Genomic DNA, 144179 nt, shown 5'->3' with positions numbered 1-144179 from the left:
CACCACTGCCGACCAGCTTTGAGTTTGAGTTTGGTCTAATTGAGTGAGCCACCTCAGAGCTGATCCAGCCAATGAGTAAAGGAAGGCTTGACCCATTTGATTCTCTGTAAGATCCCATGACTTGGCCACAGAGATGAAGATCTTCAGGTGGGCTTTGGGGTCCCCTCTCCTGTCGAACTTGTCAAGCTTCCATTTGAAGTCTTCGGGTATTCTCCCCTTCGAGAAGAAGACCAAATCATCTTCTGGTTTTTCTACTGCTTTCCCTAGCACAGCAATCTCCAATTTTTCAACTTTCTCCCTCATTTGTTTCTCCCTTTCAGTCTCAGGGGGATTTTGTAGGGTGTTGAGGACCACAACTTCTTCTTCCTCTATCACCACCTTGGGTTGTACTTTGGATATTGGCGTCACCCTAGGTTCTCTAGGGATTTGTGCATTGTCTCCTTGAGGTTGACTCTGCATCTCCTAAACCATCTATGTGACTAGCTGCCTCATCTCAGTTATCTCTCCTTGCATGCTGACTATTTCTTAACTCAAAACTTCTCCCGAAGAACCAGCCTCTAGTGGATCCATGTTACTCGTGAGAGGAGGTGACCCTACTGGACTCTGCCTCATGGGACTAGAAGATGGACTGGGATTTCTATTGGATGAAGGGGATGGAGACTGGTGGAGGTGGGCCTGAGTTAATCGGCCTGCTTGACTGTCCCAAGCAGGCAACAAAGGGTTCTTTCATCGTGGAATAGTGCCTTGCAAGGGCGAAAGATTGTTTTAGGATTTTGTGGACAAACAAATTATCATTTGTTTTCTATTTCTTTATCTTTTTTGTTTATAATTTTTTTACATATGTATATATATACATATCTATGTTCTAGTTTACAAAGTAAATATACAAACAGTGGTTGGGTGGCGTGACGATCCGTTCCTGATCTCTTTGCTCCACTTCTGGCCATAAATCCTCTCTTATTCGATGGCTCCCAGAGATCGAATTAGGATCGTCACAAAGAGGCTTTTTCGAGGATCTTTCGACGGTCTATCTTTAGTTAATGTAGGGTACCCTCCATTTTGGGTTAATCGGAGCTCCATTATTGACATGATGTCTTGGGTGGTGTACCATTTTTTGAGGGACTATCGAGGCTACTTTTTTTTTATACACCATCCTGGACAATTATGTCGCTTTCATCGAGGGACTATCGAGGGACAAATGGAGCTCTTTCCCCTGATGGGTAAACTACATTATGGAGGATATACTATCAAGAACCTCGCTTTTCGGCCCCAAAGGTTTGCTACATTAGTTTATGGCGTATCCTAATCATATATGGTCTAATTTCCTACATGATGCATGCAATGGGTAGGCTGATAGGACATAAAAAGGTCACCCTTGACAGCACCTATATATCTATCGCTCGTGGTTGCAAACCGTCAGTACGTGGTGCTTTTAAAATACCTGGAGAGTAGGTCACACGATCTCAGAGTAATCAAACTAGTGCCCATTTTAAGTAGCAAAGTACCCAACGACACACTAGTGAATACCCTTGTCGGTACGATCTCAGAGTAATCAAACTAGTGCCCTTTTTTATTAGCGAAGTACCCCACGGCACACTAGTAAATACCCTCATTGGTGATTCTAAACTTGTGCAGTAAATATCAAGGGTTGTGGCTTCGCCACGAATCAACCACATCTACATATGGGGTCCAACAACTAACCACGGGGTTGTGTGTTTCCATGCGGTGTTGTGTGTGCATAATAGTGGTGGCAGAAGCGTGTATCATCCAATCTCAGAGTACTTAGTATGATGTGCCCCCACCTCTATGGGGGTAGAGGCACAACAGGGAGTACCCTCATCGTTTGACTTCACTTCGAACACGATGCATGATGCGGTTAGTACACAAAAGGGTTAGTCGAACATGTTATCAATCAATAATGCTGAAGGAAGAATATTCTTGCATTCAACGGTAGCATCTAGTATTGAAAGCTTGACTTCTTTTCCCCAGTGGAGTCACCACTGTGAGGATCCGTTCCCAGAACCGCACATTTTTTTCTGCAGTAGCTCGGAGGGTATTTTGGGGTTATGCTCCTCGGTTGGAGAGAGAAAGAATGTGTCTTCTCAAATGTTATGATTCATCGGGGGATGGGGGTCATATAATCAAGTGAAATGGAGTCACCACCTAGGATTAGGGCCTAGGACCCATTGGTGTAGCCCTGTGAAGGGCTACAGGACTTCGTTTGGTCTGGTCAGAGATTCGGGGTAAGTGGTCAGGTTACGAAAGTAGAAAGGTGTTAGGCACCCACCTCGCCCGGGTAAACCGGTCTTTCTACTAGATGCTAGTTTTCGAATGTTCTTCCTTCATAATGTCCTATTTCCACATGTACAGCTAAAATGATGCATAAACTGCTTAATTAAATTAACTACTGTAGTCATAATTTAAAAGTCGACATTGCTACTGAATTAAAATGCGATGAAAGAATTAAATACCTATATGCATTTAAACCAATGCGATTATACGGGATGAATTACATCCCCCAGCTTAGGTGGAGGCAAAAGACTGGCTTTGTCCTTTGTCGGACAAAGTAACAGCGTCGAAAAGTAATTACTTGGATGTCAGGCAGAATAACAGCGTCAAAAAATATTTGGGGAGTACTTACCCGGATGTTGGGCAGCATAACTGCGTACAAGTGTCGGGTACTAGGACCTCGGATAGAATAATGGTGTCGGAAAGCTTCAGAAACTAGGCTTATTCAAATATCGGGCAGAGTAACGATGCAGGGGCATCGGGTACTAGGACCTCGGACAGAATAACGGCATCGAAAAGTGCTTCAGAAACTAGTAACTAGGACGTCGGGTAGGGTGACTAAGCCATGGAGGCTTCGGGGTTTTGGGAAGAACCGGGTTAGGGAAGGCGGGTCCGAAAGACCAGGACTCCAGACAGAGGGACTAGGCTCGAAAGCTTGAAATCAAATAGGGGTAGGGCCCCGAAACTAGGAAAAAAGGAAAAAAATTGAAAAACTGGAGTGTGAGGGCATCGTGTGGGGTCATATCGGGAATGCGGGGGGACCACAGGTGGAAACAAGATGGAACACGGGGTGTCTGAGTCACCCTAAAGGAAAGGAGTATTTAAAGGGTATTGTCAGTCTCTCTGTCACGCCCCCATTCCAAGGGGTGACTAGGATGACATGCATCATCCTCTTTCCTACTAGGATCAATAACACAGTGTCCCAGTCTATAGTCAACAGTCAAGGACCAGCATAATGAATTCAAATTTCAGGAAAAGAAAGAATATTCCATTCAAAACAGAGTAAATACAAGCGGAAGCAATATAATTAGCAATTACTATATGTTTAGCTGGCTAGGTGATACAATAATAGTTTAACACTATTTGCCAATTGACCATGACGTAACTACTCAAAAGAATACAAGATAATTACAAACAAATGTTCATAATGGACATAAAGCCCCAAAAGAATCAAAAGAGGGGACAATCCCCAACAAAATCACGGCCCATAGGCACAATCATCACAGAGGCATCTGTCACCGTGTTCCTCTGACACAGCTTCGGGTTCCTCTACGTCAATACCATCATAATCTGTTGGCTGGGCCTTAAGACCAGTGAGATATCCACCATCTGCATCAAAATATAAAAGAGTGTGTACATAGGGGGTTAGCTCCATTGAGCCAGTGAGGGGAAGGGGAATGCACAAAGACAAAAATCATAAATAGTCCATGATGAATGTAATGTTAATAGATTTTCCACCTAACAAACAATCTAAGTCGGGGGTATATGCTACTCTGAAAACTCGGGAGACACTGTGGGTCACTTAACTTATCGCCACAATGAAACCTTTATTATCACCAGGGAGCCTACGCCGGTCGAAGCCACCAAGACCACCCAGTGGCGGACGCCGATGATCAGTGGTCATCCCTGACCTAGCCTTTCTCCCCCACAGGCAACAAGGAGCTTCGATCACCCAACACCTAAACACCTGTTGGTAAGGGTCGTAGCATAGGGAAGTGAATCCTAGCCGCAGATATACTACTTGCAAGTCCTATCATCCCGAGAGGTATTCCGGGTGCATCAACGTCCCATTCCATCTAGTACCCAGGTACCAGTACAGCACAACGCATACAAGGCAGGATGATAATTAATTAGTTTTCATAAGCATTTTTGGGGTTTCGACACTGGCATACCCGGCACCGTAACCCAATACAATAATGTAAAGTAAACATATCCACATTACATCCATTTGTAACCAATATAGTTTATATGCAAGGCTGCAGCATGTTCATAATGGATGCAAGGATAAGAGCAATTATATATATATATATATAACAAACCCAAACATCACCCAAAACCCACTCCCCAGTTGTTCGATTGTTTCTTGGGGTGTTTGATAAGATTTGCCTCGGTACACGTACTCCTATATAGGTTATGAAGTCTGGGGATGCATGAGAATAATGTTAGAAGAGTATAAGTGGGTCCCATGAAGGGTCCCAACTGTTAGTTTGAAGTTTAAGTCAAGACAACATGGGCGGACTCAGGGACGGAGGCAACCAGGTGAGTCCGTTCCTGGCTTCGTCCAAGCATATAGTGAAAATAGATTGGATGGATTCATGGATGGAACTTCCAGGTGAATCCGTTCATGCATCCGTCCGGACCCTGAGACATTCCCGAGAGGGAACAGAGCTACGAACGGAACTACCAGGTGAATCCATTCCTGGCTCCATCCCAGACAGTCAACCAGACTATACCGAACGGATTAACGGACGAAACCATGATGATGGATCCGTTCGTGGATCCGTCAAATCTCTTTTCGAGATTTGGAAGGATTTCCATCTCCAGCCTTCCATACATGAGACCACATGGTTCCTAGGGTTAGGGAGGTGAGTCCCAAGCTTTTTTAGGGTTCAAAGCACCTAGCCCAACATGGGCCTTATAGGATTTGAGGGATTGGAACCATCTCCTGGGTTTCCCAAACCCTAGATTTAGGTCTTGAGGCTTGGAATAGCAGTTCAAGCCATTCAAGTCATGAAAGGCATCAAGAGAGAGTGTCAAACCCTGCCCCTGACTGACTGGAATCTTGACTGAAGGACAGGAACTTCAGACATGGCATTCAAGCACACTGTGGAGTATCACTCCAGTGATTGAGATTGGTGAAGAAACCCTAGGCAAGTCTTCCTACATACCTGTTGAAAGATGGACAGCTGACCCTTACAACTACACAGCTTATAGCATAATGTACTGCCTGGACTCCAGGTATTCTCTCTCCTCTTCACATCTGTGGGACCTACCCCTAGAAATATGTGTAAAAGGACCTAAAAGGCATGTGGGTACAAGGCCCTGATCTTGGGTCAAACCCCTGTGCAAGCCCACAAAGTTTCAGCCTTGCTGAATTCTCTAGGCGATGCACTGGGCGATGCAGACATCACCCAGAGACATCGCCCAGAGTGCAAAACAGCATTATTTTAATGATTTGATTTGTGGGGACCACCCATATTGGACATGGGTACCCTCCATAGGTTGAGGGGAGTCTGAGGGACCACCTCATACCCCTGGACCACTGTGGACCCCACCAGTGTGCCCAGAATGGCTGAGAATGCAGTCATAAATGCATTCTAGAAATGGACCTTAGCAGCCAAGCAGGCCTTAGTCAAGCTAGGCCTATAAATAGGTGTACCTCAGCTCATTTTAGAGCTCTTGGTACTATTCAAATCATGGGAGAGAAAAGAAGAAAGAAAAGAGAGAAAAGAGAGGAAGAAGAAGAAGGAAGAGAAGAAGGAAGAGAGGGGAGGTAGCCTTGCATCCAAAGCCTGGATTCGAGCAGTCATAAACCTGTGTAGGTATAAAATTTAACCTCTAACATGCTGTTCATGTATTGCTGTTGTTCCTTACTTGATTCCTTGGTATTTTGATGAGTTTCTGACCTTTGGCAGCCCAGAACAGCTGGGAACGGCCAGGTACTACCTCAGATCTACCATGCAAACATGATGCATGGAAGATCTGAGTGTTTTACATTGATGTTCATACCTGTTTTACTAATCTGAGAACTGAAACCTGGCTGTGCATGGTTGCACTGCCCAGTTACACTGATAGCTGGCTATTTGGAGTCCTGAATCTTTGTCCTGACTACATGGGACCAAACCCTAAGTGGTAGCAGACTTGAATCAGTGTATTATACCTGTAATCAACCTTGCATGTGACTGAAACCAAGTCTGTGAAGTTGGAGAAATCGTGGTTACTATTTACTAGGCTGTTTGGGCAGCCTCTGGCAGCCAAGTGGTGGGCCCAGTTGAAAATCCACTTGGACCAGAGTGAAGATCACCCTTGGGGATACATGATACCCTAACATGCATGAGGGAAAGGTTTGGTCACTGCCCATGGTCAGCAACCTTGGAAACTCAGCCAGATTTTGTTTTTGAAATGTTTGGGCGATGCACTGGGCGATCCTGACATCACCCAGAGACATCGCCCAGTGAATGGAATGTTGCTGTTTTGATGCTCTGACTTGGGGGACCTCACCCATTGGCCATGTAACTGTGTGGGAAGGTGGAAAATGACCTAAATGCCCTTTCCCATATCTGTTCATATAAATAAATGCTTGGGAACCCAAGTGGGCCCCGTAGGACTTGGAAACCCTGGCTATGATTGGTCCTGCAGTACTGTCAAGTTGGGGACAGCCTTGTAAGCCTATTGTAACCTAGGGTCAGGTACCAATACTATAAATGACCATTTTACCCCTAGGCCACCATCTCTGGATGATACACCGGGATATAGGCCTAAGGCCCAGTGCAAGGCCCAGAGAACTCCAAGTGAAGACCAACTGTACACCAAGTCAACCCAGTGAGCTTAGATCAACCCTAGGACCTCCAGAAATAGGTTGGAATATTAAAATGACAAATTCTGATTTATATCTAGGATTTGATCCCGCACTCGAGGCCTACAGCCAGACTGCAGCCGAAACTGAAATTGCAACTGAGTTCTTATAACCAGACCCAGGTGAGTGAAGTATTATCATATATGCATGTATAACTGTATTGCTATGCCGGCAACTAAAATTCTTAATTTATTAATGCTGTGTTATTTAAATTCTGTTCAAATACTCAAATTACTACACATTGATTGTCTGTTGATCAACAATGTGATTCTTATCTGATGGTTGTGAATGTTAGACTAGATGCCGTAGTCAACTTGGAAATGAGGCCAGTGGTAGGCCGTAGTATGGGATACGATTGACACCGCCCGACTCATACGATGCCATATAGACATGGGGCTAGAGTTTCATCACCCGTGCTACGCACCCTTGCCAACAGGGGTTAAGGTGTTGGATAACTGTGAGGACTACCGTAAAACCCTAAAGGCATTTGCGCTGGGAAGCCTCGAGCTATAAGCTTGGGAAGCACCAAAAGGTGAATTTTTTGCGGAATGCCACATATGATGATTATGCACCGGTTTGGTGAATTGATATTGGGTTGGTTACCTCACAGGAGTTAATCTAGAGGGCCGATCGGGCTGACCTGGGTAGGGAGATGCTGGAGCCGGCTGGTCCTCTCCGATAACTCAATGGGTGTATCGTGGGAAGGGGTAACCAAGCCCACACCAGGGATACATGTATTGGGGATTGTAGTAGCACTAACCTAACTTAGCTGTATTGTTAGGTGGCTAATAATTAATCTGGACTTGCATATCATGTAGGATCATGTGGATTATGGTTGCATGCGCATGCATGATGATATGTTTTGCTCACGAGCTTAGTGGGGCTCACACTTTGTTTTATATGTTTTCTCCTAGATGATTCTGCAAGTGGATGCCGCTGTTGCATGGAGGCTCATTACGAGGAGGAGAGCCCTAGTTATTATGATGATATTGGTGTGGACCCCGACGGAGGTCATGCCGATGATGCATGCCTTCTCGGTAGTCATTGATGAAGACCGTTGAGGAGTGTACTTGATGCTTTTTGTCTTGGGGACTCCTTTTTGTTTTTGTTAGGAGTGTTAGGGAAATACAAATGGCCCCTTACACTTCAAGTCATTCTCAAAGATGACAAAGATATTTTCATGATAACAAATAAGACCATCCTTGGACTAATGCTTGTGTTTAAGTTATTCAGTTTTGAAGCATAGCACCAAGTGAGGGGGAGCGTATACAAATGCACAAAAGCATACAAGAATAATTGCTCAAAATGATTCCAAAGACATGGAAGTCAAAAGTCAATACTTGAAGACCAATAAAGCCTATTGAAGATTGAAGACTTTGTAATCTTGTTTTTTGTAATTTCAAGTCACAAATTGATGTAATGCACACACGCACACATTCATCCATTTAGAATGTCCTTAGGTGGTAAATTGACCCCTTAGACTTTTGACCATTTGAGTTTGGAACCCCCCCCAAACCAACTTTGATTGGAATTGGACTAATTTCCACTGTAATTGCCCAATCCGGCATACCGGTTCCTGATCCGGCATATTGGATTAATGGAAATCTCAGGAAAATGGTCACAGTGGCTCATTTAAGCAAGCTGGTTAAGGATCCAGCATATCGGATCCTGCCCTGCCTACACAATGCTCTGATCCGGCATACCGGATGACTATCCAGCATATCGGATCAGTGTATTGCTGAATTTAATTTGACCATTACTCTTATGTTTAAAATGGAAATTAGGTGATCCGGCATACCGGATTCCCATCCAACATACCGGATTATTTATAGCTTATGGAATCCGATCCTTACTTAGATTTCTAATTAATTCATGCCTCTTAGACTATAAATACCCTCTTGATTAAGGCTCTAAACACAATTATTAATCACAATCAAGAGCCTCCAAGATCAAATCTCTCCCAAGTGAGAATTTAAGCAACCAATCCAAGAAAGTTCAATCTCACTTAGCTCCCTTCATTCTCATTAGCATTCAAGCTTCATAGTTTGAAAGGTAGCACTTATTTTACTAAGGTTTGAGGTAATTCTAAACCCCTTAGTATTTCATTTTTACTTTGCATAAGTAGTTGTTAAGTCCTCTTGCTTGGAATCAAGAGAAGATCAAGTCTTCTTGCTCATTAACTCAAGAGTAGTTTTTATTGAGTCCTCTTGTTCGTTTCTCAAGAGTAGTTGTACGAGTCTTCTTGCTCTTACTCAAGATTTCTTATAATGAAATTCTCTCTAAGTTGAGAGGAGTGGACGTAGGCAAGTGTTGGCCGAGCCAGTATAAATTTCTTGTGTCACTCTCTTAATTATTGCTTGTTTATTGGTCATCTTTACATTGATAATTTATTTTATTTCCGCATATTTTTTTAATCTTCCATCCTTCACCTATTCACCCCCCTCTAGGTGAATTCACATTTGGTATCAAAGTGGGAGCTCAAGACCGTGATTATTTTTAATACAACAAAGAGTTTTAAGACCATGGGATCCTCTGTCAATCGTAAGGTTGAAGGATATAACATTATCTAACCTACCTTCTTTGAAGGTGAAGGATTCTCTTATTGGAAGAATCGTTTCAAGAACTTCATGTGTGCCAATAACATTGACGCATGGGAAGTTATTGAAAATGGACCAAATACAATAGACAAGCCCAAGGAAGAGTGGACCCCAGCTGAAAAAACAAAGATGTAACTCAACTATGTAGCTATAAGCTATATTCAATGTGCATTAGGAGAAAAAGAATATAACCGAGCATGTATGTGTGACTCCGCTAAGGAGATGTTTGATAAACTTATTGTTACTTATGAAGGTACTTCTAAGGTAAAACAATCTAAAATTGATATGTTAGTTAATGAATATGAGATGTTTAAAATGAAAAATGATGAAGACATATATGTCATGTTCACTCGTTTTACTAACATTGTGAAAAAGTTGAAAGGTTCAGGAAAGGTTTATTCCAATTGTGAGAACGTTCGAAAGATTTTGAGATCTCTCTCAAAAGAATGGAGACCCAAGACTACAGCAATAAAGGAATTAAAGGACATCGAAAAGCTAAGTCTAGATGAGTTGTTGGGATCACTCCAAACTCATGAGATGGAGCTCAAACAAGACACCAAGGAGGATGAACTTAAAGAACCAAAGAAAAAAGTTATTGCATTCAAAGCCTATGACATCAGCGATGATGATGAAGAACTCTCGAATGATGAGATTGCCTATTTATCCAAGAAGTTTTCAAGATTCTTGAAGAATAAGGGCACAACTTTGTTTAATAAGAGAAGATTTTCCAAGGACCAAAAAGGTAAGAATGTTTCTAAAGATAACACTGACTCTTCTTCAAAAGATATTGTGTGTTACGAATGTAGGAAACCTAGACATTTTAGAGGAGATTGTCCTAAAATGAAGAAATACAAGAAGGCCTACAAAGCTGAACACACCTTTGATTCAAGTGATGAAGAGGATGATGAAGAATCATCTCAAGAAGAAGAAGAACAAACTAATTTGGCACTCATGGCTACTGAAGATGAAGAAACCCAAAATGAGATAACTCCCACTTCCCCTTCTCATAAAGATAAGGGCTTTTTAGAATTAGAAGAAGCCTTTGAAGACCTTTACCAAAGTAACATGGAATTAGCTACTACTAAGAAAAATCTCTTAAAGGAAATAAACACCCTCAAAAATCAAAACACAACTCTAACTTCTCAAGTAAACATCTTGAAAGAAAAAAAAGAGAAATTGTGTAAATCCTTAGAGTCCTTTACAAACGACAAAAAGACCCTTGGTATCTTACTTGGAAATGCCTCCAAAGCACCCTTTAACAAAGGAGTAGGCTATGATGTGAACAAAGGTTCAAATCACACCAAAGAGACAAGTTCAAGTAAAATAACAAGTAAAAAGGTAAAGAAGAAATTTTGCAATTATTGTAAAAAGAAAGGACACTCAATTGAAGAATGTTATGCTAGAAAGAAAACTACTCAATTTAGCAAACCAAATCCCAAAGGAAAGACTCCGTATAACCCTCAAATTGTTGTATGTAATAATTACAACAAATAGGGATATACAATTTGGGAATGTCATCATATGAATCAACCCTTCCACCATCTTAGAAGACCTTATAATGGTTAAAATAGGAGGAGTCATCCAAAAGTACCACAACCAACTAGAACTCCAACTAAGGTGCAAAGACCACCCAATAACCAAGGTTCATATAGAATATCTCAAAACCAAAGACCTTGGAACCCCCAATCATATACAAGTTGGTATAGAAATCAAAAGGGCAAATGGTGTGGAGACCAAGAGGAATGTATAATACTAACAATGATGGACCCAAGACTCAATGGGGACTAAAGTTTTATTAAGCATTCTTATCTTGTAGGTACACTTAAGCAACATGGAATGGTATATTGATAGTGGTTGCTCGAAGCACATGATATCCAATCCAAAGTTATTTTCGGAACACAAGAAACAAAAAAGAGGATGGGTATCTTTCGGAGACAACAGTAAAGGAAGAATCATTAAAAATGGATCGATAAAGTTTGGAGGTACAGTAATCTCTAACATCAGCCTAGTTGATAATCTTAAGTACAATTTACTTAGTATAAGTCAACTATGCAATAATGGCTATTTTGTTAACTTTAATGCCTCCAAGTGTGAGATTAAAGATTCTAATGACAACATGATTCTTTAGAGTTGTAGGAAGAATAACGTTTATATTTACACTTTTAATGTAAACTCTCATGATGCTTGTCTCATATCTAAGTTTGATGATGCAACCCTATGGCATAGGAAATTGGGACATATCAATCCTAAGATCATTAAATCCCTTTCCTCTAAGAACTTGGTGAGAAACTTACCTAAGTTGAACTTTGATAAGCAACACACTTGTGGAGCATGTCAAAGAAATAAACTTACAAAAACTTCTCATAAGGCCATTAATTATGTTGCTACCTCAAGACCTTTACATTTACTTCACTCAGACTTGTTTGGACCTATATAAACCTCAAGCCTAGAAGGTAAGAAGTACACTTTTGTTATTGTAGATGATTACTCCCGATTCACATGGACCCTCTTTCTCAAGTATAAAAATGAGACTTTTGAAGAATTTGTAGCTCTTTGCAAGAGAATACAAAATCAAAAGGGTTACTTGATCACTTCTATAAAAAGTGACCATGGAGGTAAATTTGATGATATAGAAGAATTTGGTGAGTTTTGTCGAAAATAAGGTATAATACATAATTTCTCGGCTCGTAGAACACCACAATCTAATGGTGTGGTTGAAAGAAAAAATAAAACTATCCAAGAAACAGCTTGGACAATGCTCAATGAGTACTCCTTGCCTAAGTATCTTTGGGCCGAAGCTGTTCACACGGCTTGTTATGTGTTAAACCGGGTTTTGATAAGACCTATCTTGTTAAAGACCCCTTATGAATTATTTCATAACAAATTGCCTAAAGTTGATTATTTCAAAGTATTTGGTTGTGCTTCTTTCATTCTTAATACTAAGGATAACTTAGGAAAGTTTGAAGAAAAGGTTGATGATGGTATATTCTTAGTCTACTCCACAAATAGTAGAGCATATAGAGTGTTTAATAAAAGAACACTAGTTGTGGCAGAGTCTATGAATGTTAGATTTGATGAATCGATGGCAAAAGAAAGGTATAAAGACCTAGAAAAAGATGATGAAGATGAAGTACTTAAAATTAGGAAGAGAATTGAAAAAGTTACTTTAGATGAACCTAATGATCAAGTACATCAACTTCCTAAAAAGATTAGAACTGTTAAAGACCATCCCCTTGACCTTGTCATTGGAAACCTAAACAAAGGTATACAAACTAGGAGTAAAATCCAAAATGTGTGTTCCAATGTAGCCTTCATCTCTACTATTGAAACCAAGAACATTAAAGAAACACTTTTAGCTAGTAATTGGATAATTGCTATGCAAGAAGAGCTTAACCAATTTGAAAGGAATCAAGTTTGGGACTTAGTGCCAAGACCCTCAAACTCCAAGATTACTGGAACTAGATGGGTATTTAGAAATAAACTTGATGAAGATGGTAACATAACTAGAAACAAGGCTAGACTGGTTGCTCAAGGCTATAACCAACAGAAAGGCATTGACTTCAATGAGACCTATGCTCCTGTAGCCAGACTTGAATCAATTAGAATGTTGATTGCATTTAATTGTCATAAGAATTTCAGGTTACATCAAATGGACGTGAAAAGTGCATTTTTTAAATGGCTTCATCAATGAAGAAATACACGTCATCCAACTACCTGGATTCGAAGACCCAAAGTTTTCAGACCATGTATACAAGCTGAAGAAAGCTTTGTATGGTTTGAAACAAGCTCCAAGAGCATGGTACGACAGGCTAAGTACAGTTTTGATCGATGATGGTTTTACAATGGGTAAAATAGATACAACTCTCTTTGTAAAACATAAGAATAAAGACTTAATTTTTGTTCAAATTTATGTAGATGACATCATATTTGGATCTACAAATGAATCTCTCTGTCTTGATTTTAGTAAGAGTATGAGTAGTGAATTTGAGATGAGTCTTATGGGTGAACTGAATTTCTTTTTAGGACTTCAAATAAAACAAACCCCTAATGGGATTTTCATCAGTCAAACTAAATATCTTAAGGAACTATTAAAGAAGTTTGACATCAATGGACAGAAGTCATCTAGTACTCCAATGAGTACATCTGTAACTCTGTTTAAGGATGAAGATGGAGTCCCAGTTGACCCGACCAAATATAGAGGTATGATAGGTAGTTTACTTTACCTAATGGCTAGTAGACCAAACATAATATTTAATGCCTGTGCTTGTGCTAGGTTCCAAGCCAAACCTATGCAATCCCATTTGAGTACTGTAAAGAGATTCTTTAAGTGCTTGAAAGGAACTCCAAGCATTGGCCTATGGTACCCTATGGACAATGACTTTGACCTTATTAGCTTCTTTGACGCCGACTTTGCCGGTTGTCATGTTGATCATAAGAGTACAAGTGGATCTTGTCACTTTTTAGGATCATGTTTGGTTTCGTGGTTTATTAAGAAGCAAAACTCAGTTGCTCTATCTACCACCGAAGCTGAATACATTGCCGCAGGACGATTTTGTGCACAAGTATTGTGGATGAGGCAAACTCTCCAAGACTATGGAGTTAAGTTTGATACTTCCTCTATCCAATGTGATAACACAAGTGCCATTAACCTTAGCAAGAATCCAATTTTACACTCTCGAGCTAAGCATATTGACATTTATCATCACTTTCTCCGTGATACAGCTCAAAGAGGTGACATCCGACTTGACTATATTGAGACCGAGAAGCAACTTGCAGACATCTTCACCAAACCCTTAAGTGAAGAAAGATTATGCTCTCTTCGAAGAGAACTTGGCTTATGTGACCCATTTGAATAAATTAAATAAATGTTTTTTAAATGATTTAAATGCTATTTCTTCACTGTTTTTGCCTCAAACGGTATACCGGATCAGCATATCTGGCAGTTTTTACCCATTATTACTTGAAACGGTATACCAGATGCTCAAACGGTATACCGGATAATTGAATTTTTATCCATTTTATAGCTGTTACACTAGATTTCAAGCCTATATATTTCTCTCATTTTGTCATTTTCTGAATCACTGTTCACTCCACCTTCCCTCTCTTGTCTCGATCCACCTTGACACATAATTTTCTCTCTCTCTCTCTCTCTCTCTCCTTCAAACCTCTCTTTCAATATGAGTAGAAGAGGCAAGGATATTATTCTCGATAGGCAACAACCATCCAAAAGGGAAAGAACCGGAAGCTCCTCGAGACAACCATATGCTCCAGGGGAAGATCGTCTATTTCGCTCTCCCGAATGTCGTGCTAATTGGCCTCTTTATCTTGCTCAAAAAATCGAAGAAGGCCCTGAAGTCAACATCTTTTCTTTCAATAGTATTCGACTTGAGGATATGTTCAAAGATATTGGTTGGGAACCCCTTCTCAACATGGATGAACCTTGCTACCCTCAATTGGTCAAATACTTCTACACCAATCTTTACTTCAGTGGGGCGAAAGATTCTTTGAAACTCCACTCTTATGTGAAGAGTGTTCCCATAGAGCTTTCCATTGCCCATTTTGCTCGCCATCTTAGACTCTCTTGCGATGGACCTTGCATCTTTTGGACTCCAAAAAGCACTTTCTTTAGGGACTTCATCAACCATGAAGAAGTCTACTCCTCCATCTTGAAGAAATATGATCCTCAGGCGGCAACCATGGAAACTGGAAGACTTCGCCTCATTCCCCATGTCATTTCGTATATTATTCAACATAATTTCATTCCTCGGGGAGGCGATCGGAATAAGTGTCTCACCCCTCAAGCTTACCTCACTTATTGTGTATATTCCAATACACCCACTTGTCTTCCTTACTTCATTATGAGGTATATGGAATCTTGTGCTCACCCCCAAAAGCATACTAATCTACCCTACGGGCGGCTTCTCACTCGTCTCTTTCAAGTCTTTGATATTGATCTCACTCGAGAAGAAGAATCCACCGTAACCTTCCAACACATTACTCGTAATAGCTTCCACACAATTGCTATTCCTCCTCCCTCTGATGTATTTGTTGAAGAAGAAGAAGATTTGGATGAGAATGCACCCCTTCCTCGTCAAGATCTAGAAGGCTTTCCAACATTCTTACAAGAATGGGTGTCTAGCATCGATGATTACATGGACGAAGCAAATACTCGTATTATGGAACTTGAATTTGGTCAACAATGAATTTAAGAGGATGTGACATCTCTCCGCAATAATGTGAGGACTGGATTTGATTCTTTGAATGTGTGCCAAGATAAAATCCTCAATGCCATTCATTCACTTGCTTTCAATCATGGTCATCTATCCCTTGATATGCCGGGGGCCACTCCTCAAGGAGTTCGACCACCATTTCCCGGTGCCACAAATTCTATTCCACCCCTTCCACCTTTTGATCCTAGTGCATGATGTGAAATGCCCCACTTTTTGACAATGACAAAGGGGGAGAAGTATTGGGCTTGCAATAAATTGTAATGGACCTATTTGTTTTATGTTTGATTTATGTAATCCATATTTTTTTAATATGAATGATGATGTTCCTGCTTTTATTTATTATCTCTTATTTCTATGCATTGTCATTTGCTTCATTATTTTATTCACTTGGATTATTTGTCATCATCAAAAAGGGGGAGATTGTTAGGGAAATACAAATGGCCCCATATACTTCAAGTCATTCTCAAAGATGACAAAGATGTTTTGATGATAACAAATAAGACCATCCTTGGACTAATGCTTGTGTTTAAGTTATTCAGTTTTGAAGCATAGCACCAAGTGAGGGGGAGCGTATACAAATGCACAAGAGCATACAAGAATAATTGCTCAAAATGATTCCAAAGACATGGAAGTCAAAAGTCAATACTTGAAGACCAATAAACCTATTGAAGATTGAAGACTTTGTAATCTTGTTTTTTGTAATTTCAAGTCACAAATTGATGTAATGCACACACGCACGTATTCATCCATTTAGAATGTCCTTAGGTGGTAAATTGACCCCTTAGACTTTTGACCATTTGAGTTTGGAACCCCCCCAAACCAACTATGATTTGAATTGGACTAATTTCCACTATAATTTCCCAATCCGGCGTACCGGTTCCTGATCCAACATGCCGGATTAATGGAAATCTCAGGAAAATAGTCACAGTGGCTCATTTAAGTAAGCTGGTTAAGGATCCAACATACCGGATCCTGCCCTGCTTGCACAATGCCCTAATCTGGCATACCGGATTAGTGTATTGCTGAGTTTAATTTGACCGTTACTCTTGTGTTTAAAATGGAAATTAGGTGATCCGGCATACTGGATTCCCATCCAGCATACCGGATTTCCATCCAGCATATCGGATTATTTATGGCTTATGGAATTCGATCCTTACTTAGATTCCTAATTAATTCAAGCCTCTTAGACTATAAATACCCTCTTGATTAAGGCTCTAAACATAATTATTAATCGCAATCAAGAGCCTCCAAGATCAAGTCTCTCCCAAGTGAGAATTTAAGCCATCAATCCAAGAAAGTTCAATCTCACTTAGCTCCCTTCATTCTCATTAGCATTCAAGCTTCATAGTTTGAAAAGTAGCACTTATTTTACTAAGGTTTGAGGTAATTCTAAACCCCTTAGTATTTCATTTTTACTTTGCATAAGTAGTTGTTGAGTCCTTTTGCTTGGAATCAAGAGAAGATCTAGTCCTCTTGCTCATTAACTCTAGAGTAGTTTTTATCGAGTCCTCTTGCTCGTTTCTCAAGAGTAGTTGTATGAGTCCTCTTGCTCTTACTCAAGATTTCTTATAGTGAAATTCTCTCTAAGTTGAGAGGAGTAGACGTAGGCAAGTGCTGGCCAAACCACTATAAATCTCTTGTGTCACTCTCTTAATTATTTCTTGTTTATTGGTCGTCTTTACATTTATAATTTGTTTTATTTCCTCATATTTTTTTAATCTTCCATCCTTCACCTATTCACCCTCCCTCTAGGTGAATTCACAAGGAGTTTATCCCCGTCTTGCTTGTGGTGCAGTTTTAGTTTTCTTTTCTTTTTAGGGTCGAGTTATCTCACCATATATATATATATATATGTATTTCCTTTTGGGTTTGTCAGCTTTATCTTTTAGTCGTGGGTTGTATCTGGGAGGGAATGTTTCAAAACCCTTTTATGTATATATATATATATATATATATATATATATATATATATATATATATATATATATATATATATCACCATCATTCCCGTATCACTACGCTTTCTCTTTTGTTATTATAATTGTAGTTTATCTGCAGCACTCTGATCTTGCTTATGGTAAAGTGATGAATGTGGGACCGTGAATGTAATAACTGCTTCTAGATCCGTGGGGTTTGGTGGATTGCCATTACGCAATTTGTCTCACCTACCTAATCCTCCCAGGGGTGGTTTGGGGTGTGACAGAGAGAGAGGTAGGTCTCTATTTAGGGAACCAAAAAGGGGTATTGGGTTTCCAAAAGGAAACCCAAAGCTGGAATCGATCCATAGGGGATTTCTCAAGTTTGAAATGGAAAGAAAGGGAAAGGGGAAGAGTATTCACCTACTTGATGAGCCAATGAATGGCTTCCACCTCCAATAGCTCCCTCCAATCACCTCCTCCCTCAAAGCCCTCTCAGCCCTCAACGGTTTTGGGTAGGTAGGAGAAGTGAAAGAGCCATAAATGGCTGGGTTATGCATTTATAACACTTGCTTCCACTTAGGGCCTATTTGGCTTAGGGTCCTTAGAGTTAGAAATCATTTAAAGGCCACTGTAGGCCTATGGGTCCACCTATATGGTACATGCACAATTCAAGGAGACCAAGGGTGGGGTCCACCTTGCCTGGGTGCTTAGGTATGATGCCTGAGGGCACAGGATGTGGGTCTCACACAAAGAAAATACTTAAAAGCCTGAAACAGCATGGACGGATTCACGGACAGAGGCAGTCTTATGAGTCTATTCGTGACTCCGTCACTGTTGTAAGGGCAGAACCTTAAGGAAAGTTATCATGCTTTGGCCCACACTTCAAGGCCATAGAGGGGAGGATACACTAACATTCTTCAAGGAAGTATCTTACCCCTCGACCGTCACGACATGTCCTTCGTGATCTCGAAGAATTTCCCGATCGTGATTCTAAGCTCATCGCCGAGTGAGGTGTCTAAATGTGGGGACACCGAAAATGCTTTCCGGTACTCTTCACTCTGGGGACTCGTTCTAGGAGGATGGTCGACGAAATCACCATCAACAAATCTCCCCCACTGCCAGTTAAGGAACCTCTCTTCGACAGGTAGACCTATGAACTGGTCAACGATCTTATAACTAGGTTTGACCACAAGTGAAAATAGTTCCCCAGTGTACAAAACAACAGTATATACACGTCATAAGAGAGAGAGAAACTATTATTTAAATAGCAAATCTGGGTACGGATGTAACACTTTTGCGTTCGATTGTCGTCATCGCTGGGGGTGCCAAAATCCAACGTCTACAGTTTGCCAAGCCCTGACCCAGTAGCATCATGCGCAGCCGTGGCACTACATGGCAGCACAGCACCCGGCTACGGCACTACAAGGCAGCACTGTGCCTGGCAATGGCACAGCCCGACAGCACCGCACTCGGCCGCGATACCACCTAGCAGTGCCGTCGGGTACCCCATGTGTAATTTTTTTATCCGGAGGCACCGCCAAATTTCCCGTGGCACCGCCTGTCAAACCCTGCTCCTGATTGGTTGGATTTTCTATTGAAGGGTAGGAACCCCTGGCCAGGCAACCAGGATCACTGTGGAGCATCACTCCACTCAAAGAGACCAATGAGAATACTTTGAACAGGTTTCCCTATATACCTGTTAGAAGATGGATAGCAGACCCCTACAACTGTGCAGCTCACAGCTTGATATATGGTTTGGATCCCAGGTAATCTCTCTCCTCCCCAAACAATGGGACCCACCTCTGAGGAAGTGTGTAAAATCCCCTATGTGGCATGTGGGGACAAAGCCCTGACCAAGGGTCAAACCCCTGTGCAAGCCCCATTGAATTTTAGCTTGTTGGAATTCTCTGGGCGATGGCATTGGGCGATCCAGCAAGGCCCAGTGACATCGCCCAGTGGCTGTTTCTGTATATTTTATTAATTTTTAATTGTGGGGACCACCCAATAAGAACATGGGCACCCTCCACTGATAGAGGGAAGTCTGAGGGACCACCTCATACCCTCAGTTCACTGTGGACCCCACCAGTGTGCCCAGAATCAGTCAGAATCAGTTTAAAAATTGATTTTTAAAAGAGGCCTTCACAGGAAAACAGGCCTCAGTGAGGGCTGAGCCTATAAATAGGGAGGTTCTGGGTTCATTTAGAACCCTTAGTAAACCTAAAATCCATGGGAGAGAAGAGAGGAAAGAAAGGAGAAAAAGAAGAAGAAGAAGAAGAAGAAGAAAGAAGAAGGAAGAAGGAGAGGGAGCTGCTGCCACCCATTCCAGCTGGTAACCGAGCCCCCTCTCAGGCCATTTCAGGTATAAAGCACCCCCCCTATGCCTGCTGTCCCCATCCCTTTTCTATGTATGATGTGTTCTTGCTCTCTGAGCAGCCCAGAACAGCTAGAACTTGCCCAGAGCACCTCTGGATCTGCCATGTAGACCTTGTGCATGGAAGATCTGGAATTTTTATTTAATTTCATTATTATATTATGCTGTTCTTGTGAGCCAAAGCTGGCTGTGCATAGCTGCACTGCCCAGCCTTGATCCTGTTGGACTAAATGGAACCCTGAGTGTAAGCCATGGTTGCACAGACCAAACCCTAGGTGGTTGCAACCTTAGACCACTGTTTTACACCCATTTCCAGCCCTGCATGTGGCTAGAATCGAATTCTAAGTTTAGAGAAAACCCTGTGATACTATTCACTGGGCTGCCTAGGCAGCCTCTGCCAGCCTGATGGTGGACCTGATGGATGATCCATTTGGACCCATAGGTAGGCCATCCCAGGGGCTACCTGATCCCCTAAACATACAGAGGATTAGGATTGGGCATAACCTGAAAAGCCCAACCTTGGGAACTCAGCCCAACATCGATTTGCAGCCTCTGGGCGATGCAGACATCGCCCAGTGAATGAAAAATTGCTGGAATGCTGATCTGGCTATGGGAACCTCACCCATTGGCCATGTGACACTGTGGGAGGTTGGGAAATGACCAAAAAGCCCTTCCCCACATCTATCCTTAATTGGAGAATGCTTTGGAACCCAAAGTGGGCCCCATAAGTGAAAGAAACCCTACTGTGCTTGGTTTTACAACACAGACAAGCTGTGGACAGCACCATGGACTTGATCTGACCTAGGGTCAAGTACAACCATTGAAATGACTATTTTACCCTTTGTGCCACTGACACAAGTTGTGCATCAGAACATGAGCCTAAGGCCCAGTGCGAGCCCTGTGATCCCAAATGAGTACCAACCAAGTACCGGGTCAACCCAGTAAGATTAGGTTAACCCTAGGAGTACCCGTGATAGACTGAAACCCTAATATAACAACTTTTGATTTACATCTAGGAATTGATCCCGCGCTCGAGGACAACAATCAGATTGCTATTGGAACTGAGTTTGCTAACAAGTATCTAGAACCCAACTCGGGTGAGTGAATAATACAATCATATGTGCAAGTGTAATTATGATACTATGCCGACTAATCAGAATTGAATCATATATATTGTGTTATTTATTTCTGTTCAAACTACTCAAATCATTGCATAATGACTGTTAGTTGATCAACATTGTGAATTCTTATATGATGATTGTGATTGTTAGACTAGATGTCGTAGTCGGCTTGGAAATGAGGCCTATGGTAGCCCGTAGTATGGGATGCGGTTGACACCACCTGACTCATACGATGCCATATAGACATGGGGCTAGTGTTTCAACACCCGTGCTATGCACCCTTGCCAATAGGGGTTAAGGTGTTGGATGCTTGTGGGGGCGACCATCAGAAAATGAGAAAAGAGGAAATGAATGAATAGAACACCGGAATGGTGCATGAATGAAAGAACACCAGAATGGTGCATATGGGCTATAAGCCAGAACAGAAAAGAAAAGAGAAAAGAAATGGATTGTCCCATGGGTTAATCACAGAGGGTTGGTTGGGCTGACCTTGGTGACTGATGCGGGAGTTGACTGGTCCTCTCCGACAACTCAATGGGTGTATCGCAGGAAGGGGTTAGAAGCCCGCACCAGGGATACATGTATTGGGGATTGTAGTAGCACTAACTTGACTTAGTTGTATTGTTAGGTGGCTAATAAATAATCTAGACTTGCACATCATGTAGGATCATATGAACTGTGAATTGTGATTGCATATGTATGCATGATTGATCTTATTTTCTCACGAACTCAGTGGGGCTCACACTCTGTTGTATAATGTTTTTCTTAGATGATTTTGCAGATCGATGTCAATGTGGCATGGAGGCTTATCTCGAGGAGGAGAATCTTGGTTGTTATGATGATGTTGGTGTGGACCCCGATGGAGGTCATACCGATCCTGCATACTTTCTCGGTGGTCATTGATGAAGACCGTTGAGGAGTGCTTCTGATGTTTTGTTGTGGGAACTCCTTTTTGTTTTGCTAGGAGTTTTCCCCGTTCTGACTGTGGATCAGTTGTAGTTTCTTTTTACCTCTTTTTTTTGGGGTTGAGTATGCTCACCCTGTATATGTCTATATATGTAGTTCTGTATTTATCAGTTTGGTTTCTTTGTTTGTGGGTGGAGGGAAATGTACAAACTATCTTATGTATATATTATCACCATTTTCCCGTATCGCTATGCTTCCTTTTATTATTGAACTGTAGTTCTGCAACACTCTGATCTTACTTATGGTAATGAGATGAATGTGGTTCCATGAATGTAAGCACTGCTTCTAGATCCGTGGGATTTGGTGGATTGTCGTTATGCAATTTGGGTCACCTACCCAATCTTCCTAGGGGGTGGTTTGGGGTGTGACAGAGCTTAGTATTAGAACGTGAGGCTCTTCTTACATTCATGGAGTGTAAACTAGGACTAATAAGCTTTAAAGAGTAAAATATTTAATAAATAAAAGCTACAGGGGAGGTATTTGTAATTAAATAAAAAAAGGTGCACAATTTCCATTAAATAGAAGATAACTGTGGCCAAGCCACTACATAAGTTTCATTGCTAAACTGAAAGTTTAACAATTACATTGCTGATAAAAAAAATTAAAACATCCTAAAGAAAAAAAAGTACATAAGCCAAGCATAGGAAATAAAAAGTAATCATAACCACGAAGCATAAAATGTCCGGAGCTGCACTGGAGCTACTCAATCGAAGGTACATCATCTGGGGGAGGCTGAGACTGACGTGAATCAACCCTGTAAAATCTGTCCCAGAAATCTAACCGCTGCTCAATAGATGCTACTCTACTCCCCAAGGAAGCGAAGCCCTGGTCCATCCTGGTCCCCAAGTCTGAAAGCTGAGTGCTAAGACTCTGAAAGTGTGTCGTCATCTATGCCCAATCGAAAGGTCCTGGAACCTGAGAGCTAGTGGCACCGGTCGTCTCATATGCAGGTAAGTCAGTAAACTGAGTGTCAAAACCCTCGAAGTCACCTGGACCTATACCCTGCTCCTCTACATGTATGCCCTGGGTAGCTACCCCAAGGTCTCCCTGCTCCATCTCCTGCACCTCCTCTTCATGCACATCATCACCATGCTCCTCTCTCTGCTGCATCCCCAACTGCCCCTCATCCTCTGGTGGATCCTCCCCAGGCACCTTCATCTTCAGAATAGAAGTCTTGCCTATGGGCCTGGACCTGGTCTTATCAACATACTCACCCTCCAATGGAACCCTAAAATATTGAAGGACCAAAGTGAGGAACTTCCCATAGGGAAGGTTCCCATCAGCTGGGTTCCGTGCATGGTAGAGCATCACCTACAGAAGAAGATATGGGGGGTTTATGACTGGACCCCCCTTCCCAGCTCTTAGAAGACAGTAGGTAATATATGCCCTCATCATAGATATACTGCCCTTATTCCCGCCTTTAGGATAAATATTGTAGGTTACACACCTACTAATCACCCTAGCACTTGGCCTGTAAGAGGTCTTAGACTTAGGCATGTCCGGAGAACCTGTCAAAGCTTTGAAGACTATCCTCCTAGTCTCCAAAGAAAACATCTCAGATATATCCATGCGAGACTGATAGTAAACCCTCTCTCCTGTGTCTGGTAAGCCCAAAATCTCTACCAATAGGGTAGTGGTCAGCCTGATATCCACTCCCTTCACCCTACTCTCCACTCCAAACTCCTGGGCACTAGAAGGCCCCAGGTTACAGTAAAAGAACCGAACCAAGTTGGGATAACAAGGCTCGGTAGGAGACAACATTGATGCCCAACCTAGGGCATTGAACCGGGCATAAAGGTTGTATTGGTGGAAGTCTTCTACTCATACCACCCGGCCGTTCACTATCTTCACAGATTCAAAGTTTTTCCCCTGCTTGGCATATTCGTACCTAGAAAAGAAGAAGTGATCGAAAGTAGGTTCCTCCAAAGAAGAATCATCCGTGGATGATGAAGGAGGTACCGAGGATGCCGAAGAATCCTCTGGCTTAACCCATAGCCGCTTTTGGGCTACCGATTTCCTAGCGGTGCGATGGCTTGTGGACATTTTCTACAAAAAGGAAAAGAAATACCATAGTTAGGGCTAGAAAATTTATAAAAACCCTAACCTAATCAAAAGAGAATAAAAGAATTTGAGAAAATACAAAGTAACCAAGAAAACTTACCTAAGCACGTGTAGGATCGCAAAAAACCCGAGGAAATGCCAAGATTTGGTGTTGAAGTGGTCCCCTTACTCTCCAAGGACTTCTCCCAAGTGTTTAGAGAAGTTTAGAATGAGATAGGAGTCAAATGGGGCCCTCTCGGATTTAAAACCCTGCGCCCCGATTCTCTGGGCGATGTGGCAACGCCCAAAGACATCGTCTAGTGAGGGAATCTTATTGGATTTTGGGTTTTAGCTTATGGAAACTTAGGGAATACCCAAAATGACTTCAGACAACACTAAATTACAGATTTTTATTACCAAAAAAAAATAATATAATAATAATAATAATATAAAAAATAATAATAAAATAATAAATAGTTTTGCACTAATCAAACATAACCTTCTTAAACCCAAAGGGGTGAAATTTCCCAATGAGGTTGAGTAAAACACATAGGGGCTTGGGAAATTTTGTTGTTATATTTATAATAAGTATTTAATATATGTAAATATAAATAGATGAGTATAATGACATATGGTGTGTACTATCTAATTATTACATGCTCAAATATTGTGATGTACAAACAAATTGGAGTGTGACTGTGTAAACCGAACATAGTTACATAGGTATGTTGTATTACATAGGTATTACGTGTGGGAAGCATAGGTATTACCCTAGCCACAAAGTAGGTCAGCCGAGAATAGGAATCTAAGAGGCGGTTTAGCTGTCGAGAACATCTAGACGTTAAGGTACCTCGAGCCAACCCAAAAGTTAGAAATTTATCCACAGTTACTAAAATTTCAGTAGATATGTACTTAATTCTTTTAATTAAGTATGCCCTAATGCCTAGAACCATTTTCTGTGACATGACCTATTACCTTGACTGAGCTTAGAGACCCCAGCATCATGATCTATATTAGACATCTACGAGAGAGACTGAGACGGATATGGTTAGTGTTGCCTCGAGTCGAGAACCGATTGGATTTCTATTTAGCCATCGCTGCCATTAGTGGACCCAAAGAACGAGAGTATTTTATGACTTTAGCTAAAGAGGTAAGAGCTGACATAGAATTTCTACTTGCGATGGAGTTTGTGACCAGGAAGAAGTTGGAGAAGCTTGCCTGCTAGATCAGGTAAATAATTAAAAGTCTTTTATTTAAAAAAAAAATTAAAAATTTTCATTAGTGCCATGCATAGCATATTGACATATAAAATGCATAGAAAGTAAAACATACATAATGCACTCAATAAAACACATTACCTAATAAACCAAGATAATGAATCTAACAATCCACCTTATAGGGGTGACCCATGAAAACTCATTGGAACTGTGGACTAGATTTGTACTTGCTCTAGCTAAGGAATAATTCTTGATCCGTATAGAAGATATTGGATTATTAAACATGCTCCTCTTTTCAGAGAAGCAACAATGGTCAACACTAGAAGTTCTCGTGGTGGTCGTAAAGGAAAACAACCTCGAGTTGTACCGAAGGTTGAATTGCCTAACGGAACTGAGGCTCAAAATTCTGAAGCATCAGCTGCTTCCTCAGAAGCACCAGCAGCTGCTCAAGCCACTCCTGCTGCACCTCAGCCAAATGTGGTAGCCGGTGACGTGACTGCATTCTTGACCACTATGATGCGGACCATGCAACAGCAACAAGAATTGCTTAATCAAATGTCAACTCAATTTGCAACCATGATGCACGAACGTGCTGCACCACCACCACCACCTAATCAACCCGTACTATTACCACCTCCAGTACCTCAACATTTAGCGGAAAACTCTACCGTCAAGATTATGGAGAGGTTCAAGAAACTCCAACCACCTGCATTTTCCAAAGTAACATCAGAAGCAAAGCAGCCAGAGCGGTGGATCAGTACCCTAGAAAAGGCATTTGAAGTACTTGAGTGCTCGGATGCACAAAAGATTATATGTGTGGGTTATCAGTTGCAGAAAGAAGCCGAAGCTTGGTGGAAGGCAACTAGGCCTAATTTGGAAGCTACTCACCCAAACCCCACATGGGAACAATTTAAGGAAGTTTGCTTCAAGAACTACTTTCCTAAGAATTTTAAGGACAAGAAGGAAGCGGATTTTATCGCACTGGTGCAAGGAACCAAGTCAGTGCTGGACTACCAACAGCGATTTGAGGATTTGTTCCGTTTTGCTCCAGAGCATTTGAAAGGAGAAGTTAGTAAGGCGAAGAAATTTGAGAAAGGACTCAAGACTGAGATCGGATTCGTGTTGTCAATCATGGACATTAGGGATTATGCTCAGATGGTCAACAAGGCGAAAACCATGGAAGATAGATTTAAAGAGAAAGAGAAAGAGAAAGCTATGATGTCGTCCGTGGGCAAAAGGTCAAAAATTTCCGGACCTATGCCTAGCCAAATAAAGTTTATCGCGGAACCAACTCAGGCTCCGTCTCGACTCCGTATCATAGGCCAAATGTGGGTCAGAACCCTTTCTGCCCCACCTTTAATCGACCTGCTCAACCTACGACGAGCCAAGCGACAACAGCAGCTTCGCCAGCCCGACCAACAACAAGTCAAGTGAGCCAAGCCTCAACACCTGCTGCTCCACCCTTTAAGTGTTACCAGTGCAATAAGGAAGGGCATATGGCCAGAGATTGTAGAGTGCATGGGTACAACAACAACTCACAGAATCAGCCCTTTGCTAGGACTTTCCAGCCACGGGACAATCGGACATGAGGAAAGGTGTTCGCGGTGACAATTGAAGAAGCTGAGGCGAATCCTGATGTATTAACAGGTAAGTTGCTAAACACTACTAACTTATAGGGACTAATTGGCTTACTTCATGTAACCTAAACTACCTACAAACCCTAGGTACCCTGAGTGTCTCAACCATACCCACACGGGTACTATTCAACTCGGGCGCAACCCACTCTTTTGTCTCCTCAACCTTTGCAAGTAAGATGAAAGATCAACTGAGAGACATCGGGCACGAGTTAGTGGTCAATATGCCGACAGGGAGTGTTGTGAGTTTGAAGAAGGTCTATGACCCTTGTCAGATTGAAATTTGTGGGAAGAAACAACCGCACGATTGATAAAGATGGATATAAATGATTTTGACGTAATCTTAGGCATGGACTGGTTGTCGGCCTATGGTGCAAACGTCTTGTGTGCGGAGAAGAAGATAAGGTTCAATTTGAAAGATGGGTCAACTTTCACCTATCAAAGTGAATCCAAGAGGAAATCCAGGAGAGTAACCTTATCAGCCCTCCAAGCGCGAAAGTTGCTTGATGATGGATGCCAAGGCTTTTTGGCCACTGTGATAGACATGGAGGCGAAGATAAAACCCCTGGAGGAACTAGAAGTCATCAGAGGATTTCCTGATGTCTTTCCAGAAGATCTGGTGTAGCTACCGTCTGATGGTGATATAGAATTCGCGATCAATCTGATTCCTAGAGCAGCACCGGTATCTAAGGCACCGTACAGAATGGTGCTGATTGAACTGAAGGAGTTGCAAGTTCAACTTCAAGACCTACTGAAGAAAGGATTTATACGACCCAGTGTATCCCCCTGTGGAGTACCCTTGCTGTTTGTCAAGAAGAAAGATGGAAGTATGTGGTTGTGTATCGACTACCGCGAGTTGAATAAGTTGACCATCAAGAATCGATATCCGTTGTCGTGTATTGACGACCTATTCAATCAGCTACAGGGAGCAAGAGTTTTCTCCAGGATTGATCTTAGGTCGGGATACCATCAACTGAAGATCAAGAGCGGCAATATTCACAAAATGGCATTCCAAACTCGATACGGGCATTACGAATTCCTGGTTTATCGTTCGGGTTAACCAATGCCCCAATGGCTTTCATGGATATGATGAACAGAGTATTCCATGACGTGCTGGACAAGTTCATCATAGTATTTAATGACGACATCCTGGTATACTCTAAGAGTGGGGAAGAACACGCGTGACACCTTACTTTCGTGTTGCAGCGATTGCGAGAACACCAGCTTTTTGCCAAATTCAGTAAATGTGAATTTTAGCTTCACCAAATTGGTTTCCTGGGACACATCATCACCAAAGACGGCATCAAAGTAGACCCAAGCAAGGTGAAAGCAGTTCTTGAGTGGGAGACTCCAAAGAGTGCCACTTAGATCCGAAGTTTCTTACGATTGGCCGGTTACTATCGAAGGTTTATCGAGAATTTCTCACGGATTTCGGCACCAATGACAAAACTTACAAGGAAGGGTAATAAGTTTGAATGGAATGAAGCATGTGAGGAAAGCTTCCAGGAATTGAAGAATCGATTGGTAATAGCTCCAGTCCTGACCATTCCGGACGGCATTGGAGGAATGGTGGTATACACCAATGCATCCAAAATAGGATTAGGTGGCGTCTTGATGTAGAAAGGTAAGGTAGTTGCCTACGCCTCCAGGCAGTTGAAGGAACATGAGAAGAACTGCCCCACCCATGACTTGGAATTGGCGGCGGTAGTTTTCGCGTTAAAAATCTGGTGACATTACCTATATGGTGAAAAGAGCGCGATCTTCAGCGATCACAAAAGTCTGAAGTATTTCTTCAACCAAAAGGAGCTAAATATGAGACAAAGGCGATGGTTGGAATTGGTGAAAGACTACGACTGTGAAATCCAGTATCACCCTGGCAAGGCCAATGTTATTGCGGATGCACTAAGTAGAAAATCTCAAACTGCGTCCCTTGCATCTTTGGTCGTAAGTGATCAGTTAATAGAGGAAGCTCAGAAGTTTGATTTGGAACTCATGATCGAAGGAACGGCTATGCAGTTAGTAGCTATGAACCTACAGCTGTCGATACGAGAGGAAATAATTGTGAAGCAACCATTGGATCCTGAGCTGGCCAAAATAATTTGGGAAGTTCAACAAGGTGTCCATAAGGACCCAGATTTTTCCTTGGCCCATGATGGTGCATTGAAGTTTCGAGATAGACTATGCGTGCCTGATGACTTTGACGTCCAAGACCAAATTCTTAAAGAGGCGCACAACTCACCCTACACAATCCACCCCTAAAGTACAAAGATGTACAAAGATTTGAAGAAGTATTACTGGTGGATGGGATTGAAAGCAACCATAGCAATATATGTGTCCAAGTGCCTCACCTATCAACAAATAAAAGCGGAGAGACACCGACCGTATGGATTGTTGCAGCCACTTCTCATACCTGAATGAAAGTGGGAAAGGATAACTATGGATTTCGTGACAAACTTTCCCAACACCAGGAAGGGCATGAAAGCAATTTGGGTGATTGTAGACGGACTAACAAAGGCGGCACACTTCATACCAATCAAGATAAGTTACCCAATGGATAAGCTTGCCCGTATATATATTGAAAACATAGTTTGGCTACACGACATGCCTGTTAGTATTGTGTCTGACAGAGATCCTTAGTTCACCTCGAGGTTTTGGAGAAGTTTGCAGAAGGCATTGGGATCTCAACTAAATCTTAGCACAGCTTTCCATCCGTAGATGGATGGACAATCAGAAAGAACCATTCAAACTCTGGAGGACATGCTCCGAGCCTGTGTTTTGGAAATGAATGACAGTTGGGATGCTCACATACCTTTGGTGGAATTTGCATATAATAATAGCTATCACTCCACCATTGGCATGGCACCATTCGAAGCACTTTATGGACGGAAATGTAGAACTCCGTTATATTGGGATGAAGTTGGCGAGCAAAAATATCTCGAACCTAAGATGATATAAGTAACCTGCGATAAGGTGGATATTATAAGAGAAAAGATCAAGACAGCCCAGTCAATACAGAAAAGTTATGCGGATAATAGAAGGAAGGACATCGATTTTGAAGTCGGAGAAAAAGTATTCCTTTGAGTATCTTCAACTAAAGGATTGCTACGTTTCAATAAGAAAGGCAAGTTGAGCCCAAGATTCATCGGTCCTTACAAAATTCTTAATAAGGTGGGACCCGTAGCATACCGACTGGCATTACCACCATCTTTGTTAGGCGTCCATGATTTTTTCAAGTGTCAATGTTGAGGAAGTATATTAACAACCCGACACAAGTACTGTCAACTGAACCTAAATAGTTGGATGTGGATATGACCTATGAAGAACAACCCACGGAGATATTGGACAGAAAGGAGCATAACCTCCATAACCAGATCGTCATTTTTGTAAAGGTTCGATGGGGAAACAACCAGATAGAAGAAGCTTCATGGGAACGTGAAGAAGAAATGAAAGAGATGTATCCTCAACTCTTTGGATTACAAGGTAAGCAAATTTCGAGGATGAAATTTTTGTAAGGTGGGGAGAAATGTCAAACCCAGCTCTTGATTGGTTGGATTTTTAATTGAAGGGCAGGAACCCCTGGCCAGGTAACCAGGATCACTATGGAGCATCACTCCACTCAATGAGATCAATGAGAATACTTTGAACAGGTTTTCCTATATACCTGTTAGAAGATGGATAGCAGACCCCCGCAACTGTGCAGGTCACAGCTTGATATATGGTTTGGATCCCAGGTAATTTCTCTCCTCCCCAAACAATGGGACCCACCTCTGAGGAAGTGTGTAAAATTCCCTATGTGGCATGTGGGGACAAAGCCCTGACCAAGGGTCAAACCCCTGTGCAATCCCCATTGAATTTCAACTTGCTAGAATTCCCAGAGCGATGGCACTGGGCGATGCAGCAAGACCCAGTGACATCGCCCAGTGGCTGTTTCTGTATATTTTATTATTTTTTAATTATGGGGACCACCCAATAAGAACATGGGCACCCTCCATTGATAGAGGGAAGTCTGAGGGACCACCTCATACCCTCAGTTCACTGTGGACCCCACTAGTGTGCCCAGAATCAGTCAAAATCAGTTTAAAATTTGATTTTTAAAAGAGGCCTTCACAGGCAAACATGCCTCAGTGAGGGCTGAGCCTATAAATAGGGAGGTTCTGGGTTCATTTAGAACCCTTAGTAAACCTGAAATCCGTGGGAGAGAAGAGAGGAAAGAAAGGAGAAAAAGAAGAAGAAGGAAGAAGGAGAGGGAGCTGCTGCCACCCATTCCAGCTGGAAACCGAGCCCCCTCTCAGGCCATTCCAGGTATAAAGCACCCCCTATGCCTGCTGTCCCCATCCCTTCTCTATGTATGATGTGTTCTTGCTCTCTAGGCAGCCCAGAACAGCTAGAACTTGCCTAGAGCACCTCTAGATCTGCCATGCAGACCTTGTGCATGGAAGATCTGGAATTTTTATTCAATTTCATTGTTCTATCATGTTGTTCTTGTGAGCCAAAGCTGGTTGTGCATAGCTGTATTGCCCAGCCTTGCTCCTGTTGGACTGAATGGAACCCTGAGTGTAAGCCATGGTTGCACAGACCAAACCCTAGGTGGTTGCAGCCTTAGACCACTATTTTACACCCATTTCCAGCCCTGCATGTGGCTAGAATCGAATTCCAAGTTTAGAGAAAACCCTATGATACTATTCACTGGGCTGTCTGGGCAGCCTCTGCCAGCCTGATGGATGACCCATTTGGACCCATAGGTAGGCCATCCCAGGGGCTACCTGATCCCCCAAACATGCAGAGGATCAGGATTGGGCATAACCTAAAAAGCCCAGCCTTGGGAACTCAGCCCAACATTGATTTGCAGCCTCTGGGCGATGCACTGGGCGATGCACAGATCGCCCAGTGAATGGAAAATTACTGGAATGCTGATCTGGCTATGGGAACCTCACCTATTGGCCATGTGACATTGTGGGAGGTTGGGAAATGACCAAAAAGCCCTTCCCCACATCTGTCCTTAATTGGAGAATGCTTTTGAACCCAAAGGGGGCCCCACAACTAAAAGAAACCCTGTTGTGCTTGGTTCTACAGCACAGACAAGCTGTGGATAGCACCATGGACTTGATCTGACCTAGGGTCAGGTATAACCATTGAAATGACTATTTTACCCTTTGTGCCACTGATACTGGTTGATGCACCGAGACATGAGCCTAAGGCCCAGTGTGAGCCCTGTGATCCCAAATGAGTACCAACCAAGCAAGGGTCAACCCAGTAAGATTAGGTTAACCCTAGGAGTACCAGTGATAGATTGAAACCCTAATATAACAACTTTTGATTTACATCTAGGAATTGATCCCGCGCTCGAGGACAACAATCAGACTGCTATTGGAACTGAGTTTGCTAACGAGTATCTAGAACCCAACTCAGGTGAGTGAATAATACTGTCATATGTGCAAGTGTAATTATGATACTATGCTGGCTAATCAAAATTGAATCATATATGTTAGTGTTATTTATTTCTGTTCAAACTACTCAAATCACTGCATAATGACTGTCTGTTGATCAACATTGTGAATTCTTATATGATGATTGTGATTGTTAGACTAGATGCCGTAGTGGGCTTGGAAATGAGGCCCGTGGTAGCGCGTAGTATGGGATGCGGTTGACACCACCTGACTCATACGATTCCATATAGACATGGGGCTAGAGTTTCATCACCTGTGCTACACAACTTTGCCAACAGGGGTTAAGGTGTTGGATGCCTGTGGGGGCGACCATCAGAAAATGAGAAAAGAGGAAATGAATGAATAGAACACCGGAATGGTGCATGAATGAAAGAACACCGGAATGGTGCATATGGGCAACAAGCCAGAAAAGAAAAGAAAAGAGAAAAGAAATGGATTGTCCCACGGGTTAATCACAGAGGGCTGGTCGGGCTGACCTTGGTGACTAATACAAGAGCTGACTGGTCCTCTCCGACAACTCAATGGGTGTATCGCGGGAAAGGGTTAGAAGCCCGCACCAGGGATACATGTATTGGGGATTGTAGTAGCACTAACTTGACTTAGTTGTATTATTAGGTGGCTAATAAATAATCTGAACTTGCCCATCATGTAGGATCATATGAACTGTGAATTGTGATTGCATATGCATGCATGATTGATGTTATTTGCTCACGAGCTCAGTGGGGCTCACACTCTGTTGTACAATGTTTTTCTTAGATGATTTTTCAGATCGATGCCAGTGTGTCATGGAGGCTTATCTCAAGGAGGAGAATCCTGGTTGTTACGATGATGTTGGTGTGGACCCCGACGGAGGTCATACCGATCCTGCATACTTTCTTGGTGGTCATTGATGAAGACCGTTGAGGAGTGCTTCTGATGTTTTGTTGTGGGAACTCCTTTTTGTTTTGCTAGGAGTTTTCCCCGTTCTGATTATGGATCAGTTGTAGTTTCTTTTTACTTCTTTTTTTTTGGGTTGAGTATGCTCACCCTGTATATGTCTATATGTGTAGTTCTGTACTTATCAGTTTGGTTTCTTTGTTTGTGGGTGGAGGGAAATGAACAAACTATCTTATGTATATATTATCACCATTTCCCCGTATCGCTATGCTTCCTTTTATTGTTGAATTGTAGTTCAGCAGCACTCTGATCTTACTTATGGTAATGAGATGAATGTGGTTCCGTGAATGTAAGCACTGTTTCTAGATCTGTGGGATTTGGCGGATTGCCGTTATGCAATTCGGGTCACCTACCCAATCCTCCTAGGGGGTGGTTTGGGGTGTGACACCGCCAGATGGATTTTTTGTTATAAATAGCCCCCCACACCCCTCATTTCAACAAGTCTCAAGTTGAGGAGAGGGAGGGACCCCCAGAGCCCCAGTTTTTTAGTTTTTTTCCTTTTTTGCCCCTGTCCGATTTTGAGCTTTTGGGCCTAGTCCCTCTGTCTGGAGTCTAGGTCTTCCGGACCCACCTTCCCTAACCCGGTTCGGTCCAAAAGCCCGAAGCCTCCAATGGCTAGTCACCCTGCCCGAAGTCCCAGTTCCTAGTTTCTGAAGTGCTTTTTGACGTCGTTATTCTGTCCGAGGTCCTAGTACCCGACACTTGTACGCCGTTACGCTGCCCGGCATTCGAGTAAGTACTCCCCAAATATTTTTTGACACTGTTATTCTGCCTAACATCCAGGTAATTACTTTTCGATGCCGTTACTCTGTCCGACAAAGGACAAAGCTAGTCTTTTGCCTCCACCTAAGCTGGGGGACGCAATTCATCCTGTATAATCGCATTGGTTTAAACACATAAGGGTGTTTAATTCATTCATCGCATTTTAATTATGTAGCAATGTGGACTTTTAAATTATGATTGTGTAGTGTACAATAGTTAATTTAATTAAGTAGTTTATGCATCATTTTAGTTGTACATGTGGAAATAGGATATTATGAAGGAAGAATATTCAAAAACCAGCATGTAGTAGAAAGACTGGTTTACCCGGGTGAGGTGGGTGCCTAACACCTTCCCACTCTTGTAACCTGACCACTTACCCCAAATCTTTGACCAGACCAAACGAAGTCCTGTAGCCCTTCATAGGGCTACACCAATGGGTCCTAGGCCCTAATCCTAGGTAGCGACTCCATTTCACTTGATTGTATGACCCCCATCCCCCGATGAATCATAACATTTGAGAAGATTCATTCCTTCTCTCTCTAACCGAGGAGCATAACCCCGGAACACCCTCCGAGCTGCTGCGGGAAAAAATGCGCGGTTCCGGGAATGGATCCTCACATAATGCTACATATAGAATGTTGCAGTAGACTTTACTCAGACTTAGGCATTCATTGTTTGTTAGGTGGATAAATAATAAAATTAAAGTCATTCATATATTCATGTGGCATGACTGTAAATTGGGTCTGATGTACGAATTGTCCTGGTGGTATGGGACACTGTGGGATTCGTCTATCATGGTTGGTTTGAGTCCTTATGATTGCATTCATGGATTGTTATGCACATGCTTGTGTGTTCTAACCACTTATTGGGCTTGGTGGAAGCTCACCTCTCATGGTACCCGTTGTTTTTTAGATGGTAATGTAGGTATTGAGGAGCTGACGAGCTCAGATGTTCCCTATCCCTATGAGATTGGTACTGATGTCAGGAGTGTTCCTGAGGAGGAGGATCATGGTCCTAGATGTGTATGCTAGGATTGTACCTATGGGGCACATTGATTGAGGGTTGGGCCCTATTATTTAATACATCGATGTTTTTCTTTCTTTTGTTCATTGATGTATAATTATACTTATTGTTTTGAAGGATTACTATATTTATGTCTTAAGATACATATGGATGATAACACTATGGATTGGCAGAATCATGAATGGGCCGACACAATGCCCCTTTTTCTCTCCCTTTTTTTTTTAAACCGCACTTGGGCATGCCAAGTTGCCTACGTATCCCTTTTGAGAGAAATCAGGTCGAGCGTAGTTCACGGTAGTCAATGACTCAGATATAATATTTCTTCAATTGATCCATATTAACCAGTCCCCAAAGGCCTTCTTCGTCTAGGTCCGTGAGACAAACCGCATTGCCTTGTAAGACTGTCTTCACCCTGTATCGGGCACTCCAATTGGGTTGAAACTTCCCTCTTGGAGCATGTATCGGAGGTCTTTGGTCCCTCAATACTAGATCTCCAACACCAATATTTCATGGGCGTACGCCCTTGTTGAATGCTTTAGTCATCCTCTGCTGATATTTCTTGAGATTATCCATGGCCTTCAATATTTCCTCATCTAAAAGATTGAGCTCCTCATATCTTGCTCTCATCCATTCTTCTTCAGGCAATTGACTGTCAAACAGTATTCGGAGAGAGGGTTCTTGTATTTCTATAGGTAAGACTGCTTCTACATCATATACTAAAGAATATGGAGTTGCCCTAGTTGAGGTCTGAATCGATGTTTGATATGCCCATAGCGCCAACGGGAGCTTATCAGCCCAATCCTTGTGTGTATCAGCCATTTTCTGCAATATGACCTTCATATTTTTATTGGTTACTTCCATTGTGTCATTGCTTTGAGGTCTATATGTTGTAAATCTATGCCTTTTTATACCAAATTTGGTACATATTTCATCTGTGTTTCCTTGAAAATGCATGTCTTGGTCGAAGATTAGCTCATGAGGCACACCATATCTGCAAATAATATTTTCTTTGATGAACTTGGTTACCTATGCAGCTATTAGGACAGTGTAGGACTAAGCCTCCACCCATTTTATGAAATAATCTATGGTGACCAAGATGAACTCGTGCCCATTAGAAGCCTTTGGAGTTAATTTTCTGATCACATCGATTCCCCAGGTTGAGAATGGCCAAGGAGCATTTAGTGAGTGCAGCTTTGTGGGAGGAATATGTATGATGTTGTCAAATATCTTGCATTTGTGACACTTATTAACAAAAGCAGCGCAATCTGCTTCCATGGTTGCCAGTAGTATCTCATCCTAAGAATATTCTTTGCGAGCATTCTGGCGTTCATGTGAGGTCCATAGATTCCCTGATGGATTTCTTCCAAGATGGTTTGGGCTTGGTCCTCATCCATGCATAATAATTGTATACCATCATAAGACCTCTTATATAGCAAATTATCTTAAAGGATGAATTGAGTGGCATACTTTCACAGATATTTCTTCTCTCCTTGAGTATAGTCCTCTTGATACTTACCATCTCTTATAAAATCAGTGATGTGAGCATACCATGCTCTCCCATCCACTGTCAATAGATTGATTAAGTCTTCATATGTTGGACTAGCTATCCTTTCGACTAGGAAAGGATGAATCTTGGCTTCCGGATTGCATTCCACCATCTGTTGAAAAAACCTTTCTTACCTCCATAATTGTTTTGATGATAACAAATGTGTTGGCACAAGCCATTGTATAAAAATATATCAACAGGTTTGATGATGGAACCAAAAAGAACACGCCAAGAAATTGAAGGACATAAAGCACAAGGATGTTCAAGACAAAGCTTGAAAGATCAAGGCTTTGAAGACATATCACCATTCTCACTAAAGAATAATTGAAGAATGGAGATTGAAGATTGAAGAACATCACTTGAAGAATTCAAGATGAAGACCTTCATGAAGATGCTCATGTGCACACTTACAAATACACGCACACACTTGCATACTTGTATTTGCATTTGCATAACATTAATAAAATTGCATTTGCATCATATAGAGACCTTAGGAAGTTGTCATTTGAACCCACATGACCTTAGGAAATGTTGGAAAAAGGATTGGAGCAAAACCCCGCGAAACCCCATAGTTAAAACTGTCGGAATCAAGCAATACAGGGGAACGGGGCTGTGATACAGTCGACCGGATCTCAGAATCCATTCCATCTGAATGTTGGCAACAGCATCACAGGAACATACTCATGACTTGGTCTGATCGACCAGATCAACTGGGACGATGGTTCGATCGACCGGACTGCGATCGGATGAAATTCTGCCCTCTAACGGCTAGTTTCCAACAGCTCTAATTCTCCAACGGCTAAGATCCGATCGATCGGATCATTCTTCAGGTCAACCGGATAGACCAAAAATAGATCCGTTAGAGCACATTTTGTACATGTTTTTAGTACATTAAATGACCCTATAAATAGAGGACTTGTGAGAGCTTTTCACTCATCCAATACAGTCCAAAATACTACTTTTGTGAGAGGTGAAAAGTCATTCTAAAGTCCTATTGATTGAAGTCAAGTTATCTCTATCAAGATCATTCTAGTTTGACTTCAACACTCAAGACCTTAGAAGCTTTCATTCTAAAGAGAAATTCTAAACAAGGTCAAAGCATTGAGTATTACTGCATATCATTCATCACTTGCAAGGAGTACATGTTACACTCCTTGCCTAGGTAATTCTTACATTTTCTTTATTGTATTGGTTATGCTTTTAAGTTAAGAAAGCATTAGTGCTCCTGACTGTACTTAGATTAATACGTCAGGATCCTCTTATCCTGTGAAAAAGATTGTAAAGGTGTTCTTCCCACCTATTGTACTGAAAGAAAAAATCTAGTGAAATTCTCTCGAGGTTGAGAGGAGTGGACGTAGGCTGGCTTAGCCGAACCACTATAAATCTTATGTGTTGTTCTCTTTGAGTATTTAATTTTATCTATCTTGTCTTAATTAATGAAAATTTTAAAAAGGTTAATATTTCACTAATGATAACCTATTCACCTCCCTCTAGGTTATCTCACACCATTGAGGCCAATGTAGCCAAGGCATATGCAATTCGATTGCTGTCTCTGGGTAAGTATTCAAAAGAGATTTCTTTGAAATACTTGACCATTTGCTCCAAATGTTATTGATAGGGTTTCAATTTGTCATCTCTCGTCTTCCATTTTCCTTGAGTCTGACAGATCACAATTGAGGAGTCTCCAAAGACCTTTATCCTTTCCACTCCCACGGACAAAGCCATTTCTAGACCAATTGCGCAAGCTTCATATTCTGAAATGTTATTTGTACAATGGAACTCTAGTCAAAATGCCAAAGGTAAGTAGAGACCTTCAGGGGTTATAGATAACATGCCTACCCCATACCCTTTTTTATTGACAACCCCATCAAAATATAGATGTCATCCTTCTTCTTAGACTTCTTTTGTGATGCACAATTTTTCATCCGGGAATGAGTCTTCCAAGGATTGAGTATCGGCCACAGAAGGATTCACGACAAGAAAATCCGATATGCCTCGGCCCTTAATGGACTTCTGGTTGACATATATTATGTCAAATTTTGACAATAAGAGCATTTATATGGCCATCCTTCCCGTTAAGGCTGGCTTTTCGAACAAGTACTTGATTGGATCCATTTTCGATATCAGCTTGATGGGATGTGATATCATGTAATACCTCAATCTCTTAGTGGCCCACACCAGAGTTGTGCACATCTTTTCTAGTGGGGTTTAGCGAGTCTCATATTCTAGCAACTTCTTGTTTTAAATTTTATATATTTTTTTGTTTACAAGAAAATATATACACGCATATATATATATACAAACAAAGTGACAATTCGCTTACTCTCTCTTGATTCTATTTTACTCAAGTAGTCGATAGTAAGGTTTGCATCTACGTTCAAGATTCCTTGGGAATAACCCTTGCGATCTTGGGATATGATGCAATTGTGCCATAGATCCTTCATCAATTAATAGTTCTAGGAGATCAAATTTAAATTATCACAAGGAGATCTAATCGAGGACTTCTCAACGATCTACCTTTTCCTAATATAGAGCACCTCTCATCAGAATTCTATCATTGTCGCATTATTTAGACAGTGTATCTTTGTTCGAGAGACAATCAAGGCTACATTTTTTTATATGTGCATCGAGGGACATTCGAGGGACAAATAGAATTCTTCCCCGAATTGTTATTCTACATTAAGAGAAAGTACGCTATTGATATTTCCACTTTCAACCTCGAAAAGCTACGAGGTTAGTTTGTGGCGTATCCTTGTCGTATATGGTCTAATTTCTTACATGATGCATGCAATAGGTAGGCTGATAGAACAGAACAAGGTCACCCTTGACAGGACCGATATACCTATTGCTCGTGATAGCGAAGCGAGTACGTGGTTCTTTTGATATACCTGGGGAATAGATCACGCAATCTCAAAGTAATCAAACTAGTGCCCTTTTTTAATATCGAAGTACCCCATGGCACACTAGTGAATACCCTTGTCGGTAATTCTAGACCCATAAAGTCAATATCAAGGGTTATGGCTTCGATCGTGAATTACCTATGACCACACATAGGGTTCAATGACTAACCACGGGGCTATGTGTTCCTATGAAGTGTTGTGTGTGCATGTTAGTGGTGTAGGAAGCGGGTATCATCCGATCTCAGAGTACTGAGTATGATGTGCCCCACCTCCTTGGGGTAGAGGCACAATAGGGAGTACTCTCGTCGTTTGATTTCACTTCGAACACGATGCATGATGCAGTTAGTACAACAAAAGGGGTTAGCCAAACATGTTTCAATCAATCAATGTAGAAGGCAGAAAATTCTTGTGTTCAACGGTAACATCTATTATTGAAAGCTTGACAATAAATCACCAGCGGAGTCGCCACTGTGTGGATCTGGGTTTCTGATGCTTGATGTGCACAGAGTGGGTTTTATGTGCTCCTCGGTTGGAGGGAGAAGGAATGCGTCTTCTCAAGGGTATGGTATCAATTTATCAGGGGGGGTGTCACGCCCCCATTCTGATAGAAATAAAATACAGTAAATAGGGGTGACTAGGATGACATGCATCATCCTATAAAGCTACCAGGATCACTGACATAGTGTCCCAATCCACAGTCCTGTACTAACATCAATATCATATTAATATCATAGTGCAAAAGAAGGTAAATATTACATTATCAAAAGTAAACAAATATGCAGAAGCGTTTAAGAGAATAGTTACATTATGTTCAATCACTAAGTGATACAGTAAGTTGACACTATGTTCGGACTGACCATGACATAACTATACAAAATATACGTATAACAAAGAATGTTTGTACAAGGCCCAAGGCCCAGAAGTAAACAAAAGGTGGGAACAATCCCGCATCAGTACGGTCCATAAGAATAGTCATCGCAAGGACAACCCTTGTCGGGTTCCTCAAACACAGGCTCAGGTTCCTCGATGCCTATATCATCATACTCAGAAGGCTGGGCTTCAAGTCCAGCAACATAACCACCATCTGCATCAAAATCTAAAAAGAGGTGTACACAGGGGGTTAGCTCAACTAAGCCAGTGAGGGAATGGGTAATGCACAAACACAGAGTTCACAAATAGTCCATGATGTATGCAATGTTAATAGAGTTTACACCTAGCAATCAACTAAGTCAAAGGTATATGCTACTGTGATAATTTGGGTAAACACCATGGGTCACTTAACTTATCGCCACAATAAAACCTATGTTATCACAAAGGAGCCTACACCGGCCGGAGCCTTAGTCCCACCCAGTGGTAGACCCCGATAGCCAATACTACACTTGGCATGGCCTCTCTCACCTCCATAGGCGGCAAGTGTTCTTGCTATCCAACACCTAAACCCCTGTTGGTAAATATTGTAGCATAAGGGTACAGAGATCCTACCCACAATTATACTACATGCAAGATCCTATCATCCCAAGAGGTATTTTGGGTGCATCAACATCCTATACCATCTAGGTACCAACATGGCATGGTGCATACAGACCAATATGACAAGTAATTTAAAGACCACAATCATTTCTAGGGTTCCGACACCGGTATTTCCCAGCACCGTAACCCGATGCTAGATAAGTCATACATGTCATCATAGTCACATCAATCATAACAAGATAGATAATATGCAATATCCAACAAGCTTGATAATGATGCATTAACGTATATAACATGTTTAATAAATATACAAACCCAAACAAAGCCCAAAACCCACTCACCAAGGACTCGCGTAAAGTTTGGGTGTTTGGAAGAGGTTGTCGGACACACGTCTCTGAATAAATTAGACTGCCTAGGGATGCGTGAGATAAGTGTTAGAAGAGTGTAGGTGGGCCCCTTGATGAGTCCCTAGGGTCAAAGTTAATTTTAACAAGAGACAGCATAAACAGACTCAGGGACGGAGGTAGTAGAGTGAGTCCGCTCCTAGTTCCGTCCAGGCTAAGGTGTTAAATCGCAAGGGATGGATTCACAGATGGAACCTACCCATGGATCCGTTCGTGCATCCGTCCGACGTTTGAGACATTCCTGAGGGGAACGGATCTATGGACGGAGGCACAAGGTGAATTTGTCCCTGGTTCCGTTCGAGCCAGTCACCAGAATACACTTAACGGATCTACAGACAAAAGCACGATCCTGGATCCGTTCGTTGATCCGTCCAAGTTCCTGTCCAAAATTTGAAGGATTTTCACTTCCACCTTTAACCCCTGAGATCCAATGGCTGCAAGAGCTAGGGAGGGGTGTTATAAACCTTCCTAGGGTCCTTAGTCAAAGGTTTAAACCTTTCAATGGTCAATCTAGGGTTATGGTTAATGGGAGTCAAGAACAGCAATAATGTTGCAAATAATGCATTCTTGGGGTTCAATAGTAGTGTCCAAACCCCAAGAGGAGTCCAACATACCACCAACCACAAGACTTGGGTCCCAAGTAGAACCCTAGGTCGACCCATACCCAAAATGAGATCCCCAAAACCCAAAATGGAAAGGTGAGGGACGAGAGAGAGGTGTGAGCTTTACCTTTAGACACTTAGAAGCCCTGATTCCACCTCCAAGCAATCATGCCTCACCAACTTAGCCTTCTTCCCTCTTCCTCCTCTTCCTTCCACCTCTCTTCAATGCCCAATCTAAGGTGATTGTGAAGAGTAATAGCCAGTAAAGGCCAAAGTCCCCTTATAACTAAGTTATGGCCTTAAGGCCTGTTTGGTTTGAGTCTCTTAAGTTGAAACACATTTTAAAACATTACTTGGGCTTATGGGCCCACCAACAAGGCACACACACAATAAGGGGGCCAAGGGTAGGGTCCACCATGCCCGAGGGCATAGCTACGAGGTCCTGGACACGGGGAGGTGGGCCCTACATAAGAAAACACCCAAAAAGCATGAGACAGCACTGATGGATCATCGGACTGATTCAGTCCTATGAGTCCGTCCATGACTCCGTCGCTGGTATAAAGGCTGTAAACACACTGAAAGCCATCGGGCTTTGACCCACGCTTCAAGACCATAAAGGGGAGGACAAACAAGTACACATGAGGTTAGTAACTCACCCTTTGGTCGTCATAGCGTGTCCCCCATGATTCTGAAGAGCTTCCCCACAACGACGCTAAGTTCATCTCTGAGTAAAGTACCCAAATGGGGCGACACTAGTTGTGCCCAATATTCCTTACTTTTAGGGCTGGTACTAGGAGGGTAGTCAACGAAGTCGCCATCGATGAATTTTTTCCACTGCCGATTGAGTAACCTTTCTTCAACGGGCAAGCCTGTGTAGTGGTCAATGATCTTATGACTGGGCTTGACCACCAAGGAGAACAGCTCACTAGCATACGGGGCAACACCATCTACATGTCACAAGGATAACAATAAAATATTAGGACCTTGGGCACGGGTATAATATTCCCCCCACCTTATAAGAAATTTTGTCCCTGAAATTTGTTGTACCTTATAAGTAACCTAAGGAAGGGTACTTCGCCCGCATCTCCACTTCCGCTTCCCAAGATGCTTCTTCTTCTTGCACCACTTCACCTTCACATAGTGGATAGGTCAGTTATGAACGTGAACAATCTTACTGTTCAGAATCTTCTGGGGCTGCTCCTTGTAGGACATATCAGCGACGAGCTCCGATGGTTCCTGAGATAGAACATGTCTCCGATCATGAACGTACTTCTGCAACATGGAAACATGGAAGATGTCATGCCCACCATCCAAGGATGGTGGGAGTACCAACCGATAAGCCATTGGCCCGATCTTTGCAAGGATCTCATATGGTCCAATGAATCTCAAACTCAACTTGCCCTTCTTGCTAAACTGCATCACTCCTTTAGTAGGTGACACCTTAAGAAACACCTTATCGCCGATAGCGAATTTCCAGATCCTTTCGATGCTGATCTACATAACCCTTCTGTCTAAATTGGGCTGCCTTGATTCGCTCATGAATCAGATCCACCTCCTCACTCGTCACCTAGATCGACTCAGGACCAAGGATACGACGTTTACCCACCTCATCCCAGTATAGAGGTGTTCAGCACTTCTTACCATATTGGGCTTCGAACGGTGCCATTCCAATGGTCGCTTGGTAATTGTTGTTATAAGCAAACTCAATGAGTGAGATATGCTCATCCCGGCTGCCTTGTATATCAATGGCACAGGCTCGAAGCATATCTTCCAATGTCTGGATGGTCCTCTCTAACTGTCTGTCTGTCTGAGGATGGAAAGTGGTACTAAAACTCAAGAATGTACCCATTGCCTTCTGAAATCCGCCTCAGAACATAGATGTAAACCTGGGGTCACGGTCGGAGATGATGCTAATAGGAACTCCTTACAAGTGAACCACATTATCGATATACAAGCGAGCTAACCTGTTCATCGAGTAAGTGACCTTCATTGGGATAAAGTGAGTTGTCTTCGTCAATCTTTCAATGACAACCCATATGGCATCAACACATCTAGGTGTATGGGGTAACCCAGTGATGAAGGCCATAGTAACATGCTCCCACTTCCACTCTGGGACAGGCAATGACTGTAAAGGCCATGTGGTCACGGCCTATCCACTTTCAACTATTGACAAGTGAGACATCTAGCCACAAACTCAGCTACATCCCTCTTCATTCCACTCCACCAGTAGTGACCCTTCAAGTTTCTGTACATTTTTGTGCTACCTGGATGGATTGAATAAGGAGAGTCATGAGCTTCGGATAACACTTCCTTCCTTAACTATGTATCACTAGGAACGCATAGCCGGTCTCTAAACATGAGGACTCCACTCTCAGTCAAGGTAAGGTTTAGTTCTCGCTGCACGTCCTCTTTGATTGCTTCAATGATTCTTTGAAACTCTTCATCGGAGGATTAGGCCGAATTGATCGTTTCCACCAAGGTTAGCTGTACTGATAAGGCTGCCATAGACAAGGTAACACCCTCTACTGGTAGCTCTAGGTCCATCCTCTTAGCTTCTTTAATAAGCTCTTCACTGACTGGTCTGTGATTTTTGGCTCAGCGTATTAGCTACTACATTTGCATTACTGGGGTGGTAATAGATGGTGCAGTCATAGTCTTTCATCAACTCCAACCACCACTGCTACCTCATATTGAGTTCCTTCTGTGTGAAGAAGTACTTAAGACTCTTGTGGTCTCTATAAATCTCGCTCTTCTCGCTGTATAAGTAATGTCTCCAGATTTTTAGAGTGAAAACCACAGCTGCAAGCTCTAGATCATGGGTAGGGTAATTCTTCTCGTAATCCTTCAACTATCAAGAAGCATAGGCCACTAACTTCCCATCTTGCATAAGAACACAACCCAAGCCCATTTTGGATGCGTCACTGTAGACTATCATCGCTCCAATACCATTTAGAATAGTGAGTACTAGAGCAATAATCAGCCTCTGCTTTAGCTCCTGGAAGCTATTCTCATAGTTCTCAAACCACTCAAACTTCACTCCCTTTTGGGTCAGTCGAGTCATAAGAGCGGAAATCCTTGAGAAATTCTCAATGAATCTTCTATAATAGCCTGCCAAACCCAAGAAACTACGAATGTCTGTAACATTTTTGGGTATCTCCCAGTCGACTACTAACTTTACCTTTCCAGGGTCAACTTCAATACCCTTGGCAAAAACAAGATATCCCAGAAATGCGACTTGTTGCAGGCAAAACTCAAACTTACTGAATTTGGCGTACAGTTGTTTCTCTCTCAAGCGCTATAATACCAGACAGAGATGATCTGCATGCTCTTCTTCACTCTTAGAATAGATCAAGATGTCATCTATGAAGACGATTACATACTTATCTAGAACATTGTGAAACTCCCGGTTCATTAACTCCATGAAGGCGACCGGGGCATTGATCAGCCTGAAGGACATGACCAAGAACTCATAATGACTATAGCGAGATCTAAATGTTCTCTTACTAATGTTTCCTTCCCTGATCTTCAGTTGATGATACCTCGATCGAAGGTCAATCTTTGAGACAACCTTGGCACCCTATAATTGGTCGAACAAGTCATCGATTCTGGGTAAAGGATACCGATTCTTGATCATCAGTTTGTTTAGCTCACAGTAATCAATGCACATCCGCATACTACCGTCCTTCTTTTTCACAAACAACACAGGCGCTCCCCAAGGAGACACACTAGGTCTAATGAAACCTTTCTTTAATAAGTCATTTAGTTGCTCCTATAACTCCTTCAACTCAGATGGGGCTATTCTGTAGGGATCCTTGGACACTAGAGCTACACCAGGTGCCAGGTCGATCAAGAACTCTGTCTCACGGTCTGGTAGCAACCGTGTCAGATCTTCCAGGAAGACATCTGGAAAGTCTCTTACCACACTTATCTCTTCCAAAGGCTTTACTTTCATCTCCGTATCTACCACAGATGCCAGGTAACATTTACATCCCTCATCCAACAGTTTTTGAACTTGGAGAGTAGAGATAATAGCTTTCTTGGGTTTCTCCCACCTAATACCTTTGAACACAAACTCTACACCACTCTCTAGTTTGAACAAGACCTTCCTTTCAGCACAGATTAGGCTAGCTCTGTAAGTGGACAGCCAATCCATTCCCAAGATGACATCAAAGTCCTTCATGTCAAGGATTATCAAACTTGCCACTAGTCCATGATCACAAACACGTACGGGACAAGGATCATAATTCATGTCAAGTTTGACCTTGCTGCCCGTTGGTGTACTAACCACTAGGTTTTGAGCCATCTTCTTTGGTTTGATAGGCATCTTCTTCGCAAAAGAAGGGGATACGAAGGAGTGTGATGCACCCGAGTCAAACAAGCTACAAGTAGGTAGGGAGCAAACATAAATCATACCTGACAAATAACAAACAACCCATCATAGAAACAAAACCTACATGTATGCACACCTCAAGAGTCGAGTGCATTGCTTGTGATAACGCCGGGATCAATCCGGGCCTCTTCATTGGTGATAGAGTACACCCGTCCTTGATTTCTGCTAGCTGGGGCAAGGAGAAGAGAGCGAACAGTTGCCTTAGCTTGAGGTGCCTTTGGAGACACAGTAGGCCATGAATTTGCCTGGCGGGGCTTCGGGCAATCTCTACTCATGTGCCCAGCTTCTTGCAGTTATAGCATGTGAGGGTCTGAGTCTCATAGTGAGGGTTCGATGGGGGGTCTGGGCGCATCGGGCTTACGAGACTAAATCGGGGGCACATCAGTGTAAGGTCCCCTTCTCTAAAACTTGCCAGATCCTCTGGAATCATAAGAGGTCATAGGCCTCTTGCCAGCTTGAATAGCCCTGTAGTTCTCTCTTTGCTCATCTTCAATGATCGTAGCCATCTGCACTACCTTAGCATAGGTGGGGTAGTTGTGCAACACTACAGATGTGCTAATGCTAGCCCTCGACCCTTTTTTCGAACTTCCTTGCCCTGAAGCTGTCAAGCTTCTGGTGAGCAGGGGCAAAGTAGAGCAAATCCTCGAAGTGCTGTAGATAGTCAAGGACTGAATTAAAGCCTTGGTACAAATTCATGAACTCTACCTCCCTTCTGTCCCAAAAGTTTTGAGGAAAGAAGTTCTGTAGAAAGACCTCTGTGAATTGAGCCCATGTAGCATTAGGGTGTGTGGCCCAAAAGTTTTCCTTAGTGGAAAGCCACCAAGAATCGACATCGCCCTGAAACTGGTACACCGCACACCTGATCTTCTCAGCATCAATGCACTGAAGCACTTCGAAAATCCTCTCAAGATTTCGAATCCGATGGGTTGGTAGCAAAGAGTCACCGGCCGGCTTCTCAAACACAGAGGGCGGTGTTTCTAAAATTTCTCCAAAAGTTTGGAGGGATCCGCATAAGCTGGTGCCACCATTGGAACTTGTTGAGCCTCAGGAGTAGGAGGGAGAGGTGGTACTGGCACCACTTGTGCTAAGGGAGTCCTGGCAGTAGCGGGTGCCGAGGGTGTTAGGCCCAGCAGCAACTGCAGGAGTTGGAGGGGGAGGAACTACATGTACTAGAGGGGGTACTTGTTGCCGTTCTCTAGAGATCTCTCGGAGTTTATTAGTCATGTTCTGCATGAAGGTGCACTATTCTTGTTGCACCTCTCGATGCTCCCGTTGTATGGCTTGCAACATATTGCTCATCAGCGCGGCCACATCTGCACTATTATTGATCGACGGAGGTACTAGTAAGGCTATGTTACAGGCATCACTGGCCTCGTCCCTAGGAGGGGAATGGTTTTGATTCCGAGTATTGACCATGTTTTAGCACTGTTTTGGGGAAAAACACACTTGTGCTTTGAATGTGCTTAAATTTCCTTCCTAACTTCATACATACATGCCAATATAGATGTGCCTATGCTTGGTTAGATTATTTAAATACTTCCTTGGTGATGCTTGGAAGAAAATCCCCCAAACTTTCACTGTTTTAGAAACATTCACCAAGCATGCTCCTTCCTTGCTTCCTTCCCTAGCCATTAGTTAAGGTTGTTTATCGAGTTACTTTTCAAGCATTCCAGTGATTGTTTACATAGCTTCTAATATAATACTTGGAAGCAATTCTTACAATTTTAATGATCTCCCCCCCCCCCCTTTTTTTAACTGCACCCTATTTTAATTGTTATACCCCTCCTTATTTGTTGTTTTGAGTTAATCAATTTTCTTTTCTTACCTCTTTATTTTTTCCTTGTGTGTAGGCAGGCAATCACAATGGCTCCCAGGCAAAGAGGGAATAGGGCCCTCGCAATGGCACCATTCGATGCCAGCTTATTTGTGTCCGCCAAGGCAGAGGGATTATTCAATGAGCACTTCCACAACAGGAAGATCCTTGTGGGAAGAGATGCCATTGCCAAGGAGTTGGTTGCCTTCAAGGTAGGGCAAAGGTTCGATAGGTTGGGGTGGTTTAACATGTTGACACTCCCCAAATTCTACTACCCCAAGTTGATTAGGCACTTCTACTCCAATTTGGTTATCATTCACGAGGATGCAGTGAAGCACCGGGTAACCTCCTTTGTGAAGGGGGTACCCATCTCCTTCGATGAGGTGGAGTTGGGGGTGATCCTTGGTGTAGCTTCTGGAGGGGACCGTGTCTGTCACCCACCTGGGAGGGATTCGAACTCTTGCCTCCTAAAGGAAGATTACAAGTACTTGTATGCAACGCTCACCAATGACAAGTTCCAACACTGGGTGAACTTGATTGAATTTGGTAGTTCTTAGAGGATCCTGACCTATTTGGCCAACACCAACCTAGTCCCAGTCAAGGGCCACAGTACTGAGCATTCTTTGATGGCCGCCTCCCTAGGTTACTCTGTGTATGAGGGTGTGCAGGTATGTCTGCCCTATGCCAACATTCGACATATGGGGTAAGCAATGTCCAAGACCCAGTGAAAGAACACCTTGCCATATAGGAGGCTACTCACCCGTGTCTTTCTACACTTCGAGGTAAACCTCGACAGTGAAGTTGCAGCAGAGAGCTTTGAGGAGCCACTTGGGCACAATGCCCTTGCCCGGATGCACATCCAATATGACACTTTTAATGATGGTGAGCCCGTCAACCTGGATGAGGATGAGGGAGACCAAGAGAGTGAAAAGGATGAGGAAGATGAGGCACTAGTGCAGCATTCTGCGGGAGCCTCCAGTTCAGGGACTACAGATATGACTGCTATCCTGGCTGCCATTGGACAGCTGAACTCCAACATGGCCAAGCTCAATACGGACATAGTGCAGGGATTCGCAGGCATACAAGGGCAGTTTGCCTCTTATGACCGTCGATTCGAGAGGATGGATAAGGACATCCACGACATCAATGCCTATCTATACTATGAGGGCAATGATGAGGAGGATGAGGATAGTGATGATGATGATATGGAGGACTAGGCTCCATAGCAGTAGGAGTTATCTTTAGTATTGTTCCATTTTATGTTTTTATATTTTCGATGCATATAAGAATTTGGTGTATCCAGATGTAATTTTGGTGGTTTCTTTTTCTTCTTCCGGTTATTAGTACTGTACTCATCTCCAAGGGAGGTCAAGGATTTATGCAATAGCTGGACTTGGATATATATATATATATATATACATACTTTTAATTCTACTATTGTCTCTATTACCTTGCTATTGTTCTCGGATTTCACCCTAGCAAGTCCTCTTCCAAGGTCCCACGCACATTCCAATTATTTTTGTTGGAAGCTTTTAATTTAGACCCTATTGTGTAGAGTAGATCAGGAGTCTTCGCTAGACTATGGTTGGTGTAGAGCATCACGCTTTGATACTATGCTGTCATGCCCCCATTCCTATAAGAATAAAATATAGTAAATAGGGGTGACTAGGATGACATGTGTCACCCTATAAAGCTACCAGGATCACTAACACAGTGTCCCAATCCACAGTCATGTACTAACATCAACATTAATATCAGAGTGCAAAAGAAGATAAATATTATATTACCAAAAGTAAACAAATATGCGGAAGCGTTTAAGAGAATAGTTACATTATGTTCGATCACTAAGTGATACAGTAGGTTCACAACATGTTCGAACTGACCATAACAAAATATACAAAATATACGTATAACAAAGAATGTTTATACATGGACCAAGGCCCAAAAGTAAACAAAAGGTGGGAACAATCCCAAGCGTCAGTACGGTCCATAAGAACAGTCGTTACAAGGACAACCCTCACTGTGTTCCTCAAACACAGCCTCAGGTTCCTCGGCTCCTATATCATCGGACTCAAAAGGCTGGGCTTCAAGTCCAGCAAGATAACCACCATCTGCATCAAAATCTAAAAAGAGGTATACGCAGGGGTTAGCTCCACTGAGCCAGTGAGGGGATGGGGAATGCACAAACACACAGTTCACAAATAGTCCATGATGTATGCAATGTTAATAGATTTTACACCTAGCAATCAACTAAGTCAAAGGTATATGCTACTGTGATAATTCGGATAAACACCGTGGGTCACTTAACTTATCGCCATAGTGAAATCTCCGTTATCACAAGGGAGCCTACACCGGTCGAAGCCTCAATACCACCCAGTGGTAGACCCTAATAGCCATTCTTACCCCAGGCTTGGCCTCTCTCACCTCCATAGGCGGCAGGTGCTCTGGCTATCCAACACCTAAACCCCTGTTGGTAAAGGTTGTAGCATAAGGGTATAGAGATCCTAGCCACAGTTATACTACATGCAAGAACTTATCGTCCTGAGAAATATTCTGGGTGCATCAACGTCCCATAGCATCTAGCACCCTGGTACCAGCATGGCACAGCGCATACAGACCAATATGACAAGCAATTTAAAGACCATAATCATATCTGGGGTTCCGGCACCGGTATTTCCCCTGCACTGTAACCCAATGCTAGATAAGCCATACGTGTCATCACAGTCACATCAATCATAACAAGATAGATAATATGCAATATGCAACATGCTTGATAATGATGCATTAACGTATATAACATGTTTAATAAATATACAAGCCCAAAACCCACTCCCAAGGATTCACGTAAAGTTTGGGTGTTTGGAAGAGGTTGTCGGACACACGTCTCCGAACAAGTTAGACTACCTAGGGATGCGTGAGATAAGTGCTAAAAGAGTGTAGGTGGGCCCCTTGATGAGTCCCAAGGGTCAAAGTTAAGTTTAAGAAGAGACAGCATGGATGGACTCCAGAACGGAGGCAGAAGAGTGAGTCCGTTCCTAGTTCCGTCTAGGTTAAGGCGGCAAATCGCAAGGGACAGATTCACAGACGGAACCTGCCCATGGATCCATTCCTGCATCCATCCGATGTCTAAGACATTCGCGAGGGGAACGGATCTATGGACGGAGGCACAGGGTGAATCCGTCCCTGGTTCCATTCGAGCCAGTCACCAGAGTACACTAGATGGATCTACGGACGGAAGCATGATGTTGGATCCGTTCGTTGATCCGTCCGAGTTCCTGTCTAAAATTTGAAGGATTTTCACTTCCACCGTCAACCCTTGAGATCCAATGGCTGCAAGAGCTAGGGAGGGGTGCTCTAAACCTTTCTAGGGTCCTTAGCACATAGACCAATCATTGGCCTAGGGTTTTCAAAGGTTTAAACCTTTCATTGGTCAATCTAGGGTTATAGTTAATAGGAGTCAAGAACGGCAATAATGTTGCATATGAGGCATTCTTGGGGTTCAGTAGTGGTGTCCAAACCCCAAGAGGAGTCCAACATACCACCAAGCACAACACTTGGGTCCCAAATAGAACGCTAGGTCGACCCATACCCAAAATGAGATCCCCAAAAACCCAAAATGGAAAGGTGGGGGAGAAGAGAGAGGTGTGAGCTTTACCTTTAAACACTTGGAAGCCAAGATTCCACCTCCAAGCAATCAAGCCTCACCAACATAGCCTTCTTCCCTCTTCCTCCTCTTCCTTCCACCTCTCTTCAATGCCCAATCTAAGGTGGTTGGGAAGAGTAATGGCCAATAAAGGCCATAGTCCCCTTATAACTAAGTTATAGCCTTAGGTCCTGTTTAGTTTGAGTCTCTTAAGTTAAAACACATTTTAAAACATTACTTGGGCTTTTGGGCCCATCAACAAGGCACACACATGACAAGGGGGCCAAGGGTAGGATCCACCATGCCCGGGGGTATAGCTACGAGGTCCGGGACACGGGGTGGTGGGCCCCACATAAGAAAACACCCAAAAAGCATGAGATAGCACCGATAGATCATCAAACGGATTCAGTCCTGTGAGTTCATCTATGACGTCGTCGCTGCTGTAAAGGCTAAAAACACACTGAAAGCCATCAGGCTTTAACCCACGCTTCAAGGCCATAAGGGGAGGACAAACAAGTACACATGAGGTTAGTAACTCACCCTTTGGTCATCACGGCGTGTCCCCCATGATTCCAAAGAGCTTCCTCACAGCGATGCTGAGTTCATCTCTGAGCGAAGTGTCCATATAGGGTGACACTGGGTGTGCCCTCCGATACTCCTCACTTTTAGAGCTGGTACTAGGAGGGTAGTCGACGAAGTTGCCATCGACGAATTTTCCCCACTCCCGATTGAGGAACCTTTCTTCGACGGGTAAGCTTGTGTCGTGGTCAATGATCTTATGATTGCACTTGACCACCAAGGAGAACAGCTCACTGGGATATGTGGTAGCACTATCTACATGTCACAAGGATAACAATAAAATATTAGGACCTTGGGCGTGGGTATAACAGGGTGGGGGTCATATAATAAATGAAATGGAGTCACCACATAGGATTGGCGCCTAGGACCCATTGGTGTAGCCCTAGAAGGGCTATGAGACTTTGGTTGGTCTGGTTAGAGAATCGGGGTAAGTGGTCAGGTTACGAGAGTGGGAAGGTGTTAGGCACCCAACTCGCCTGGATAAATCGGTTTTTCTACTAGATGCTTATTTTCGAATATTCTTCCTTTATGAATGTCCTATTCCCACATGTATGGCTAAATAATGATGCACAGACTATTTAATTAAATTAAACTATGTTATACTAACTACTATACGCTACATGAGAGTACTTGAAAGGATTACTTTGTACTAAAATGAAAAAGTTAACGAAAGAAATGTATACCTACATGCTTTAAATAAATGCAATTATACAAGACAGATAGCGTCCCCTAGCTCCGGTGGAGGAAAAAGATTGGCTTTGTCCCTTCGTCGGACAGAGTAACGGTTTGCAAGTGTCAAATCTTAAGATCTCGTACAAAATAATGACGTTCCAAGGCTTTGGAAACTAGGGGCCCAAAGGCTAGACAGAGTTGTTAGGGAAAATGTTGATCCTACACTCTATCCCCTCCAAGTCATCCCTATGATGATGTTTTGATGATAACAAATAAGACTTGGACTAATGCTTGTGTTCTAAGTGTTTTAGAGTCAAAGCATAGCATCAAGTGAGGGGGAGCATATACAAGTGTTCAAAGACTATTCTCAAAGAAGATTAAAGCTTGGAAGTCAAGGTTTTACATTTGAAAGCTTAAAGTCTTGAAGAATTAAAGACTTTCTAAGAATTACAAACATGTATTTTTGTTGTCTCTTAAGTCACATTCAATGTAATGCACACACACACGCACACATCCATGTAGAATGTTCCTAGGAGGTAGTTTGACCCCTAAGACATAAACCATTTTGGGTAAGAAGACCCCAAAGTTAAGCCTTAAAGGAATTGGACAAAATTACACTGTAATTGCCCAATCTGGCATACCGGATCCCAATCCGGCATACCGGATTAATGGGTGTCTCAGAGAAACACCTCTAGTAACCCCTTTACCCATGCTAGATAAGGATCCAGCATACCGGATCCTCTCTTGGCTGTTTTTTACCCTGATCCGGCATACCGGATCCCAATCCTGCACACCGGATCAGTGCTTGACTAATTAAATATGACCGTTATTCTCCTATTTCTTAAGGAAAGTAGGTAATCCGGTATACCGGATTCCCATCCAGCATACCAGATTGCTTATAGAATGTGGGATTCTTTTCTTAATTGGATTCCTATTTTGTTCTAAACCTCTAGCCTATAAATACGCTCTTGATTAGTGTTCTATACACTACAACAATCATCAATCAAGAGCTCTAAGCAATCAAGCACTCCCTTGTGAGATTATTCTTTCAAGATCAAAGAAGATCGAAGAAAATTCAATCTCATTCTTGCTCCGTCATTGCATACTTGCATCCAAGTTACATTGATTAAGAGGTAGCACTCATTCTACTAAGTTTTAAGGTAATCTTAAACTACTTAGTACTTTACTTAAAATTGTTGTTGAGTCCTCTTGCTCCAAATCAAGAGAAGGAGTCCTCTTGCTCATTTCTCAAGAGTAGTCATTTGAGTCCTCTTGCTCATATTTTCAAGAGTAGTTGTACGAGTTCTCTTGCTCACTCAAGATTCGTTATAGTGAATTCTCTCTAAGGTGAGAGGAGTGGACGTAGGCACATATTGGCCGAACCACTATAAATTGTTTGTGTCTTTTTACATTGCTTGTCTTTACTCTTCTCTATCTTTATTGTTTGATTTTATTTCCGCATAGTTATTTAAATTTTCAAACCTACACCTATTCACCCCCCCTCTAGGTGAATTCACATTTGGTATCAAAGCGGGAGCTCAAGACTGTGATTATCTTTAATCTAACCAAGAATTAAAAACTATGGGAACTTCTGCTAACCGTAAGTTCGAAGGTTATAACATTATCCGACCTCCCTTCTTTGAAGGTGAAGGATTCTCCTATTGGAAGAATCGCTTCAAGAACTTCATATATGCCAATAACATTGATGCATGGGAAGTTATAGAGAACGGACCCAATACTATAGACAAGCCCAAAGAAGAATGGACTCCAGTTGAGAAAGCTAAGATGCAACTCAACTATGTTGCTATAAGTTATCTTCAATGTGCATTAGGAGAAAAAGAATATAATAGGATATGCATGTTTGACTCTGCTAAGGAGATATTTGATAAACTTATAGTGACCTATGAAGGCACTTCAGAAGTTAAGCAATCTAAGATTGACATGTTAGTGAATGAATATGAATTGTTTAAAATGAAAAATGATGAAGATATATATGCCATATTTACTCGATTTACTAACATCGTGAACAAGTTGAAAGGATTAGGTAAGGTTTACTCTAATGGTGAGAACGTTCAAAAGATTCTGAGATCTCTCTCAAAGGAATGGAGACCCAAGACTACAGCCATAAGAGAATCAAAAGACATTGATAAGCTACGTCTATATGAGCTGTTGGGATCACTTCAAACACATGAGATGGAGCTAAATCAAGACACCAAGGAGGATGAGCCTAAGGAACCTAAGAAGAAGGTTGTCGCATTCAAATCTTATGATATCAGTGACAATGATGAAGAACTTTCAGATGATGAAATTGCCTATCTGTCAAAGAAATTTTCAAGATTTTTTAAGAACAAAGAAAAAACTTCATTCAATAGAAGAAAATTCTCAAAAGACCAAAAAGGGAAAAATGTCTCTAAGGATAATTCTGACTCTTCTTCAAAGGAAATCTTGTGTTATGAGTGTAGAAAACCTAGACATTTTAGAGGAGATTGTCCTAAAATAAAGAAGTATAAGAAGGCCTACAAAGCCGAACACACCTTCGACTCAAGTGATGAAGACGAAGATAATGAAGAACCACAAGAAGAAGAGGAACAATCCAACCTCGCTTTAATGGCTACTGAAGAAGAAGAAGAAACTCAAAAATGAGGTAACTCCTATTTCTCCTTCTAAAGATAAAGATTATTTAGAATTGGAAGAAGCTTTTGAAGATTTATATCAAAGTAGCATAGAATTGGCTTCTACTAAGAAAGATCTCCTAAAAGAGATAAACACCCTCAAAGACCAAAACACATCTCTAACTTCTCAAGTAGAGACTTTGAAAAAAGAAAAAGAGAAACTGTGTAAAGCATTAGAGTCATTCACAAATGGCAAAAAGACTCTTGATATTTTACTCAGAAATACCTCCAAAGCACTTTTCAATAAGGAAGGAGTAGGTTATGATGTGAACAAGAGTTCAAATCATACAAATGATGCAAGTTCAAGTAAAATAACAAGTAAGAAAGTAAAGAAGAAGTTTTGCAATTATTGTAAAAAGAAAGGACATTTGATTGAGGAATGTTATGTTAGAAAGAAAACTCCTCAGTTAAACAAATCAAATCCCAAAGGAAAGACCCTAAGCCAAATATTCCTCAAACTGTTGTATGCAACAATTGCAACAAAAAGGGACACACTATTTGGGAATGCTATTATATGAAGCAACCTTTTCGACCTCCTAGAAGACCCTTCAATGGTCAAAAGAGACCCTTCAATGGTCAACATAAGAAAAATCTACCAAAGGTGCAAAGATCACCCAACAACCAAGGGTCATATAGAATGTCTCAAAACCAAAGACCTTTGAAACCTCATCCATACACAAACTGATATGGGAATCAAAAGGCAAGTGGTCACCAAATGGTGTGGAGATCAAGAGGAATGTATAATACTAACAATAATGGACCTAACACCCAATAGGGACTAAAGTTTTATTAAACATTCTTGTTTTGTAGGTACATCTAAGCAAAGATGAATGGTATATTGATAGCGATTGCTCAAAACATATAACATCCAACTCAAAGCTTTTTTCAGAACTCAAAAAGCATAAAGGGGGATGGGTATCTTTTGGAGACAATAGCAAAGGAAGAATCATCGATAATGGTTCAATAAAGTTTGGAGGTACGATAATCTCTAATGTTAGTCTAGTTAAAAATTTAAAGTATAACTTGCTTAGTATAAGTCAATTTTGTAACAATAGCTATTTTGTTAACTTTAATGCCTCCAAGTGTGAGATTAAAGACTCTCATAATAACCTAATACTTGAAGGATCAAGAAAGAATAATGTTTATATTTGTACCTTCAACATGAACTCTCATGATGCTTGTCTCTTATCTAAATTTGATGATGCAACCTTGTGGCATAGAAAGTTGGGACATATAAATCCTAAGATTATAAAATCCCTTTATTCTAAGAATCTAGTGAGAAATCTACCTAAGCTGAATTTTGATAAGCAACACACATGTGGAGCCTGTCAAAGAAGTAAGCTTACTAAAGCTTCTCATAAGGCTATTAATTCTGTTGCCACTTCTAGACCTTTACAATTACTTCATTTAGATTTATTTGGGCCCATACAAACCACTAGCTTGGGAGGAAAGAAGTACACTTTCGTTATTGTAGATGACTACTCCCGGTTCACTTGGACCCTCTTTCTCAAGCATAAGAATGATGCATTCAAGGAATTTGTAGCTCTTTGCAAAAAAATACAAAATCAAAATGGTTACATGATCACTTCCATAAAAAGTGACCATGGTGGTGAATTTGACAATATAGACGAATTTGATGAGTTTTATCGAAAGCAAGGTATAACACATAACTTCTCAGCCCCTAGAACGTCACAATCAAATGGTGTGGTTGAAAGAAAGAATAGAACAATCCAAGAAACGGCTAGGACAATGCTCAGTGAGTATTCCTTACCTAAATGTTTCTAGGCTGAAGCTGTACACACAGCTTGCAATGTGTTAAACCGAGTTTTGATAAGACCCATCTTGTTAAAAACTCCCTATGAATTGTTTCATAACAAATTGCCTATAGTAGACTATTTTAAAGTTTTTGGATGTGCTTGTTTCATTCGTAATACTAAAGATAATCTAGGCAAATTTAAAGAAAAGGCTAATGATGGTATATTCCTAGGCTACTCCACAAATAGTAGAGCATATAGAGTGTTTAATAAGAGAACACTAGGTGTGAAAGAGTCTATGAATGTTAGATTTGATGAATCTATGGCAAAAGAAAAGTATAAAGACCTAGAAGATGATGATGAAGATGAAGTACTTGAAATTAGGAAGAGAGTTGAAAAAATCACTTTAGATGAGGCTGATGTTCAAGTACATCAACTTCCTAAAGAAGTTATAACTGTTAAAGATCATCCCCTTGACCTTGTCATTGGAGACCTAAATAAAGAAATACAAACTAGGAGTAAAATCTAAAATGTTTGTTCTAATGTAGCCTTTATATCTACCATCGAACTCAAGAACATTAAAGAAGCTATTTTGGATAGTGATTGGATAGTCGCTATGTAAGAAGAACTTAATCAATTTGAAAGGAATCAAGTTTGGGACTTAGTGCCAAAACCCTCTAACACCAAGATTATTGGGACAAGATGGGTATTTAGGAATAAACTTGATGAAGATGGTAATATCACTAGAAACAAAGCTAGACTAGTTGCTCAAGGATATAACCAATAGGAAGGAATTGATTTCGGTGAATCATATGCACCTGTAGCTAGACTTGAGTCAATTAGAATGTTGCTTGCTTTTACGTGTCATAAGAATTTCAGGTTATACCAAATGGACGTCAAAAGTGCTTTCTTGAATGGTTACATCAATGAAGAAGTCTACGTATCTCAATCGCCTGGCTTTGAAGACTCAAAATTTCTAGACCATGTATACAAATTGAAGAAGGCGTTGTATGGCTTAAAACAGGCCCCAAGAGCACGGTACGACAGATTGAGTAAGTTTTTAGTCAATTATGGTTTTTCAATGGGTAAAATAGATACTACTTTATTTGTCAAGCATGATATAAATGATGTGATAATAGTCCAGATTAATGTAGATGACATAATCTTTGGATCTATAAATGAATCCTTTTGTTCTGACTATGGCAAATGCATGAGTAATGAATTTGAGATGAGTCTCATGGGTGAACTAAATTTCTTTTTAGGACTGCAAATTAAACAAACTCCTAATGGGATATTCATCAGTCAAACAAAGTATCTTAAAGAATTATTAAAGAAGTTTGACATCAATGGACAAAAGTCATCCAACACTCCAATGAGTACATCTGTAACTCTGTCCAAAGATGAAGATGGCATCCCTATTGATCCAACTAAGTATAGAGGCATGATAGGTAGCTTACTTTACCTAACGGCTAGTAGACCTGACATTATATTTAGTGTTTGTGCTTGTGCTAGGTTCCAAGCCAAACCTATGCAATCTCATTTGAGTATTGTAAAGAGAATCTTTAAGTACTTGAAGGGAACTCCAAGCATTGGACTATGGTACCCTATGAACAATGACTTTGACCTTGTTAGCTTCTTCGACGCCGATTTTTCTGGGTGTCATGTTGATCGTAAGAGTACAAGTAGAACTTGTCACTTCTTGGGATCGTGTTTAGTGTCGTGGTTTAATAAGAAGAAAAATTCAGTTGCTCTTTCTACCACTGAGGCTAAATACATTGTAGCCGGACGGTGTTGTGCACAAGTGCTTTGGATGAGGCAAACTCTCCAAGACTATGGAGTGAAGTTTGACACCTCCTCAATCCAATGTGATAACACAAGTGCAATTAATCTTAGCAAGAATTCGATTTTACACTCTCGAGCTAAGCATATTGATATTCGTCATCACTTTCTTCGTGATATAGCTCAAAGAGGTGAAATCCGACTTGACTATATTGAAATCGAGAAGCAACTTGCAGACATTTTCACAAAACCTTTGAGTGAAGAATGTTTCTGCTCTCTTAGAAGAGATCTTGGGTTGTGTGACCCTTTTATCTAAGCTAAAAATATTTTCTAAAAGTTATTTCTTTCAAAATTGCTGTTTTCCTACTGTTCCTGCTTGAAACGGTATGCCGGTTTGCCAAACGGTATACCGGATCAACTTCTCTGGCAGTTTTTTTTTTTTTTTTTTAGCCGTTATTGTTTGAAACGGTATACCGGATTGGGAAACGGTATACCAGATGTTTGAATTTCTGCCCGTTTTATAACTGTTGGACCTCTTTTCAAGCCTATTTAAACCCCATTTCTTTGTCCTTTTCTGATTCACTGTTCATCATATCATCTTCCCTCTATCTAAATTCTTTCTATTACTTTAAAATCTCTTTCTCTTCTCAAAACCTCTCTCTACCATGAGTAGAAAAGGGAAGGACCCTATACCGGAGAGACAACAACCCTCCAAAAGAGGAAGAGGAAGTGGATCAAGACAACCATATGCTGAAGGAGAAGATCGTTTGTTTCGGTCTGGGGAATGCCGAGCAAATTGGCATCTCTACCTTGCAAGAAAGATTGAAGAAGGACATGAAGTGGATGTGTTTTCTTTCAATAGCATCTGTCTCGAAGACCGCTTTAAGGACATCAGTTGGGAACCCATTCTCAACATGGATGACCCTTGCTATCCAAACCTTGTCAAGTATTTCTACACCAACCTCTACTTCAGCAAAGCAGAACAAGACTTGAAACTTCATTCTTATGTGAAGTGAACTCACATAGACCTTTCTCTTGATGATCTTGCTCGCATCCTTCACATTCCAAATGATGGCCCCTGCATCTTTTGGACTCCAAAGAATACCAATTTTGGTGATTTGATCAACCATGAAGAGATATACTCCTCCATCCTAAAACAGTTTGATCCAAATGCCGGAACTGTAGTTGTTGGTCGCCTTCATCTTATATCTCATGTCATCTCTTACATAGTCCAACACAACATTATTCCTAGAGGTGGTGATAGAAACAAGTGCCTTACGCCACAAGCTTATATCACTTATTGCATCTACACCTATTCACCCCCCCTCTAGGTGAATTCACATTTGGTATTAGAGCAATAACCCTACCAATCTTCCTTACTTCATCATGCGATACATGGAATCTTGTACTCATCCTCATAGGAGCACTAACCTTCCCTATGGTAGGCTCCTCACTCGTATTTTTTGGGAGTACAACTTAGATCTTGATCATGAGGAAGTGGCCCCTATTTCCTCCCAACACATCACTCAGAATAGTTTTTATACAATAGCTATTCCTCCTCCTTTCGATGTGTTCATCGAAAAAGAATTGGGAAACCAAGTGCCTCCTCCTCCTAATGCTCGAGAAGGGATACCGGCATCTCTACACGATTGGGTGTCAAACATTGATGAATACATGGATGAAGCCAACACTCGTCTCATGGAACTTGAACTTGGACAACAACGGATTCAGGATGATGTCACATCTCTCCGTGATGATGTGAAGACCGGCTTTAACAACATGTATCTGTGCCAAGACAAGATTCTTAACTCTATTCAAACTCTTGCTCTCAATCTTGGACATCTTTCTCTTGATACACTAGGAGCCACTCCACAAGGAGTTCCACCGCAGTTCGCCGGTGCATCCAGTTCTATTTCACCTCTTCCACCCTTTGATCCTCCTGTTTGATATGTTTTGATTTTTTTGATAATGCCAAAGGGGGAGAAGTATATTATATTATGTTTGAAAGTTGTAATGGATAATGGTTATGGTCTTATAAATAAATTTGCTTGGTTTAAAGAATTATTATTATTCTTGTCTCTTATTCATTGCATATATTATTGCTCTCCATTAGTTATATCTTTTGTAGATTATTTGTCATCATCAAAAATGGGGAGATTGTTAGGAAAAATGTTGATCCTACACTCTATCCCCTCCAAGTCATCCCTATGATGATGTTTTGATGATAACAAATAAGACTTGGACTAATGCTTGTGTTCTAAGTGTTTTAGAGTCAAAGCATAGCATCAAGTGAGGGGGAGCATATACAAGTGTTCAAAGACTATTCTCAAAGAAGATTGAAGCTTGGAAGTCAAGGTTTTACATTTGAAAGCTTAAAGTCTTAAAGAATTGAAGACTTTCCATTGAAGACTTTCTAAGAATTACAAACATGTATTTTTGTTGTCTCTTGAGTCACATTTGATGTAATGCACACACACACGCATACATCCATTTAGAATGTCCCTAGGAGGTAGTTTGACCCCTAAGACATATGCCCTTTTGGGTAAGAAGACCCCAAAGTTAAGCCTTAAAGGAATTGGACAAAATTACACTGTAATTGCCCAATCCGGCATACCGGATTAATGGGTGTCTCAGAGAAACACTGCCAGTAACCCCTTTACCCATGCTAGATAAGGATCCAGCATACCGGATCCTCCCTTGGCTGTTTTTTGCCCTGATCCGACATACTGAATCCCAATCCAGCATACCAGATCAGTGTTTGACTAATTAAATATGACTGTTAATCTCCTGTTTCTTAAGGAAAATAGGTAATCCGGCATACAGGATTCCCATCTAGCATACCGGATTACTTATAGAATGTGGGATTCTTTTCTTAATTGGATTCCTATTTGGTTCTAAGCCTCTAGCCTATAAATACCCTCTTGATTAGTGTTCTATACACTACAACAATCATCAATCAAGAGCTCTAAGCAATCAAGCACTCCCTTGTGAGATTATTCTTTCAAGATCAAAGAAGATCGAAGAAAATTCAATCTCATTCTTGCTCCGTCATTGCATACTTGCATCCAAGTTACATTGATTAAGAGGTAGCACTCATTCTACTAAGTTTTAAGGTAATCTTAAACTACTTAGTACTTTACTTAAAATTGTTGTTGAGTCCTCTTGCTCCAAATCAAGAGAAGGAGTCCTCTTGCTCATTTCTCAAGAATAGTCATTTGAGTCCTCTTGCTCATATTTTCAAGAGTAGTTGTACGAGTTCTCTTGCTCACTCAAGATTCATTATAGTGAATTCTCTTTAAGGTGAGAGGAGTGGACGTAGGCACATATTGGCCGAACCACTATAAATTGTTTGTGTCTTTTTACATTGCTTGTCTTTACTCTTCTCTATCTTTATTGTTTGATTTTATTTTCGCATAGTTATTTTAATTTTTGAACCTACACCTATTCACCCCCGCTCTAGGTTAATTCACAAGAGTGGCTATGCCACAAGAGGTTTCCCAAATTTGGGCAAAAGGGTTGAGGAAGCCAGACTTGGATAGCCCAGACTTCGAACAAGGGAATGAAGCTCGAAGGCTCAAAATCAGATTGGGGAAGAACCCCGAAACAAGGAAACAAGGAAAAAATAGAAAATTGGAGCTCTGGGGGTGCCCCCTCTCCCACAAACTCGGATTCTACAAATGAGGGGGGTGTCCCCCTTTTATTGGCAAATTTTGGGTTTGGTGGCGCAGCAAAAAATGTGTGGGACCCTAGAAAATGCGCGGGGCCGCATGGTGGGGCCACGAAAAATGTGTGGAGCCGCATGGTGGGGCTACAAAAAATGTGTGGAGCCGCAGTAGAGCAAAAAATGGGAAAAATCAGATCTTGGCGCCCCCAGGGCTGAACGCCAGGACCGCAGTGCGTGCGTGTGGCACCGCACGGCAGGGCCGCGCAGGCCACAGTGCCGCTTGGTGGGGCCGCGCAGTGCAGGGCATTGCCTTGCGGGGCCGCGATCGTGAAGCTACCTTGTGGGGTTACGCAGGCTGTTCGGGGCCATCTGGGGGGGTCGTGCACACGATGTATGCTTTATGGGGTGAGTGGAGATGTTTTCTTATCAAGTGTCGATTTTCAAGGACATTGCCGGTCAACTGCATCCGATCATCGTCATCGCTGGGGGTGACAAAATTCAGCGTCTACACATTGATGATTCCACACCATTCAATATAGCATGATAATTCCTATGCTATATATTCAACACCATCAAAGTCTAAATTTACTTAGAACAAACATGACATGCTATACCTTAGGCACTTGTGGCCCCTCAAGTCCTCTATCATTGTCTGAACGCAGAAGTCCTTAATTTCTTCAGATTCCTACAAAACACCAATCAACAGTTAAATACTGGGGTAGTACATGGGTATCCCATTTCATACTCCCTTCTTCCCATCATGATACTATTCGTAAGGCCATGGCTAACTTCTTTTGGGGTCAAAGGGAAGAAGAACACAAACTTCATTAGATTTCTTAGTCCCACACCTTTGTAAATCTAAAGAAAGGGAGGTTGTAGGAATATCCAGATTCTCTTTGGGTGAGATTCATGAAGGCAATTTACTTTCTGAACTTAGAATTTCTTCATGCTTCAATGGGTTCCAGGCCATCATGGGCATGGCGAAGTGTGATCCTTGGTAGAAAAGTGACTGAATGGGGCCTTATTTGGAACGCTGGTGATGGAGGAAATATTAATATTTTGGAATAGTCAGTGGCTGCCATCTTCCTAGAAATTTAAAGTCCAACGCCCTCGCCCTATCGATTATACCATCTTCAAAGTGGAAGAACTCATAGACCATGACAACCACACTTGGAAAGCTGAGCTTCTTGACCAGTTATTTTGGCCACAGAATGCAGTGGCAATTCCTAAGATCTCCCTGAGCATCTACCCAAGAGTTGACTATCAAACTTGGGGTGGATCTAGAAATGGTCTTTTTTCCATTAAGTATGCTTATCACTTGTTATCTAACTAGAGAGAGCAGCAACTCAGCATTCAAGCTTCGTCATCCCGCTGACATGATTGGGATGATATCCTCCCTTCAGTTTGGAAGCGAATTTGGAACTACAAAGAGATTATTGAAAATCACTTATTTACTATGGAAAGCTTGTGCACAAGGTCTACTAATTGGAAAGGGAGTAAAAAAAGGAGAATTTTGATTGACTCGTGTTGCTGTAGATGCGGGAAGGAGGTTAAAACTATTGATTACATACTATTTGAATGCCCATTTGCCCAAGTTACTTGGTTCGGTAGCCATCTCTCATTCGTTGCTCCTCAAGATGAATCCCCTAAATTGTACAAAAGGTTGCAACAATGGGATCGGATCCAATTTCCCTCTAAATCTAGCGGAGCTAAGACCTTAAGTTTATGTTCCTTTGTATGTTGGAATCTATGGCTCGTGCGCAACGATTTGGTGTTTACCAACAAGGAGTGATCTTCGATGGAAGTGTTTAGTAAAGCCACCGTGCCTTCGACGAGTTTATGGCAATCCCAAAGTCTAAAGTTTAGCACTAGCCCTACGATGGTGGTCTCTTTCCTCAATAGGCTCGGTAAAGCTGAATTGTGATGCATCATTCTCTCTAGATGGGGCAAAAAGTGGAGTGGATATGTGATTCGAGATCAGTTGGGTTTTCCGATGCAGGCATTGACTGAACCCATAAGTTTTCCTGATGTGCTTTGTGGAGAAGTTATGGCCTTAAGAGCTAGACTCACGATGGCTTTGGAAAGTGTTGCCGTCGGAATGCTGCTACGTGACGTGGAGATTTGCAAAGAGAAGAAGGCACTAAAGAGGACCGGAATGGACTCCGAGGGGGGACTCTCTGATGCCAAAGTCAGTCCGACAGAACAGTAAGAGAAGGGTACTGAAAGAGTCAGAGTCAAAAAAGTGAATGTACCTCTTTGTGGTCCCCCATTGTCTTTATATAGGGTTTGCGATTATCGAGACGGTGAAGACTTCTACTTCTGTATGCCTCTCACCTGACCCCTTAGTTGGGTTCCGTGCTCCCCACATTTAGGGGTCATTTTGGATGCGATCGCGTCAGTGATCAGAGTCCCACTAGGAGTGTGGTACAACACGTTGGGAGTTGTGCAGCACAAGTTATCGTCCACGTGTCTGCTTCCGATTGGTGGGCCATTATGTAGTATAACAGATGCCCCCCACTCCGCGGGGCGCTGCCAATGGCCCTGGGGAGTAAGGCTTTTCCTTCTTCTCCTTCTTTTCTTTTTTTTCCCCTTTTTTTTTTTTTTTTTTTTTCTTCTTTTCCCTTCTTTGTTTTTTGGGTTGGTCTTGGCCGGGCAGACCTGCTCGGCTGGACCTAGTCGGCCTCCCCATTTTTTTATCTTATTTCTTCTTCTTTTTTTTAGCCTGGCCGGGCAGACCTGCTCGGCTGGGCTTGCTCGACTAGCCAGGCAGGTCTGCTCAGCTGGACCTGGTCGGCCTCCCCCTCATTTCTTTTTTTTTTTTGGACCTAGCCGGGCAGACCTGTTCGGCTAGGCCTGGTCGGCTAGCCGGGTAGGTTTGCTCGGCTAGCGCATGGGTTGGGCTTGCATGCTGCTGGGCCTGCCTTGCGGGTGCACAGGCTAGGCTGGCCTTGCGCATGGGTTAGCCTGGCATGTGAGCTAGGCTGGTTTGGCGTGCTGCTGGGCTTACCTTGCGTGCATGCGGGTTGGCCTAGCATGTGCACTGGGCTGGCCTGATGTGCTACTGGGCTTGCCTTACTGTGCGCGGGCTGGCCTGGCGTGCTGCTTGGCTGGGCTGGCATATGTGCTGGGCTGGCCTGGCGTGCACAAGAGGTTGGCCTGGTGTGCATGCTGGGTTGGCTTTGTGCGCTTGTGGGTTGGCCTGACGTGCTGCTAGGCTTGCCTTGCACGTATGCGGGTTGGCCTGGCATGTACGCTGGGCTAGCCTTGTGTGTGCGTGGGTTGGCCTGGCTGGCTTGTAGTCTCGCCTGCTAGGTGCATGACCGGGCAAGTTTGGTATGTAGTGTCTGGTCGGCGGGGTGCCTGGCTGGCTTGATGCCTTCAACGGGCTGACCAGTTCGGCCATGCCTAGTCAGCTTAGGCTGTTGGGGCTTCAAGGACTTTACTTTGTCATTAATGCTAATGGGGGATTAGATTAATGGCAGGGTGACACATCAACTCTTCTTGGGAAGCCCCCCTTGAGTTGGCTTTTCTGACAGGCTATACTCTTATCTTGTCATCAATCTAGGGGGAAGCCATTATTTTGCATTAATGATGGGTTATCACATCATATGTTCTTGGGAAACATATCCGAGGTAACCCTCAGCTTCTCCTTCAAGTTTCTCCTTCCACTTCTTATATATAGAGGTGGGGGGCTCTTTCATTCTTCACTTGGAGGTCTTGGGTGCTCTGCTTCTCTGGTGCTCTGCTCATCCTTGTTCCAGTCGACCAAGTTCTCCTCAGCTGAGTTCTGTTCGGCTAAGCTCGATCTGATTTGCTTCTCCTCCATTCGGCTAAGTGACAAGTAAGTTGCATTTTCTTTGCTTATTTTATGGCCTCTAGTAGCTTGTCTCCCTTTGTTCCTCGGGACCCCTTAGAGAATTCATCCTCTAGTTCTGATTCTGAGGACTTGCCGTTGGATGCGTCCAATGATTCGGGTTCGTTGTTTGAGCCATCACCTGCTCCCACTGCCGATGAGTGTGAGGCAGAAGATTTCAATGAGTTGTGTGCTACGGTCGCGGCATTTGCAGACCCTTTGCTTGAGGTTGTGGCTAGGGACATTCCTTCTCCTTCTTGCGTCAGGTGAGCTGATCAGGTCAGACTTAGGGATATGTATAGCATCCCTGATTCTTTCACTATTAGGGCGGCCAGGGAAGGGCAGCTTCAGGAATCGACATGAGCTGTGCCTTTATAGGGATCATTTGGAGGCTGGTCTTCGTCTGCCTTTCTATGGCTTCTAGACCATATTTTTTCGCTACTACAAGTTAGCTCCCACCCAGTTTGCTCCGAATGTTTGGCGCTTGGTGATTGCCTTTCTCCTATTCTTCTCCCGTCATAGAAGGAGGGTGCACATGAATTTGTTCATTCATTGTTTCACCCTGTATAGCCTTCCCAAGGGTGATGGTTGGTATTACTTCTATCAACGGGAGGGGATAAGGATTCTTGATAAGCTCAAGTCATTTATCCATGGGTGGAAGAGAAGGTTTTTCTTTGTGAGATCCGAGAGCGGGTTTCCTTTTAGTACCTTATGGGGCGCTGCAGTTTGCGCCGAGGTGAATGAGAGGAGGTTCCTTGATGCCGAGGATGAAACTTTGCTTGCCCTAGCTAAGGCTGGTGGTAGACAGTGCCTTCGCTTATACGAGATTGAGGATGAGTCCTTATTGGTCCAATTTGGGTTGAGCCGCAGTGAGCTTCTTAGGATCTCTTCCATTGTATACTTTGTCGATATCGGTGTTATTTTAACCATTTTTTTTTCTAATTCTTGCAATGGTCCTCGACTCAGACAAGTACCTCACTGTGGTGAATGCCCGTCAATCGAAGAAAGGTGGGAAGCGGGTACATATTGATGAGCCAGCCACCAAGGAGAGTTCTCTTCCACCCACTCGCTCAACGCCTCGTCCGACGGTCCTCTCACTTCCTGTTTATGGTTTGACTTTGAGTGGTGGCACGACACAGCCGGCACGGGCTGAGGCACCTCAATTCATGCATAACGAGGTGATCTTCACCGCGGGTTGGGTTGTGAAAGATGATGACACCACTTTAGGTGATCTCAGGGTGGTCTGGGAGCTCGTTCTCGGGAGTCGTCTTCCTAGGGACGTCGAAGTTTTGAAGGGCAATACAAACGATACTGCCACCGCCCGGGCATTTTCTACAATGGTCGGGGTGAGTTCTCTCCTCTTCAGTTCTGTTTATACTTTTTCGTTGCTTTTCCTAACTTCGTTACTATTACTGCTTTGCTGCAGGCTCTGTTGCACACCATGGAAGTGACCTCCCGCCTTGAGGAGACGACCATTTTGTATGACCGTTTGGCTGAGGAGAAACTTGCCCTTGCTAAGGAATGGGACAAGCAGGAGAAGAAGATTGGGTACTTGGAAAAAGAGATGAGCAAGCGGTGGAAGGACTTTGAGAGGTAGCTGAGGGAGCTTTCTACAAAGGCAGTGGAAGACCAAGAAGCTGCGGCGCAAGTAGCGGTTGAAGATTTCAAGAGGTCTGAAGCATTTTCCCAGCTGGTCATGGAGGAAGGGACCTACTCCTTTTTGTAAGGAGGCACATTCGTGTGGGACTGGACTCTTGCATCCTACCCTGATATTAACTATGGCGAGTGTCCGATGTTTCGTGGGCCAGACAATGATCAGGACGAGGTTGAGGATGAAGACCTGCCACCCGCTGGAGATCCCACAGTCGATAACCTTGAGGGTCGCACCCTTCCTCCTACTCCCGGCTGAGGGATGTGATCCTCTTCTTGTTTTGAGGCAGTTTTTTTATCGTTCTTATTTTTTGTTCTTGTTGTAGGGCCTTGTGACAAAAATCTTTGTATGGCTGTTGACTTTCTGTAGGGCCGAGCGCCCATTATGTTATTGCTAATGGACTTGTCTTATTTTTTCTTGTTGATATCCGTCTTTGGTGTGTGTGGCATACCTTGGGATGGTGAGGCTTATTGGGCCTGTGGTATGTTTTGTCTCGTTTATGGGTGTAATCGAGGTAACCTGCTCGGCCAGTTTTGCCCATTTGAGGGCATGGCCGAGGTAACTTGCTCGGTGTATTCTGCCCGTTTGAGGGCATGATCGAGGTAACTTGCTCGGCGTATTCTGCCCGTTCGAGGGCATGGCCTAGGTAACCTGCTCTGCCTGTTCTACCTATTCAAGGGCATGGCCGAGGTAACCTGCTCGATGTATGCTGCCCGTTCGAGGGCATGGCCAAGGTAACCTGCTCGGCATATTCTGCCCGTTCGAGGGCATAGCCATGGTAACCTACTTGGCGTAATCTGCTCGTTCGAGGGCATGGCTGAGGTAACCTGCTCGTCGTATTCTACCCGATCAAGGGCATGTTACTTCTTTAGTTGATTGGGGCACATCTCATCCGAAAAAACTTACTTTACTTCTGATGAAAATAATATGGGCATACAAATGTGCGAGCGGAGCTATGAATCAAATACTTAAAAGGAAAAAAGTGAAAAGATATGAAGCATGGATGACGCTACTGGTAGTACTTCCTGAGGTTCTTCGAGTTCTAAGAGCGGGGTATTTCCTTGTTGAGTTTCCAAGTGGTAAGTGCCAGGCCTGACGACTTTGGTAACTCTGTAGGGTCCTTCCCAGTTTGGTGCTAGCTTTCCTTGGTGCCTTGGATCTGAAACCTCCGCCTTTCTAAGTACAAGGTCGTCGGGCTGAAACACCTTCTCTTTAACGTGAGAGTTGTAGTACTTGGCAACCCTCTGTTGGTATGCTTGCATCCTGAGTTGGGATCTATCACGTACTTCTTCGATAGTATCCAGGTTCTTGTGCAGATCCTCGTTGTTTGCCTCCTCAGTGTAGTTGGTTATTTAGGGTTATGGGAGCCCGATTTCTACGAGAATCACTGCTTCCGTGCCATATATCAGCCTGAATGAGGTCTCTCCCATTGCGGCTTGACTGGTTGTCCTGTAGTACTTCCTGAGGTTCTTTGAGTTCCAGGAGTGGGGTATTTCCTTGTTGAGTTTCCAAGTGGTAAGTCCAGGAGTGGGGTATTTCCTTGTTGAGTTTCCAAGTGGTAAGTGCCAGGCCTGACAACTTTGGTAACTCTGTACGGTCCTTCCCAGTTTGGTGCTAGCTTTCCTTGGTGCCTTGGATCTGAAACCTCCGCCTTTCTAAGTACAAGGTCGCCGGGCTGAAACACCTTCTCTTTGATGTGAGACTTGTAGTACTTGGCAACCCTCTGTTGGTATGCTTGCATCCTGAGTTGGGATCTATCACATACTTCTTCGATAGTATCCAGCTTCGTTTGCAGATCCTCGTTGTTTGCCTCCTCAGTGTAGTTGGTTATTTAGGGTTATGGGAGCCTGATTTCTACGGGAATCACTGCTTCCGTGCCATATATCAGCCTAAACGAGGTCTCTCCCGTTGTGGCTCGACTGGTTGTCCTGTAGACCCACAGAATGCTGAGTAATTCCTTTGCCCAAAGCCTTTTGTCATCATCCAATTTCATTTTTATTCCATCTAAGATGGTCTTGTTGGTCACTTCGGTTTGGCCATTTTCTTGCGGGTACCCAACCGAGGTATTTTTGTGTTCGATTCTGTAAGTGCTACAGAAATTATTGAACTCGTCGTTGTCGAACTGCTTACCATTGTCCGTGACCAACGCATAGGGTATGCCAAATTGGTATATTATCGACTCCCGAAAGAACCTCTTTGCATTTTTCTCCGTGATGGTGGCCAGGGGTTTGGCCTCCACCCATTTTGTGAAGTAGTTGATGGCGACTATCATAAATTTTCTCTGTCGGGATGCTATAGGGAAGGGGCCGAGGATGGGCACGGTATCGACCTGAGTTGAGTTATGGGTTGGTGTGACACTGGCGCGTATATTTGGCATTTTGCGCATTTTCTGATGAACTCCATTACACCCTGTAGTAGGTGTGGCCAGTGGTAACCATGCCTTATAATCTTCTGTGATAGGGATCTATCCCCCAGAAGTTGCCCACAGATCCCCTCATGGACTTCTCTCAAGGCATATTTAGCTTCGGATGGCCTCAGGCACGTGAGGTAGGGTTGGGTGTGGCCCCTCTTGTATAAGGTTCCATCTATTAACGTGTAATGGGATGCTCGGACCCTAACCCTCTTTGCTTCTTCTCTACTCTCTGGTAAGGTGCCCCCTTGTAGGTAGCTGATGATTGGATTCATCCAGCATGATTCTTCTGTAATTGGCAGAACTTCTGGTACTTCTTCAATGCTTGGATGTGGTAGTACTTCGACGTACACCATTCGACCTAAGTGCAAAGTCGGACGTCTCCAGTTTGGATAGGGCATCGGCGCTTCCATTTTCTTCCTTGAAGATTTGGAGGATCTGGAATTCTTCAAAGTCTTCCATTCTATTTTTTGCTATTTTCAATTATTCCTCCATTCTAGGCTCCTTGGCCTCGTATTCCCCATTCACCTGCCTTACAACGAGCTGGGACTTGTTGTAGGTAACTAACCTCCTGACGATTAGTGACTTGGCCAGTCTCATTCCCACGAGCAATGCCTCATACTCTACCTCATTATTGGATGCTAGAAAGGCGAATCGTAGGGCGTATTCTACCTTGAACTCTTCTAGGCTGGTCAAAATTAGCCCTGCTCCTCTTCCTGAAGAATTTGATGCCCCGTTGATGAAGAGGGTCCAAGCCAGTATTTGTTCCTCCTCTGCATCTTTCTCAGGTAGAGTACTTTTGACAAAGAAGGCTGCCAATGCTTGGGCTTTGATGGCGGTCCTTGGTTTGTATTGGACGTCAAACTCACCCAGCTCAACGGCCCAGTTCACTAGTCACTCGAAGAGTTCCAGTTTTTGCAGGATCTTCTTCAAGGGCTACTTGGTGAGTACCACGATAGTGTGTGCCTGGAGGTATGGGTGGAGCTTCCAAGTAGCCATAACAAGTGAATATGCGACTTTCTGTATCTTCCTATACCTGGTTTCTGCATCCAGCAATACACGGCTAACATAATAGTACACTGGTCTTTGGGTTTTCTTCTCTTCTCAAATGAGAACCGTGCTTACTGCTACCGGGGAGACTGCCAGATATATTTGTAGTTCTTCCCTTATTTTGGGCTTCACTAGCATTGGTGGTGACGACAGGTATTCCTTGAGTTGTTGGAAGGCCTCCTCACACTCGTCCGTCCACTCGAACTACTTGGCATGCTTCAAGTCTTGAAGAATGGTAGGCATTTGTCAGCTGACTTGGACATGAATCGGCCCAGCGCGACTATGCGCCCTATCAGCTCTTGCACCTCTTTGATTGTTCGAGGGGAAGTCATTCCTTGGATTGCCTCGATCTTGGTAAGATTTGCTTTAATCCCCTATTTCAACACAATGAATCCTACGAACTTGCCTGAGGTGACTCCGAAGGCACATTTTGTGGGGTTCAATTTCATGCTGTACTTTCTCAGGACTTGAAAGGCTTCCTTGAGGTCACTTATGTGCTTCTCTTACTCTATGCTCTTCACCAGCATGTCGTCGACGTATACCTCCATGTTTCGCCTGATCTGATCTTTAATGATCTTGTTCACCAACCGCTGGTAGGTCGCGCCCGCGTTCTTCAACCCGAATGGCATAACCCTATAGCAATATTAGTTATCGCCGGTCTAGAATGTCATTTTTGGGATGTATTGCTCATACATCTTTATCTGGTTGTACCCCGAATAGGCATCCATGAATGACAACAGCTCGTGGCGTCTATCAATTGGTCTATCCTTGGTAGTGGGTAAGTGTCCTTTGGGCAGGCTTTATTAAGGTCGGTGTAGTCAATACATATTCTCTACTTCCCGTTTGCCTTGGGCACCATGACTACATTGGCAAGCCACTCGGGGTAGACAATTTCCTTGATGAACTCGGTTTCCAACAATTTGTCGACCTCCTCCTTGACCTTCAACTGTCGCTCGGGGGCGAAGTTCCTTCCCTTTTCCCGCATTGGCTTTCTTGTCGGATTAACACTTAGCTTGTGTTTGATCATACTCCGGGGGATCCCGGGAATATCTGTGGCGGACCAGGCGAAGATGTCCGAGTTCGATCGTAGGAAATCGATCATCTCATCACGCTGGATGCCTTGGAGGTGCGACCCAATTTTGACTTGTCTGCTGTCATCTCCCTCTGGAATGTCAATAAGGGCTAGATCTTCGGTTGGTTGGCTTTGGGTATTTTCATCTCTTAGGTCTTCGATGGGGAGCGCCTCTCCTGCTTTCCCCTTCCCTCACAGTGTAGTCGCGTAGCAGTTCTGCGACACTTGCTGGTCTCCTTTACATTCATGCACTCCCTAGTTGGTGGGGAACTTCATCTTAAGGTGGGGCGTAGACACCACTACTCTCAGTGCATTGAGCCCTACTCGTCCAAGAATAGCATTATATACGAAGGGCACATCGACCACCAGGAAGGTGATAGTCACGGTGGTTTGTTGGTCTTTAGCTCCTGCCATGAGTGGCAAGTCAATTGAACCTTCTACCTTCACGGTTGCCTCTGTAAAACCTTACAGGGGGTAGTCTACCCTCTTCAACCTCTCTCTGGCCAGCTTCATCCGATCGTAGGTTTCTATGGAAAGAATGTCTGCCGGACTCCCATTATCAATGAGGGTCCTTTTCACATTGAAGTTCGCCACCTGCATTGTTACTACCAGGGCGTCATCGTGTGGAGACTGGATTCTGACTAGGTCATTGTCAGAGAACGAGATGACTTGGCTGGTCTTTGCCTTCTTGCTCAAAATTTCGGTTGAGTTGACTCTTTGAGCTTAGGCTTTCGCTCGCCTGGATGACTTCGAACTTTCTTCCTCCATTGGGCCTTTGTATATGGTAGAAGTAACTCATGCTGGAGCGTTGCAATTTTCCTGGACGTTCTGCCTGGGGCGTTTGGCCGATGCGGGGCGCCTCCAATCTGCACCACGTATTCTGCCTTGGTCTCTCTCTTCTCGATGACCATGCTGTTCATTCCCCTGGTTCCTTCTACGGTCATTAGGGTGGTAAGTGTCTCGTCGATTGTGGATGTAACACCCTAGGTAGCCCCTCTGGATCAGGCTCTCAATCTCTCCTTTGAGGTACTTGCATTCATCGGTGTCGTGATCGGTCCCGTTATGGAAGCGGCAGAACTTCTCACTGTTCTTCTTGTTTAGGCTGTTGCCTATCTTCGCGGGCCATTTGATGTACCTCTCACTCTGGATCTGCATCAGGATTTTTGAGCGGGGTCGGTTGAGCGGAGTGTACCATTTAAACTGCTTTGGAGGGGTTCTACTCCAACATCGCCGCATCTTCCTGCCGTCTTCACGACCTCACCTTCCCTCTCTCTCGATTCTCTTTCTCTCTGCCCTATCGTCCTGAGCATCCATCTTTGCATCTAGGGTCTCGACCGCCGTCATGTACTCACATCTAGCTTGGAGTTCCATCAGGTTACTGGAATTACTCCTACAGAGTTCCCAGTTGAGGTCCTTGTCACGGATTCCAGCCAGTAGAGCAGTGTACTCTACCTTGGGATCAAGGTCCTCTACTTTCAACTTAACCTGGTTGAACCGAGTTAGGTAGGATCTCAATGTTTCACCACTTTTCTGCTTCACAGTGGTAAGGCTCACCGGTGTCTTTGTAACTCCGACTGCTCGTGAAAGCAGAGGCGAAGGCCGTGCTGAGCTACTTAAATTCGTAAATAGAGCCCGACTCTAGGTGAGTGAACCAAGTCCTGGTGGCTTTCCTCAATGTTGGTGGAAAGGCATGGCACATGATTGCATTAGAGGCCCCATAAAATGCCATTATTGAGTTAAAGCCTTCCAGGTGTTGAACAGGATCGGTGGTGCCATCATAGTACTCGAATGCCGACATCTTAAATTCTTTGGGGAAGGGGACTGCCATGACTTCGTCCGAGAGTGCTGTCTTCCCAGAGAGGACAGGTTTCTCAGGCAATGGCTGTCTCTTAGCCATCCTCTGAATCTGCTCCCGCCTTTAATTGTTTGTTCAGATTGTCCTCTGTGGGGGCTTTTTCGAGGGCATCCTTAGGCTGATGCTTTGAATGTGCCTCATTCCAATCGACAGCTTTCTGTGTTTGTTTCTCGGTGTCACGGTCGTGGCTTTTCCCACTTGTGTGAGTGGAGCCAGAATTGCTCTTCTGGTTCTCCTGATTGTGAGTCCATGGAGGAGGGGGAGGTGGAGTGTTCCCATGAGAGGCAGCGTGAATAAGGGCCCTCGAGTTCTGTCTAAGAGCTTGAGTCAGCCTTTCAAACTGTTGCTACAGAGTCATGAACTGACCCTGGGTTACCGGTGCCTGGGGATTCGGCTGGGGTAGATCCCGGTTGGTTTGACCTTATTGCTGTTGCGTCCTTCGGATTCCGCCCCTGGAGGCCCTCCCGCCGCGATTTGCGTTCGGCTGTGCTAGGTGTTGATCTTCAGGAGGGGGTGTGTTGGCATGGCTAGGGTTACTCTTGTTCGCAACCTCATGGTTTGATGCCGTTTGATGAGTGTTTCTGGTATTCACCATTATAGACTCTGCTCTTCTGAGTTCCCACATACGGCGCCAATCTGTTGCCATCGGAATGCCACTGTGTGACATGGAGATCTGCAAAGAGAAGAAGACACTGAAGAGGCCTAGAGCGGACTCCGAGGGGGAACTCTCCGATGCCAAAGTCAGTTCGGTGGGTACTGGGAGAGTCAGAGTCAGAAAAGTAAATGTACCTCTTCGTGGTCCCCCGTTGTCTTTATGTAGGGTTCGTGGTTACCGAGACGATGAAGACTTCTACTTTTGTATGCCTCTCACTGACCCCTTAGTTAGGTTTCGTGCTCCCCACGTTCAGGGGTCATTCCCGATGCGATCACATCAATGATTAGAGTCCCACTAGGAGTGTGGTACATCGCGTTGGGAGTCATGCAACACAAGTTATTGTCCACGTATCTGCTTCCGATTGGTGGGCCCTTATGTGGTATAGCAAAAAGGAACATCCCACATCTCTAGGTTGAATCATACAGCCTCAACCTGATCAATATCTTCACGATCCTATAGAGACCAACTCCAACAACAATCTCAAACATAGTCAAGGATATTCAGCAACTTAGACTTCAGTTTATAGATATCTCCTTCTCTCACATCTCTAAGGAAGCAAACTCTATTGTGCATTCTTTAGCTCGGAAGGCCCTGTCTGTGGCTAGTAAGACAATTTGGCCACTCCATAGTTGATGGATCTATGTAAGCTTGATATCTAGTGTACTTTTCTTACCAAAAAAAAAAGATATCTAGTGTACTTTTATAGCCTGGTTTTGCAATAAATTTTCATTCTAGCAAAAAAAACTCAATTGCGGACATCTTGGCTTCGAACGGAGCTACTAGTCAACAATCGTTAGGCTGGGATTTCAATCCCTTTTTTTGTATTTTCTTGTACTTCCTTCCCCTTGTTTTATGACTCTAGCGTTTACTTGTCCGCGTGGTTTCAATTAAATTTCCTCTTTACCCAAAAAAGCTAGCAATACTATGTAGTGTCGGTGATACCTTGAACCATGACCACACCTGGTCATCTAGGGTCGGGAAAAAGGGACCCACTTGAAACGTTGCTTAAGTGGGACCCACGAAATGTTTAGTTTTCCTTGGTTAGCTGGCGTTAGTTAATTTTGACACCGGTACATTCATAATAGCCAAAGGGAATATGCATCTAAACTCTAAAGATGAGTGACGAGAAAAAAAAAAATTAACAACAATTATGAAATGCAGAAAGAAAAGGCCAAAAGTATGGACGTTGACGCTTAAAGCCTTTTTTTTACCCAAAAACATAAACGATTAAAGCCTTTTGAGAATTGAGAGAGGGAAAGGAAGAAAGGACGAAAGGAGGAGAGAGGGAAGCTCGTGCTCCTCGTTTTCACATTTCCGTCTGGGGCTGTGCTAAATAAAACAAGACGCATTGCAGGACGCGGGAGAGTTAAAAAATAAGGGGGGAGGGGGAGGGGGAGGGGAAGGAAGAAAAAACAATAATTAATTAAGCAAAACTTCCAGTCTCCCCTCGAGGCCTCAAGTTCCAGAATTCCACCGCGTTTACCTTTCCCTCCGAAGTCCCACCCTTATTATTTCTTCTTCATTCTGTGATAAACTTGGTATTTGGCTTCTCAGAAAACCAAAAATTTCAGAGTCAAGAGAGACAATCAATCTGTCATGAAGCTCTCTCAGATCCATGGGAGATTATTCCTACTCTATTGATGATCTCATTCGCTCTCTGGGATCGCAAATGCTCCTTCTCAATTCCAGATCGCTGCTCTTCTCTTCCGCATGTACCCCTGCCACTGTACGTCCCAACCCTACCCCTAACAGATCCATGTTTTGCGGATAAAAGACGGCTCCACCAAGTCTATCTTGTAGCGGCAAAAGGCTCTCATCTTCAGATTTGAAAGAGAAACCCTAGACATAGAATTCTAACCTCCCACCCCCGTTCTCCGATGAAAAGCACGAGCCGTTTGTTCACGATCGGGCTCGTGACGGCATGGTACTCGTCCAACATCGGGGTTTTGTTGCTCAACAAGTACCTCCTCAGCAACTATGGCTTCAAGTACCCTATCTTCCTCACCATGTGCCACATGACTGCGTGTTCCTTGCTGAGCTATATCGCCATCGCTTGGATGAAGATAGTCCCAATGCAGACCATCCGATCCCGTGTTCAATTACTGAAGATCTCTGCTCTCAGTCTCATTTTCTGTGCCTCCGTAGTTAGCGGTAATGTCTCACTTCGATACCTCCCGGTGTCATTCAACCAGGCAGTTGGTGCCACTACCCCATTCTTTACCGCCGTGTTCGCCTATATCATGACGGTGAAGAGGGAAGCTTGGCTGACTTATATCACCCTCGTTCCTGTCGTCACAGGGGTCATCATTGCCAGCGGGGTGAGTCATTGATTGAGTTTTGCTCCCCCCCCCCCCTCTCCCCAAACCCCCAATTGCTTAATATTAATTTCGTGAATTCAGCTACCTTTTACCTACATCCCTCTGTCTTTTGAAATGGAGACTTGAAACACCGTTACAATAATTTACTGCTTTTGGTTGATACGTCCGAAGAACTTGTAATATTAGTTTTTTCCCGAAACTTTTAACGGTGTTGACTGAGCAGATTCTGATTCTAAACTTGGTTTTGTGGAGATTCATTTTTTGATTGATATGTTTGGATGGTAAACTTCTGAAATCCTGCAATTGGAGTGAAACATGTATACCCTTTTAATGTTAACCAAAGATGATGATGCTGGTGTTGAGTTTGTTAGTAAATTCTAAATTTTATTCCTCAATACATGAAACAATTTTATTGTCAGTAATACTGCCTCTCAGCTGATTGTAGATGGTTCAATGGTCTGTAATCTTGTCAGTACTTGTGAATGTCCTCAGACAGGGAGGTTTACAATATATTAATGTCTAAATGAACTTTTTGAAGCCCAAGAGTTATTTATATTTATTTATTATGTTTTTCTTATGTTATGGTTACAGGGTGAACCAAGTTTCCATCTGTTTGGGTTTATAATGTGTATTGGTGCTACTGCTGCAAGGGCACTCAAGTCAGTACTTCAAGGGATCTTGCTGTCCTCTGAAGGGTAAGGAATGTCAATGGTATAAGCTTTCTGTTTGGATTCTAGGGCAAATCTTTGGTTTACATTCAACGTTATGATGAAACTGTAAAGACACACTGAAGTTCTTTAATAATGTTTCCAGAGAAAAGTTGAATTCCATGAACCTCCTTTTGTACATGGCTCCAATTGCTGTTGTGTTCCTTCTTCCTGCAACACTTTTGATGGAGGAAAATGTGGTTGGGATCGCGCTAGCGCTTGCAAGGGATGATGTCAAGATCATTTGGTATCTTCTCTTCAATTCTGCACTTGCATATTTTGTGAATTTGACAAATTTCTTGGTCACCAATCACACCAGTGCGCTGACTCTCCAGGTATGTCCCTGTGGTGAAATAAATGCTCATTTCTATGAAATTCTATTTGTTGTATTAATAGGTTAATGTAAATCTGCTTGGATTCTCTATTTTCTGCAAATTGAAGATCTAAGGTCATCTTGACATGCTAATCGCCTTGTTACATTTTTTTCCCTGATCATTTATATCAAGTTTTTAGGGTTTGCTTCAGCTTTCTTAACAGTAAAAATGGGGGGAAATCTTTCTAATGAATAAATCATAAGCCCATGTGAATAGTTGGATTATTGTCATCATGGATATAATAATTTTAGCAATGAAGGTCACTAAAGAATATAAAGTTCAAGAACATTTGTTGTTTGGCAATATCCTCCTCTACTGTCTTTATTACTTCTTGTGAATATTCTATCAATTTGTAATTATGTTTCCCATATTTGGTTACTTTGAGAAAGGAAATTGGTGACTAGATTTCTGCATCACAAAAACCATAGGAACTTCTTCCTTTGCTAGACCTTAAAAGCACAGTAGAGGGTAAACATGGGTATCAATTTCTCATCTGCAGAACAGTGTTTGCCGGTGGGTGCATAATTTTGCAGACCTTGATCTGGCCAAGAGGCATCAAGGCTTTTTCACTGCAAATGGTTGTTTACATGAGGGTTTTCTAGGTTAGCGATCGGAGAAAAATATAAATAAATCCAATGTTGCTAAGAAAGGTTACTTTTCAGTCATGAGTTCAATGTTTGTGCCTGCCTCCTCAGTATTTAGATGCTTTTGGTTGATTGTGCAATCAAACTATAGATAATTATATATCTTAAAAAAAAGTGGATGACGTTATATGATTGACTCATAAGTGAATTTGGTGGTCAACTTTGGTTCATAATGTCAAACTGCATGTTCCATGACTGGGTACATGTGAAGTCTGCTTGTGTTGGTTCAAACATGATGCGATCCCAGATCATAAAATCCTACTTTGGGGATCATTATGGGCCCGCCCAAAAGGTAAACAACTCAAATAAGAATGGTAGTGGCAATTTTGTAATTTAAAAAAAAAGGCACACTGGACCCTTAGGAGTAAGATCACATGTTGAGGGATGAAAAAGGAAATAAAAGTTAGAACTAGTATGACCTCAAATAGAGCTGATTGGACATCAAAGATTGATCGTGTCGTTAAGAGATAAAAAATAAACCCTAATTAAACTAATTAGAATAGTGGTAAATAGGGATCGAATCCACGGGGAACTGAAAGGCTAAATTTACTAAAATAATGTGAAAGTGGTTTTGAAAAGCAATTTGCAAAATTTAAAACTAAATTAAGGACTAATTAACAAAAGTGAGAATTGATGAGAAAAAACAACCTTTAGGTTTCAAATCCCCTTTGACATGACTACTTAACTCTGGCACATACTTCGGTTCATTATAGCTACAAGCCTAATGCAACCACACAATGATAATTTTAGTTCATCCTAGTTATAATCTATCTTGCCGATCACTATCGTCTTTCGCATATGCTTAGCACGCTTAGTTCGGTCTGTTATAAGCTATCATCGGTGCAACCAAAATTTCAATAAAAACTATTGTTTGAATAGAAAATATGAATCACAGAGGCAAATTCTCTAAACTAAATAATCCAATTAAAATCACCCACAAAGGGATGGAGTCTCAACATCAAACAATCAAGTATGCTTAAACCAGAAATTAAATAACAATTATCAAAGGTTCATCTACACCTAAAGGTAAAAGGAACTTAGCCACTCATGGTGCTAATTGACAGGGGGCAGCAACAGTGATCTTCCATGGAACACAATACGCAGGTGGAGAGTTGGAGCAATGTTGATGGAGGCAGCGGCTGTAGAGATGATGGTGTGGCAACTAACGATGGTGTTGACCTCTGCGTAATGCTGTCTAGAAAAACCTGCGGATGAGAAAGAGACTAGAAAAAAAAAGAAAAATTATGGAATGATGGAAGGGGCTGCCTTATGCTAGATCGAGGATGATTGCTGGTTCTAGATCCACCAATAAAAGGAAAACGAGAGAGGGAAGGAGAGACGGAGGAGAGAAATAAATAAAATCCCAAAAGAGAAATCCGGGAGAGCTTCTTGGAGAGAAAAAAAATAAATAAATATTAGAGAAGAGAGAGAACAGTAAGAGATTTGGGAAGAGAGGGATTTTAGGAAAGATGGGGATTTAGGAGAATTGGGAGACCGTGGGCAGCATGTGATTAAGAGAAAACGTGAGAGAGGATTTTAAAAGGAATTTAGGTGAAGATGGGAGAGAGAATTCGTGCAAGGGTTTTTGGGGAGAGAGGAGAGAGAGAGCTAGAGAGGAGGAGAGAGAGATTTTAGGGAGATGGGAAACCGTAGTGGGATGAGAGATTTGGGAAAAAGGGAGAGAAAATAGGAAAAGATTTTGGAAAAAGGGGAGAGAGAAGAAAGAGAAGAAAGAGAAGAAAAAGAAAAGAAAGAGAGGGAGAGAGAAACGTGAGGGAGAGAAGAGAAGGGGGGAGAGTTTAATCTAAATTCTAAATTTGATCAAAATCCTCTTTTTGAAAATATCTCTCCATCCTGGTTCCAGATGGATCTAATTCGAGAATTAAAGTTGCTCCAATTAATGTTCCGGACGGTGTGAGCCCAATATCGGATATCTTCTAAAAATTTCTCAATTTTCTGAAATTGCGGTTATGCCCTTGGGTCTTCAGTGAAGCTTCTTCCCATCTCATCCTTGATCACATGTGAGTCAATCCATGGGTAGACTGGTGCCTAGATTGCATCAAATCCTTCTATTCAGCATCTTTTATGCGCATGACCCTGTAACACCTGCAATCACAATTAAATAGCAAAATATAATTAATTAAATTAAAGATATTAAATTAAAATCAGCAATTAAATAGAAATTCAATGCATAATTACAGCCCGGTCACACTCCCCAACTTGCACTTTTGCTCGTCCTCGAGTGAAAGAAAACAAAAACTACTCTGCTTATCACTCCTTCAGCTTAATTTAACCACTCAGAAGCAAGTAAAATCATCATCAATGAATCAATAGCAAGGACCCTTAAGCATGTCAATAAAATCCAACAGAAATCTAAACAAAGAACAAGAAACTCTTCCGAGTTAGCCAACTCCTACTAATGCATTCAAAATCACTCATCTTAAGCTATGTCATAATGTCCAAGTGTTACACAAGCCCACTATTCATTATCATGTTTTATTTTTTTTTTACGTTTTTTTTTTTTAACTTCTTCAATCCATGCAATGTCCTGACCCCTTAAGCTTTCTAGATGGATCATGTAGCGAGCTTTGGGTCAATTACTCTCAAGCCAAATGGCTGTAAGGAATTAGGTGTAAAAACACCCCTCGGACTTACTTACTCAACCCAAATAAGCTACAAGTTAAGACTGGATTAAAGAGTTAAATTTTTTTTTTTTTGGTAATTGGGAGCTTTACATATATAGTTGATAGAAAGGGGGGGGGATCGAACCGGGGAGGGGATAAGATACCAGCCAAGGGACTCGAACTCGAGACCTCTTGGTGAGCATGGGCATGAAGCGCCCCACGGCTCACCAATTGAGCTCTGCAGTTGTTGGTAGAGTCAAATTTTTTTTTTTTTTCAACTTTCCAACCGTTTTACGCGAAGCTCAATGTTTGTGACAAAGAGACCCGGTTACTGAGTAGGAAGTTTTTGTTTTTTTTTTTAATTTTTTTTTTTATGGACATTCCAACTGTTTGACGCGAAACTCAATGTTTGTGACAAAGAGGCCCGGTTACTAAGGAGGAAGTCTTAAATGTATGATTTTGGAAAATTTTCAACCACAAAGGCTTGCATAGTTACACATGAATCATCATAAACATTCACTAAAGATTGAAATCCATATCCCAAGCAAAAATTTAACCAACAATGGAAGAGAAATAATGTTCTAAGTTTAAATAACTGGTAAAAACATTAACAAACTTTAGAATCACATGCTATAACTCTTGATAACGACATTGAATTTGGAACAAAATTTCAGCATGAATTCGCAATAAATATCAGAGTTCAAAGTTGTGCCCTCCCCAACTTAAATGACATTGTCCCCAATGGCATGCAAAAGAATATGACAATATAAAACAATGGAAAACAAATAAAAACAAAGGAAAGGAGCTCAACAAGGGGAATGGTCTTGTCTTGACCAAAATGATAAGCAGCTCCCTTGCTATGCAATTCCCAGATCAGGTGATCCGTCAGTGAGGTCCTGGGAATGCAAAGGCGGCTCCCTTTGAACAGGAAAGAATGAGGCACCTGTGGGTCCCCGCTGAGGGAAGTAAAGACTCCTCCAAAATCAGGACAAGTAGGGTACTGGTCCTTCATCCGATCAAAACCAACAACTTGCACACTTAGACTGTATAGGAGGGACTTTACTCGACCAGATGCACTATAAAGCTTTAACAAAGCATTGACTTAACTCAGGGCATCGGCAGCTTTGTTCTCCACTCCAGGCTTGTGCTTAAGCACAAAAGTATACTCCTACAGAAATTCAACCCACTTGGCATGTCTGGGGTTTAGTTTCTTTTGGGAGCTCAAATATCGTAGGGCCTGATGATCGGAGACGAATTCCTACGGTAGTAAATGGTATCGCCAATAGCGTAAAGCCTGGACTGCCGCATAGAATTCCTTATCGTACGTCGAGTATCGTTGCTTGGCTTCATTCTGCTTCTCACTGAAGTAAGCAACGGGGTGTGCTTCTTGACTAAGGACACCTCCTATCCCGACCCCTGAAGCATCATAGGCAACTTAAAAAACATTAGAGAAATCAGGTAAGCGTAGGACTGGGGATTCTATCATTGATTTCTTAATCTCCTGGAAGGCTAATGAAGCACTCTTAGTCCACTTGAACTCCCCTTTTCTGGTGCAATCTGTAATGGGAGCCATGATGGAGCTAAACTTGTAAATGAACCGCCTATAGAAAGTGGCTAAACCATGGAAACTTCGCACCTCATGAATGTTTGTTGGTTCAGGCCACTCTACAATCGCCTTAACTTTCTCGAGGTCGGCTGATACTCCTTTTGCCGATACGATAAAACCCAAAAAGATCATCTAGTCGCTCAGGAAGGTGCATTTCTTAAGATTAGCATAAAGCTTTTCTTTCCGAAGTATTAGGAAAACCTGACTCAGGTGATCAAGGTGAGCATCCTTGGTCTTACTGTAGATGAGAATATCATCGAAGTGGACCACGAGGAATTTCTCCATGAATGGTCTCAACACCTCCGACATGATCCTCATGAAGGTACTGGGGGTGTTTGATAGACCAAATGGCATGACTAGCCATTCATAAAGGCAGTCCTTTGTTTTAAAGGCGGTTTTCCACTCATCCACCGGTCTAAGCCTTATTTGGTGGTACCCACTTTTCAAGTCAATATTGGAAAAGATTGTAGCACCAACCATCATGTCAAGCATGTCGTCAAGCCTAGATATGGGAAACCTATACTTAACAGTAATTTTATTAATGGCCTTACTATCCACACACATACGCCACGTACCATCTTTCTTTAGCATGAGCAAGGCGGGTACTGCACATGGGCTAAGACTCTCTCGAATGTAGCCCTTTTGGAGCAGCTCATCTACTTGCCTTTTCAGTTCGGCATGCTCCTTGGGGTTCATACGGTAGTAAGGTAAATTTGACAGGGAGGAGCTTGACACTAGATCAATAGTGTGCTGAATGTCATCCATAGGTGGTAACTCGTCCGGTAACTCCTCAGGGAATAATTGCTCAAATTTCCTCAGCAAAGGTTGTACTTCTTTAGGAGTCTCAGTGAGTAGGCATGATCATAGTACTAAAACTCGCGAAATTTCGGTCTAGATATCTAATATTTCGAGTATCTCGACCTGTCCGAAACGAAACGCAAGTCCGATATGAAAAAATGCAATATTTCGGAAATTTCGATCATCTCGTTTCGGAAATTTCGAAAATCTCGGTAATTTCGGTCATCTCGTTTCGAAAATTTCGGAAATCTCGGTCATTTTTGGCATTTTACACCCACAGAAAAATACCATATTTTGACGAAATTTCGGTCAGACCGAAACACCGAAACAAAACGAGATTTAGTATCATGGGCATGATAAATCGGTATTACTCTGTATGGCAACCAAAGCATAGACAACCTCGGATTCTTTACACTCATTTTCAAATTGCTTCTGACTTAAGATGCTAAGTGTTTTCTTGGGGGTTTGTTTGGAAGTACTACCTTTATTCTCTAGAGCTCTTACCTCCTTAGGGGTACTAGGGATTAATCGAATTTTCTTCCCATTGAATTTGAACACATGGGTGTTAGACCTTCCATGATTAGTGACATCTCTATCATATAACCAAGGTCTCCCTAGGATGATATGGGCGACATCCATGTCTAGGACATCACATCATACTCTATCTCATAGTCCACAAAGTGTAAGGGGACTAAACACCTTAATGTAACGGGAATAGTGGATTGATCAACCCACGCAACCTTATAAGGCTTTGGGTGAGCCTCAGGTTTAAGCCTTATTCTGGCCACAACATTTTAGGCAACCACATTCATGTAGCTCCAACTGTCGATGGCAACAAAACAGTTTTTACCCTGGTGGCAAGTATAGGTAATGAAAATATTGGTTCGCTGCCAGTCATCGCTGCCCTTGGATTGTGATACCATGCAACACACAACACCCAGACGAGAGATGTCAATTACCTCAAGCTTATTGTCGGGTAGGGTCTGTGAGACCATGCGTCGCACAACTCCTAACCTAGAGGTGTCGATCTCCTCATCGACCTCCTCATCAGAAATGAACTCATTGGGATTATGATCGTCGTATTCACCATCCTGATCATTGCCCTGATCATAATCCTTAGGATTCCCCGCATAGAGATTTCGATTAGGGCACTCTCTAGCAATGTGTCCAATACCTTGACACCTAAAACACCGCATTTGACCACCTGCTGATGGTTTTGCTCCCAAGATACCCTTGTCTTTGCTGTCAAACTGTCTTGGTGGGTTATTGGGAGGCTTAGAGGGGTTTCTGGAAGACTGTGGAGGTCTTCTGAAGCTCGAGTCTCCAGTCGAGAAACTCTTCTTCAGGGGAAAGGATGTCATGGATTTTTTAATCTCTAAAGTTGTTCTAAAGGCTTGGGGAACATCACGCACCAAGTGGGGTGCCATGTGTAATTGGATATCGGAATTGAGTCCAGTCAAGAACCTAGACAATGTTTGCTCCCGATCCTCACGGGTACGGCTCATAATCTTTAACTCATTGAATTTAGCCATGTACTCCGTCACAGATAGCTTACCTTGCCTCAAGGAATTTATGTCATTAACTGTTACAACCCTTTCCTAGTACCACTAGGATTGCTTTATAACTCCAGACCCAACTCTTGAATCGAGTTGATGTTTTCAGCAAGTATTCTATACTCTGAACTCAGAACTCGACCTGAGTTTTTAGTCCATCTGACCACTTGATTTGACTTATGCTGTTTCTCCATAATATGGACTTTATTTCTCTAAGAAAAGATTATGTTTCAGTACTGTTTTGAGTCTTCAATTACAATACTACATTATCTATTCCAAACGATGAGGTTACATATATAAAGAGAACTCCAAACTAAATAATAAAAACCTACTCTATTTTGAAAAATGCTTTAAACAAGGAAACTTGGAAAACCAATACCAATATGGACTCTACTCCATGACTATCTCCAATAAAACAATTAAATAGATTGCAATTTACAATATTAACCCCAAATAACTAATTAACCCCCTACCGACCCTTGTTGGTCCAAAAACTTGGGTTGGGTCATTTTCGCTTTGGTCTGGGTTTCCAGATCCGGTTGTGCCGATCTAGCTAAGATAACATGATGTAGCCTAGGTGAAATAAATCTCACTTAGGACCAGGTTCTGTTTTAGGGTTGGCCGAATGGGCAGTTTAGGGTAACTAGGGCAAAATTAGGGTTAGGAATGGGAGATTGAGTTAGGGTTTTATTGGGTAATGGTCTGCAGAATTTTAGGAGTCTATTAGAATAGGTTTTAATGAGGTTTGAATAAGAAATAGAAATTCAGAAATATTAGGGTTAGGGTTTTGGGTTTTCAGATTTAGGATCTAAGCTGAAACTAGGGTTTAGGAGCAGATTTAGGGCCTGGGCTTTAGGTCGAGTTTTCCTAGCAGGGAGGGGGTGGTTCGGCTGGACTTTGGTGAGGTCTAGGCAGATCTTAGGGTTTCTGGGTTTTTATGTTGAGGGAGGGATTTAGGGTTTGTAGTGGATAGGTGAGGCTGCAACTGAGATCGAGTGGGAGGGTTACTGTGATGGACCTGTGGTTAGGTTTTGAGTGTAATCTGATGAGGGAATAGGGCTGTGATGAATGTAGATGAAGCTAGGGTTTGGGGAAGTCGATTAGGTTAGATGGAAGTAAGAAGAAGAGATGATAAAGTTGCAGGAAATTGTAACTCTTACTGGAATTGCAGAATTTCAGCAGCAGCAACCTTGAAGAACTTGAAGGAAGAAGAAGACGAACCTCCCGATCTGCAAGATGCAAGGAGTCGCCGGATTACTCCAGCCCTAGCCCTTGATATTACTCACAAGGGGTCTTGATATGACACACACAAGACAGAGAAGCAAAGAAGATCATGGCGGCAGAAGAAGAAGAAACAAAATTTCAAACATAATAGGTGGGGGAGCCTCCCACGATTCTACTATTTATAATAATAAAGGGGGGCCTAAAGGCCTTACAAATAATCAATCTAAAGCAATCCTAATCAGATTAGGAGTTGGGATTCCTAATCTGAATCCTAATTATAAAACATAGAATAGACTTATACTCTAAATAGGAGTATAAGTGTAAACAACTAAAACAAATAAAATAAAATACTAATCCCTCTAAAATCGTGGAGGGGAACTAAGAAGATAAACCATGAAAAAGACTGTTTTAACCCTAGGCTAAAAGAACAAACAAATAAAAAGGCTCCAACGAAAAATCAAAGAACAGCCAAATTAATCATGGTTTCGGCTTCTGCATCATAACACCATTGCGTCAATTCTCCTCCTTTGAAAAGAACTCAACTCCGTTGAGTTTGGATAAGGACCAAGGATATCATCAACGTCAATCTGCTGGAGGAGAAACAATCCCACTATCTTTTTGAGCTTAATTCCAAGGAGGTCCTTGGCGAGAAGAAGTTTAAGTTCTTTGCACCGTGCTTGAAAGAAGAGTGGGTGTTTGCATACTCTCGATGTTGCACCCTATCAAATTGCCATGGTTGTCCAAGAAGAATGTGACACGACACATCTTCAGGGGTAGGACCCCACATTGCACCATATCCATGAACCCTCGAATAGAGTATGTGAACAAATACCAATCATTAATTTTGAGATTGGTGTTGTTTGCCCATGCAGCCTTGTATGGATTGAGATATGGTTCTGTAGGTTACGAATAGAGTGTTTAGAGATGACATTAGTACAATTGTCTCTGTCAATCACCATTCTTCATGGTTGTTGCACTCTACTCACAACAACAGCAACAACAACAACAAAAAACTTAGCCTTATCCCAACTTAATGGAATCGGTTACATGGATTCAAACAAAACAAAGTAGGGGGAAACTGAGGTCTAAACAAAAAAGGGTAAAGAAGAGATGGGGAAAAGAGGGATGGGAAGTGAGATGAGAAATGAAATAAAAGGAAAATGACAAATGAAAGATGGATACTAAAGAGAAAAAAGAAAAAGAAAGAAAATTGAAAGTAAGATGAGGCACAACCCAGCAAGTCAGGAGAAACTCAGCTAAATGGGATCTGCTACATGGATCCTTGCCCTCTAAAAGGCTCTATCCGAGGTCAAACTTGGTACGAGACCTAGACTATGCATTTCCTTCCTCACAACTTCTCCTATGGTCATTTTAGGCTTGCCCCTTGCCATTTTAGCTACTTCAATCAGGATCATATCACTCCTTACTGGGGCATCACTAGACTTCCGTTGAACGTGACCATACCACCTCAAACACTCTCTCGAAGCTTGTCATTGGTCGGGGCAACTCGCAAGTCTGCTCTAATACGCTCATTCCTTACTTTATCCTTCCTAGTTTTTCCGCACATCCATCTTAATATCCTCATTTTTGCTACACATAGCTTCTCAATATGACACTTCTTAACTGCCCAACATTCTGCCCCATGTATCATAGCCGATCGTACAACAGTCCTATAGAATTTTCCTTTAAGCTTTAAAGGGTTGTTTTGGGTCTTGAAAATACTGCTGCGGCACCATTCTTCTTGCTTAGAAACATTGTGAGTGGCCAAAATAGGACGAAGAACATAGCAAGGTTGTTGCTCCTCATCGTTGTCATTACCGTTGCTTTCACCATGTTCACGCTCTGCTTCTAAACAATTTGTCTTGAGATTCTGTTTATCTTTTGAAGCAAGAGGTATGCAAGAATTATTGTCAATGGAAGCTACCAGAGAATGACAATCAATAAAGGAAACAAATCAACGATGACCAGAAAGAGAAGTTTTACGACTAGGTCCCCAAACATCAAAAAACACCAATGAAAGCAAGAAGAACTGCTTTTATTTGATAGAGAATAAGTAGAACGTGTCTGTTTGGCCAGAACACAAGCCTCACATAAAAGTCATCTTTATTATATTTGGTGACCAAAGCATGAAATAAATATGCTAAAATTCCTAATGGAGGGTGACCTAATCTAGAGTACCATTGGTAAAGTTTAGAAGAAACCAAGGAGTTCTGGTGTAGCAGAGAAGGTAATGATGGTGGAGAGAGACGACCATCATCAAGCAGGTACAATCTACCGTGCACTTTACCCAATCCAATCGTCTTCCCAGATGCCAGATCTTGAAAAACACAATGAGAAGGAAAAAAGGTTTCTTTGCAGTTAAGATCATGAGTAATACTACTAATTGAAAGAAGGTTAGTAGTAAAATTAGGAATGTGTAAAATAGAAGACAAAGGAAGGGAAGAAGTGCAGTTGATGATTCCTTTTCCAGAGATGGAAGAAAGGGAACCATCAGTTACTTTGACCTTATCTTTCCAGAAGCGGGAGAATATTGATGGAATAGGCTAGAGGAACCGGTCATGTGATCTGTAGCTTCAGAATCTATGATCCAAGGATGGGAAGCTACCGAAGCACAATGACCACCAAATGGAATACCTGATTGGGCAAAGTGTGAACCTGAAGGAGCAGAGGAATTGGCAGTAGATGTAGTAGAGGCAGCAGCAGCGGAAGACCTTAACACACGTAGGAATGCCTGTAGATCATCCTGGGATAGACCAATGTCAGTAGTCGGGGCTATAGTAACAGATTCAGAGTGGTTTGCCTTATTTTTTGTCTTCTTCTTGGCAGCCTGTTTAGCTTCAAAGTCAGCTAGTTTCCCATGAACTTTCCAACACTTATCTTTGGTGTGGTAAGGTTTGTGACAATGCTCACAAGTAACAGTGCCTGTAGTAGGAGTACCAAGAGATAGATTCCCAACAGGTGTAGTAGGAGCCGGGGTAGCAGTCTGTAGGGCTAATCTTTCAGTGATACGAGGATGTAACATAGCAGCCCTACGGTTTTCTTCAGATGAGACCAAGGCATAAGACTGTTCAAGTGTGGGAAAAGGAGAATGGCCCAATACTTGAATACGAATCTGGTCATATTCCACATTCATCCCTGCCAAGAAGTCATAGACCCTGATCTTGTCCACATGTTTCTTATAGGTAGCAATGTCGGCAGCCGTAGTAGGGTGATAATCAGAGAAGTGGTCCAATTTTTGCCAGAGGCTGCACAGAGTAGCGTAGTATTTTGAGACTGATAACTCTCCTTGAGTAGTATGGAGGACCTTCTTCCTGAGTTCATAAACCTGGGCATCATTGCCAAGCTGCCCGTATGTTTCTTAGCAAGCCGACCAAATCTGAGAAGCTGTATCAAGGAGAAGAAACCCTTGTGCAAGGTTTGAGTTCATAGAACCAATCATGTATGACATGAGAACCCCATTGTTGGCAAGCCACCGAGTTTGAAGAGGACTAGGTGCAGTCGGCGTAGCACTGGTGCCATCAATATGGCTAGTAAGGCCACGGCCAGCAATGGCAAAGGAGTCAGACCAAGACCACAATAGGTAATTTGAGCCATCCAATTTGATGGGATTAGGTGGAAAGTGGTGATATTCTGCTTTGCCTTCGCCAACATGATCAGAAGTAGCAGTGGAAGTAACAGAGTCACCCATAATCGCAGCAGAGAAGAACCCAAGTCAGAGAAGGGTTGGTTGAAGGAGAAATCCAATAAAACCTCTAAGAGAAGCTCCAAAAATTGAAGGAGGAACTCCTGGAATGATGATAAAATAGGTCTCCAAAAATCAGCAATAACAGACATGGCAACACCCCAAATCGATTTTGTCAGGGTTTTGAAAAAAACCTTGATTTTAGTGAGATCGATATAGGGGAAAAAGCTTCAAAAACTTCACTGGATGGAGCTGAAAGAAGGATCGAGTGTGCTCTTATGAGTGTTGGATCACCCCTCAAAAAATCAGCAACAACCAAAAACAATAACCCCAAGATCGATTATTGTCAGGGTTTTGTAAAAAACTTGAGATGGGAAAAATCGATCTTGAGGAGGTCTTCAAATATGGCTGGAGATAGATGCTTGGCCAACAATTCTATTGCAGTTCTTGATCTTCAGTAAGGTGGACAGATTCTTGGTAGTTGAGATTGAATCAGTCCAAAAAAAACTTGAAGATTTCAAATGTCGCAGACAGAGTGCAAGCTCCTATCGATCAGAAGTTGTGTATCATGGAATGAGGTGAAGGAGAAAAGGGAGATCGAGAAAGAGAAAGGGAGAAATAGAGATCGAGAATGGAGGGATGGAGAACCCTAATTCGAAACCTGCTCTGATGCCATGTTAAGAGATCAGAATTAGAGTTTGAATGCTTGGATGTCTAAGATTGACCCCAAGCTCTATATTTATAATAATCAAAAACATTACATGGACAGAATTGCCCTTACATACTAGAAGGAATAATAAAGAGCAATAAAGAGGTAAAAAGTCCAGAATACCCCCACGGTATTCTGGCTCATACAATCCAACAAATACCCACATTGAATGACTCTTTCCTTTATCTGAAGATACTAGTCGGCCAATACAAGCTTACAGGGATGCCATTGTAGTCTGGAGTGAACTGACAGTAGTGTTTAAGGTATTAACACGATCTGCAAGATAGGCAATATGTAATCTTGTTTTTCCTTCTTATAGGAGTTAAGCTGCTGTCACTATTGGCTACCATGGTATAGGGTAGGAATGAGTACTTTCGGTCTGATACCAATTGATGAGATCTGGGCCTCGGGGGCACAAAACCCTGCTTTGGGGTCCCTATGAGCTCAACCAAAAGATAAACAACTAAAATAAGACTAGTAGTGGCGATTTCATCATTGTAGAGGCAAACCAGACCCTTAGGAGTAAGAAAACAAGTTAAGGGACGAAATAGGGAATAAAATGATGTAGATAGACATGCTGGGCTCAAATACAACTGCAGGAAGAAGGGCCATTCTTGAACCTGGTTTGAGGTCCATATGTGGGCCTAACTGCCAGCCGGCTGGGCTGGGTCTTAGCTTGCTTGCATGAGCTGATTAGTGGTTTATTTTGTTTTAATTTTATTCCTACTAGCATTAGGACTACTGCTTATAAGTTGTTTTAAATTTCAGCAAGGTTGTAAGTACTCCTACTCATGATAGGAGTCTAATTTATAGTTTTCACTTTTTTTTTTATTTCCTTATATCATAGTTCAAAAACTAGACGAGACCTCAGCAAGATCTCGAGAAACTCTAGTTGGTCGAGACGAGATAGCAAATGAAATAGAAAAATGCAATTTTTTGAAAAACTCGCCCGAGATTTCGAATATTTCGAGAATCTCGACCTCCTCAATACTCCTAGAGTCTTAGTATTGTATTGTTGGGACTTGGGAGTTGAGACGTGGAAGACTAGGATAGTAAGGTGTCTATGACATGTATTATTCATTGTACTTGGGTTGAGTGTCTATGTAATATGCATTGTGAACACTTCACTGTATCTTGTGGTTTGTAGTAGAAACTTTAAGTCTTTAACTATTTCTTGAATAATTATTCAATATTATGTGTCTTCATCCATTATTGCATAATTTACTTGTTTTACTTGCCAATTATGTCTTAGATCATTCAAACAATATGTAGAATAGGCAATAATACATTAAGGGTTCAGCCTTTACTGCCAACCAAGGGTGCAAATCCAAAACACCAAATTGGGTGTGTTTTTTTTTCCAATTTGAAGCTTTAAATATGTTTATTAAGACTAAAACAAGCTTCACTTAAAGTTTCGGAGCCAACTATGGCCATTTGCCCACCGAAACATAGTTCCGGAAAAAAAAAATGCACTGTCTCACCGAAATCTTGAGATTTCGAAAAACTCGACCTGGTCGAGATGGCTGTCCGAGACGAGTTTTTGAACCATGCCTTGTATAAAATGCAAGGCTGTTGAGCCGGACATGATTTGATTAACTAAAATTTGAGTTGCCTTGCTGCAAGAGAACTGAGTAATACAATGAATGGGTGATAACCAGACCTGAGATAGGTCAAGTTATCTTCGGATTCATCTTCCCCGGCTCTGTTCTACCGCCAAGTACAGTCTGTGTTTGTAATCTGATTGAGATCCATAGCTGCTGGTGGTGTTCATGGAAGAAGAATTCGCGAGATCTTGGTTTTTTCCATGGTCGAGATGAGATGTATACTGAGTTAAAAAATTACAATATATCCGGCGAAATCTCGGTCGAGTCGAGATCTCGACCCGACCCAGATTTCGACCCTTTTTGCCTTTTAAAAGTTCTAGAACTCGACAGAACTTGCGAGTTCTCTGTCGAGTTCCAGATTTCAACCATTTTTCTCCCCTGTGAGCTTCTGCTGCCTCATTATGTACCTGGATTTCAACATATTACCTCTTGGAGACTACAGTTATCTACAAAACTGAAGGATTTGCATCATATTTGTGATTCTTCATCTCAAACTGAAGGATTTGCATCATAGGGGACTTGGCATATGTTGATAACAACACTTATATGTGTTCTGTGGCCAACTATGTGTAACATTACATCAGCATGATGACATGGGAAGAATATGTGGACCGAATCGTTCTGAATGGGTGGTTCGGTCACATTTTATAGGATGATAGATCATAGATGTAATATGTTAAACAGATTGATGTCTTGTACACTATCACATTTCTAATGCTTATTTAAGTTGATTTATATTAATTGAATGCTTTGATTGCTTTTTATTACTAAATTATGTGTAATAGTAGGGTATTTTAGTATGTCGCGCTTACGAACCAAGGGTCCGAAGTGAAACTCCTATTTGGACTGTTTTTTCAAAATTTGATAGTGCCATCGTGTTTAAATGGCCTAAAATAGGCTGAGTACCAAGTTTCAGACCCAAAGTAGGTCTAAAACCCACCGAAACCAGCCTTCGAGTTGGAAAAAAAAAATTACCCCAACTCGCTCAAGATCTCGCGATATCTTGAGCCAACTCGGAAATTTGGCAAATTGAAACCTGTACTCGAGACGAGTTCTCGTTCCTTGGTGGTGTTTTGTTAACTGATTTCAAGAGGGTGGGTTATCCTTTCATCATATATTCAATCCCTATCATTGAGTAAGTACAGATCTGAGTTTAATTCCAGATTTAAAGCTCCTGCACAGTCCATGTTTGTACATCCTATTTTAGCATACAGTGATCTATTAATTAAACCTGATCTAATAATCTGATTCCACCCAAACCCTGGGTTATCAAAGGCCTACCAAAGACCTTTACTCGACCAGGCTTTGGAAGGGTTTTGATCATCCTTGCTGCTGCTATTTAAAAATAACCTGATTTCTGCAACATTTGAACTTAAGAATTTTATTTCTTTAAGGGGAAAGTTTTCATACACGGCTGTGTAAGCCGTGTATGTGAGAGGGTGGGAGTTTCAAGGCATTAATTAATGGGTGGGGGTTTATGACTTTTCCAACTCTTTGTGAGAGGGGACACGACCGTGTATGCTTACACAGCCGTGTATGAAAATTTCCCCCTTTCTTTAATTACTCTTAATCTAGCCATTAGATTAGGGTAATATTTTGAGAATCATTCAAGCTATCCTAGGGAAGAACTATACATGATTTTTGGAGAATTCTATTAGTTTGATTTGACTTAATTTCTGTTTGACTATCTTCTCAGATCTCCATCCTGAAACTGAAAATTCTGTAATTACTCTCAAACTACCCAACCTATCTCTCTCATCTTCTGAGGGGTGTTATTACTCATTGTGGGGGATTGAAATCTAGAGTTTGACCTTCATCTGAGAAGGTTGACTTTGATTTTTGGGAGTTTTTCTTGAGATCCTAGTGGGCGAGCCTAGGTGCAACGGTTAAGTTGTGCTATTGCAACCTTTTGGTTGCGGGTTCAAAACTTGGAAACAGCCTCTCCTACATAGCAGGGGGTAAGGCTGCGTACATTTGCCCCTCCCAGACCCTGCAGTAGCGGGAGCCTCGTGCACTGGGTTGCTCTTTTTTTTTTGTTTTTGTTTTTGTTTCTTGAGATCCTGCTGTGAGATTAGGTCTGAGATACTATTACAGGTCTATTCTTGCATCATAAAAGGTTTAGAGTGAGGGTATTTCTAGAATTAAAATTTGAATTGGGGTAAAAACAGGAACCAAGTATGAATAAGAGGTCTGTCATGTAATAATAATAATTGAATGTTATTTTGTAAATATACAAACCTGCGCTTTCTTCAACCTCACGATATGAGCAGCAAGCCAGCGGTGAACTGGTTCCTCTTCAGGAGAGGGAACTCCCTCGATTCTCCCCCTTTCAAAGTAGGATTTCAAGCACCAGTTCCTGACCCTAAATCCTCTTATAAATAACCAACAGCAGTCCCAAATAATCAATGATAACATAGGATTAAATCCCTGAAAGTGTCGCTGGCGGTAAGAAAAGGATCAAGCCTGATTGTGTTTTTAGTTCACAGTTGAAAGGGTATTAGGAACTGGAATTTTAAGATTTGGGTCACCTACAAATAGGCAACCTGCACCATGAATCTTAGGTGGAAAGAAGCTGTAACGAAAAAGATCGATCCAACTCCAAGGAGCTGCAGGTACCACCCAGATCAGAACAGAGAGATACTACCAGGAAATAACAATGAAGAAAGAATTAAAGAGGAATAATGATGGCAGGAAGAATAAGGGGAAGCAGAAGGACTTACCTGTGAAAAGAAGGTGTCGGTTCAAGAGAGAGGAACAAAGAAGGGGAAACAACCACACGTCACTCACAACCGTGAAAGGTAACTCCAAACCAAATATCATTCAACTCTATTTTAATCTCTATTCCAGACGATGAGGTTCATATATAAAGAAAACTCAAAACAAAATAATAGAAACCTACTCTATTTTGTAAACTGCTTTAAACAAGGAAACTTAGAAAACCAATAACAATATGGACTCTATGCCTATCTCCTAGTATGACTATCTCCAATAAAATAATTGGATAAATTGCAACTTACAATAATAACCCTAAATAACTAATTAACCCCTACAAACCCTTGTTGGTCCAAAAATCCGGGTTGGGGCTGTTCCGCTTTTGTTTGGGTTTCCAGATCCAGTTGTGCCGGTCCAGCCAGGATAATGCCACTGCATCAAAACCTTATATGTTTGTGAACGCATTCAGCCTCCAAAATGTGAGCTCTGGTCTGCATTAACTGGGAGGCAAAGGCAGGATAAAACTAAGCCTATTCTTGTCTTTTCAGGAGAAATCTTTCAGCTGAAAAGTATTATTCAGAAATAAAACTAAGTAGCACGTACACTTCATGTTTGAAATTTTGCCATGTCAGACATTGCCATCTTCACCATTTTTTGTCGAAAATCTAAACCTATTTAATTTTCACTGTACGTGCCACTTTGGACAGTCTGTATACATGTTGGATGGACACTGGTATGTGAGTCAGTATTCTTTGTTACCTAGATGAGAATGTAGATGCAAGGGTTTTCTTTATTCTTTCTTTTTCTTTTTGGCTTCCTTCTTTAATTTTACAAAAATATTATTCATGTACATAGGCTAATCTGGAAACCATGTGTAAAATCTCTCCCTGTGGAAAACCTGGTTTGGCTGAACCTGAAAAGGTAATAAAGGTCAGCAAAGAACTGGAAGGTTCAGGAATGCCTAAGCTTTGGCTAAACCCCTGGAAAGGTAATAAAGGCCAGCAAAGAACTGGACGGTTCAGGAATGCCTAAGCTTTCTTTTTGTGATTCTGATCCTTTTGCTAGTCCAAGATGCCAAGAAGCTAATTCCTGGCGTCTAAAGTTTTCTTACTATTTTTGTTGCCACTTGCTTCCTGCTACTCTTTTTCATCACTTTTCATCATTTCATTGGTGTTGAACTGTTCCCTGGCCTTTCTGAAGTCTTCCTACTGCCAATTATAGCCTATTCTTGAATTCTGTTAGAAAATCTGAAAGTTAACATTTATCCTCCTCCCCACCCAAAAAAAAAAACTGATTTCTTACAATAAAGTCATGATGTTAATAATCATTAAACTCTTGGATGTTGAGTCAAAATGCTATTAACTAGGTTTGGCCATTATCAAAATTGATCATAGGAGGGTGGTAAAGTACCAAGGACCTGAGTAGGCCTCATGTGCTGTACCAAACAGTTAGGTAATGTATTTGAACTTGAGTCCATAGTACAAGCCTAGTCAATCACTCTTTGGATAGACTTGGGAATCCTCTGTTGAATCTAATTGCTTTCATTATGATATTCCTTGATTGGATGACAAGAAAGCTATTAAACCTACCATAATTTGGTGCCAGCAGATCAGGTAAGAACATATTTTTTCAAATATGTACAGCCTGCTTAGACGAGGGTTTTGAGTTGCATGGTGCCATGATTAAGCCTTGGTGAAGTTGACTATGCCTTGAGATTGATTGCTTAGACTCATTGCTGATGTCCATCCCTATTTATTTATAGGGAGAAAGTTCTCTGTCCGGGAGTGTGGCCTATGCCAGCACTCCCATGAGTCTATCTCTCTCCACCCCATTTGAAAAGACACCTCTGCCCCCTTGTTTTGAGGAGGAGAGAGATAGACACATGGGAGTGCTGGCGTAGGCCACACTCCCGGTCAGAAAACTACTTCCCTTATTTATATTTCAGAACCTGTACAACAATTGCATTGCAAAGACCTGAGTTTTATAGTGTCTTGTACCTGTTCTCCTAGCCTGCTTAGACTAGGAAAAGGTTATTGAAGCCCGTTTGAGAAGAGAGACATATCTCGGTGAGCCAATTTGGCTTTATGCTAGGTAGATCCATGATAAAAGCTGTCTACTTATTGAGGAGGCTCATGGAAAGATATAGAGATAGTAAGAAGGATTTCCATATGGTCTTTATTGACTTGGAAAAATCCTATGACGCAGTCCCTAGAGATTTAATCCGACATGTTCTTGTGAGGAGAGGGGTGTCGAGTAAATATGTGGATGTAATTAAAGATATGTACAAGGGAGTGGTGACTAGTGTGAGATTTGTGGGAGGTCAAGGCAAGGAATTCCCAATTACGATTGGGTTACATCAAGGATCGGCCTTAAGCCCTTATCTATTTGCGCTTATCATGGACGATCTAACCAAGGGCATTCAAGACGAGGTCCCGTGGTGCATGCTCATCGCCGATGATCATAGTTGTCAAGGCGTAGCCTCGGTGTCCAGGCGCCTTGGCCGACTTGGGTGCCTTGTTCGCCTAATTGGTGTCGCCTTTAGTTTTGACCCTCTCCAACGCCTTGGGTCACTAAACCGCCGTGACAACTATGCCGATGATATCGTTTTGGTAGACTAGATAAAAGAAGGGATTAACTCTAAGTTAGAGCTTTGGAGGTCAACCTTGGAAACAAGAGGCTTTAATATCAATAGAACAAAGACGGAGTATATGATGTGTAATTTTACTCACACAGATGGATAATGACATTATGCGAATTGGGGAAAGAGAGATACCGCAAAGTGACTATTTTAGATATTTGGGGTCAATCATAAATAGAGAAGGTGACATAGAGGATGATGTTTCACAAAGAATTAAAGTGGGATGGATGAAGTGAAGAGGTGCATCCGGAGTGTTGTGTGACCGACGTATTCTTGTAAAGCTTAAAGGAAAGTTCTAGAGGACTATTGTGTGACCGGCTATGGTGTATGGGGCAGAATGTTGGGTAGTTAAGAAGTGTCATATTGGTAAGCTATGTGTAGCAGAGATGAGGAGGTTAAGATGGATGTATAGAAAAACAATGAAGGATAAAATATGGATTGAATGTATTAGAGCGGACTTGGGGGTTCCCCCCATCAATGACAAGATCTGAAAGAGCTGTTTAAGGTGGAATGGTCATATTCAACGGAGGACTATGGATGCCCCAATAAGGAAGAGTGATATGATTCCGATTGAAGGAGCTAAAAGAGCTAGGGGTAGGCCTAAAATGACCATAGGAGAAGTTGTAAGGAAGAACATGCTTAGCTTAGGTCTTGTACCAAGTATAACCTCAGATAGAGCCTATTGGAGGGTAAGGATACATGTAGCAGACCCCATTTAGCTGAGATTCTCCTGACATGCTGGGCTGTGCCTCTTTCCTCTTACTATGTTTCATCCTTTTTTCATTTATTATTTTTCCATCTTCCATTTGTCATTTTTCCTTTTTTGATCTTTCATCTCTGTCCCCAACCCTCTTTTCCCACCTCTTCTTTATCTTTTTGTTTAGAACTCAGTTTAGCCTACTTTGTTTTGTTTGGATCCATGTAGCTGACCCCCATTAAGTTGGGATAAGGTTGAGTTTGTAGTTGTTGTTGATCTGGAATTCAATAAGTCCAGTTTGATCTGGATCGGTCAATCCTAGCTGAATTTAACTTAGATCAGCTTTGGCCAATCCCAATCTGACCTGGCTGATCTCTAAATCCTTGTACTGTGCGTGGCTTGAATTTTTTCATAGTCATGGGGCATTACCTAAGAACGTGGGTAATTGAAAGCAAGGTAAGTAGTCTGAGATAACCTAGAGGGGGGGGGTGAATAGGTTATCACTAGTGAAGTATTAACCTTTTTAAAATTTCTTCGATTAAGACGGAGTCAATATAAATAAATGCTCAAAAAGAAGACACAGGATTTATAGTGGTTCGGGTCAATCAGCCTACATCCACTCTTCTCAACCTCGAGAGAATTTTGCTAGTATCTTTCAGTACAGTAGGTGGGAAGAACACTTTTACAATCTTTTTTACAGGATAAGAGAATCTTAATGTTTTTACTGGGATAAGAGGATCCCACGTATTAATCTAATTACAGTCTAGATTAATACATTAATGCTTTCTTAAATCAAAAGCATAAACAATGAATACAGAAAAGAAACGGTAAAAATTACCTAGGCAAGGAGTGTGACAAACTCCTTGCAAGTGTCAAATGATATGGAATGAATGCATATGATCTTTGACCTTCTTTAGAGCTTCTCTTTAGAATGCAAACTTGTGAAGGTCTTGAGTGTTGAAGTCAACCTTGAATGATCTTGAAGGAGACAAGTAGACTTCAATCCATAGAGCTCTAGAATGACTTTTCACTTATCACAAAAGTAGTATTTTGGACTGTAGTAGATGGGTGAAAAAGTCTGACATATTCTCTATTTATAGGCTCATTAAAGGCTCTGAAGACATGTGTCAAATGTGCTCTAACGGATCTATTTTTGGTCCATCCGGTCAGCCGGATAATATAGCTGTTAAGAGCTTTTGGAGCAGTATTTGTTCTGCCGGTCAATTGCCAATCAACCGGTTGTCCGACCGGTTGAAACCGGTTAGCTGTTGGAACTAAGTAGGCAAAATAAGCTCTGTAACCGGTCGATCGGTTGGATCGACCGTTTAGTCTTTTGAGGCATTTTGCCAGCTTGTCTCTGATGGACTTTGGTCCAGTCCTTTTCCAATCTGTGCTAAGGACTTCCAAGGTCTTTAAGTCACTTCCTAGAGTCTCTAAGTATGCATGAATGATATGATATGCAAGTTTCATTATAATTCATGCAATACAATGTGTATTGAGGTGCGTGCTTCTAATAAGTCTTTAGTTTTAGACTTCAATTTGATTTCTTCGAGTAATGTTCTTCAATCTTCAAAATATGTTTTTTAAGACCTTTGCTTGAAATCTTGGTCTTCCAAGCATTGTCTTGAACATCCTTGTGCTTTATGTCTTTTCAGTCTTGGCTTGATCTTCTTTATTTCATCATCAAACCTGTTGACATATTAATATACAATGGCTTTTGCTAACTTGTTTGTTATCATCAAAACAATCATGGAGGGAGGGAAGTGTTTTCCCAACAATCTCTCCCTTTTCTATGATGACAACCTATGATTTGGCTACAATAAATATAATGCAATCAAGACAAGGAGTTAATAAATTATGCATCATATATAACTATAAATCTTATAATGCATCCACAATGTTTATTCACAAATCATAATAAATTAAGTTTCAAATTTTTTCTCCCCCTTTTGTCAACAACAAAAAGGATTTAGAGAAACTCCCCTTGCATTAGAGAATATTAAGTAAAGCCTATCATTGTCCAATACTAATCTATCTCATAAGCATACTTAAAAGCATACTCCCCCTAAGAGTGTGCATCATATAATCCACAGCATAAGAGTTCTTTAAGTTCAAGGAGGGAAGTGCAGGAAATGGAAAGAGTTCAAAGTCTAAACTTTTACAACCAAAAGTAAAGTTATTCAAAGTCATCAGAGAGATAAAACAAACTAAGGAGCAGGGCCTGAAGGCATGTTGAAGTAGCTGGTGATGCGAGAGAGATCAGAAACGATGTTGTCAAGCTTCTTGTCCATCTCATCTAGCGGCTCAGTAGTCTTCTCCATGTAGTCCATCATGATCTTCCTGTCACCGGAAGATCCTTTACCTGCACCAGGATTGTGGTCCTCATCCTCATTTTCACTTTCATCATAATATTCTTCTTTAGTGATGAAGGCATTTTTTTGAGTAGCCCTTTTTCTACGAGCTTGAGAAGAGTCAACAACAGGAGGAGTTGAGAGAATTTCAGTAGTATCTTCCTTTCAGTACAGTAGGTAGGAAGAACACCTTTACAATCTTTTTCACAGGATAAGAGAATCCTAATCTTTTTACCGAGATAAGAGGATCTCACGTATTAATTTAATTACAGTCTAGATTAATACACTGGTGCTTTCTTAAATCAAAAGTATAAACAGTGAATACAGAAAAGAAAAGGTAAAAATTACCTAGGCAAGGAGTGTGACATAAACTCCTTGCAAATATTAAATGATATGGAATGAATGCATTTGATCTTTGACCTTCTTTAGAGCTTCTCTTTAGAATGCAAGCTTGTGAAGGTCTTGAGTGTTGAAGTCAACCTTGAATGATCTTGAAGGAGACAAGTAGACTTCAACAATTGAGCTTTAGAATGACTTTTCACTTCTCACAAAAGTAGTATTTTGGATTGTAGAGGGTGAAAAGGTCTATATTCTTTATTTATAGGTTCATTAAAGGCTCTAAAGACATGTGCAAAATGTTCTCTAATAGATCTATCTTTGGTTCATCTGGTTGACCTGAAGAATGATCTTATCGACCGGATAATATAGCCGTTAAGAGCCATTAGAGTAGTATTTGTCCTGCCGGTCGATTGCCGGTCGATTGGTTGTCCGACCGGTTGGTGTTGGGCGACCGGTTGGGGGAACTGGTTGAAACCGGTTGGCTGTTGGAACTAAGTGGGCGAAATAACCTCTGTAACCAGTCAACCGATTGGATCGACCGTTTGGTCTTTTGAGGCATTTTGCCAGCTTGTCTCTAATGGACTTTGGTCCAGTCCTTTTCCAATCTATGCTAAGGACTTCCAGGGTCTTTAAGTCACTTCCTAGAGTCTATGTATGCATGAATGATATGATATGAAAGTTTCATTATAATTCATGCAATATAATGTGTATTGAGGTGTGTGCTTCTAATAAGTCTTCAGTTTTGGGCTTCAACTTGATTTCTTTGGGTAGTGTTCTTTAATCTTCAAAATATCTTTTCAAGACCTTCTTTGCTTGAAATCTTGGTCTTCCAAGCATTGTCTTGAACATCCTTGTGCTTTATGTCATTTCAGTTTTGGCTTGATCTTCTTTATTTCATCATCAAACCTGTTGACATATTAATATACAATGGCTTGTACTAACTTGTTTGTTATCATCAAAACAATCATGGAGGGAGGGAAGTGTTATCCCAACAAGTAGTAGTAAATTTGTTGGAAAATAGAACAGAAAACATTAAATAAACATGGACTATGCTTTTTCACATCTACACCCCTCCCCCCCCCCCCCCGACACCAAAAAAAAAAAAAAACTAAACTATAGCACTGGCAGTCTGGCACATCAAAGCATATGGCAATAAAAATATAAACTAGCAATTAAATAAAAGATCTGGTGCACAAGGATTTGAAACTCAGACTAGGCAGCTGGATAGGCCAGAAATTGGATGAAATTGGCTGGAATTGGCTGCCTCAATCAAAATGGCACCAGAAGAGATATCAGGTTTTGGAGCTTTTGGTTCTATTTTTTTGGTGACCAGAGGATATAATGGCCCAAAAAAAAATGAGATTTCTGTGTTAGTGACCAATTCAGTTATCCCTGTGAAGAATTGGTGGAAATTGATTCTGGATCCCATTTCAAACTGACTGATCAATCCAATTTTTAAAACCATGTGTTATGCTCTTGATAGTCATGCCATCTGATAGGTAAAGCTATTTGTTAATGTTGTTAAGAACACTACAGAGGACTAGAACCACCGATTCCAGAATAGAGGTGCTATGAGAGAAATTTAATAATTATTAGTGAACTGATCAGATGACCTAAAACTCTGGTCGAGTGGTTCTCTCTGATGGATCTAGCTGGCTGGTAAAATATGGTGGAAATCTGAGATCAAAACAGTGGTGTAGCGGAATAGTCCTATGATACTAGGAGAACAGAGCATAGTTGAGAGATCTGACAATTTAGTTGATTAAAATAAGATTTTAGAATAGAAGCTATGAGAACATGATAACGAAAGAGTCAATCCACAAAATTTTGGCTCAATTTGAGCAAATTTCTGTGAGTTATGTATGAACTAGAACTTAGATAGTAGCTCTTAAAACTGGGTATTGCCTATAGGATTGGAAGAATAAAAATAAGAAGAAAATATGATTAGGACTTTACCTATCCTGTGAAGAGAATCTACTCTTCCACTAAGAAATCCACCTTAGCACTACTGGAAATCCATTCAAGCTCTCAAAATTTGATTCCTAACATCACTAAGCATAGACTACCAACTGTTATTCGAAGTAGTTACTTAAGAGACTAATAAAAGACTTAAAACGACTCAATTCTCACTGGGACTCCAACATAAACCAATTAATAAAGTAAATCTTTTTATTTTTTTTAACTTGTATTCTTAGTTTAGTGCCTTTTAAAGGCCCAATACAATGAAAACCCATTAGGCCAAAGGCCAATCACATATATAATCCAAACCAAAGTTTATTTCTACTAAAATAAGCCCCAGTTCTATGATTTTCCTGCAATAATACCCAGCTACTTTTTTTAATCGATACTTCCACAAGTATACTGTCCTTTCCAGCATAGAAGTATATATATAGATTGGCTTTTTAATAGAATGGGAGTACACTTATGGAAGTATAGATTAAAATAAAAGTAGTTGAGTCAACATTGGTGCGGGAAATCACCAGTGAGCTTATTCAAGAATTAGAATCAGGCCGAGGCCGATCTCCTATTCGATCTGGGTTTGGCTCGGCCGATCCCCTTTCAAAATCTAGGGTTTATTCATCCCATTTCAGCCGATCCGGTTCACTGATCCCTTTTCAAAATTTAGGGTTAGGGCAGATTTCATCCAATTCCGGTTGATCCGATCTGGATCCCAATTCTGCTCTTTAAAACCTTTGCTGGAACTGATTCTAGATGTCAAGTCTGAATTATGTGGTCCTTTCCTTTGCTTATGATTGGAAAGAAGGAAAATGAGTCCAAAACCTGTTGTGGGCATGTGTATATTTTGATTTTGAAAACCTTCCAACGGTTTTCTAGATTGGAAAAAATGGTTTCATGATTATATACAGGGAGATGTGGATTGCATCAAACCATAGTTGGCATAATGGAAGAAAAACTGGGGACTGAATTTTGTCCTCCCAATTTCTTTGGTACATCGAAAATTATTCAAAGTATTTATACGTTGTCAATGTTCTACTGGTTTTTTTTTTGGTCGAAAATGTTCTACTAGTTGTGAAGCTATAAAATATGTTGTATAAAATATATAAGGACTCGGTAGTCTGGTTTGAGATTAAAGAGCTTTTCTACTTTTCCAGGTTCTTGGAAATGCAAAGGGGGCTGTGGCAGTGGTGGTCTCAATTTTGATCTTCAGAAATCCTGTTTCAGTGACTGGAATGCTTGGTTACACGCTAACAGTCTTTGGAGTTGTCCTTTACAGTGAAGCCAAGAAAAGGAGCAAATGAACCAATCTGTCGTGCAGAAACAACATACAAAAATACGTTTTTGTTCTAATTTGTCTGTTTTCTATAAGAGGGCAGCAACATGCTTCTTGGAGCGATTTATGCTATTCAGCCGATTCCATATATATATTGCTCCCTCCAAATTCTTTTGTCGGAGACCGGGGGATAGGGTTTCCACCTGTATCAACAGCGATAGCCAGCCAGCATAGGAAAGTGTAGGGAGAATCTTAATAAGGGGACTGACTACTGCTCTATATTGTCTTCCCGTCTTGGGGTAATAGAGGAATGTCTTGTATTCTTTTGGGGACAGAATTGGGTCCTCTTCTACCCAATCAGTTTGTTTTGTTTTTTTGTTTTTCTTTCTTTTTCCGGTCATTGTGTTATCTCATGATTAATTAATGAAAGATATTCTGATAATCCTTTTATTTGTACCCCATAGTAGGAGCTGATCTATTTCTGGGAACAATGGGTACACTTGAAGAAGGGATCAACTTTTATTGTTGTATTTTTTTTTTTCGTAATCCTTTGAATAATTTTCAATACATCCTCATTTCATTATTCCCGAACTGCAAGGCACTGTAGAGGAATTTTTTTTCCCAAAATCTCAGTTTTCTGTCTGCTCTCTCACCAATTGATGGATGATGAGAATGATTTATGGCACAATGGTTGAACTTAGAGCTCACTCAATGTCAATGAATTTATATATTCATTGAAATTGAGTACCTAGGATTCATTGAATTTACAATTTCAATCAATCTCAATTACCTTTCTTGGACACCAAATATTTCCATTGAGTACCTAGGATTGGAATATGTAAATTCATTGAAATTGAATTAATAAAATTGTGGCTCTTTTATGTTGTTTCAAGAATGCAGCGGAATAATTAAATTTAAGGAAAATGTTTTCTCAACACTCCCATGTGTCTATCTCTCCTTAAAACAAAGGGTAGAAAGAGTTAGACTTTTGGGAGTACTGGCATAAGCCACACACCTAGACACAGATTTTTTCCCTTAAATTTAATGTGACTAGACCTGTATGATCAGTCCTCATGTCGGTATAGGGTAGAACCAAAATTTTCCAACCACTGCAAAAGAGATCAGTTATCTTGAATACCATAAGCGTAGTGATTCATACAAAATTTAGCTCTTCCTCTACCAAACAACACCAATATCCTCTTTGTAACAAATCCTCGAGCAACAATTGCACTATTACCAAGCCTCCTTCCCCTTTTTACTTAATGGATTTTGGATGGGCACTTCCCCGACATTTCCCAACCCACGTTTTACAACCTCAGAAGGGCATGTTTGGGAAAAATAAAAAATAAAAAATGGACGAACGTCGTAGGCAAATTAGAGATGAATACTCCATATAGTATATTTCCAAAATTTGGACCAAGAGGTCCTACATTGTCAATCCAAGGAAAGAACGATCAAAATGATCATGATAAGAAAGAGAAGTGCTAAAACCACCAAAGGATCGTAAAAGGAAAGAAAATCTAGAACCTAATATTGTGGGTCCTCAGTCGACTTGGTCCTCTAGTCTCGGCTCTATCATCACTCGTGGAACTCTTTCCCCTCCTCATCATTCTTGTAACGCCAGTCTCAGGATGAGGGAAAGTGCAGCCCTCATGGCCAGTGACGGTAAGACCATAAAAATTTGAATAATTAAAATTCTATTTATGAATACATGGAACTATTTTCAAGAATAGAATAATTGCATCACGATCTCTAAAATTTATCGTTACAACCTTTCCTATATAACCTGTTGCACAAAGAATAATGCTCGAGGAAGAATCCTCAAACACTGCAACTTTCAAGCTAGTTTGGGCTAGGAAACATTATTGTGCATTGGATTCCTACTGTTCCGAAGGCATGTTCATGGTTTCGATCTCCCCAGTCTATGTTTGCTCTGCATTGTGATGGTTCTCTATCCCAAGAAAAGGCAACTTATGGAGGGCTGATTCGTGATGCTATGAGTTTCCCCATTATTGCTTTTGCAGGTGTGGGTGTAGATAGATTAGTCATTTCTATGTAGTTGTACGCTATCTTCTGGGGTATGACTTTATGTATTGAAAAAGGTTTTTATGCCGTGTCCATTCGGTCAGATTCTAAATTGGATGTGGACTTGCTAAATGGAAAGATTAAAGGTCCTTGGGCATTACAGTGGTTGAAGAACAAAATCCACCATTTGAGTGCCTCTCTTTCTTCGGTGGAATATAAGCATGTGTGGAGGAAGGTGAATCAACCAGCAGATTACATTGCCTCCTTACCTATGGGTGATGTGGAGACTATTCTCCAACCGGTTGACTTCCCAGAGGAACTTTGTAAATTGGTTAAGGGGGATGTTGATTTCTATATCTACTATCGGTTGTAACTTCCTTGTTTTTGGCATTTTGGTTGATACGGGGCCTGTCCCATTTTAGTTAGGGGCCTCCCATTTCCCTCTTTAAATATTTTAAAGAGGTTCTAGGTGGCTTCCTGTTTTTTTGTATATTGATTTTTTCCTTTTTCTTTTCTTAATATAATTTACTTATCCAAAAGAAAAAAAAGACTATTCTCTGGTGTTTCTTGATGTAATTGTTAGACAAGTGTGTGTCCATCAAACCCGGTTCGGTCCGGTTCAACCCGGTTCACCTTTGTATTGAACATTTATACATTTTAGTTTAATATTGTCACATACAATATAAACTTTTTGAGCATTATGTGTCCGTAAGTTATACTTAAAATGGTAGTCACGACTAGGGTTTGGGTTGGGCACCCTTATCATATGGTCGTCGCATTGGGTATGCCTAGACATGTGATGTCAGGGTACGAATGCGAGTGCTCACATGTTTGATGTGTGCATTGGCGAAGAATCTACTTTGTCGATTCCCTCATGTATTACTGTCAGATGTAGGAAGGGATAGACATGTGTCACCGACACCTTGTACCTGAGAGAACCCTGTCACTGCAAAGTGTGATCGCATTCTTTGGTTCATCAATGACTGAGACTCAAGCGAGTCAAAGCTGGTGTTCTGAAAATACGTGAACACTTTGTGAGTGAAGGAGTTATCCAACACGGTCACCACTGCCTGATTGGGGAACACCAAGATAGAGACTGTCTGTGCATGGTCGGATCAGAATCTGGATCCAGTACCATTTTGGAAATGGTTTTGCAAAATTTATTTTACATAAAATGATACATTATTTAGAGTTATTTCAAATAAAGTGTTTTATCGAGTTTTGTGGGACCCGATCGGATGCACAGACTCTCTTATATGGACATGTACTATGGATTGGGGTTTGGCAGTACATGTGTACATGCCCTAGATTCCATAATGATGGTGTTGATTAGTGGGGGGGGGTTGTATATGATAAATTGTTATCATATAGGGAGTTATTTGGAATTTGCTAATTTAATTGGCTCTTTATTTAATTAATGGATTTGGTGCTAATTGTAATTATCCATTAATAATTAAATAAAGAATCTAATTAATATTTTCCCTATTAGATTATGCTTCTTCACCTGTTTAGCACTTTGAGTTTAAACAGAACTGCCAGACTAAGAGAGAAAGAGTCAGACTCTCACTAGGGCTCTATTAAATCTATCTAGGATTTAATTAAACCCTATTATTATAAATAGGGGACCATAAAACTCAGAAGAGAGGAGCTCTCCACGATTTTGGAGCAGACACTCTCTCTCTTACGTTTTTGGTTTCTCTCTCTCCCTCTTGTGATCTCTCTTCTTCTTCTTGCTTCTCTCACCTGTGTTTGAGAGTTAGGGTTTGTGAAACCCTAGATCTGTGCTGAGGAGTTTGAGGGCAACTGGGACTGGCGTGTAGAACCTTGGTAGCACCATTGGAGGTTCAGATCTGTTTGCTTGGAGCGCTCGTTGGAGGAAGAACCACTGTCTATTGGAGGAGCAACACTTGAGGCTCACCAGGTTAGCAGTTCTTTATTAATTCCTTCTGTTCATTGATTATTAATATTTATGGGATGCGAAAGAAACTCAAATTGACCTTTTTCGCTGTGCATTCGAGTTAGGGATGGATCCCCCTCGCCATGTGATGGACTAGGGATGAGTTTCTTCGTCCCTACTGTGATAATAAATTTTATGGGACACATGAGGGAAGGAGAAACCCTAACAGGGATGCACCAGGGTTCCCATGGGCGACCATGGGAAGCCCTAAAAATTTAAATGGGGCATCATGGGCTAACCCAGGGCGTGCAAAACCCTAAGGATAAATATCTTGGTCTCCCTAGGGAACCATGGTTTGATCCCTGGACCGTTATTTGACCAACAGTGTGGTATCAGAGCCACCTTTCTCACCCATGAATATTAGATAATTAATAATTTAATATAATTATCATGAGTGGGATGCAAGTTGGCACATGGGTGGTTAGAATATGGTTGTTGTAACAACCTTCCCATGTGCACATGGGTAGTTACAAGGTTGTTAGTATAACAACCTACCCATGTGATGATGGATTTGGTTTGTTTTATTTATTCCAATTATTGAAGCATGTATCCAATTAGGTTGTGATTACTAATTTTTAATTTTAAAATTTTTTAATCATATTCTATATGCGGGGGGGAGTGCACGCTGCCAAGCCTCTGCGCACGCCCTCCCCCATGAACCTACCCTTGTGCGCATCCCCTTGCGGGCTGCTGCCTAGGGGCAGCAAGCTTGCAGGCTGCGGGCTTGCAGGCTGCTGTCCATGGGCCTTGTGCCTATGGGCTGCGCAGGGAGTGCCTGCAGCCTGCGCAAGTGGGCTGCATGCACCCCCTTGTTTTCCCTCCAGTTTAACAATAAAAAATAAAAAAAAAAAACAGATTTTTCAAAACAGAATTTTATTATTTTGTTTTGTTTTTTGGAGGATGATGATTGGTGAAGAGATTCCATCTTTACCCACTTGCAATTAAAATGCGATTTTAATTTTATGGGCTTGGATACATGTTATCACATGCAATGTGGTGGTTCAATAATTGAAGGAATCCATGTTTTAATTTTTGGTTTACTTGCTTTAATGCTCATGCATGAAATTATATTATGATGTGATTATGGGAATGACATTCTAATAAATGGATGGATTGTTTATGTATGATACATGGGCTTATGGGTGGATATGATGCTTCTCTCTCTTTCTCTCTCTCCCCCTATCTTTTTTATAAACAAATGTACTCCACCCCATGGGCAGCTCAAATGGTGGGTTGATTTCTCCATGCAGGGTTTCTTTATTATTATGGAAAGGAAAGTGTATAGAATTTTTTCTAGGTTTCCATTATAATTTTAGAGGAGTTAGGACTCCCAGGGCATGTTGATGGTGATCCACATGTGGTGCTCAAAGCTTATGGAGATGCAAGTCACCTACTTTGAAGACGTAATCGGGCGAAGGAGATGATCGAGGCGTGGCATCCATGGCATGATAAATGCACCCAAAGTTATTAGTTTTTTTTTATTGGGAGGGTTCTTTAATTGCTTCTAATAAAAATGCTACGATCCCATAATCACTTTTAATTAATGTTGATTATTCGTGTATGTGAGAGTTAATTAATCCCTCTTTATTCACAATACATGTATGATATGGACTAGTCTTAATCGGTAGACATGTCCATGGCCTCCTATTGAAGATAAATGTAGAAAGTGTGTGACATGACCCCGCATAAGTCAACAGGACATTGCCAGGACTTCTGTCACACATTTATCTATATTTACCTCTATCTAGAAACGTTAGGGTATGGATAGTGAGAGGGCACTGCGACAATGGGCCATCTTTCATGATTCCATGATTCTAACTAATGCAATAGGTAAGTACATGACTTGGGTATATGTCAGCCGACAGGATCTGGACATGACACCCAGGTGGCCAAAAATATTGGAAGCCCATGAGGTGGGCAGCTTAGTCTACACTACCATGGTGTGTATAATGACTCCCGACAGGGTAAGTTATGCATGCAAGGGTTGTAGGTATCCAATTCATCTTTTGGGTTATGAGGGAAACCCAAATCATGAAAGACCATTGATGTGTGTGTGCTCAATTTATTATTTTCAATGGTCATTAATTAGCATGTGGTTATTTACTTATGCATGTGTAGATTAATATACGATGGCTGCCATTAATTCCAATCTATTAACACTCATTAGCGAATACAAACTTAATGGTACAAACTATGTCGATTGGTACCAGAGCATTAAGTTGCTCCTGACTGCTGAAGGATTGTACATAGTTATAGATGAACAAGTTCCTCCTCAACTCGACCCGAACGATTTTGAGGCAAATGAAGAGATGCAAGAGTTCCTCATGAGGGATTCCAAGGCATCACTCTATATCCTAGGATCATTGGAAAAGTCAGTTGTAGACTCAGTTAAGGATATACGCACTGCTGGGGGTAAAATGGATAAGCTTGCTGAATTGTTTAACAGGCAGTTGACACACGCACATTCTGATGCGGTGAGTCAAATCCATAACTCCAAGATGTCCCAGGGGACTCCTGTGATGGATCATGTAATGAAAATGATCAATCTGTTTGAAAAATTGGAATCTATGGGGACTGATTTTAGCCTACGATACAAGACTGATGTGATCTTAGCGTCACTCACTTCTGCCTACACACCTTTTAGGATGTCCTACAAGATGTTCGAGAAGGAGATGGAGCTCACCGAGCTTGCTAATGCGCTGGTAGAGGCTGAAACGTCCTTGAAAAAGGACAAGGCTGAGGTCAATGCAACTGAGGTAAAGCCTTCTTCAAATGGGAAGAAGAAGAAAAAAGGAAGTAAGGGCAAGACCCTGAAAGCCAAGGGTGGGAAGTCTGGCAATAAAGGCAAAGGCAAGTGCTTCTATTGCAAGAAGGAGGGTCACTGGAAAAGAAACTGTCGTGCTTACCTGGTAACTTTGAAAGACAAGAAGCCGGATGAAATAGAAGCTGCTAAAGAAGGTACATGTGATGTTCACGTTCTTTATGAGTCTAATTTATCTTTTGAACCGACCAATTCTTGGTTGGTGGATAGTGGATCCACTATTCACATTTGCAATGATTTACAGGGGTTCAAGGAGACAAGGAACCTGGAAAGAAATGAAGTGCGTCTTCGGATGGGCACTGGAGCTGAGACTGTGGCATTGGCTGTGGGAACTTTTATTTTAAATTTTAGTTCTGCTAGTTTAGTTTTAAAGGATTGCTATTATGTACCCTCTTTCAAGAGGAAGATAATTTCAGTTTCAAAACTTGTTTTGGACGGATATAGTTTTTCCTTTAATTCTAAATTGATTATTCGTTTTAATAATTCCTTTGTGGCATCCGAATATATGCAAAGTGGTTTGTATTTTCTAGATTGTCTTATTAGAACGAATATTGTTTCAAATGTTGATTTGAAACGGAAAGCAGCTCTAGTGAACTCAACATATCTGTGGCATCTAAGATTGGGTCACATAAATATGGACCGAATTAGTAGATTGGTGAGGGATGGGCCCTTAGAGAGTCTGAGGGTGGAACCATTCCCCACCTGTGAGTCATGCCTTCAGGGCAAAATGACCAAGAAACCCTTTAGCAATAAAGGTGCTAGAGCCACAGATCTGTTGGAGTTGATACACACTGATGTATGTGGACCCATAAACATACAAGCAAGATATGGGTATGAGTACTTTATCACGTTCACCGATGATTACTCTAGATATGGTTACATATACTTGATGCGTAGAAAATTGGAAGCCTTTGATAAATTCAAAGAATTCCAAGCCGAGGTCGAAAGACAACTCGATAAACGCATCAAGTCCTTACGATCAGATCGTGGAGGGGAGTATCTATCGGATGAGTTTAAAGAACATCTCATATCCCAAGGGATAGTTAGTCAGCTAACTAATCCAGGCGCACCACAACAAAATGGTGTATCCGAACGATGCAATCGGACCCTATTGGATATGGTCAGGACGATGCTCACTTATAGTGAGCTGCCTCTTTCTTTCTGGGGGTACGGTTTAGAGACGGCGATATATATCTTGAATAGGGTTCCTTCTAAGTCTGTAGCCAAGACACCCTTTGAGTTGTGGAAGGGGCGAAAGCCCAGTATTCAACACCTTAGGGTATGGGATTGCATAGCATATGTGCAAAAGCAACAAACAGACAAGTTGGAATCCAGGACTTCGAGATGCTATTTCTTAGGCTACCCCAAAGGCACGATAGGCTATTATTTCTATGACCCAGTTGACCAAAAGGTCATTGTAAGTAAACATGTCACACTTTTGGAGGAAGAAATGATGACCCAGAGGTCCGAACCAGTAGTCATAAAAGAGCTATCAGATGGCTCAGAAATGTCACTTCCAGAAGTGAGACCAATTGACATACCCGCTGAAATACCAACACCTGAGGAACCTCGATGCAGTGGGAGGACTATTAGACCACCCACCAGGCTAACTCTTCTAACCGAAGAGAAAACTATGGAAGAGTTCCACATGGTATCGGTTGAATCGGATGATGATCCAATGACATACGTTGAGGCTCTAAAGGATGTTGATGCCACTAGGTGGCTGGAGGCAATGCGCTCTGAAATTGATTCGATGTATTCCAACAAGGTCTGGACTCTAGTCGATCCACCACTTGGCGTCAAGCCAATTGGATGCAAATGGATCTTCAAGAGGAAGAAGGGCGCAGATGAAAAGGTCGAAAGATTCAAAGCGAGACTGGTAGCAAAGGGCTATACCCAGAAAGAGGGTATAGACTATGAGGAAACCTTTTCACCAGTAGCGATGATGAAATCCATCAGGATTTTATTGGCTATTGCAGCACACTTTGATTATGAGATCTGGCAGATGGATGTGCAGACTACATTTGTAAATGGGTTCCTTCAAGAGGAAATCTACATGGAACAACTAGAGGGGTTCTCTTCCTTGGAGGAAGAAAGAAAGGTGTGCAAATTGCAGAGGTCCATTTATGGGCTGAAGCAAGCTTCCAGGAGCTGGAACATCAGGTTTGATCAATCAATCAAATCGTTTGGTTTTGATCAAAATATGGATGAACCATGTGTTTACAAGAAGATCAGTGGGAAGGTAGTATGTTTTCTTGTTTTATACGTAGATGACATATTGCTGATTGGTAACGATGTAGGATTCCTTTCATCAGTAAAATAATGGTTATCCACAACATTTTTGATGAAAGACTTTGGTGAAGCTAGCTATATCCTTGGGATCAAACTCGTATGAGATCGCCAAAAAAGGATGCTAGGCTTGTCACAGGCTACCTATATAGACAAAGTCCTGGCCAAATTTAGTATGGAGAACTCCAAGAGGAGAAGTGTTCCCTTCAGACATGGAGTCAGTCTTTCCAGATCTCAATGTCCTCAGTCTCAGATACACATTGAAGAGATGAAGAGGATTCCCTATGCCTCAGCAGTAGGGAGTCTTATGTACGCCATGTTGTGTACGAGGCCGGATATTTGCTATGTAGTAGGTATGGTAAGTCATTATCAATCTAACCCTGGACGCGAGCATTGGAGTGCTGTCAAGAATATCCTCAAGTACTTGAGAAGGACTAAGGAATATTTCTTGGTTTTTGGATCTGATCAGTTGTCAGTATTGGGATACACAGATTCGGATTTCCAAACTGACAAGGCTGACAGAAAATCCACGTCCGGGATGGTATATCTAATGGGTGGAGGTGCCATTGTGTGGCGGAGTGCAAAACAAAAGTCTACAGCCGATTCTACTATCGAAGCAGAATACCTTGCAGCTTGTGATGCAGCAAAAGAAGGTGTTTGGCTGAGGAAATTCCTATCAGATTTGGAGGTAGTCCCTGATCTTGTCAAGGGCCCTATTCCCCTGTTATGTGACAACAGAGGGGCCATTGCACAAGCTAAGGAACCTTGGGCTCATCAGAGGAATAAGCACGTGCAGCGGAAGTATCACCTCATCAGAGAGATTATCCAGCAGGGTGACGTGAGTATCTCCAAAGTGGACACAACTGAAAATGTGTCTAATGCCATGATAAAGGGTTTGTCACCAGGTGTGTTTGAGAAACACATGGAGGGCATGGGTTTAAAATGTATGGGGAATTGGTTTTGATGTACAAGTGGGAGATTATTGGACAAGTGTGTGTCCATCATACCCGGTTCGGTCCGGTTCAACCCGGTTCACCTTTGTATTGAACATTTATACATTTTAGTTTAATATTGTCACATGCGATATAAAATTTTTGAGCATTATGTGTCCATAAGTTATACTTAAAATGGTAGTCACGACTAGGGTTTGGGCTGGGCACCTTATCATATGGTTGTCACATTGGGTATGCCTAGACATGTGATGTCAGGGTACGAATGCGAGTGCTCACATGTTTGATGTGTGCATTGGCGAAGAATCTACTTTGTCGATTCCCTCATGTATTACTGCCAGATGTAGGAAGGGATAGACATGTGTCATCGACACCCTGTACCTGAGGGAACCCTATCACTGCAAAGTTTGATCGCATTCTTTGGTTCATCAATGACTGAGACTCAAGTGAGTCAAAACCGGTGTTCTGGGAATGCGTGAACACTTTGTGAATGAAGGAGTTATCCAACACGGTCACCACTGCCCGATTGGGGAACACCAAGATAGAGACTGTCTGTGCATGGTCGGATCGGAACTGATCCGATCATGCTTTTGGAAATGGTTTTGCAAAATTTATTTTACATAAAATGATACATTATTTATAGTTATTTCAAATAAAGTGTTTTATCGAGTTTTGCGGGACCCGATCGGATGCACAGACGCTCTTATATGGACATGTACTATGGATTGGGGTTTGGCAGTACATGTGTACATGCCCTAGATTCCATAATGATGGTGTTGATTAGTGGGGGGGTTGTATATGATAAATTGTTATCTTATAGGGAGTTATTTAGAATTTGCTAATTTAATTGGCTCTTTATTTAATTAATGGATTTGGTGCTAATTGTAATTATCCATTAATAATTAAATAAAGAATCTAATTAATATTTTCCCTATTAGATTATGCTTCTTCACCTGTGTAGCACTTTGAGTTTAAACAGAACGGCCTGACTGAGAGAGAGAGAGCCAGACTCTCACTAGGGCTCTATTAAATCTATCTAGGATTTAATTAAACCCTATTATTATAAATAGGGGACCATAAAACGCAGAAGAGAGGAGCTCTCCATGTTTTTGGAGCAGACACTCTCTCTCCTACATTTTTGGTTTCTCTCTCTCCCTCTTGTGATCTCTCTTCTTCTTCTTGCTTCTCGCACCTGTGTTTGAGAGTTAGGGTTTGTGAAACCCTAGATCTGTGCTGAGGAGTTTGAGGGCATCTGGGACTGGCGTGTAGAACCTTGGTAGCACCATTGGAGGTTCAGATCTGTTTGCTTGGAGCGCTCGCTGGAGGAAGAACCACTGTCTATTGGAGGAGCAACACTTGAGGCTCACCAGGTTAGCAGTTCTTTATTAATTCCTTTTGTTCATTGATTATTAATATTTATGGGATGCAAAAGAAACTTGAATCGACCTTTTCCGCTGTGCATTCGAGTTAGGGATGGATCCCCCTTGCCATGTGATGGACTAGGGATGAGTTTCTTCGTCCCTATTGTGATAATAAATTTTATGGGACACATGAGGGAAGGAGAAACCCTAACAGGGATGCACCAGGGTTCCCATGGGCGACCATGGGAAGCCCTAAAAATTAAAATGGGGCACCCATGGGACACCATGGGCTAACCCAGGGAGTGCAAAACCCTAAGGATAAATATCTTGGTCTCCCTAGGGAACCATGGTTTGATCCCTGGACCGTTGTTTGACCAACAGTAATACACTGAAATTTTTGGAAAACCCTACTGGTTGTACATGCAAAGGTAAAATCGAATTAATTTACAATCTAAGGTGCATGTGTGCTTGATTATGAGATACATGACTGTGCATGGTACATACAAAAGAATTTTAATGGTTCAAGCTTGCGTGGTTCAAGATGGATAAAAGTTAAATGGTTGTGGACCAAGACAATTCTGGTTCAACTTTTTAGGTAGTCCAGCTTAAGTGTGAGTGGTTCAATTTTAGCCAAGTCTACTTTGAAACTTTGATATAGGTCATGATTGAATAAATAAATAATCGGCCAGAATTATGGAGATAGTGATCCAGAAAATTTTACAGAATTATTTGGCCAGGTTTTGCATGTTTCTTGAGTGGTTCAAGAATAATAGATTGGTTGTGGTTCAGCTTAGCAGATCAATGCTTTAACTAAGAACTAGGGGTGTCAATTCTAGGCCCGACTCGGCAGTCCCGATCGAGCCTGCCCGGTTAAAGCTAGAGTGTCTGGCCTAGGCCCGACATGTTTAGTAATCGGGCGGTCCCCGGTGTGAGGTCCTAGCCCATCGGGAGCCCGACCGGACCGACCAATTCCAGGCCCGACTTAGACCGACTGGTTATAGCCCGACCCAGCCCGACCCTTTAACTTATAAACTTCCCCTCCCCTTCCCTCCAAATTTCCTATTTTTGTTTGTTTCTTTGTTGGTCTTTGACATTTATTGGTTAGATACACTAACGTAGGTGGAATGAGGCTTAGTTTTTAGTTTTTAGATCTTACTTTGTTAGATGTGCTTCTACTTGGTGTTGTGCTGCAATTTTTTTTTTCCTCTACTTACTTTGTTAGATGTGCCTTCTATTTGGTGTTGTGCTGCTATTTTTTTCCCCTCTACTTATTTTGTTAGATGTGCTTCTATTCGGTTTTGTGCTACTATTTTAGCAGGGATAAGCTTTATTTGACTTTGAGTTGAGGTGTACCGTGACTGCCCAATGGTGTGATGTTTTGAACTTAAAATTCTAGTTGTATATCAATTAGTAAACCCACACCGTTTAGAGACCGTTTAGAGTTAAACGGCTCATTAGCCCGTTTTGAGCCCGGTTTAGGCCCGTTTAACCCGAATAAGGCTGCCTCGATTAAAGACTGAATACCAACCGGCAGAAATGAAACCGTACCATGTCCGCCCAAGGCAAGCCCAAATGCCTAAATGGTTGGACACGGTGCAACCTGTAAAATTGGTGAGGCCCGGCTACGCCCGACCAAGACCGACCTAGCCCGACCGGTTGACACCCCTACTAAGAACCAAGTTAATTTCCGGTCTATTAAAATGTACCACGTTGGATATTATTTAATTTGGTCAATAGATTTAGTATGATCAAAGACAAATTCAGAAGTTCTGATTAGTATATAGGCCAGGATTATGGACATAATGCCTTGACTAGGTAAGCTTACTGATAATAGTTTGTGCTAGTAAGTAGTGTTGGCATGTGTTGAGTTAGCTTAAGAAATTCCACCAGGTTTTGATATGATCTAGTTGGCAGAGGAGATGGAGTGTCGATCAACCATAAAGAACATTGGATGAGGAGAACTTTAAGAAGGGAAAAAAAAAGAAGGAAATATAATAGAAGAAGGATTTAGTCAATAGAGATGAAGTTGACAATATCACTTTAAAGTTAAAAAAAATGATAGAACTGCGTACAATGTTTCACCTACAGACAGATGAACAAAGAGAGTGTGATTCAGATTTTTTAGGAAACATCTATTTGGATTTTGGATTGTTAGGAGCAAGTCCTACGAAATTGTACCATTTTATTTGTAACAAATTTCTGGAGGAATCATGATATTCAAGAGATTTTATGGGAAACGGAAGATGATATAAGGTACAAATATCTGCAACTTTTCACCGATCCAAGTATGTAAATTTCGAGGATGAAATTTTTATAAGGGGGGAGGGATGTAATATCCGTACCCAAAATACAGGGGTAATTTGGACTTTTCACCTTGTGTGCAGAATCTGTACCAGTGGTGGACTAATGAAGGGTTTTGGTTGATTAGCACACTAGAGATATATACCTTACTAGTATTTTATTAGTGTAGCATATGCTTGTTTATTTATTTTTTCGTGCATGATTATATGTAATTGTTATTTAAATATATTTATTTATAAGCTAATTACTATGTAAGTTGGTTAGCCTAGTGGTGAGGATCTTATAAATAATAAAAGAGGTTTAAGGATCAATTCTAGATGGAAACCATTAAAGGGAAATTTAATTTTTATTTTTGGGCTTATAGGTGGGCCCAATTGATTTAAAAAAAAAAAACAAAAGAAAAAGAAAACCATGAGAGAAAGAAGGAAACAAGGAAAAAAGAATCGTGGAGTCAAAGAAGAAATAAGAAAGAGGGGGAGTTGGAGTGAAAGAAGGAATATAGGGAGGAGAGAATATAGGATAGCAAGAGAGGGAGGTTCCACGCATGAGAGGGGTTTGGAAGATAAATAGGAAATCCATGAGCAACAAGTGTGAAATGAAGAGAAAGAGATAGAGAGAAGAAGAAGAAGTTAGTGTTTGCATCCTACCCAAATCGTGGGGGAGAGAGAGGGGATAAGAGAAGTTTGTTGGGAAGGATTCTCCCTACTTAAAAAAAAAAAAAAAAAAAAAAAAAAAACGTGTAGAGAAGAAGAACAAACAAAAAAAAAAAAAGATGAAAAGGGATTTATCATATTACCACATCTTCTTCCTTGGAGTTTTATCCTTGCATATTCTATGGAGGTTTGAAAAGAGAGAAAGATGAGCACTTTGTTGCTGCTACTACGAGTTTATTCCACAGATTTGTCTTGAAAAAATAATATAGAAGAGCAAGAAGAGGAGGAGTGGAGTTGAATCTTCCAAAAGAGGTATGTTGAACTACACCATGTTCTAATTAAATTTTTGATATGCAACATGGGGGTAGACTAAGGTTAATGCTTAAGGTTATATTAAGAACTTTTCATGGATGAATACGTCATAATTTTATAATTATAATTATGGCCTCATAATTTGGATCATGATTTCAAAACATTCAAATTCGGATTTGGGAATTGATGAGAGAGAAATAGGATTTTTGCATGTGAGAGGTATTTTCTATGTTGAACAGAATAGTAATCCGAAATCTTTCATGTTATTGACCATATTTAGAAGTTGTTTCATGGTCTGAAAATTTTATTGGGGATGAATATATGAGTTTAGATGATCTCCTAAAAATTTCATCAACTTTAAAATTTAATTAATATGTCAAATAATTCATGTACTCAGATAGGTTGTTGCCAGGTCAATTTTCTGTACTCGAATTTGACAATGAGAGCAGACATATTTAGAAAAGGGTATTTTGGTATGAAATTTTTACTGTAATAACCTTTAGCAGTCTTCTAACTATGTTCACTGGTTTGACCTTAATTGAATTCGGGAAAGGGAAGATATAAATTTTACAATTTAATGACGTAGATTCTGTCTCAGTCAAAAACACTATGTTAAAAGTGATTGGAGAGTAAACTTGGTGAGTGTTTTGTGATGAGATTTCTTTATGGTATTAAGATATGTGTGTTGTCTTTCAAAGGAAACCAACAAAATTCACTTTCAAGTTCCAGAAGTATTCCTTTTGTATTTTTCTTTCGTTATGCACAGAATAGTGTTACAGTAGAATTTTGAGATCTAATGGTATAATATAGAATGGAGAGGGACGGGATATATGCATGATAAGATAGGGTTAAATAAAGAGTAATACTGATGTTGAATACCAATATACACATGTTTAAGAAACGTGACTTGTTTGGGGAAGATCATCGGGGAATCGAGGTGGCCATTGAATTATATTGACGTTGACGAGATCGTTAATTTAGGCGTCATCAAGGTGAGTGAGACTACACGATTCCCTTATATATTATTTTCTATAAATCTTCATGATTTACTGTTTTATGAGAAAATTATGATTTGAATGGTATGCATGATGTTTCTAAACATGTTTTAAGCTAAGACAATGCATGAATGATTTTACTTTATGATTTGATTTTCTATCATTAAAGCATTGTGATTTAAGAAAGATATTTAAAGTATGATGAGACATATGGTTTTATGGTTTTATGGTTTTATGAACTATGGACGGAATATTGTTGTTAGACTGTGACCCTTCCAACAGGGGATTGTGTTGTTGGGATGGAATGTTGAGCACAGGAGTGAGGCAAGAGCATGACGTTAAGGACTTTGTTCCAGTTTCGGAGGTTTCGGAAGCCAAGAGATTGACGGTTGCATTTCCATTTTTGTGGGTATGTGAACCGGGGGGGGTGAGGCAAGAGCATACGTTAATGAACATGTTTTTCCCGTCATAGGAACACGGTATCCGGTTCTGTGAGCCAAGAGCCTGAGTTCCTTTCCAGTGTTTGATTTGATATATTATATGAGATAGCAGTATAACTTTGAGACCCTTATGAGTGAGAAAATTAACTATGGAATATGGATTATGTTACATAGACTTTTGAAGTTCTAAGGCATGATTTAAAATCTGTTTTATAATAAATTGCATTATTTGAAATACTTCTTTTATCTTGAAAAGCATGTGTTTTATCGCTATTATGTGGATAGTGTTCCCCTCATTCGCTAAGCTTTCCCGAGCTTACCCCATAGCATTTTTCAGATGATGTTGTTGAGCAGGAGCATGCCAATGCAATGAGTGTTTGGTGAATGTTGAGGATGATGGTGATACTGTTGAAGAGGATTATACTGAATCAGTTGAAGAGGATCTCTGAAGACTTTGATTTAGCATTGATGATTTCATTTATTTTAGTTTGCATAGATTAAAATTTGACAGTATTTGGAGTTTTAAGATGAAACTAATTTTTGGGTTTGAATTTTCAAGGGTTGTAATAGAGACTTAGATCCTAATGAGATTTATTATTAATTAAGATTTCTGCTGTATTTATTCTAAGACTTGATGATGTGAGATGAACTTTTGAGATGATTGGTGGTTAATCATTGTTCACGATCATAACCCGTATTTCGATCTTGGTTATCGTAACGACCCATACTCATAGGGTAGGTTTTGGGGCGTTACACTTGATTTCTCCATTGATCAAAGAATGAATTTACAGGGGTGCAAGGACCCTTATTTATACTAGTTTCTTCCCAATTCCTTCTCTCTGATCCTCCTTGGATCCGCCAGAGGGCTTTCCTTTCTGGTTAGGTGGTCCCCCTATGCTCGGATAAGGAAATCCTTCCAAGAAGGGGGATCCTCTCCTCAGGTCTCGGGATCCTTGATCTTCTTGCACTTGAATTACGGTTATCAACCTTCACCCACTTAGAAGTTCTCAACTGACCTTGCTGACGTGTCTAAGCCTGTATAACCGTTTCATTTGTGGTCTCTACTTTTCTGGCCGTGGGCTGGTTCCTTATAATCCAAGTAGATCCACGTGTCAAGCAGGGATTGGGTAGGTAAAATGTGGTTTATTATTTGCCCCCTACTCCTGTTACCTGGAGTGAGGTATGGGGAGAATTATCCAATCATCATGTGCGGAGGCACCTTAGCTTGTATGCTCGGTTATCTACAATCTTTGCCCGTTTATTATGTCTTGATGTGATCGGTTTTAATGCTTGGCTAAGCCGAGTACCGACCATGATCCAATTTCCTTTTTGAATTGCATTTCTCATTTGGACGACTTTACCCTTGAGAGTGTTTTATAATCGCGCCGCCATTCATTGTTGTTTGCACGTGGGTCTGAAATATCTTTTGGATTTCACGTCTTTTGAGGGAAGTTGAGGGGATGCCATAAAGTTCAAATTAAAATTTTTTGCTTTTCCGGTGTTTTTCTTGTCGAGGTAGCTTACTTCATTCTTGAAACACGTGCTTTTTTCATCTTTTCCTTGTATCTTGACCGTTCAAACAAAATTATTGGTTAGATCAGGAGCCTTGATTCTTTTCCCCCAAGGGTATAAAGTGTTTTAACTTCCCGTGGCTTTTCTTCTTCATGTCTTCGAGTTTCCTTGCTTGAAAATCTTTCGACTTTCTAACTTCACTCCATCTCTGAAGCTACCCCGCTCTGTGTCTCTTCTTTCTCCCCAATTGCATCTCTTTTGCTCAAGTAAGTTCCTTTTCCTGTACTTCTTCAGTTGATTTCTTTCTCCTCTCTCTCTTTTCTTTTTATTTTGAGAGATGATGAAATCTAAGAAAACCCTGGTTCCTGAGCCCAACCGGGAGGTAGATTCCCTGTTTAAAGAAGCTGAGGAGCTATACCATAGGGAAAGTGTTAGGAGAACCAGGGGGTTCCTCCTAGGTCATCTGTGGAGGGTGCCGTAGTTCCTAGGGCTTCTGTATTAGTTCAGCAGAGTACATCTGGTGCTTCCGCCAGTACTTCCAGTCGTGCCTCCCCCAAGAAATCCTTGGCTTCCAGGGGGAAAAAGGCTTATCATATCCGCCAACCCCAACTTGATCCTACCATAGGAAAGGGGTGGATGAGATTCCCTCAGTATTGTCGGTGTCTGACCTTATAGAGATCCGAGAAGTTTATTCGATCCCAGAGTCTGTTGACCTTAGGGTCGCCTCTCCTGAGGACAGGTTGAATATTGAGCATCCTAATGAGGTTGGCCTCATCTTGGATGCCTTTGAGGCCGGGCACCGTTATCCTCTTCCAATATTCGTTTCTTGTCTCCTTAAGCATTACGGAGTTGCCCCCAGCTAATTGGTTCCGAACTGTGGGAGATGTGTCGGAGCCTTCATCGTTAGATGTACTCAGTTAGGTAGACGTCCTTCTCTTGCTTTGTTCATTAAGTGTTTCCTATTGAACTCGAACAGTGGTCACCCCGGGTGGTATTATTTTTATCAGCACAATATTCCTATTGTGGGAAAAATCCCCTCCTCTATCCATGGTTGGAAACAAAGATTCTTTTGAGCTTCCTAAGTGGGACCCCGGTTTCCCAATACATGGGGTTTCCCGAGCACCTCTGCTCGAAATAGGATCCCCATCCTTGATGCTGAGGACCTATCCACCTTGGAAATGATGGTGAGCAATCGGGGACCTGTGGAACTGAATGCTATTGATGCTCTGGACATGTCCGAGTTGGAGAGGGGAGAGCGCCCCTGGATTTCGTCTCTTTTTACTATCCTCTTCTCGTTGGTTTTCACTTTGTGCTAACCCCTTCTTTTATGTTCGGTGCAGTGGAGTTTGATTTGAGTTCCCTTACCAATTTCATGGGGACGGATAATCTCCAAGTTACCGGGCATACAGTCCTCTCCCCCTTGGATAGGAAGAAGAAAAGAAAGGAAGCTCCAACCGAACAGGAGAAGGATCTTCTGAGAAAAGAACCCAAGAAGATTGTCCTTCCCCCATCCTTTGGGGTCATAAAAATCAGGGTCAACGTTTAAGCAAGAAGAAAGTCCCCTCCTCCTCTGATCATACTGCACGAGAGCAAAGCTCTCTTGCAGTCTTTGAGGATGCCCCTTGTTGAAATTTGCTGGGAAAGACAAAGGCAAGGAGAAGGTGAGCTCAGATTTGTTTATCCCCAAGTGGTCGGTGCAAACTGACCAAAAAGTGATCGAGGATGCAGTGGTTGATGAGCATCTGGCATTGACCTGCATTGCTCCAGCTAACTGAGATGTTCTCTGGGATATGGAAGATGGTGCATTGGAAAATATCACCCTTGTGTGGGCCTATGAGGTGACACTTTCTTGTATTAGATATATTATGGTTTCGGTTTATCATTACTGACTTTCCCTTGTTGCAGGCTTTGGCCTTTGTTTCGGGTTTGGCACAGCGGAAGAGAAAGATTGTCTCCATGTACAACTAACTGGAGAAGGATTAGAGGGAGCTAAAGTAAACCTGTCTTGATAGAAACAATAAGATCCATTCTCTGGTTGCAGAGGTGAAATCGTTGACAGAGGGAAAGAGTGCCACAAAGAAGGCCCATGCTGCGGCGAACAGTAGTTTGGTAGCTGCTGAGAAGCGTATTGAGGATCTAAGTCTATCCAATAAGAGGGTGGAGGAAGAATTGAGTAAGAAGGACTGGCAGGTGAAGAACTAAAAAAAGGAGATTTCCAGCTTGAAGTCCAAATTGGGGGACTCTAGTGCTAAGGCCGTGGAGGCCTATCTCAGCTCGGATGCCAATACCAGGGAGCACCTGAAGACGGCCTCGAAGATTTTTCTACAAGTGTCCCACTCTATCTGGGAGCAGGTGAAAGTGAAGCAGCCTGATTTTGACTTTCAGAGTATACCCGAGGTGCAATATATGCTCGCCCGATTGAACTCGGGGGCTTATGTCCCTACTTCAACTAGGGGATAGTTGGTGATTCCACTGCCGCATGCTCCTTCCATGACTACTCAAGTGGTAAGCACTGTGGCTGGGGGGTCCACCTCGCCAACACGACAGATGGAAATTCGTCACAGTTACCCATAGATGAAGCAATGCCTACTCCGGATGCTCAGCACCCGAAGATTCGACTTTAGTTTAGCTCTTCTCCTCTTTCTCTCTAGCTTTTTGGGGCTTATTCTTTTGTTAGTCTGCAGTTGTAATTCACCACACATATCTTTAATGAAAAACAATTATTCTCTGGAATCCTTTGTTCTATGCTCGTCTTCAGAGTTACATAATCCGATCATGACCTTCGTGTTTTGCCTATAGGGTTGTTCTTCCATGCCCGGTATCACACAACCAGACGCTATGGAGCGAGAGAAGGAATTACAAGCTCGGATAACGGTGTATCTAAATTCTAACGCTACACTGCGGAGGCTCAACTCTCACCTTGAGAATGAACTAGACTATTATAAGTCAGTTGAAAGTTGGGAGAAGGATCTGCTGGAAAGATTGGACTTTGCCCAGGATATTGTAGATAATGTTGCTGACTACCTTTGGTCGGAAAAATATGTTGCGACGAACCTCACCATCGAATATTTTATGAAATCGGTTATCTACCAGCGCTTTTGTGAAGATAAGGTTTTAGAAGGTGCCCAACGCCTATATGATAAAGTAAGGAAAGCTGCCCCCCACTTTAAGTGGGGAAAGATCAACTTGGGGTTTGATCCTATAATTCCTATGCAGGAGGTGAGGTTGGACCCATCTTCTGTCTCGGTGCCTTTCTTTCCTCCTCCCAAGAATGTTCAACAACCACTGCCCTCCAATCCTCAACATCCCAAGCACCTGTACTTGTAACTGATTCATTGTATTTGGCTAGGCAGTAATAGCTGGCATACTTTATTTATGAAATTTTTATCCTTTTGATGCTTGGTACTTATGTGGCTTAGAATGCTCAGTTCTCCACCTTAGTTAGGTGGAAATCATTTTTCTTGCTGTGCTCGTCCCTCTTTTTGACGAAAGTTACCTTTATGGTTAGGAGATCTTTTAGATGATCCTGTTTGTAATTTCCAATGCAGAACATCTATTGCTTGAGCCCCTCTTAATGCTTCATTTATTATGCCATTAATGGGACTTAAGTAGAAGCTGAACTGTCGCCTCCCTTCTCGAACCCTTTCACAGTTTTTAAAAAGTGTAGGTGCAATGAGGACCTGCCACGTGGCCCTTGGCAATTATTCCTCTTAAATCTGGGTATTGCCTTTTGGGATTTGCTTTTGATCTAGGCCATGGGTTCCTCCTTAAATGGTAGTTTTTCCTCTTTCTCCCTTACCATTCTCTGCTTCTTTCCTTTGGAGCGAAGCTATGGACTTTGTCTGCAGGTTTTTTCACTGCACTTCTCTTGAAGCACTCTTACTTCTTTGGTGTTTCGACTACCATTGCCTCTATGACTACACCAGATGCCTATTTTTGGATGCTGACTCTCTACTTTGTGAAGTTGCTTTTGGCTCTGATCTTCAATCGACATTTACCCTTATAGCTTCGACCCTCAATCGACACACAGTGTCTTTTGTTGTTCCAAGCTGGTGGGTTACCTCTCTGTATGGTGTGCCCCTACCAATGCTTGGTGCGGTCATGCTACCACAAAGAGGATGGGAGTTTTGAGGGGGCTATTTCCTGCCTTCTCTAACCTCCTTTGAGTTTGAGGTTTGAGGATGGGAGGTTTTGCACAAGTAGTGTGCTAGAGGACCTAAACCGATGTCTTCCTTATCATCTTCAACCTCCTTGTCTCCGGTAGGGTTAAGAGGTTCCCATGGGATTCATTCTATCTTCAGAGGAGCTTAAAGAAGCTCGTATGGTGATTCCCATTTGGCAAAGCAGTCCTCCAAGGATTCTCGGGGTCGCTTTGGGCCATTGTGTATTGCATCATGAATGTCGGGGTTGATCATAATCGGCCTGGCACTCTTGTTATAGCTACACCTGCCTTATGCTTCGTAGCCCCTGCTTCCCTCATACCTCAAGCCTCCTTTTCTAGTGGATTAGGACAAGGCTCTTCATGCTGGTGGTTTAGGAGCATCTCGCTCTTGTTTCGCTTTCGTTGTATGGGAGAAGCATTCACCTGGAGCCGAGCATGCCTGATATTTCTTTGTTGAATTCTATACAACTTTTAATTCTTATTCCAACATTTGTAAAAACGACTATGTATTTGCTAAACATCTCGGTATTTGTCAATAAAGAGCTTTCTGCAATTTAACTTATCTTCTACTTTTCTCCCTCTCGTCGTAGCTCCTTGGAGTGGTCGGCTAATCATGCAATCAATGCTAGTGATACTCCCGATCTTATGGTCGGCAAACCATTAACTTTGAAATGCCATCATGGTGCAACTCGTAATTATGGTCGGATGACCATTGATTATTTTTGTGAAATGCCACTATGGTGCAACTCACCATTATGGTCAAATGACCGTGGATTATTTTTATGTAACGCCACTATGATGCAACTCACCATTATGGTCAGATGACCATGGATTGTTTTTGTGGAACGCCACTATGGTGCAACTCACCATTATGGTCAGATAACCATGGATCATTTTTGTGGAACGCCACTATGGTGCAACTCACCATTATGGTCAGATGACCATGGATTATTTTGTGGAATGCCACTATGGTGCAACTCACTATTATGGCCTGATGACCATGGATTGTTTTTGTGGAATGCCACTATGGTGCAAGTCACCATTATGGTCGGATGACCATGGATTATTTTTGTGGAATGGCACTATGGTGCAACTCACCATTATGGTCGGATGAACATGAATCGTTTTTGTGGAACAGTACTATTGTGCAACTCATCATTATGGTCGGATGACCGTGGATTGTTTTTGTAGAACGCCACTATGGTGTAACTCACCATTATGATCGGATGACCATGGATTATTTTTGTGGAACGCCACTATGGTGCAACTCACCATTATGGTCAGATGACCATGGATTATTTTTGTGGAACACCACTATGGTGCAACTCACCATTATGGTCAGATGACCATGGATTATTTTTTTTCATTTGCACATCAATAATATTATGTGAAACTTGCTTATAAAAATGAATCATTGCTCCCAAAAATGAAGAGCAAATATTGATGCCTTTATTGAACATAGTAATACAAGCATTTGAAACAATCCAAAGTTGAAAAACAAAATGAGGACTGAACTTTACTGATAGAATTTCTCAAATTTTCTAAATTCCAAGATCGCGGTATGAGTATTACCCTTCAAAGTCTCCAAATGGTAAGCTCCTGGCGCCATTTGTTTGGAGATTCTGTATGGTCCTTCCCAATTGGGTGCTAATTTTCCCATGGCTCTCGGATCAGAGGCTTCTACTTTGCGAAGTACAAGGTCTCCTTGGTGAAACATTCTTGGTCTCACCTTTGCATTATAATGGTGTGCTGTCCGTTGTTGGTACGCGACGTTCTTTACATGTACTGTTTCTCAAATTTCCTCCAACAGGTCCAAATTTGCTCTTAATTCTTTTGCATTGGCTTCTTGATCATAGAGTTGTACCTCAATGAAGTTTCTCCTATTTCCACGGGGATCGCTGCCTCGGTTCCATATGTCAACATAAATGGTGTTTCGCCTGTTGCGAGTCTTGTGGTTGTTCGGTACGCCCATAAAATGCTCGGCAACTCCTCAGCCCACAACCCTTTGGCTGTCTCCAACTTCTTTGGTTCAATGTGCTGGTGGCATGACAAAGTAAAGATAAAAATAATCACCAAGTCTCCATTACAACCCATGAAAATTCAAAGCTAAAAATAAGTATCATACTAAAATTCCAATTACTGTCAAATTTTGATCCCTCCAAACTAAAATAAATGAAATCAGCAATGGTATTTTAAAGTCTTCAGACATCCTCCCAACTGGTTCAATATGATCCTCTTCAATAGGATCACCATCATCCTCAACATTCACTATGCACTCATTGCACTAGAATGATTCTTGCTCAACAACATCATCTGAAAAATATTATGAGGTAAGCTCAGGAAAGAATAGTGAGTAAGGGGAAACACTCACCACAATAATATCAGTAAAATCAAATGCCTTTTAAACAAAAGAAAGTATTTTAAATCATATGCTCACAAGCTGTCAAGTATAAAATAGAAATTAAAATCATGCTCTCGATGAATAAAAAACCAAGTAACACCAATTCAAAATCTATAACAAGTACTCCCAATCACATAAGGTCTCACTGTGGCACTGCTACAATCATATCTCATATCAGAAGGTATCATCACCCAAGCCGTTAGATTGGGGATGTGCCACCGAGGTCTTACGTAGTTGAATCTCATCCTGATCGCTGAATTCCTTAAACTTTTGCTCAAATTACTTTTCGTTATCTGTGATAAGGGTTCTCGGAATGCCATATCAATATATGATGGAATGGAGGAAGAACCTCCATACCTTCGTAGCTGAGATCAATGCCAATGCCTCTGCCTCCACCCATTTGGTGAAGTAATCAACTGCCACCACCACAAATTGTCTACCTCCCGACGCCTTTGGGAGTGGACCTAGAATGTCCATCCCCCACTGTACGAAAGGTAATGGACTAAAAATGGAAGTCAGCTTTGTGGTCGGTTGATGCATGATTTGTGCGAAGGTTTGGCATTTGATGCATTTGCGTACAAAACTCATAGCTTCCTTTCGTAGATATGGCCAAAAGTACCGCTGTCTGATGACCTTGTGAGCCAATGCTATGCCCCCAAGAGTTGTCTGCAAATGCCTGTATGGATTTTCCTAAGAACGTATTCTGCTTCGGATGGCCTGAGGCATTTCAAATAGGGCATGGCGTAGGCATTCTTATCTTTTTGGCTTCTTCTTTATTTGTTGGGACTATGCCCCTTGGAGATAGGCTATGAGGGGGTCCATCCAGCAAGGCTCAACTTCAATGGGTAGTATGTCCTTGGTTTCTTCTATGCTCGGTGCGTTGAGAATGTCTATGTAAACCGTTCGACTTAGGTCTTGAAACTCTGAGGTGGCTAGCCTAGAGAGTGCATCTGCAGAGACGTTTTGTGCTCAAGGCACCTGTAATATTTGAAAGCAAGTAAACCCGCCAATTAGGTTACGTACCTTTTCGAGATATTAAGCCATGCACGGTTCCTTGGCCTTATATTATCCATTTACTTGATTAACCACTAACTGAGAATCACTGTGCATGGTGAGATTCTTTATCATTGGACTCTTTGCTAGATTCAAACTAGCAATTAGGGCCTCATACTCTGCTCTGTTATTCGTGGTCTGGAACTCAAATCTTAGTGCATACTGCACCAAGAATCCCCCTAGACTTGTCAATATGAGGCTTGCGCCACATCCGTTGTTGCTAGAAGAACCATCCATATACAGAGTCCAGGATTTTGCTAACACCCTAGCACCGCCCTCTAGCGTTATCTCATCATTTGGCAAAGCGCATTTGACAATGGTCTGTGAGGGCCTGAGCCTTGATGGTAGTGTGGGGCTTATACTGGATGTCAAATTCTCCAAGTTCTACCGTCCATGCTACCAATCGTCCAAAATGGTCGTGTTGGGCCAGAATTTTCTTTAAAGGCTGGTTTGTTATTACCTCTATGGTATAGGTTTGAAAGTAGGGTCTTAGCTTCGGTGCGGCCGTTACCAGAGCATAAACATACTTCTCGACATTGCTATATCTGGTTTTGGCATCTAGGAGCACCTTGCTGACATAGTAGATTGGTCTCTGCACCCGACTATCTCCTTGGATTAATACCACGCTTACTACTACCACGGTAATGGCTAAATAGAGCTGAAGAGTGTTCCCTGGCTCCGGCTTGGTTGAGAATGGTGGGTTGGTCAAATACTTTTTCAAATTTGTAAACGTCGTCTGACATTTTTTCATCCACTCGAAAGTTAGCCTAGTTCCTTTTGCCTGTCTCTCCCAGGCTCGATTTTTTAACACCTTAAAGAAAGGGAGGCAATGGTCACCAGAAGCCGAGACAAACCTCCTTAGCGCCGCCACTCTTCCTATTAGTTCTTGTAGGTCCTTGACTCTGCGATGGGCATATTTCTAGTATAGCCTTGATTTTGGCCGGATTAGCCTCTATTTCCCTTCTCGAGACCATAAAATGGAGGAACTTCCCCGAGGTAACCCCAAAGGCGCACTTGGCTAGGTTCAACTTCATTTTGCTTTCCCTCAAGACTTAGATTGCCTCCTCTAGGTCGGCAACATGATGTGCTGCCTTCAAACTTTTTACCAGCTTATCATCTACATAAACTTTCATATTGCACTTATTTGACCTTTAAAGATGTGGTTCACCAATCGTTGATAGGCGACTCCCGCATTTTTCAACCCAAAGGGCATACGGGTATAACTGTATGTATCCCTTCTGGTAATGAAGGAAGTCTTCCAGATATTTGGCTTATACATTCTAATCTAATTATATCCAAAATAGGCGTCCATTAGACTTAATATTTCATGGCCGGCCGTCGCATCTATTAGTAAATCAATACAAGGTAAAGGGTAGAAGTCTTTAGGGCAAGCTTTATTCAAATCAGTGAAATCGATACTCATCCGCCATATGCCGTTAGGCTTGGGCACCATTACAACATTGGAAAGCCATTCTGGGTAGATGGCCACTTTTATGAACCATGCTTCTAATAGCTTGATCACTTCTTCAATCACCTTCTCTTATCGCTCTGGGGTAAAGGTCCTCTTCTTCTGAAAAATTGCCTTGGAGGTAGGGTATACACTGAGCCTATGTTCGGTCAACTCCCGATCTACTCTAGGCATGTCTGATGCTGACCATGCGAATATATCAGCGTTGGCCCTCAAGAAATCCATGAGGCTATTCCTCTACTTGCCGCTCAGGCTTGCTCCAATCTCCACGGTATGGCTCCCATCTCCTTCAATGATTTCTATGGGGACTAAATCCTCTGTTGGTTCCGTTCTTTCATGCGCAGGGTTGTCCCGATCATCCTCAAGGTTAATTAGGAGCGTCTGAGGTTCCTTACCCTTGGCCCTCAAGTAACCTTCGTAGCATTTTTGAGAGGTTATCTGGCTTCCCCTGCATTATCCGATTCCCTAATCGGTGGGGAACTTCATCACCATGTGGGGGGTGGAGACCACAGGCTGCAGAGTGTTGAGTCCTGGTCATCATAGTATCCCATTGTGGGGAGAGTTCACCTTTGCCACCAAAAAGTTCATAATCACCGTAGAGAGTTTGGGATCTATCCCTACCGTCACCAATAATTCAATTAACCCTTCTACGTGCACCGGGGCTCCATTGAATCCGTACAAAGGAGGCTCAACCCTTTTTAGCATCTTGGGTTTCAGGTGCATTTTCTCAAATGCTTCATAGTATAAGATGTCAACCGAGCTTCCGTTATCCACAAGGACCCTGGCCACAAAAGAATTGGTAATAGTCATTTTGATTACCAAGGCATCATCTTGGGGAGACTGTATGTCAGATAAATCTTCATCCGAGAATGTGATATGATGCTTGGTCCTCCTCTTACCGAGCACTTCCGTTTGGAACACTCACCGAGCATGATTCTTTCTAGAGTTGGAGGATTCATCTCTCATCCCTGGGCCCCCGTATATTGTGGCAATTTTCCTGAGTGGGGCATTCTTGGTGTGTCATTTCCCCCTTGCCTGGTCTTCCCTATCTAATCGAGCAAGTGATTTGGCCTTCTCCTCAGACTCCCGGTTACGATATTCCTGCCTCCTTTCATTACCATCTTTCTTGACAAATCGACTTAGGCAACCCCTCTGGATGAGGGCTTCGATCTTGTCCTTCAATTTCCTACAGTTCTCGGTATCATGACCATGGTCTTGATGAAATCTGCAGTATTACTCTTGTTACGCTCGTGCGCGGGTTTAACCATCTTAGCAAGCCAACGCAAGGTCACCTGGTCCTTTATCTCATTCAAGATATATTCTTGGTTATGTGTGAGAACCGTGAAAATCGGTTCTGGGCCCGCATTGCTCTTGGTAACTCAGGCCTTGTCATTTCTCTTCCTTTTCCCCTACTTCTGTTCTCTGCCGTGCTTTGGGCCGTTCTCCCCAACCTGAGCATCTTTCTTTTCTTGACCTTTCTTCTCGAGTTTGCCTTCTTTTTCTTGCTCGGCTGCAAGGATTTTGGCCAGATTGATGTGCTTTTTGCAGCATGAGAAAATTTCATACATGTCTGCTAGTTCGTCCATAATCAAGGACCTCTTTAACTCGACATCCCTGATGCCGCTGCACAGAGCCTGAAACTTCATGATTTGGACTAAGTTTCGCACCTCCAGTGCCTCCTTGTTGAATCTCGTGAGAAAGTCCCTGGTAGACTCATCGGGGCACTGCTTTATAGCCAAGAGATTGGCAGTTGTCTTCTTATGGATCCTGCTACTCACGAAGTGTGCCAGAAAAGCCCGTCCAAGCTCCACGAAGTTGGTCAGGGAACGTGGCCGGAGGCGCGTGAACCATTGTCTCGCTGCCTCCTTCAAGGTAGAGGGGAATGCTCTACACATTATTGCATCCAAGGTGCCTTGAAAGAACATCAATGACTTAAAAGTTTCCAGGTGATTTTCTATATCCGCCGTGCCCGCATACTGCTCAATGGCCGGCATCTTGAATCCCTTTGGCAGTGGTTCTGCCTGAATCTCATCAGTAAAGGCCAGATCAGTAGTGAAGTGGAAGTCATGATTTGGGGCTAGGTTCTTTCCTCTCATGACCTCCTGAATTTGATCCTGTAGCTCCAATACTTTGTCGTTTAAAGCTTGTTCGACTTTGGTCATCTGGGAACCTTGGCATTTGCTGTTCCCTTAGATTTCTTTATTCTTCCATCTAACATTATTCATGTTGCGGTGGTTCTCGTTGTGCTCAAGGGAAGGGGTTCTTTCCTTGGCCTGTGGTGGACGTGGTGGTATCTAAATCCCTTGCAGGAAATCGCATTGTAGCTCTACCATTTGATCCATCTTGTCCTGCCATCGAGCCTGTAGCACATCAAATTGTTCCATTGTTACATACCACAAAAGATCTTCGGGGAGTCTCGGCTAAGACTCCTCTTGCTGTGATTCATTCACCTCAAGGATTGGATCATTTACTTCATGGTGAGAGCTTGCAGGTCTGCCCAAAGTTCCTCCTTGAGCGACGATAGGAGCAGCGGCCCTAGAAATCTTCGATTGATTCTGGGTGTTTGTTATGATGGAACCTTCGTAGGTTTCTATTCTTCGTTCCCAAAGACGGTGCCAAAGAATGTTGCACAAAGAATAATGCTTGAGGAAGAATCCTCAAACACTGCAACTTTCAAGCTAACCTGGGCTAGGAAAAATTATGGAGAACGAAGACTATTCTCTGGTGTTTCTTGATTTCTCTATTGATCAAAGAATGAATTTACAGGGGTGCAAGGACCCTTATTTATACAGGTTTCTTCCCAATTCCATATCTCTGATCCTCCTTGGATCCACTAGAGGGCTTTCCTTTCTGGTTAGGTGGTCCCCCTATGCTTGGATTAGGAAACCCTTCCAAGAAGGGGGATCCTCTCTTAAGATCTTAGGATCCTCGATCTTCGTGCACATAAATTACTGTTATCAGCCTTCACCCACTTGGAAGTTCTCAACTAACCTTGCTGATGTGTCTGGGCTTGTGTAACAGTTTCGTTTGTATAAAATCACTGGGAAAAGAGACTCCGGCTCTTGGCTCACAAAATCTGATATTGTGCTCTTATGGTAGAGAAATACACGTTCCTTATCGTATGATTCTTGCCTCTCAGTACTCTTACCCAAAGTAATGGAAATGCAACGTCAAGCTTTTGGCTCACAAACCCGGATACCGTGTTCCTACACAAAGGTATCATGCTCCTTATCGTATGGTCTTGCCTATCTCCTATGCTCAACTTTCCATCCCAACACCTAGCCCCCTGTTGGAAGGGACGCGGTCCAACAACAACAACTATATTCCATCCATTTCATAAAAGATTGGGTCTCATCATACTTATAAAACATCATGCTTAAATCACCATGCTTTAATGATAGAAAAACAAATTGTAACGTAAAACCATTAATGCATAGTCAAATATAAAACACGTTTTAAAAAAAATCACGTATAGCATTCAAGTCCTGAGTTTCTCATAAAACAATAAATCATGAAAACTATAAACAAAGAGTGATTTATATAAAATAATACATAGAGGGTTTGTTTGTTCCTCCAAAATTCAGACTTAGAAACAACTTCTAGGTCGGGTATCCAATCCCCTAAAGTACAGTGTCCAGATTTAGTCTACTTTTGTACACAATGGTAAGTTGATAAAAAAAAAAAATACAGGCTTTTAAATTCCAAAGTATTCCAAAATTTTTATGACATATATAAACTCAACAATTATCATACCCGCAAAATTTTGCGTTAAAATTTAAATTTTAGCTCCAATTATTATTTTTCCAAAATCGGGTTCAATATTGTGATCCCAATACGTTAGTTTGAATTCCAGTATTTTATTACCTGATCAAATGAAATCAAAATCATCCCAAATTTGGAAGAGACATTCCTCTACATGTTATACACGTTTTGTAAAAACTTTCACATCATAATTATGTGTATTGGGAGCTACAATCGATCTGACAAAATCTATCTACACGATACAACGAGAAAAAACTCAAACCCTAACCTAATATTACCCCTTGTACGACCAATAAATTCTAGTTTAATGTATACCGTAATTTGATCTTTAAACCTAGGTTTGAAATACTTACCTCAATTAGAGTGTTTGGTAGAGGATCTTTTTCTCCTTCTCCTTCTCCTTCTTCTTCTTCTTTTTTTTCCTTTTTTAATTCATCACAAACTCAACAGCAAGGGTGCAGGGGTTCTCTCTCTCTTTTCACTCCCATGGATTCTCCTTTCTTTCCTTCTTTTTCTCTAAATCTCTATTTTCTCTCTCCTACTCACCAACATCCCTTATTCCTTTGACTTATAATTCTCTCCTTCACGTGGATTTGGCTCTTCCCCACGGTTTTTTTTCTTTCATTTTTGGCCCACCTATATATGCCCAATTGCCCAAGGTAAAAAAATTCCACTTTAATTGCTTCCCTCAAGAATCAATCCCAAGACCTCTTTAATTAGATTATGTGTCAACCACTAGGCTAGTTGTAAGCTTATGCACAAATCCCAATAAAATAAATAATTAATAAAAATTAATCATCTTACCTCAAATTTCAGTGATCATTCATCCAAAAATCAAGATCCTCAGTTAGCCGCCAGTTCAAAATATATGCCAAAGTATGAAACGTCCAAATTATCCTTATATTTTGGGTACAGATATTACAATAGTTGAGTTGGATCCATTGTCAAAGGGGTTCACTTGAGTCAAGGTTGAACCATGGTTGGACCATTCGGTCCACGTAGTGGCCGTATATAAGGCATGTTACATGTGAATGAAGTACTATTCACCCATTCAATCGAGGAAAGGAGAGAAAGAACGAGAGAAGAGAGAAAAGGAAGGGAGAGGGGAGAAAGAGATGGAGGATGAAGATGGTGATGAGGTCCAAGCTGAACCTACCAACTAGAGACCTCTATGCATGGATGGAGTCGGAAAGGAGATGGATTGATGCGGAAACCAATGTCCCCCATCATCCTCCAAACAAGACTAAAGGTGAAGCTCCAAAACGATTTACTTTTCAACCTAGGTGATTGTAGGTCGATCCTATGGTCCATGGGATCATAACGGTTCACCATGGTAAACAAAAATATGATATTTCTCGAGTTTCCTGTTTTAGGGAATTCCAGGGTTGTCCCTAGGGAACCCTAGGGTTGCCCTAGGGCACTCTAATCTGGCTTGGGCATCCTATTTTCAATTTTAGGGTTATCCATGGTTGCCCATGGTGCCCTACTGGAACCCTATTAGGGTTTGGTATGACAAACCAATGCCTAGTCCATCTCTTTGATGTCCCATAAAATTATTGGGATCCATGTCATAGAGAAAAATCATCCCTATTCCATCTCATGGATCCAATGTCACACCCCAAACCACCCTTGGGAGGATTAGGTAGGTGACCCGAATTGCATAACGGCAATCCGCCAAATCCCACGGTTCTAGAAGCAGTTAATACACTCATGGACATACATCCATAACGTTACCATAAGTAAATTCAAAGTGTTGCAGATACACTATGTTTGAAATGAAAGAAAAGGGAAGATGTAGCGATACGGGAAATGATTGTCATATATACGTAAGTAAAGTTGTTCATTTTCCCCATACAACCCACAAACTGAACAGTAAGATCCATCATATACATAAGCAGAAATAAAAGTAAATATGTACAGGGTGAGATAACTCAACCCCCCCAAAAAAAAGAAACTAAAACAGGAAGCAAGAATGGGGATAAACTCTTGACAAAATAAAAAAGGAGTCCCCAAAACAGAAAGCATCAAGAGCACCCTTCACGAGTCTTCATCAATAACCACAGAGAACGCTCACATCATCGGCACGACCTCTGTCGAGGTCCATACCAATATCATCATAGCCACCAAGGCTCTCCTTCGCGTAATGAGCCTCCACGCCACAGTGGCATCCACCTGTAAAATCATCTAATAGAAAAACATATATAACAGAGTGTGAGCCCCACTGAGCCCGTGAGTAAAACATATCATCATGCATGCATATGAAACCACATTCCACATGATCCTACATGATATGCAAGTCTTGTTATTTATTAGCCACCTATCAATACAACTAAGGCAGGTTAGTGCTACTATAATCCCCAATACATGTATCTCTGGTGCAAGCTTGAAACCCCTTCCCGCGATACACCCATTGAGTTATCGAAGAGGACCAGTCAGCTCTAGCGTACATACCCTTGGTCAGCCTGACCAACCCTTTGTGATTAAACCTATGAGGTAACCGACTCAATATCCTAATTCACCCTTCCGGTGCTTCCCGGCATGTAGCTCGAGGATTTACTCAGTTTGGCATATAGCCATAATTCACCATTTTGGTGCTTCCCAAGCATATAGCTTGAGGCTTCCTGGCATATAGCCCGAGGCATCCCAACATATTGCCAAGGGTTCCCGGCGTATTCGTCCGAGGTTTTATGGTAGTCCTCACAGGCATCCAACACCTTAACCCCTGTTGGCAAGGGTATGTAGCATGAGTGATGAATCTCTAACCCCATGTCTATATGATATTGTATGAGTCAGGCGGTGTCAACCGTATCCCATTCTATGGGCTACCACAGGCCTCATTTCCAAGCCGGCTATGGCATCTAGTCTAGCATTCTCATTCATCATAAAGTATTCAAGAAAAATTGATCAACAGTCACACAGTGGGTAATAGTTATAAGATTTGCATTTGATCATGTAGCACAATATCATTATTAAAGGAATTTAAATTTCAGCGTATCATTATGTTACACGTACATACACGATAACATTTCACTCACCTGGGTCTGGTCTACGAGATCAGCTGTTGTTTCAGTTCTGGCTGCGGTCTGGCAGTATACCTCGAGTGTAGGATCAAATCCTAAGTATAAATTAGAAATATATCATTTAGTAGTCCAAATTATTTTTGGATGTCCTAGGTGTTGATCTAGGCTCACTGGTTTAACTCGGTGCACAATCAGTCATCACTTGGGATTCTCTAGGCCTTGCACTGGGCTTTAGGTCTAAGTCCCGGTGCATCATCCAAAGAATGTGGTCTAGGGGTAGAATGGTAATTTATCATTATAGTACATGATTCTAGGTCACAATAGCCACACAACACTGTCCCTCAGTTAGCAGTGCTCCAAGATCAACACAGGCAGGGTTTCCAAGTCCTACGGGGCCCACTTGGGTCCTTAAGGTATAAATATTTATGAACAGATGTGAGGAGGGGTATTTTGGTCATTTACCACCTCCTTACACTACTTACAGTACCATAGTGGAAGCCCCCAAATCAGATCTACAGAAATACCCATTTTAATTCTCTGGGCAATGTCTCTGGGTGATGTGTGCAACGCCCAGAGCCTGTTTAGAACGTGAACAGGCTCCAATTCCAAGGTTTTTCATCATGGGCAATGCCTTGATCAATCCCCCATGCATGTTAGGTCCTTATGGACCTCATGGGGTGTAGTTTGCACTAGTCCACTTGGATTTTGACCTAGGCCCACCTCTTGGCTGCAAGGAGCTGCCCAGACAGCCCAGTGAATAGTACCCCAGTAGAGCTCCAGCTGTAGGCCATGGATTTGGCTGCATGCAAGGGCTGTTCCACGTAAGGTAGGGTAATCTAGGGCTGCTGCAACACATGGCTAGGCTGGATGCAGCCAGTGTACACAGATCTGAGCCCAGACTGCCTATTCTTGGTGTAACAGTGCAGTGCAGTCTGGCACATGCATGGATTTTGGTCTCAGGTGTACAACAGCAATCAAAACACCATTTAAAAGCTTAGATCTTCCATGCATCATGTTTGCATGTTGGATTTGAGGTGGTTCATGGCAGCCCCCAGCTACACTGGGCTATCCATGGCCAGATATACATTGAAAACACAGAGATCTAAGGAGAAAGATAGTAACAGTAGCAAGGCAGCAGGTATAGGTGTAACTTCATACCTGAGAACAGCTAAGAATGGCTGCAGGAGCTGGTTTGATGCAACGGTAAGCCTTCCCCCTCACTTCTCCTTCTTCCTTCTTCTTCTCCTTCTCTTCTTCTCTTTTCTCTCTTCCTTTCTCCCCCATGGTTTAAGCAGGGATCAAGAGCTCTAAAATGAGCTAAGGGTCCCCTATTTATAGGCCAACCCTTTGCTAAGGCCAGTTTACCTACTTAGGTCCATTTCAAGAATGTGTTTTTAGACTAATTCTCAGTCATTCTGGGCACTCAGGTGGGGTCCACAGGGGTCTAATAAGGTGGTTACCCAGACTCCCTTCAACCTATGGAGGGTGCCCATGGCCAGTATGGGTGGTCCCCACACATCTACAGATAAAAATACTACATTTCCCACTCTGGACGATGTCTCTGGCTGATGTGTGTATCGCACAGTGCATCGCCCAAAGAGTACAGCAAGGTTGTTTCACTTTGGGCTTGCATAGGGGTTTGGCCCAGGGGGGCCTTGCACCTACATGCTACCCAGGGCCTTTTGCACCTATTTTTAGGTATAGGACCCACATTCATGGAGAGGAGAGTGAATACTTGGAGTCCAAGCAGTACATTATGCTGTGGGCAGTGCAACTGCAAGGATCTGCAATCCATCTTCTAACAGGTATGTAGGAGGACATTCTCGGGGGTTCTCCATTAAATCCAATCACTGGAGTGATACTCCACAGTGTGCTTGGATGCCATGTCAGGGGTTCCTATCATTGAATCAAAATTTCAGTCAGTTAGGGGTAGGTTTGACATCCAACACCCGAATGCACAGCGGAAAACAATTGATTCGGGTCACTGTCACATCCCATGAATAATCAATATAATTAAATCAACATGAATTAACATAGAATTGCTAACATGATGAGCCTCAAGTGTTGCTCCTCCAATAGACAATGGTTCTTCCTCCGATGAGCAATCCAAGCAAACAAATCTGAACCTCCAATGGTGCAGCTAAGGTTCTTCAAGCCAATCCTAGATGCTCTTCAGTTCTTTAAGCATAAATCTGGGTTTCCAAAACCCTAACTCTCAAACAAAGTAGAGAGCAAGAAGAAGGAGAAGAAGAGATCACAAGAGAGAGAGAGGGGAACCAAAAATCATCCAAGAGGGGGGGGGCACCCAAAAACATGGAGCACTGTTGCCCCCTCTGTGTTTTTGGTTGTTATATAATACTAGGGTTTCCAAAACTCTAGATAGAAAAAAGTAAAATCCCAATGAGAGTCAGACTCTCTCTCCTTGTTTGGCTATACTGTTTAAACTCAAAGTGCTTCTAATTGGTGAAGAAGCAGCATCTAATAGGGAATGTTATAATCAATTAATTATTTAATTTATGGATAATTACAATTAGCATCATATCCAGAACCAATTATTTTAGTAAATTCCAAATAACTCCCCACATGATAATAAATTATCATGTACAACCCCCCACTAATCAAAACCATCATTATGGAATCTAGGGCATGTACACTTGTACTACCAAATCCCATTCCATAGTACATGTCCATATAAGAGTGTCTGTGTATCTGATCGGGTCTCGCAAAACTCGATAAAACACTTTACTCAAATAACTATGTATAATCTATTATTTTATGTAAAATAGGTTTTGCAAAAACCATTTCCAAAATGACACTGGATCCAGATTCCAATTCGACCATACACAGACAAATTCAATCTCGGTGTTCCCCAATCGGGCAATGGTGACCATGTTGAGTAACTCCTTCACTCACAAAGTGTTCTCGCATTCCCAGAACACCGGCTTTGATTCACTTCAGTCTCAATCATTGATGAACCAAAGAGTGCGGTCATAGTTTGTAGCGACAGGGTCCCCTCAGGTAACGGGTCTCCGTGACACATGTCTATCCCTTCCTACATCTTGCAGTAATACATGAGGGAATCGATAACATAGATTCTTCGCCAATACACACATCAAACATGTGAGTACTTGCATTTGTACCCTGACATCACATGTCTAGGCATACCCAATGCGACGACCATATGATAAGGGTGCCCAGCCCAAACCCTAGTCGTGACTACCATTTTAAGTAATACTTACGGACACATAATGCTCAAAAAGTTTATGTCGCATGTGATAATATTAAACCAAAATATATAAAGGTTCAATACAAAGTAAAATCAGATTGAACTGAATCAAACCGGGTTTGATGGACACATAAATCTAACAATCTCCCACTTGTACATTAAAGCCAATTTCCCATACACTTTAAATCCATACTCTCCTTGTGTTTTTCAAACGCTCCAGGAGACAAACCATTTCTCATGGCATCTGACACATTTTTAGTTGTATTCACTTTGGAGACACTTACATCGCCCTACTAGATAATCTCTCTGATGAGGTGATACTTCCGCTGCACGTGCTTGTTCCTCTAATGAGCCCTAGGCTCCTTAGCTTATGCAATGACCCATCTGTTATCACATAATAAGGGAATAGGGCCCTTGACAAGGTCAGGGACAATCTCCAAATATGATAGGAATTTCCTTAGCCAGACACCTTCTTTTTCTACATCGTAAGTTGCAAGCTATTCTACTTCGGTGGTGGGATCCGCTGTAGATTTTTGTTTTGCACTGTACCACACAATGGCACCTCCACCATTAGATACACCATCCCAAACGTGGATTTTTTTGTCATCCTTGTCAATTTGGAAATCCGAGTCTGTGTAACCCAGAACTGACAACTGATCAGATCCAAAAACCAAGAAATAGTCCTTAGTCCTTCTCGGGTACTTGAGGATATTCTTGACAGCACTCCAAGTTTAGGGTTAAACTGGTAACAACTAACGATACCTACTGCATAGAAAATGTCCAGCCTCGTACACAACATAGCGTACATAAGATTCCCTACTGCAGAGGCATAGGGAATCCTCTTCATCTCTTCAATGTCCATTTGAGACTGGGGACATTGGGATCTGGAAAGGCTGACTCCATGTCGGAAAGGGATACTTCCCCATTTGGAGTTCTCCATGCTAAGTCTGGCCAAGACTTTGTCTATATAGGTAGCCTGTGACAAGCCTAGCATCTTTTTCTAGCGATCTCTCACGAGTTTGATCCCAAGGATATAGCTAGCTTCACTAAGGTCTTTCATCGAGAAAGTTATGGACAACCACTATTTCATTAATTGAAGAAACCCTACATCGTTACCCATCAACAATATGTCGTCTATGTATAAAACAAGAAAACATACTACACTCCCACTAATCTTCTTGTAAATACATGGTTCATCCATGTTTTGATCAAAACCAAAAGATTTGATTGATTGATCAAACCTGATGTTCCAGCTTCTAAAAGCCTGCTTCAGTCCATAAATGGACCTCTGCAATTTGCATACTTTTCTTTCTTCCTCCAAGGAAGAGAACCCCTCTGGCTGTTGCATGTAGATTTTTTCTTAAAGAAATCCATTCAGAAATGCAGTTTACACATCCATCTACCAGATCTCATAATCAAAGTATGCGGAGATAGCCAATAAAATCCTAATGAACTTCATCATCGCCACTGGTGAAAAGGTTTCCACATAGTCTATACCTTCTTTCTGGGTATATCCTTTTGCCACCAGTCTCGCTTTGAATCTTTGGACCTTTGCATCTACACCCTTCTTCCTCTTGAAGATCCATTTATATCCAATCGGCTTAACGTCAAGTGGTGGATCTACTAGAGTCCAAACCTTATTGGAATGCATCAAATCGATTTCAGAGCGCATTGCCTCCAGCCATCTAGTGGCATCAACATCCTTAAGAGCCTTAGAGTATGTTATCGAATCATCATCTGATTCAGCCGACACCATGTGAAACTCTTCCACTGTTTGCTTCTCTTTGGTAAGAAAAGTAAGCCTGGTGGGTGGTCTAACAGTCCTCCCACTGCATTGAGGTTCTTGAGGTATTGGTATTTCAGCAGGTATGTCAATTGGTCTCACTTCTGGAAGTGAAGTTCCTGAGTTATCCAATAACTCTTTAATAACTAGAGGTTCAAACCTCTTGGTCAACATTTCTTCCTCCAAAAATATGATGTGTTTACTTACAATGACCTTTTGGTCAATCGGGTCATAGAAGTAGTAACCTATCGTGTCTTTAGCATAGCCTAAGAAAAAACATCTTAAAGTCCTGGTTTCCAACTTGCCTGTTTGTT

The 144179-nt window shown here is 41.8% G+C and overlaps 2 protein-coding genes across 3 annotated transcripts; one reads left to right on the top strand and one right to left on the bottom strand.

Annotated features, from left to right (window-relative positions):
* Nucleotides 1-65023: 65023 nt before the first annotated feature.
* Nucleotides 65024-105751, top strand: LOC122652385 (probable sugar phosphate/phosphate translocator At3g11320). 2 transcript variants are annotated; one of them, XM_043846106.1, is made up of 6 exons: nucleotides 65024-65034; nucleotides 67045-67057; nucleotides 77145-77880; nucleotides 78472-78575; nucleotides 78694-78922; nucleotides 105256-105751. In XM_043846106.1, the coding sequence occupies exons 3-6, from the start codon at nucleotides 77440-77442 to the stop codon at nucleotides 105400-105402; spliced, it is 921 nt and encodes a 306-aa protein (XP_043702041.1). In that variant the 5' UTR covers nucleotides 65024-65034; nucleotides 67045-67057; nucleotides 77145-77439; the 3' UTR covers nucleotides 105403-105751. The 2 variants fall into 2 exon arrangements, with proteins under 2 accessions (XP_043702041.1, XP_043702040.1); XM_043846105.1 differs by lacking the exons at nucleotides 65024-65034; nucleotides 67045-67057 and having other exon boundaries at nucleotides 77073-77880.
* Nucleotides 105752-133483: 27732 nt separating this feature from the next.
* Nucleotides 133484-134236, bottom strand: LOC122650646. The gene has a single exon (XM_043844042.1). It carries the CDS (start codon nucleotides 134234-134236, stop codon nucleotides 133484-133486), a length of 753 nt encoding a protein of 250 aa, XP_043699977.1.
* Between the last annotated feature and the right edge of the window lie 9943 nt (nucleotides 134237-144179).

This window comes from Telopea speciosissima, chromosome 2 (assembly GCF_018873765.1).
Source record: "Telopea speciosissima isolate NSW1024214 ecotype Mountain lineage chromosome 2, Tspe_v1, whole genome shotgun sequence".
NCBI classification, from domain to species: Eukaryota; Viridiplantae; Streptophyta; class Magnoliopsida; order Proteales; family Proteaceae; genus Telopea; species Telopea speciosissima.
This window is presented reverse-complemented; position numbering and strand designations above follow the sequence as displayed.

What these genes read in the sequence shown, in the direction of transcription:
- LOC122652385 (XM_043846106.1), top strand. Translation starts at nt 77,440, where the DNA reads ATGAAAAGCACGAGCCGTTTGTTCACGATCGGGCTCGTGACGGCATGG. An exon ending in GGGTCATCATTGCCAGCGGG is followed by an intron (nt 77,881 to 78,471) that starts GTGAGTCATTGA and finishes TTATGGTTACAG; the next exon opens with GGTGAACCAAGTTTCCATCT. An exon ending in CCAGTGCGCTGACTCTCCAG is followed by an intron (nt 78,923 to 105,255) that starts GTATGTCCCTGT and finishes CTACTTTTCCAG; the next exon opens with GTTCTTGGAAATGCAAAGGG.
- LOC122650646 (XM_043844042.1), bottom strand. Translation starts at nt 134,236, where the DNA reads ATGACCAAAGTCGAACAAGCTTTAAACGACAAAGTATTGGAGCTACAG.